This window comes from Hyperoodon ampullatus (genome assembly GCF_949752795.1).
Source record: "Hyperoodon ampullatus genome assembly, chromosome: 2".
NCBI classification, from domain to species: Eukaryota; Metazoa; Chordata; class Mammalia; order Artiodactyla; family Ziphiidae; genus Hyperoodon; species Hyperoodon ampullatus.
Genome location: NC_136915.1, coordinates 31,501,986 through 31,643,446, shown reverse-complemented (window position 1 = coordinate 31,643,446; position 141,461 = coordinate 31,501,986). Strand labels below are relative to the sequence as shown.

Sequence of the window (141,461 nt, the reverse complement as noted above, 5' to 3'; positions counted from 1 at the left end):
CACTGCAGTAGAACTAAAATCTCAAGCTCTGGGCAAAGTTTACCCTCGAATAGTTATTTTAAAGCAGAAAATACTGCTTTGGGGCACCCCTCCCCACTCCTAAGAACACGAGAATAAGTGGTACTTCTTTTGCTGAATCATATGTTTTCTGGGTTTTTCATACAGCTAGCATATTTGGTAGCTTACTGCTTCGAAACCCAGCTGGTCACCAAAAGCTTGAAGTGGCAGAGAAGAAGAAGGCTCAAGAATTTATTCACCAGTTCCTCTGCAACTCACCCTGAGCCTGTCCATCTCCTCTCCTATTCTGCCTGAGGCAGCCAATTACCAGCCCCACCTGTTTCAGCTCCAAAGCTGCCCTAAGAGCATGTGAGCCCACTGGGATGCCAGAGTGGCAGCTGCCTGTTTCCTGAGCCCAGACTGCCCTCCCCACCATGACTGTCACACTCCGTGCTGCTGCGAGTTGTGAAGACATGAGGGGAAATCCACCACAATAAAACTGACATTCAGCGTTCAAATTTAGTTATTTAACAGATAGATCTTTTTTTTTTTTTTAATGTTTAAACGACTGTACTTCTTGTGCTCACTCAACCTGCCTCCAGGGCATATAGTGCCTTCCCTGTAGCTTGGGTCGGGCTCCCCATGATCAGATATTTGAACAAACTTTGGAGTCCTGAAGGATGAATGAGTTGGACGGCAAGAATGCAAATGGAAGCTGCTGGATAAAGAGCCCACAGCCACCCCAGATGCTTCCAGCTCTCTGTCGGAGGACATGTGTGTACACATATTGCAAACCCTACCCCCCTTCCCACTCAGATATGGCTCAACAACTCTGGAGCTGGCCACTCAGCCTCCGAGGGCAATGCAGTGGCTTGAAAATGAAGATACTGAAGAAATTGGTGTTCTGGTGAAACAAGTGGAATTTTCTGGGCCAACAGATCCTCCAAACTGTATATAATGCATCCCCTCTCTTACATGTGTAATATATTTTAATGATAAATGTATTTTTAACAGTGGTTGGTTGCTTTTATCTTTTAAGAAATGGCAGCTCTCAGCAGCTGGACATTTGTGGCTTAAGCACTGGGGCAGGGTGGTCCCTGGTGGTCCAGTGGTTAAGAATCTGCCTTCCAACGCAGGGAACGCGGGTTCAATCCCTAGTCGAGGAACTAAAGTCCCACATGCCGCAACTAGAAAGAAGCCCGCGCACCGCAGCGAAGAGCCTGCTCGTCACAACAAAGATCCCATGCTCCACAACTAAGGCCCGACGCAGCCAAATAAATAAATAAATAAATAAATTTTAAAAAAGCACTGGGGCAGCTGGTCAGGGGCCAGAGAGATATTTGCCTGGCAGTCTGGTGATAAGAGCCACTATTTACCTTTTTCAAGCAAGAGATAGTGCAGGCATGGCCCCAACACCTTGACCCCTGATCTAGTTTCTGAGGGTTGTCCCACTTCGAATATTCTAGAGAAGTAGCTTATGGGGAAAATGGCAGCGGCTGCTAAGAGGTTCTGACAGCTAGATATTTACAGGTCAGGAGCAGAGTAAAGTCACATGCAAAATCGCTTCTTGGATCACCACTAGTCCTTGGCAGTGTAAGTGATTTAGGTACCGGCCGGTAGGATGACAATGTGAACGGTTAAAGAAAGAATGGCCAGTAGGTGGCGTTGCCTGGCCCGGGCACGAGTTCCATGGAAGCCGACAGCCCTCTGCAGGGGAAAAAGCCGGGAGAGACGGCCTGGGCCAGGGGTATGAGGAAGAAGGGAGTTCGGCGTCTTAAGCGAGGCTGTGAAGGGGGGAAGAGGTGGTGGCGTCCTCTGGCCAGGCTTGGAATACTCCCCATTTCTGCCATTTGGGTCCAGTCTTCCTTTCTGGGTCCCTCCTGCCCATACTAACTTTGTTAGGTGAGGAGGGGAAGCTGGGGCCACAAGGAGAAACCCGGAATGTCACAGCCTTCCAGGCTTCCCCCTTGCGGTCCGGGTACGAATTCGGCGGCTAACTGGGGTCCTTCCCGCTGCGGTTGTGGCTGCTAAGGTGAGGGGAGCGCAAGCCGGGCTGGGGCTACTTTGGATTAGTGGTCGGGGGTCTGATCACTCTTCCTTGCGTCTGGTGCCTCTAGAGCCAAGCCCCGACTCCCCGCAGGCAACTCCCCCCAGGCGGAGGACGAGGCGGGCGCTGCCCCGCGCGGGACGAACTCGTGGCCCCTTGAGGTCTCCGCTGTGCCCACCCCGCCCCCCCTTCCGCTCGCCAATTGGAGGCTCGATCTCAGCCCCCACACCGACTAAACCAACCAGAAGCATCAGAGAGAGGCGGAGCCACTATCTCCTCCTTCCTCCGGAAAGCGGAAGCGGAATTGACGTTCGGGGAAGGTGGGGGCAATCATGGTGCCGCTGGGGAGGGGAGAAGCTGCTGCCGCCGCCGCCGCCGTTGCCGGGAGCCGCGGAGGTAAAAGGCGAAATCAGACGCGGCCTGGGCTGGGGACTTCCCGGGGTGCGCGGGACTTAGGCTCCCTCCTGAAGCATTTTCCAGTAGGGACCCCAGATCGGTCACCATAGGGACCCCACCCCTCCTCCGTTTCCATGGGGATGGGTATCCAGCCCCCCTCCCCTGTTTCCATGGAGATCCGGACCCTGCCCCTCTTCGCCCGGCTTGGAGCCCCCCAGCCTGACTTCGGGTTTTTCCGTGTAGCCCGGGACTGGGGACTATCCCAGACAGGTTCCTTTTCCCAGCCTCCTCTCAAGGGTGCTCTGTTTGTATTTCTCGTTTGCCACCCTCAAACCTCCTGGTCTTGTTTGTTCCGGATAGCTGGTCTCCGCGTTGCCGCCTGTGGTGCTGGGGCAGCCCAATGGGGCCCCCGGTGCTCTTATCTCTCCTCTCAGATGCAGCGAAATGTGCATCTACCGGGTTGCGTAAGCAAGAGCAAGGGGTCGGGCCGGTTCCTCCCGGCTCAGATCCCTTGGCCTGTCTCTGGTAACTACCACTCTCTCTAGCCGCCCTACCGAGTAAAGGTTCACTTTCTAATTCGGAGCAGAAGAGAAAGATAAAGTGCAAAGCCAGACTGAAAACTAAAAGTGATAATATTTAAATTCTCTGTTATGTCTGCCAAACCCGCGTTTGTAGAACCTGTGTGTTTACAGGTAGAAGAAGAATCACTATTCCAGAACAGGAAAACTTCAAATTTGGTATTTTTCCCAAGAGAGTTTATCTTTCCAAGAGAGTATACCTGCAGGCCTTTCATTCATTTAACTGACATATCCTGAACTCCTCGTGTCAGTGTACTGTGCTAGGGGCAGTAGAAACAAAAATAAGACTCATCATTCCCTTATTGCAGAAAGCACACTATAAAGCATAGCTTCTACTGGACACCAGATTGTTTTAGGAGATAAATAGATAAAGTGATCTTCATTAGATATGCCTGATTAGGGATTAGCCCCACTACCCAGAAGCTGAAACATCTGTTCTCGGAAGGAGGGAACAAATTCACACTTGATTCCTCTACTGTTGTCAGACATTGTGCTTTAACATACATTATGTCTTTTACTCTGCATAACAATTTCCTGAGGACAGGAATTACCAGTTCCACCTTACATATGAGAAAAGTGAGGCACAGAAAGTTACCCAAGTAGTATGTAGTAAAGCCGGGATTTGTGGGTAGGTGACCCTGCCTCCAAAGCCCTACTCCTTCCAGCATAGACTTACTGCCTCACGGTCTGATTTGGGGGATATTTAGGTGGAGTTTCCTTGCTTTAAGCTTTATAGCAACTCAGTTTTGAAACAGTTTGCCCCTATTTCCCCTTAAGCGTTTTGACCAACCTTCACACTGTTTGGCAGTAAGGCACATTTGGAAGGTCTTATAAGCTGCTACTTATTACTTCCATTTTTTATTTTCATTTTTATTAAAAATTTTTTTGGGCCACGCTAAGCGGCTTTCGGGATCTTAGTTCCCTGACCAGGGATTGAACCTGGGTCCTCAATAGTGAAAGCGCGGAGTCCTAACCACTGGACCGCCAGGGAATTCCCATTACTTCAGTTTATTAAAAAATATATTGTTCTTCCTTCAAAATGACTTGATGGTTTTAAACTTAAAAAAAAAAAGTCCCAAGGAAGATGTTTTTCATTTACTTTGTCCTGCTCTTGAAAGAAGAGGAAAAAAGAGCCCTGTGATTGCTGAGGAGGTCCCTGGGTCCTATGGTATGGCTCTGACTCTAGCTTTGTTCTGTTGCAGACAGGTCACTATCTTTCCATTTCTCACAATTGGGCTGAGCACGACTGAACCATGGGGGAACACAGTCCAGACGACAGCATCAGCTACTTTGAGGTAGAGGAAGATGAGCTGACCCCCGATGACAAGATGCTCAGGTTTGTGGATAAGAATGGACTGGTGCCTTCCTCATCTGGAACTGTTTATGATAGGACAACTGTTCTTATCGAGCAGGATCCTGGCACTTTGGAAGACGACGATGACGATGGACAGTGCGGAGAACACTTGCCTTTTCTAGTAGGGGGTGAAGAGGGCTTTCATCTAATAGATCATGAAGCAATGTCCCAGGGTTATGTGCAACACATTATCTCACCAGATCAGATTCATTTAACAATAAACCCTGGTTCCACACCCATGCCAAGAAATATCGAAGGTGCAACCCTCACACTGCAGTCGGAATGTCCAGAAACGAAACGTAAAGAAGTAAGTAAAGCAGTGGGTGAGGGTCCAGTTTGGCTTTGGGGAGGTCCTTACACAACTCTTATCAGCAGTTTCAGCCAGGGAGTATAGGAGCCCCTGGAATTAGGACCTACAGTGGCTTTCCTTACTGTATATGCTTCATGTCTTTTGTTGTGACTGCTTTCTGGAACTTTTGGTGTGTATGGCCGCATTGAAATCTGGGAAAACTAAATTGCAAATTTCTTCCCCAGATCATAAATAAAATAGACATTTCACTGAGATAAATCCATGTCTCTGATGTGGAAATAACTGGATTTGGCTTATCTCTGAGTTGTGTAAAAATGACTTGTTTTGGAGAGATAAGTATTTGCTGGACTATACTTTATTAGTGAAAGTTTAATGGATAATAAAGGCTAGCTTTCTTTTTTTTTAATTGATTAATTTATTTTTATTTTTGGCTGAGTTGGGTCTTTGTTGCTGCGTGCGGGCTGCGCGCCTGCTTTCTCTAGTTGTGGTGAGCGGGGGCTACTCTTCATTGCGGTGCACGGGCTTCTCATTGCGGTGGCTTCTCTTGTTGTGGAGCACGGGCTCTAGGCACGCGGGCTTCAGTAGTTGTGGCTTGCAGGCTCTAGAGCGCAGGCTCAGCAGTTGTGGTGCACGGGCTTAGTTGCTCCGCGGCATGTGGGATCTTCCTGGACCAGGGCTCGAACCTGTGTCCCCTGCATTGGCAGGCGGATTCTTAACCACTGCGCCACCAGGGAAGCCCCAAGGCTAGCTTTCTTTTGTAAGAAACTCAGGCAGGAGGCAGTAAATGAGGGCAGGTTATCTAAAAGAAGTTTTCGTGCTCATATTTAGCTAATGTGCGTAAGGTAACTCATATTACAATGCTTCGAAAACTGTAAAGCATTGTACAAATTGTACTAGGGGTGATAATTAGCAGAGTAAAAGATGTGGTTTAAAGGTAGTGATATACATTATCCGGGAACTAATTGCAGGTCAACTAGGAAAAAAACCGATCCCTGGTAGTTGCAATGCCAGGGACTAAATGTAAAATGTTACCAAACAGCCATTGGGTAAATTGTTTAGCAGAATATTTTTCTCTTTTGCTGTAATTCAGGTCTTGAAACTGGAGAATATTTTTTTTCGTGGGATTTGGTTTTCCTTTGCTAGCCTTAGAACCTCAGAGTTGGAAGGAACCCTAGTGAGACCGTCTTGTCTTACCTCCCACCTCATGCAGGGATCTCTCTGCAGCATCTCTGACACCAATTCCTCTGGTCTCTGCTTGAACACTTACAGAATGACGAGAGCACAGTGTTTCACAGTTCAGCCTAATACAAAGTTTGTTGGCCAGCTCTGATTGTTGGAAAGCTTTTGCTCGTATGGAGCCAAAATCTGCCTTCCTGCAGCTGCTGCCCGCTGGTCCCAGTGCTTCCTTTCTTCTTTTTTAAAAAAATTTATTTATTTTATTTTTGACTGCGTTGGGTCTTCGTTGTTGCGCGCGGGCTTTCTCTAGTTGTGGCGAGCAGGGCTAACTCTTCGTTGTGGTGCGCAGGCTTCTCATTGCAGTGGCTTCTCTTTTTGCGGAGCACGGGCTCTAGGTGCGCGGGCTTCAGTAGTTGTGGCACGCGGGCTCAGCAGTTGTGGCTCGCGGGCTCTAGAGCACAGGCTCAGTAGTTGTGGCACACGGGCTTAGTTGCTCCGCGGCATGTGGGATCTTCCCGGACCAGGGCTCGAACCCGTGTCCCCTGCATTAGCAGGCAGATTCTTAACCACCGTGCCACCAGGGAAGCCCCCAGTGCTTCCTTTCTGAGCAGCAAGCTAAATCTTCCTCCCACCCGACAACCCCTCAGGTAATTGAAGATCATGGGTTTCTCTACATCTTTTCCTGTTCAGGCTCGACATCTCCATTTACTTAAATGTTCCTCTTACAACATTTTCCTCTAGTTTCTCATCAGCCTGGTCACCTTTGATTGCACGAGTTCCAGTTTTCCAAAGTCCTTAAAATTTGTAATTGAGCATAGTCTCACAAGTGTGAGTCAACTGGTACTGAATACCGTGCGACTCTTTATCTCTTCATCTGGACACTGTACTACAATTGTGATATGGTCTGTATTTTATTAGCAACAACATCCTACTATTAGCTGGCACTTGGAAATCTCTAGAATGGTGTTTCTTAGCTGGGGGTAGTTTTGTCCCCCTGGAGACACATTTGGCAATATCTGAAGACGTTTTTGGTTGTCGCACTGGGGAGGTGCCACTGGAATCTAGTGGGTAGAGCCCAAAGGTCTATAAACATCTACAGTGCACGGGACAGCTCCCTACAGCACATAAATAATTGTCTGGCCCCAAAAGTCAGTTAGCTGTGTTCCAATAAAATTTTACTTACGAAACAGGCAGTGGGCTACCCTGACTACCCTTAGTCTACAACATAGGGAGTTGTAGCAGAGAAGGATGGACGTACAGCAGAGATTCAGACCTGGAAGGCAGTGACAGCATGCAGAGGCATCTGGACTGTGTTCTGGAAATACACTGAAGGTGTCTGAGCCAGTAAGTGTCGTGGTTGGAGTGGTATTTTAGAAAGGTTGCTCTGGTAGCTGTGGCAGCTTGATTGCCTGGTTAGGAGATAGTTGCAGTTTAGGTTTGGGGTTTCCTTTGAGTCTGATGAAGGATGGTGTGGAAAGAATCCAGGGCTTTTGTTGAAGTATAAGAGAACTTGGTATATTATTGGAGTTTGAAGAATGAGCCATGAATTGGGTCTGACTCAAAGGATTCATCCGTTTTTCCAGGCGTGTTGAGTTTCTTCTGTCTCTTAGCACAGGGGCCACATGGGTGACTGATGGGGCTTCAGATCTCAGTAGTGAGTTAAATAGTTCGAGTCCACTGTGATAGGTACTTTGAGGCTCATTCAGAGTGCTCTGTGCGTGCTGAGGAGAAGGCGGCCGACTCTGCTGTCCTCCTTGCCCTCCATGAATGTTGATTCCATAACAGGAATCAAGAAGACAGGAAGAGGAGAATGTTTGATGGGGAAATTGATGAGATGGTTGGCATATAATGAATGTATAGTCCTTGGGGAAAAGCAAAGTGAACACGTTGAGAAGCCCTTTGGAAATGTGGACCTGAAGTCGAGGAAGTGGCTGGGGATTAGAATTGCGGATCCACGAAGGAGCAGGGGCAAATAACCCGAGGGAGAAGTAAGAATTGTTCTGAGAATTTACGGGTTGGAAAGAGAAAGAGGAACCAGAGTTCCCTTAGTCCCAGGGATGGGTGGAACGCAGTGCTATGGAAGCTGAGGGAAGAGAGATTTAAGAAGTGTGAATATTCCTCTATGACCCTGCAGAGGGATTGAGGGGCCGAAGAGGAGCCATTAGTTCTGCTGCTTGTGCAATTGATCACCTCATGGGAAGACTTGCGCTAGAGCGCTGGAGGCTGAAGCCAGATGTCAAGCGATGGAGAAGTGAGTGGGCGGTGAGGAAACAGGAGGCAGGAAGCATCAACTTTTTCTTTTCTTTTTCTAATAGGGTAGTTGGAGGAAGAAGAGTGATGAGGCGGTAGTAAGTCAAGGGGACTGGATCATTATTTTAGCAGAGGAAATCTGAACATGGCTTAGGACCTAAACTTTGGGCCATCCTCAGTTAATGATTACTATGTGAGAGGGTTTCAAGAGCAGATGTTTGGGAAACATAAAGTTACATCAAGACAGAGATTTGCTTATTAGTATGGGATTTCTCAAGAGCTTTTGATAATAACTAAGAAGGAAGGACATGCAGAATTCTCCAAATATTTTGAACTCGGGAAACCATTTTTCGGGCCTTATTGCCACGGTCAGTGTTTTGTGGAGCACATTTTGGGAAATGCTGATCTAGGCAGAAAAGGAGGAGAGGGTAGAGAAGGAATGATTATGCAGTCAGTGATATGAGCTGTCACTTTTCCCACTTTGTCCTGCTTGCAAGCCTGGTTTACCACTCTTGTCTTCTGAACCTTGATAATCATGTAATAGGACAAGGTCAAGGGCACTGTGAGCACCTTGTTCAGTCTCCCGTGGATTTAGCTCACTCTACTTTCCTCTCACCACATTTTCCCATTCTATCCATGAGACCTACACGGAAGACTCTGGAAACTGTTTTTGAAATCATTAATTGCAGGGTTGGTTGGGGATTGAGGGAGAAGCAGCAGTGGCTTTCAGCCTTTGAAAATTTTGCTACATGACCAGGCATTCAGGAGACTTGCCTTCCTGGCCTTCCTGGAGTACCATCTTAACCATAGCTTTTGTTTTAACAGAGGTGTAGCTTTTGTTTTAACTGAGGTGTTATTTTATTTTATCTTTTGGCATTTAAATCCATTTAATTGGCCTGAAGAGGCCAGTGTTTATGACTATTTGATAACACTCTTCATGATTTCTTTACATTCCCCCACCCCCACCTTTAAAAAAAAAACAAAAAACAAAAAACTTGGTCTTTTTTCCATCTCTACACCCAGATGTTACTCTTGAGAAATCAGATCATTTGATAACTAGTTAGTCTTCTTGGCTTCCGAAGCAGCTTATTTTCAGAGTCAGATTTTTGCTTGATTTTCCTGTTTACCCTTGATTGTTTCATTGTTTCCTATAGTGTGTGGTTGGCTTACCTATTACTTCATTTTTTTCCCTCGTGCTTGTCTTGTGCAAAAATAAACCAACCAGAACCTTGCTACAGGTGCTGTCTTCTCCTTCTGCAGGGCCACTGGTCATTCCCATTCAAATTGCACGTCTTATTCTCGAACTTGCTACTTTACTACTGTCTGCCTGTTGATTTGGTAGCTTTGAAAACTCTCAAATCAAAACATTGTCATTTTGCTGAGGATCAGCATTCTTTTTTAAAAAAATTTATTTATTTATGTCTGCGTTGGGTCTTCGTTGCTGAGCGTGGGCTTTCTCTAGTTGCGGTGAGCAGGGGCTACTCTTCATTGCAGTGCGCGGGCTTCTCATTGCGGTCGCTTCTTGTTGTGCAGCACAGGCTCTAGGCGTGTGGGCTTCAGTAGTTGTGGCACTCGGGCTTCAGTAGTTGTGGCTTGTGGGCTTAGTTGCTCCGTGGCATGTGGGATCTTCCTGGACCAGGGCTCGAACCCATGACCTCTGCCTTGGCAAGAGGATTCTTAACCACTGCGCCACCAGGGAAGTCCAGGATCGGCATTCTTAAGCATTGCTCTTTTAAAACCTTTCTACTCAGCTGTATTTCTAAGGAGCTGTATTTCCTTTAGTCAGTTCATGCAGTCGATGGTTTCCCAAACTTTCTTGCGTCTGTGCCCTTCCTGAGACCTTTCCAGGACTGTTGGGTTATCTGTTCATCTACCTCTGTCTGAACCACATCGGTGAACATAACGTTCCCCCCCTCCTCCCCACCAACTGATCTTGCACTTTTCTGCTGCATGGTTGGCCAAGAAGCGTGAAGAAGCCCAGGAATCACATACCAAATATGCTCTTCATGATGCATCAGAGTATTTCAGTGTATTGACTGGGAGAGAATAGCTTTTTCTACCAAGAAGCACAGTTACAGTGTTGCTTTATGAATTAGGCTGCTTGCTATGTTGGTCAGTGACATTCCAAGGGGATCTGTTTTTTTTAGTGTGACAAATTTTAAGTATAAAAATAAGGGGGAAAATTTGACTCCAGTGTTTCAGAGCCTTTTTGCAACGTGCCCTTTACCTTGGGAGACCCAGTTCCAATCTCATTCCTCATTATCAATCCCTCAGGCAGTGGAAGGATCCACTCAGACAAACCGGATTGTTGCTGACTCTGCAGAGGGGACCCACCCACTTTTAGTCTTTGCACACAGTGATTACATTCCTTTACAGGTTCCCTTCTGAATACCACGGAATTGCCCTTCAGAACTAGGACAGAGACTGTTTCTGCTTGAAATGCTAGTGTTAAGGATCCATTCATTCTTTCCACAAGCTTTTGCTTATTGAGTATCTACATTTGTCAAATACCAGGAAGAACAAAGAAATAATCCCTGCCCTGAGGGACTCTAGGGGAGTCTAGAAAGGAGACCGCTAGAGGCTGTATGTGTGAGGTTTGGTAGGAAACCAGGGCTGGAAGCATTTTCTGTTTACCAGCAGACGTCCCCTGCATGCCTGCATGTGTGTCACATACCTCTGTGCAGCATTCAGCATTTCCATCACTGAGGCCCACTGGCTTGGAAAAGGGAAAAGGGTGGTTTTATGTTCATACTAGTTTTCCAGCATAATGCTGCAGGAATAACAGTTCTCGGATTTACATTTTACATAGGCTGTACCTGTTGAGTATTGCTAAAATTTTGCTGTGGTAGGACATTGGAGAAAGAACCCGAATGTTAGTGTTTTTCTCTTATTTAAATCAAGCTTATTCTTAAAATTGTTTCTTCTGTGATGTGCGCAGGGATAATTTAGACCTAGGTTCCGTCTTTGTTCTGGTGTAATACTGTGTGGCCTTGGATAAGCTGCGCTGTTTCCTCTTTTGTAAAATTGAAACGAAAATATCCCGTTGCGTTTCGTGACGGTGAAATGAGATTTATTCATTTGTAAATATATAACGGGATAAATAAAACATTTAGCATAGTGTCTGGTGCATGGTGGTTGTTTGGTGAATGTTCATTTACTTTCTCTTCCTCGTAGGCCCACATAGTTCTTGAAGGAGGTATTCTGTTAAAGAAAAGGTTAAAATTGTCTTTGTTAGGAACTCTTTGGGAAGCATTTTCTCCTAAAACAGGGTTATAAATTGTGTTTGGGTTCCCTGGAACCCAGTGACCCCTAATTTGCTGAACTGTCATATTAATACAGCTATGGAATGTGACCCGCCATTTAGAACCGTGTTTTACAAGGGGAACACGTTGGTAGTCCCGCCGGAGGGGTTCTAGGTGCAGCCCTTGCCACAGGTAACCTTCCACGCTCATGCTCTGCTCCCTTGGACTTCTCGGGCTTCCGTAGCAGCAGGCCCCCGAAAGTTACTTCCATGGTGGGCAGTTGGGGCATGAGGCAAAGCTGGGGGCTCCTTTTAAATATTATTCTTAATTGTTTTACAATTGAGATAAAGTTGACATATAACATTATATAACATAATGATTCAGTAATTGTATATATTGCCAAATGATCACCACTGTAAGTCTAGTTACCATCCATCCGCACGCATAGTTACATTCTTTTTTTTTTTTTTTTTTTGCGGTACGCGGGCCTCTCACTGTTGTGACCTCTTCCGTTGCGGAGCACAGGCTCCGGACGCGCAGGCTCAGCGGCCATGGCTCACGGGCCCAGCTGCTCCGCGGCATGTGGGATCTTCCCAGACAGGGGCACGAACCCATGTCCCCTGCATCGGCAGGTGGACTCTCAACCACTGCGCCACCAGGGAAGCCCTTTTTTTTCTCGTGACGAGAACTTTTAAGATCTACTCTCTCAGCAACTTTCAAATATACAGTACAGTATTATTAACTATAGTTACCATGCTGTACATTACATTCCCATGACTTACTTACTTCATAAGCTGAGGACTCTTACAGCTAAAGAATGAGGACTCCTGTTATGCTGGCAGTGACAGTGGCAAGAGGGTTAGATGGTTAGCATCCCGTTGAGTGCCTGCTGTGTACTAGGCACTGTGTTAGGGACTCTGATAGTTTTGTATTTTCATAACAATCGTATAAAATAGGTACTATTAGCTCTCATTTTACAGATGAGAAAACGGAGGCTTAGAAACATACAACTGGCAAGTGGTAGAGTTGAGATTTGAACTGAGGACTTTGTGCTTTTCTATCGTACACACCACCTTTGTGAAGACAGAGAGGAGAATCAGGCACTGAAACCCATTAGCTATGAAAAGGGCTGAGAAATGAGGGGCAACAGGATGGCATTAGTTCTGTAAGGGTAAAGGATTTAGGTGTGGGAGCAGCTATGTAAATTCAGCTCTGAGATGGGCAGTGGAGGTCACTGCAGGGCTCTTCCATTCCTACTTCGAGCTCTTTGGTTGCGCATCATGGAGTGGGAGAAAGGCGATCACTGCCAGTGTGGAAACAGAGTTGGTACTGGGGAGAGGATGGGAAGTCCCTAGTGATGGGAAGGAAAGGGCAGCTCCTACAGCTGTAACGGCCAAGCCAATCATTTATTTATAAGAATGTTCAGATGCTGGGTGCTCACAATCAGAGGCTCCCTTTCCTTACGGAGAATGGCGCCGTTAGTGTGTGTAGGACCTAGTTCTCTCGGACTCATTTCTTCTTCCTCCAGCAGAAACCCCGCCTTTTTTCTCTTCTGAATTTTTTTAAGCTTTTGTCTCCTAGAGTTCCAGTGTCTTTCTCATTTTTGCCTATCTCATTCACCTTTCCTCCTCTGATCCTGTCGACTTAACAGGGCAGTCATCCTTGTTAAATACTTCTCTATTCTAGAACTACTCAGAACACCTTATGAATCCGCATCAGTTCTCTGAAAGCTCATGCCTCCTGCCCATTCCTAGCCTTAGACCTGGTCCGTCCTCAGTGGGCCCAGACTGTGCTGTCTCTGAGCTCCTTAACTTCGTAACCGACAGCCATTTAAGTGATGCAGTGCTCAAACTCTTTTGGAGAAACGTGTTTTCCAATGGAATCTTTGGTGACATTATGTTCATATTACAGATACTTTAGTTAATTTCGATAGGCCAATTTATTATGTGTCACCTCTCCTTCAAGTTCTTTAAATTTAGCTTGGGTATCACCTCCCTCGAGAAGCTTTTCTTAGTCATCCCCAAGTTTAAGTTTTTTGTAGTTTTTTTTTCCCTAAGTTTTTCTCTATATTCTAGTATCCATACAACTTCTCATACCATATTGTTCTTTTCTGTCTGAATTGCCCCTTGACTTTGAGCTCCTTGAGAGCAGGGGCCATTTTTTCTCTATCCCTAGCGCCTGGGAGAATATAATCCCCGGAACATAAGATTTATCATGCATGTATGCATTCAAAAAAAATTAATTGTATTTAAATGTACCAAATGTTGCAACACCTCCGCTGTGTAACATGTTTTTTGCAACTTCCTCCTCTGATCCAGTTTGAGGAGGTTTAGTTTTCCCTTTTTGTGAAACGTGGTGCTATTTAGAAACGATTCTGAAAGACACAGTATAGCGACTTCCATTTGCTGCGTTCCTCCAGATGGGGTGAGGTTGCGTGTTTATTCAGCACACTGTTGGGGAGCATTTGCTTTGACAGCCCTCTGCCCCCCCGTTAACTACACATAGCTTTCCCACTCTTTGTCCTCTCTCCTAACGTTCCCCTCTCTCTCCTCAGCCGTTCCGTGAAAGAGTAGTTATATTCATTGTCTCTAGCTCCTCGCTTTTCCCTGACTTTTCAGCCTGTTACGTCCTGGCTTCTGCTCCTACCCCTCCAGTGAAGCTAGTCTTGCTGGGGCAGTTCTGACCTTGTGAATTGGCTGAGTCCAAGAAATGCTTCCTCAGTCACCTCTGCTGCATTTGACCTGGTTGACCATCCTCCTTGAAACTCTGTGGCTTTGTCACTTACAGTCCTTGCCACTACTTTCCTCATCACTAAGTCCTGTTGGTTTGGTTTTGTTTGTTTGTTTAGTCATCCATTCCTTCACTCAACAAATCTGAGTTACTTCTCCCCAAGGCTAGTTCCTGAGGCTGTTGGCAGTGAACAAGACGGATGTGGTCCTTGCTCTCATGGAGCCTACAGTCCAGCTGGAGAGTAGCCGTTTATTCATTTAACTCCACAAATATCTACTTAGTACCTCCTGCTTTCCAGCTACCGCTGTGCCTAGATTCCAAATAGATAATCATGTAAATTATCTACGTGCTTTAAAGAAATACAGGATGCTATGAGAACCTGTAATAAGGGTACCTCTTCTAGTTTGGGGAGTGGGTAGGGATCGGTCAGGGAAGAGGTCCTTGAGGAAGGAACACTTAATGGAAGCTTGAATTGGCCAAGTAAGAAAACCTAGATGGGAGCAGGGGTTGGTAGGGCTGGGAGACAGGGAGGGATAGTTAGTTGCACTTGTTACTTACAAAGTTATCAATTGCTGTAGCATCTTAAGAATGAAATTCTGCTCTTGTCATTCACTGTTGTTGTAAGCTCTACGACAGAGACATGCAGACTTCTTTATTAGAGCATCCATGGGGTCCTGGTTCTCCTTCCTGGTCAGTGATCATTTTGAAATCTCTATCTTGCAGCACCAAAGAGGTTTGTTTTTAGTCTTTTATTTATTTATTTATTTACTGTGGTACGCGGGCCTCTCACTGTTGTGGCCTCTCCCGTTGCGGAGCACAGACTCCAGATGCGCAGGCTTAGTGGCCTCGGCTCACGGGCCCAGCCGCTCCGTGGTACGTGGGATCCTCCCGGACCGGGGCACGAACCCGCGTCCCCTGCATCAGCAGGCGGACTCTCAACCACTGCGCCACCAGGGAAGCCCTGTTTTTAGTCTTGATGAAAAATCAGGACATGTGTGTGAGAGGATAATTAACCATGTATGCTGAGTGGCATAGTTAAATATTATTAGAATTCAGAGAAGGGCACTGTCACATAGATATGGAGTGATAGTGGTGGGCATCGGAGGTAGTGAGGCTTGAATGGAAGAGAGAGACTCAGAAAAGCAGAGAAGAAAGGAACCAGGCATTTCCAGTAGAGAGAAAAGAGAGAGAACAAAGGCAGGCGAGTGGGAATTCAGTGTTACAGTTAGGGACGGGGTTACTGTCCCCTGTAGGCCTCGACAGAGCCTGCTTTGGCCTGGTGACAGAAGAGGACCTGGAAAGACTTTGAATACAAGGCTAGGGAATTGGGACTTAATCATTTGAGCAGAGAGGTGGTACATGTGGGACACTGTTTTAGAATAAATCTGGCAGTGATTGGCTTCAAAGTTAGGCACTGAGACATGAGAATGCCTGGTCAGTAGTTCAGTTCAGAGGATGTTTATGGAGCATGTCCTGTGTGGCATGGGGAAGGGAAAGTGATGAATGAGCGAGAGAGCACTTGCCTGGGGAACCTAAAGACATGTGCAAGATCCTATCGGTGGTTGGACTTTTGAGAGAAGGACAAGGAGCCAGAGGCGAGATGGGCTTTTTTTTTTTTTTAACATCTTTATTGGAGTATAATTGCTTTACAATGGTGTGTTAGTTTCTGCTTTATAACAAAGTGAATCAGCTATACACATACATATATCCCCGTATCTCCTCCCTTTTGCGTCTCCCTCCCACCCTCCCTATCCCACCCCTCTAGGTGGTCACAAAGCACTGAGCTGATCTCCCTGTGCTATGCGGCTGCTTCCCACTAGCTAACTATTTTACATTTGGTAGTGTATATATGTCCATGCCACTCTCTCACTTTGTCCCAGCTTACCCTTCCCGCTCCCCGTGTCCTCAAGTCCATTCTCTACATCTGCATCTTTATTCCTGTCCTGCCCCTGGGTTCTTCATAACCATTTTTTTTTAAGATTCCATATATGTGTTAGCATACGGTATTTGTTTTTCTCTTTCTGACTTACTTCACTCTGTATGACAGACTCGAGGTCCATCCACCTCTCTACAAACAACTCAATTTCGTTTCTTTTTATGGCTGAGTAATATTCCATTATATATATGTGCCACACCCTCTTTATCCATGCATCTGTCGATGGACACTTAGATTGCTTCCATATCCTGGCTATTGTAAATAGAGCTGCAATGAACATTGTGGTACATGACTCTTTTTCAATTATGGTTTTCTCAGGGTATATGCCCAGTAGTGGGATTGCTGGGTCGTATGGTAGTTCTGTTTTTAGTTTTTTAAGGAACCTCCATACTGTTCTCCATAATGGCTGTATCAGTTTGCATTCCCACCAACCGTGCAAGAGGGTTCCCTTTTCTCCACACCCGGAAGATGGGCTTTTGAGAGAAGGACAAGGAGCCAGAGGGGAGGTGGGCCCCTCCCTTCCCCACGCCCACAGGTTTTCAGGGTTTGGCAAACTGTGGTCCACAGGCCAAATCCATACAGACGCCGGTTTTTGTAGAATGGTTTTCACACTTTTAAATTATTTTTAAAATCAAAAGAACATTATTTCATGATATATGAAAATGATATGAAATTCAGATTTCATTGTCCATAAATAAAGTTTTTTTGGAGCACAGCCTTGCTTGTCCATTTATATGTTGTCTATGGTTACTGTCACATACAGCAGCGGAGTTGAGTGGCTGTGAGAGAGACCGCATGGCCCACAAGGCCCTTGAATCATACGCACCCTCACCTCAGATCCTCCTTCTCTGAAACTGAATGTCCTTCCCCCTACCTGAGGCTTTTCCCTCCACCCAGGCTTTTAAATACCCGTGTGGTCTTTATGTTCCTCCCAGATCCTCAGCTTCTTTCTTCCGGGACCTTTCTCCTTCCAGATACGCTCAAGACCTATCTTACTTCAAACAAACAACACTTCATCAACTCAAAAGTCCACTTGTGCTGCTGCTCTCCATCTCCAGTCTCTATCCCCGCCTTTGATTATTCACCTTCGTCCAGACTTCTGACCTCATCAGTCCATTAAAGGTAGTCATGCTGAGTCATTGGTGAATTCCTAGTAGTTTTCCCAGTCCTATCTTCCTTGTTTTCTCTGACATTTAACATTTCGATCATTCTCTTTTCCTTGAGACTCTTCATCTTTTGGCTTCTGTGACATCTGTCTCCTTTGCTTCTCTTGCTAATTCCGCAGCCCTGTCTCCCACTCATCCATCAATGGCTTCTCTTCTTTGACTAGTTCTTTAAACACTGGTGACATTCAGGAGCCCATCCTTTGTCCTGTTAGCCAAGATTTTGCTGAGCATCTACTTTATGTCAGTCCCTGTATTGAAATACTTTACGCAGATTATTCCTAATTATTACAACAACCCCAAAAAGATCGATTTTGTTTCCTTGTTATAAACAGGAAATTGAGACTCAGCTTAAGTAATTTTCCAAAGGTTACACAGTAAGTGGCAGAGCTGGGGCTTGAACCAGCCTGCTTTAGTGTACAGTAAAGTCATCTATTATCTGTGTACCAGAGACTCCTGCTGTAGACTTTCTTTTTAGCTTCCAGCCTATACGTCTGTCTACTAGACATTTCTACCTGGCAACACCTCAAACCCAACTTATCGTCTCTCCCCAACCCCCATCCAGTCCAGAATTGGTATGTGACCATCTCTTTGGTCATCCAGGCCCCAATCACGGGAGTTGATCTTGACTTTGCCTCTCCCCGACCGCTGCCATGCACCCAGTTGTCACTACAGCCACTCATTTCTCCCCTTTTAACTTCTCTGCAATTCATCTCTCATGATGTCCACTATCACTTCCCTAGTTCGGATTCTTCTCATCTCTGTCTTGGACTGTTGTCTCCCTTTTCTTAATCTCTACCCCTTCTTCTGTTCTCTCAGCCTTCCAGTCTGTCTTCCATAGCTTCCAGAATGATCTTTTCTAAACCCCACATCTGATTGTGTTGCTGTGTTGGTTAAAACCTACTGATGGCTCCCATTGTCCTATTCCTCTACTCCATAGCTTATTTTTCTGGATTCTTTTTCCAGTCTCTTACCTACTCAGGTGTGTTTGTGGTCCCCTGTACCAGCATACTCATGTATCTCTCCAATGTAGTTCTCAAGGTGTTACTTCTTTCTGGAATGCCCATCTCTTCCAGTTTGTCTGAGGAACATTTTTTCAGTTTAATCCCTAAAAAATGGACAAATAGGCAAACCAAAAAACACCCTCAGTTCAGAGAGAGTGCCTCAGCTTCTGAGCCTTCACTGTGTCCAGTCTTTCTTAGAGGGGTTAGGTTTCCCTTTTTTATGCTTCCCAAACACCGCGGGTGTGTATCTGTTGTCCGACTCAGCACAGTGTATAATAATTTGTGCGCATCTGCCTCATTAAAATGGTGCTCTTTAAAGGCAGAGCTTTATGTCTTGTTTGCCTTTTTATCTGTGGTATCTAACTCGTTGCCTGGGACATAGTAGTTCATTAACTGTTGAATGAATACCAATAGTGTGGCGAGATCTATGGACTGAAGCTTTGGAGAAAGATGAGGATTAAAGGATGAAGATGTTTGCTAAAGCTGAAGAATAGGCAGAACTAGCACCTTGATATGTATAGCATCAGATCAATGACAGAGTCTTTCCACAGATGCTTTATCTCATTTTGTTCTGCTCAGAAGCGCCGTCAGACAGGCAGGGCAGGCATTCAGTTTTGCCTTTTAGAAATGAAGAATCTTTAGTTCAGAGACGTGAAAAGACCTACCCAAAGTCCTGAACCTAAGTGCCAGAATTCAGTCTTCTCCAGCCAAGGCTATGATGCTTCCCCTGAACCAGTGGAGAGATGGGGAAGGTTTGGGAGATGAGAGAGAAGTTTTGGGCTAAACCTACATTTAGAGGTTAAAGAAAAGGAGTGAGTGGCTCAGGGAAGACAATAAAGAGCCCCAGAGAATTCCTGTGTGGTGAAAGACAAGTTTTCAGAAGGAGAAGGCATTGTTGATGAGTTTTTTTTCAAATACTAAAAGAAAATTGGGAAGGAGGAAAGAGTTTTACCACCAGGAAGCTCAAGAGAAGGGTTTCGTCCGGTGAAGCCCACCTGGCCGAGTGGTTCCACAGGCGTTGAGGGAGGTGGAGGCACCTGTGGATAGCACCCTTTCCAGAAGGGTGATGGTGGGAAGGAGACCAATAGGCTGGCAGTTTGAGAAACGTCGTACTACCAGATATTCCCAGAAATTCATGGTACAATTTTTTCATTCTGTAGACCTGAAAATAATGCAGTGGAAATTATGCTAGTACATAACTGTGCTAGTATACCTATGACTGAGTATATAAATTTCAGAATGTTTTAAACTCAATTTAACATTGGTCAATTCCAATCAAGATATAGTGCCAGAGGGCAGGATGTTCAATTAAGCCTTAAAGTCAAATTGTATTTGAATATGGGTAAGTGCAGTAGTATGTGCCCACCTATGGGAGTAGACGTTTACTAGTCTGAAAACACTGTTCTTATATTCATTTAGAGTGTTTACCTACCTACAGGCTTGCCTCTTGGGCATTAGTCTCATTATTTGTCGTCCAGGTGTAATTTGGTCAACGGGAAGATTTTCCTCACTTCTGTTAGAGGGTGTTTTCTGTGTTGATGATAAAAACCTGTGTGTTTCATCTGCATCTCCTGAGAGCCAAGCCCTGCGGGGAGTTAGGCCCTGAGCAGCTCTTTTGTCCCACTGACAAGGTGTCTTCTGTCTGCCAGGTAAAGCGGTACCAGTGCACCTTTGAGGGCTGTCCCCGCACCTACAGCACAGCAGGCAACCTGCGCACCCACCAGAAGACCCACCGGGGAGAGTACACCTTTGTCTGTAATCAGGAGGGCTGTGGCAAGGCCTTCCTCACCTCCTACAGCCTCAGGATCCACGTGCGGGTGCACACGAAGGAGAAGCCGTTTGAGTGCGACGTGCAGGGCTGTGAGAAGGCGTTCAACACGCTATACAGGTCAGCCCATTCCTCCCTTCACCTCCAGCCTCTGACCCCAGCTCTGTCCTGACTGCAGAGCTCTCCCTGCACGGTGCAGACGTTCACTTTCAGGGCTTTAAAGAGGGCAGTGATGCTCAACTGTTGACAGTTCATTAGAGCAACTTGTCACTTAAAGATTGACACATACTGAGTTGGTTAAAAATCAAGAGTCCATTTGTGTCTGGATTCATATCTCCTGGAATGACATCCTGGCCTCAAGATTTTAATATTTAGCATAGAATAATATCTCCTGTTGGCTCAGGAGCTTGGAACCAAGGTTTCTTTCACTTCCTTCCCTGCCTCACCTTAAAGATTAACTTTTTTCTACCCCCAAGAAATGGGGAGTGGTCCACTCAGCCATTTCCCTTTTCCACCGTTTGTGTCAAGAGACTTATATTAGTGTTCAACATTGAGTATAAAATAGCACACATAATAAATACTAGCTAACACTTAAAAAGCACTCATTGTGTGCTAGGAAGTGTCCTGAGTGCTGATCCTCACAGCCACTGCTCAGGAAATGGAAGCACGGAGAGGTTTTGCAACTGGTTCAAGGTCCCCCTTCTGGTAGAGGAGAACAGAATTTGAGTCCCAGGCAGCCTGGCTCCAGGGTCACACTCACACCACTACGCCATATACTTCTCTGAATTTCTCTTTGAGCACAAAATGTTGGATACTAATGTATTATGGCTATAGAATTCTTATGCACTTGACCCTGACGCACATTAAGCTGACGTGGGAAGGCTCTGTAGTACATTATGACAAAGGGGATTTCTCTGGGGTATCTTGCAGGCTGAAAGCACATCAGAGGCTTCACACAGGGAAGACGTTTAACTGTGAATCTGAAGGCTGCAGCAAGTACTTCACCACGCTCAGTGATCTGAGGAAGCACATTCGAACCCATACAGGAGAAAAGCCATTTCGGTGGGTCTTGCTGTTTTCTATCTGTCACTGACCAGGTTTCAGCTGAGTGTTTTGATGTACTCTAAAATATTTCAAAGTGGAAAGGAAATTCCCTTCGCTGGTTCTTTGGGCAGTGTTTGCTTTCCCCAGGATAGTTGTAACCAACTACTGCAGATTGGAGGAGTGGTGATGGATTCCAAGAGCATCCCTACCTACTCTGCGGATGGTGGCCTCTCTGCCTCATTCTTTCCCTTTCTTTCTTTCTTTTTTTTAAAAATAAATTTATTTATTTTATTTATTATTTTTTTATTTTTGGCTGCATTGGGTCTTTGTTACTGCACACGGGCTTTCTCTAGTTGCACTGTGCGGGCTTCTCATTGTGGTGGCTTCTCTTGTTGCAGAGCACATGGGCTTCAATAATTGTGGCACGCAGGCTCGGTAGTTGTGGCTTGCCGGCCCTAGAGCACAGGCTCAGTAGTTTTGACGCACAGGCTTAGTTGGCTCCGCGGCATGTGAGATCTTCCTGGACCAGGGCTCGAACCCATGTCCCCTGCATTGGCAGGTGGATTCTTAAGCACTCTGCCACCAGGGAAGCCTCCCCACCCCTTTATTTTCAAGAAACGTTTGTTGAAACTCACGTGGTGGGTACTTTTGTCAGTGCTAGAGAAATACTAAGATACCGGCTCTCCTTTTGAGAACCTTAGTCTGGTGGAAAAGAACCACAAGTAACCAGACAGTATCTGAGACTGAGATGCTGAAAGAGCTTTGAGCACAGAGGCAGGGATACGTACCTAAGAAGAGGTGAGGAGGGAAGGGGGAAATGAGGGGAAATGAGGGGTAGGGATGCTTAGGCTACTGGTTCAGGTATTTTTTTCTTTTATCACTTGTTCGGTTGTTGCTTTGTAATATGTCATGTGTACATACAAACATATAGGAGTATCCATTTTTATCTGTAGATTTCAATTTATATATATATATATACATATATGGACACACATATATATTTAATTGATGCATGTATAAATATAAGGTTGAAGGAAGGAATTGTATCATCTACTTTCTCCTCTGCTCATAGCATTTAGCGTGGTTCTGGGCATTCAGCAGGGATTGAAGAACAACTTTGGGATGATTATATGACATTTTTAACAAGGTAATCAGTTTATAAGGATTCCCCCTAAATGTAATGTAGATATATTACTGAAAATGGCCCATAAACAATGTCTTTGAATTTGACAGGAGGGATGGCTCTTATGTTCATGGCATTAAATATGCTACCTTTCTGTTCTCAAATCACTCATCTCATTAGGATACCTAGAAATTGAAAGGTCTTCAGGGACAGTCAATTCTTAAACACCAATTAAATGGAAATGTGTTTCAAAAATTACAGATGCATTCCTGAGTCATGGCCCCTCTAAAAGCAAGAGTATTTAGATTCTAGTTGGTTACTCTCCAACTGCTGTGAAGCTTGGGTTACTTTTTTCCCCATAGGGCTGTCAAGGGGACTCTGATTTCTATTCAATCACACGCATTTTTGTCATGATTAAAGCTGCTAATTTTTCTTGAATGTTAGATGGGGCTTTAGACACAATGATTTTATGTACTTAAAAAGTAATATGCTTGGGCTTCCCAGGTGGCACAGTGGTTGAGAGTCCGCCTGCCGATGCAGGGGACACGGGTTCGTGCCCCGGTCCGGGGAGATCCCACATGCCACGGAGCGGCTGGGCCCGTGAGCCATGGCCGCTGAGCCTGCGCGTCCGGAGCCTGTGCTCCGAAACAGGAGAGGGCGCAACAGTGAGAGGCCCGCGTACCGCAAAAAAAAAAAAAAAAAAAAAAGTAATATGCTTTAGAGAAGCTTTCTATTTAAAGAAATAAAATATGTTAGCTTATAAGAAAATGCATTCATTTTCATGTAAATAGTTACTGAATGCCTGCTATGTGCAAGACTACAGCAGATGTTAAGAACTACATGGACCCTGCCCTTAAGGGAATTATAATCTAGGAGAACAGATAACAAATGTATACACATAGAGCTAAAATAAGATTGGGAATGACAGGTGCCATAAAAGCAGCATGTAGATAAATGCCCTAGGAGTTCTAAGGAGGGAAATATTACCTCTAGCTTTGGTTATCAAGAAAGTAAAAGAGAAAAGCTCTCTGAAGATTATAGATAATTACATTACAGCCAGTATATTCTGACTGATTTTGTTCTAGTGTTGTATTTCAGGCCCCATGCCTACGTGAGAGCCTCTGTACCCACCACTGATATTCCTTATATTCCATTTGCAGTAGATTTTCCATATGTGTTCTCATTGTCAATAGAATTCTGTTGTGTAGTTCATCAGAAGGCTTGTATTGTTAGGGCTCTCAACATGTGCCTTACTTGTAGGACAAGAAATACTTATCCTGGGCCAACCTCTCCCTCTGATCCCAGTTTTGTCACCTTACTTTTCCAGGGACCTGTCATCATTCCCATCTGTAAAACCAGTTTCACTGAGCTGATCTTAGTGTTCTGAGCAGTTGTTTTCATTTAAGTTTGTATTTACAAGAGATAGTGAAGATAAAGGTCTATTAGCTAATGACTGCTGTCCTCTCTGCTTAAACAACTTACTTAGGTGTGATCATGATGGCTGTGGAAAAGCATTTGCAGCAAGCCACCACCTTAAAACTCACGTCCGTACACATACTGGTGAGTTTCGGCTAATTTTTATCTTGTAACCTTCATTGAGTCAGTAAATATCTGTACTTCCATTGAGACCTGTAGAGCTTTGTGGAGAGAGCAAGCCTAATCATTTGGCCTTCACCTATAATGTTTGAGTTTCTTTCAGAGGTAAAAAGGATCTAAAGATTGGACTCAGGAGTCCAACCTTAAGAAATAAAACCAATGCAGAGATTCTCAGAAAAGAATCTGGGGGGAAGAAGCTAATCTTCTCTTTTAACTTCCCAGGAGCAGGCCATTCTCAGTGCTTTGCTCTACATTAAATTTTAGGACTGGAATGATTAACTTGTAATTTATCCAACTTATTACTTGAACCCTTATTAGAATATTTACTTCCCTCTGTTAGGGGAAAGTACATGTCTTAATCCAGTGAAATGATTTTATGGTAAAATTAATACCTCTTGTCATTCTTGCAGGTGAAAGACCCTTTTTCTGCCCCAGTAATGGCTGTGAGAAAACATTCAGCACTCAATACAGTCTCAAAAGTCACATGAAAGGTCACGATAACAAAGGAAATTCATACAGTGCACTTCTAAATCACAATGGATCAGAGGTGTGCAGTGTTTTGTCTCTTGTTTTGATCTGGGCACCATAGAACAGCAACAGTTGTTTGTATATCAAAATAAAAGGTTAAAATGCCTTCTCTCTAAATCTGTTAGTGAGAGAGAAGAAATCAGTGTCAAGATCTATGTCTTTGTGATGAGGTGGTGGAAGCCAGAAATTTCACCAGGCTCCCTATGCTTCAGCCCCTGATTCGGCTCCACCTCCCCTCCGTCAGGTGTGGTGGAAGAGATGTCTTGGAACCAGAGGTCTCAGAATGGCTTCCAAAGTGTCAGCCAGGTGCTCTCAAAGGGTGTTATTTTCCCATTCATGTCTATAAAATGGTACATCTGCACTTGAGTTTGGGACATGAGTTAATGATTTGCTTCACACATTCACTAATCCATCATTGGAGACCCAGGCGGAGTCTGGGGGGTTCCCTGCCCTTTTGAATTGTCTGCAGACCAAAAGGTTTGAGAGCCACCGCCTTAAGGCACTGAACCACAGAACAAGACTCTGCGGACTTTTAGGTGGTTTTGTCTGTTCTTTACCAAGCCCTTCCACCACATCTCCCTCTCCTCTACAGCTTCTTTCCAGAGAGGTACTGGGATAAATTTACTGTTATTACTTCTGATATGGTATTGGGTAACTTACCTTATGTCTTTTGAACCCAGGAACTGAGAATTGTTATTATTTTGCTATTTCATAGATAAAGAAACTGAAGCACACTGACCCCCTTTTGAATAATGCGGTTCTTAAAGTATGTAATACAGTTTTGATTTGGGGAAAGGCAGCATAATTTAATTCTGTGGTTTCTAATTTTTAAAGAACAAAGGATCCCTTTAAAAGGACTCTGATTTGAATGTGTTTTATTAGTAATAACTCCCCCTGTGTTTTATTAGTAACAATAACTAATATTTACTGAATTTTTACTATATGCCAAGTACTGTGCTGTTTTTCTGTGAATTATCTTACTCACAAGAGGTCAGTATTGTTACTATTTCCATATCACTGATAAAGAAACCTGAGGCAAGGAGAAATTAAATAACTTGCCTAAATATCCAAAGCTTGTAATTAGTCCCCTTTAGGCAGGCAGGCTGATTCCAGAGCCTGGTTCTTGACCCCTATGTCATAAGAGGCAAAACAGCACTGGTTGGGCTTCCCTGGTGGCGCAGTGGTTGAGAGTCCGCCTGCCAATGCAGGGGACACGGGTTCGTGCCCCGGTCCGGGAGGATCCCATATGCTGCGGAGCGGCTGGGCCCGTGAGCCATGGCCGCTGAGCCTGCGCGTCCAGAGCCTGTGCTCCGCGACGGGAGAGGCCACAACAGTGAGAGGCCCACGTACCGCAAAAAACAAAACAAAACAAAACAAAAAGCCAGCACTGGTTGCGAAGAGTGTGAATTCACATCCAGGCTCCACAACTAGGCACATGACCTTAGGCAAATGACTTCTTTGCGCCCCAGTCTCTTCCTCTGTAAAACCAGATGAAAATACTAAGATTTGAGAGTGTTTGTGTACAAAGCTGCATTTATGAAGTCATGATCAATTTTCTTGTTTTTGTAACAATCTGAGGACAGTTTCTTGCCACAGTCTCTATGCATTGGAGGGCCCTAGTGCACAGTGCCCAGACCTCACCTACTCTGGATGGCTGTTCGCTCCCCAGGGGAGGGAATCTCCTCTAGTCTCAGTCTTTCAGCGCCATGGAGATTGCCTTTGAGTCCTAAATTTATATCTCCAGCCCGGATTAACCTTCCGCTTGATGTCTCCACCCAGCTGTCACCTAGGTTTCCCAGTCTTGACATGTCCCAACCTGTTCCTCCTGCAGTCTGTCCCATCTTAGTAAATGGCACCTCTGTTTTTCTAGTGGAGCAGACCAAAAATCTTAGAGTCATTCTTAACTCCTTTTCTTCCCCCATACCCCCCCATCCACCAGCAAAGTCTATCAACCCTACCTTGAGAATATATCTAGAATCTGATCTGATTACTTCATTCAAGCCACTGTCATTTTTTGGCCTGGATTACTGCAGTCACCCGCTGAGTGGTTTTCTTAGCACCTTTCCCACTCTTCTCCCCACTGCTACTCTGTCCATGTCTGTCCTCTGCTCATAACCCTTCAGTAGCTTCTTGTATCGCTTGAAGTAAAAGAATCTTTACAGTGGTCCAGAAGGCCCTAGACACTCTGTCCTGGTCACTTCTCTCACCTCATTTACGTCACTTCCTTTCACTTCAGCCGTACCGCCCCCCTTGTGGTTCCTTGAGCAAGGGAAGCCCACTCTTGCCTCCAGGCCTTTGTACTTGCTATACTCTGTGTGAGACACTTCTCCCACGTATGTGCATGGCCCATGCCCTCTTTCCTTCAGTATCTGCTCAAAGCCCACCTTATCTAAGAGGCCTTCCCTAATCTAATAGAAGGGCAGCTCTTACCCTGGCCTTCCCTACTCTGCTTACCCTCCGTAGCACATATCATCATCTTGTGTACTGTATATTTATTTGGTTTTTTTGTCTGCACCCCCTCCCCACACTAGAATGGAAGCTCTCTGGTGGCAGGGACTTTGTTTTCTTTATTATTGTATCCCTGGGCCTGAAACAGTGCCTAATACATAGTAGATGCTCAGTGAGCATTTGTTGAATGCACGCGTGAATGGGAACAACTGATCCATGAGGTAAAGCAGGGTTACCACATGAAGTATGTGAATTCCAACTGGCATTCTAGGAATCGAGAATTCAGAGTTAGCCCAGACAGCCATATATGAATAATAACCCCTCAGTACCACTCTGAGTAAGGGTCCCTGAGATGCCCATGTTGGGGACACAGTGATGTAATGGAAGGAAGATGGACTTTCAGTCAGAAGCACTGGGTTTGTGTTATGCTAATTAGCTGTGTGATTTTGGACAGTTCACTGCTAGTCTTAGCATTAATGTTCTCTCATACTTAAAATGGGAATGTGAAATAATACTTCGAAGGTTTATATGAATAGTAAATGAGAGCATGTGAAATTGCTTTATCAGTGGTAAGACCAATTATACAAATATTATCCATTTCATATTATTATAGTTTTTGTTACTCTGGAGCCTGAGTCATAAGATAATTCTTAAACTCTATTAACTATCTTGAAGAATGTAAGAGATTTCTTCTTAAGAATGTCAGGATTTTAAAAATTGAAATAATTCACATAGCCCTTGCTTTGAATGGTTTTTTACTCTCTAGACATTTGGAACCTTAGGGACACTGTAATCAAGTGTGTTATTACCTGATCGGCTACTGTAAATCCTGATTTTTTTTTTTGTTACTTAATTAGAATTTTTTTTTTCTTTCACAGGATACAAATCACTCACTTTGTCTGAGGAATTTAAGCCTTCTGTCCACAGATTCCGAATTTCAAGAAAATTCCAATACAGTAAGTGTACCTGTGATTATGGGTGCCATTAAAATAAGTGCAAGAATTGAGCCCTCCCTTTGGTGGGAAAATTGAGGGAGGCCAGTCTTTGAAGTCTTTCAGATTGAGTTGTGTTCAGTTACTAACCATTCAGGGTGTTTTGCTTTTGTTTCCTGATAAGAGCTCTCATTGGAGAGGTTGTTCTCTCTGACGTGTAGTGCCTTTTGACCTAGATCACTCACTTGATAACCTCCTGCCCCAGAAAATGTCTGTCTTTATTCATTTAGCAAATATTTCTTGAGTGGCTACTCCGTCGGGCAGAGTGCTGGTGCTGAGCTCGTGGTGGTGGTGGTGAAGTAGCTGTGGTCTGTCCTTGAGGAGCTTAAAATTCATCCGCTGTAAGGGGGAGCCAGGATTCCATTTCCAGACTTTTCTCAAGCCCTGCCAGTCTGACCAAAGTCAGTTTTTTCCTTTCTTTGAGCTCACTACACGGGGGTTCTGAGGAGGACCTCCTCTACAGGCCCTCTGCTAGGGGACAACACCAGTGTCTCTTGATCTGCTTGCTTTGGTTCCCTCTGCCATTGCCATGGCTCCATGATGTATCTTGCCAACTGCCGCGTCAATCCTGAGCTTACACTCCTTCAAGAGGACCTGTGAGCTTTACTGGGTCACCGACACTGGTGGTTAAGTGTGCATTTTTTGTTGTTTTTCTCTGGTAAGTAAATATAGCTTAGGTCAGATTTTCTGTGAGTATATGCATAATAAATAAGGAGGAATCAATGTGATAGGAAGGATTTGAACAGAGACTGAGTGACTCAGGAATGCTGTGAAAAAGTGTTTCTCAAATTGTGAATGGTGGAGTCATCTGCAGCTCTTCTGCAACGTAGGTTCTTGGGCCTCTCCCAAACCAACTGAGTCAGTATCCTCCAGAAGGGGCACCTGACACTGCAATTTTATATTAGCACACCAAGGCCTGGGTTCTCCTGGTAATGGCAGAACTGCTCTTATCAGACCAGCCCTCCCACAGAAAACAACTGTATATGCTGGACAAAATATAAAAACAACTACTTGAAGGCACCAGAGAGCAACCCAAACAGGCAGAGGTAACGCTTGGAAGAAGGGGCCACTGGGAAGATAGCAAAGGCACTGGATGGATCTTCAGGCTTTATGGTTTATCCATCTCAGGGAAAGTCCTGGTTGATACCAAACAAGATGGCCCAGGCTCAGTAAACACTCCGTCTTACTGGCTTGACTAACCAGAGGACAGAGTTCAGGGCTACCACAGCTCCTGGAAAGTCGGGGGGTTGGCCTGGAAAGGAGAGAGCCACAATGGGGGGCGTCCTGAGTTCTGTGTATAAGCTGTGTCCAAACCTCTAGTTGACCCCTGAACTGTGGGTGTGTGGGGCAGACACTTAAGCAGCCCAGCTGAGGCTAAAGAGCTGGACAAAGATTACAGCTGCCATCCACTGCAGGGAAGACAGAGCTTGGAGTTGGAGCATAGCCAAGTCACCGGAATGTTAAAGCAAACACCAAATACTCTTCCAAGAAGTGTAACAGAATCCTTAGTCTCTACAACATATCATTTGCAATGTCCAGGGTTATCCAAAATTTGTGAACATAAGAAGACACGGGAAGGGACTTCCCTGGTGGTCCAGTGGCTAAGACTCCACCCTCCCAATGCAGGGGGCCCAGGTTCGATCCCTGGTCAGGGAACTAAATCCCACATGCCACAACGAAGATCCCACGTGCTGCAACTAAGACCTGGTGCAGCCAAATAAATAAATAAATATTAAAAAAAAAAAAAAAAGAAGAAGAAGACATGGGAAAACAGTACCCCTACTCAAGAGAAAAGGTAATCTATGGAGACTGACCCCAAGATGAGCTAGAAATTAGAATTAGTGGGCAGACATTTCTAAGTAGCTCTTAAATGCTCAAGCACATAAAGGAAGATGCTTGTAATGATTTAATAAATAGGAAATCTCAGCAGAGAAATAGAAACTATAAAAAAAAAGTGTTCCAAATGGAAATTCTGGAACTGAAAATATATTGAAATTTTAAAATTCACCGGATGGGCTCAACAGCAGGTTGGAAATGACAGAAGAAAGAATCAGTTAAATTGAAGAGAGATCAGTAGAAATTAACCAATCTGAAGAACAAAGAAAAAATTAAAGAAGCACTTCATATGATTGTTTGGCATATTCACATTTCAGAGCTAGTGCTCTAAATGAAGCTAATGCACACATGTGTGGCCAAGATTGCCCTCTAAGCCACACAACCTAAAATTTCTGGGTATAATATCTCCTTAATCTCAAGAGATCGTATGAAATGGTTTATGCATCCACTCCCTGGCTGGGGCTGTGACATATGACTGAGGAGCTTTCTGAAGCCCTGGGGTCACCAGGTGAGGAATCATATGAGGGGACATTGAGTACTTGTAAAAAAAAAAAAAGAAAAGGAAAGCTTTTTCTGCCATAATTTACAGCAGCAAGAGAGAGGCCTGCTCTTCTCCCTTGGAATCAAATTATTTGTTGTCTCCTTGTCACCCAGCATTTATCCCAGAATTGGAAATAGGCTCATTTTTAGTCTTTCAACTAAGACCACAGTTCCTTGAAGTAATAGGATTAATTTTGCTCTGCTTGCTTTAAAAAAAAAATGATGATGAATTGTTAAAATTAAATGATATATTTTTATGAAATCATCATTTTACAGGTTCCTGGGCAGCCACATGCTTGTGTGTCCTAGGAGTGAACTTGGGCTGAAGTGGTGGGGAGCGGCCCGCTGGGCCTTTTGGCTCCTGAGCTTCAGGACCCGTCCTGTTCCCAGACAGCTCAGTGTTCTTGTGTCTCTTTGCTCCAGGCCCCAGAGGCTTAGCCTGTTCTGTCTCCTCTACTTTGAGGGGCAGTTCCCACTCACTCTGCCCCCAGGGTTGTTGCCCTAAAGCCTGGCAGTGGCTGAGTCACAGTCCCCTCAGCACCTTCCTTTTTTCTTTCTTTTAATTAAGAAAAACTTTTTATTGAGGTATAATATACATGCAGAAAAGTACACCTATCATGTACACCTTGATGAATCATCACAATTCATCATATCCAGGTAACCAGCACCCAATTCAAGAAACAGAACATTCCCAGCACCCCAGAAGACCCCCTCAGTCCCCCTAACAGCCATTACCTCTCCCTAAGGATAACCACTGTCATGACTTCTCACAACCTAAGATGAGTTTTCTCTGTTTTTGTGATTTGTATAATTGGAATCATGTGGTATATACTCGTTTGTGCTGGCTTCTTTCTTGCAACATTTGGTTTGAGAAATTAATCCATGTTGTTGCATTTAGTAATAGATTATTCATTCTCATTGTTGAACAGTATTACACTAAACGAATATAATAGAGTTCCTTCGGTCGACTGCCCTTGGGCATTTGGATAGTTTCTAGTTTGGAGCCATTCTGATAGTGCTGCTGTAAACATTCTTGTGCATAATCTTTTGAAGTCACACAGACTCATTCCTTTTTTTAACAGTGTTGTTCCTGATAATGATTCGTAAACAGGTAGAACAAAAAAAAACAACCACGAAGGAGTTCAAAGTGGGTGGCACATCTTTATTGGGTTATAAAATAGTGGCTTATAATCAACACTTTAAGGACATCAGTAGAATAGAAAATATCAGAAGACATTGCACATAATAAGGATAGGATCTGTTTCATAGAGTTTTGTTTCAGTCGTACATACAGATATGTATGTAACATGAAATATATATATATATATATAATATATTTCCTACTTTGTGTCATGATGAAAAGTTTGAAGGCACTGTTTTGGCCTGTGATTCTTAACTCCCTCTGGACTAGAAGCTGGAAGCCTTACATAGGTTTCTGCCTTCAGCTTCTACCATGCTGGCCATCAGCTTCACTGAACTTCCCCTCTCATTCTGCCAGTTGTGGAGTCATGGTAGAATAATTGGACCCTCTTGGCTCAAGTGGACAGTTCATCTCGGAGGCCCTCTAGATTGGTGGACAGCTCCATTCGCTGTGTTTCCGCCCAGCCCCAAAGAGATCCTTCCCCCTCCCAGAAGCAAAGTTGATGCAAAATGCCCTTAAAGCTCAAGCTGGCACCAGGTCAGAGTCTAGCCTGAAGATAAGTTTTGTGCGGTCTATACCGTGCTTTTAAATTGTTTTCAGTTGCTTGTTTTCAATTATAAATCAGTAGGTTTCATGTAAAAATCTAGGTTTTGAACCGGCCCTGAGCTCTGGTGACCCCCTGTGTGTGGCCTGTGGCCGCCCTCAGCTGAGCCCGCAAGTGTGGCCGAGGCTTTGCCACAGCCCCTGCCCTCTGCTTCACTTCTTTCTGTTGCTCCCTGGGCTCTTGAACATGGTTGCCTTTGCCACCCTTGCTGCACAAAATGCGAAGTGGAGGTGGGCTGCAGAGAAAAGAGTTGCTGCTTTTCCCCTTCCCTTAGCTGAAGGGAAGCCTGGAGGTGGTGCCTGTCAGCAGTCAGGCCCTTGGGTCCCTAGGTGCTCTCTTTTGTTTTCTCATATCTTATATTTCCATAAATGCCTCTGACCTTTTCTTAGTTTTAAGTTACAAAGAAACTTGCAATGACAAACAGTAGTGAGTCTAAGGCCATCACTATTGTCTGTCATTATAAGTTTCCTTATATTGTTGATTCACTACCATGTGTACATATTAGAATAGCATAGACATTGTGTAATATCCTTGGAAGATATTCACAATATGTTATTATTGTGTTATTATTATGTTATTACATGAGAAAAGCAAGTTCCAAGTAACAAATATTATACAACCCCATTTTTATGTAGAATTTGGTCTTTTAGAGCAGGGGTCAACAAAATTTTTATAAAGCGCCAGATAGATATTTTCGGCTTTGTGGCCCATACATCCCCTGTCACAACTTCTCAAATCTGCCACTGCAGTGCAAAAGCAACCTAGACAATCCAGAAATGAACAGGAGTACCTGTTCCAATACAACTTTATTTACAGAAACAGGCATTCAGCCAGCAAGTCAGTTTGCCAACTCCTGCTTTAGAGTGTTTGAGGACCCAGATCTTCAGCATCTGAGGCTTAGGGGAATAAATGTCACCTTGGGAAAGGAGAAGTTAGAAACAAGAAGCATATCCAGAGGTCATTCTAGTAATTTAGTTTTTTTTTAATTTATTTATTTTTATTTATTTATTTTTGGCTGTGTTGGGTCTTTGTTGCTGCGCGCAGGCTTTCTCTAGTTGCGGCGAGCGGGGGCTACTCTTCGTTGCGGTGCGCGGGCTTCTCATTGCGGTGGCTTCTCTTCTTGTGGAGCACGGACTCTAGGCGCGCGAGCTTCAGTAGTTGTGGCACACAGTCTCAGTAGTTGTGGCGCACGGGTTCTAGAGCGCAGGCTCAGTAGTTGTGGCGCACGGGCTTAGTTGCTCTGCGGCATGTGGGATCTTCCTGGACCAGGGCTCAAATCCGTGTCCCCTGCATTGGCAGTCGGATTCTTAACCACTGCGCCACCAGGGAAGCCCCAGAGATTATTCTAGTTCTGCTGCTCTGTGCGCTCTCGTGGTGAAGACCTGCTTTCGGATGGCGAGCCTTACACCTTTGTTTCTGTCTCTGACACAGGGCCAGAACATTTTCAGCACACTTTCACCAGCAATCATTTTTGAACCAATGTTCCAGAAGTCAGATGATCCAGCAATTCAGGAAGATCCTCAACAGACAGGTTTGTTATACAGACTCTCTTCCTGCCCAAATCTCTGCACTGGGAATGGGAATTCACACTTGTTGACACAGTGTAGATGTCAAGCACAGTGAAATATTTCAGTTCCTTTAATGAAGTGTACTTTCAGCGAGGGGTCAGAAAAGGATGGGCTTTTCAGTTCAATTCCATCTTTTTTTCCCCTACTTCCCTCATCAAGGGTTTACTTGAGGATCTACTTTCCCTGGACCCTCAAAAGAAGAGGGTCCCCTTTTCCGAAAGCTCTTGTTGGCTTTAAAAAGTGAGAGGAGTTGTGAGCTCTTTCTCCTGATGTGACACCTCCGTTCATGAGTGGGCGGGATCCACAAACGAAACTTCAGATGCGTAGATCAGATTGTGTTTGAATGAAAATCTGTCCCTGAAGCTTCACAATAGTCAGAAAGTGTGTTCACTGATCATATGCCAAGAAAAGGATGTCTAAGCTCTTTTCCGGAAAAGCCGTAGGACACATTTTTTTATGGTTAGACCCATACTAGGTCTTCACGTTTAGAAAGTAAGGTTGATTGTGAAGCCTGGTGCTTTGACCAGAGGGGTCATTAAATGAAAAGCAGAAAGCCAGCCTGCCAGCATTGGAGGAATCAACTGTGTCTTTGGTGTAGCCCATAATGACTGTGTTTTTGTGGCTCATATAAGGCTTGGAATATGTATATATATTTCTATTTCTTTTTCTTGCCAGCTGCCTTGATTGAACATTTTAATGGTGATGCAGAGTCAGTCAGTGATGTTCTGCCATCCACAAGACATTCAGCATCTTTATCTCTTCCACTTGTACTGCAGCCTGGCATCTCCGAGCCACCCCAGCCTCTACTACCAGCCTCAGCACCGTCTGCTCCTCTGCCTGCTCCCTCCCTAGGAACTGGTTCCCAGCAAGCTGCATTTGGCAACCCCCCTGCTCTCTTACAACCTCCAGAAGTGCCTGTTCCCCACAGCACACAGTTTGCTGCTAATCATCAAGAGTTTCTTCCGCACCCCCAGGCACCGCAGCCCATCGTGCCGGGACTTTCTGTTGTCGCTGGGGCTTTGGCGTCAGCAGCGGCAGTGGCGTCAGCCATGGCAGCACCGCCTCAAACACAGAGTACTACTGAGCCCCTGCCGGCTATGGTCCAGACTCTGCCCCTGGATGCCAACTCCGTCCTAACTAGTAATCCCACTATAACGATCACCCCGGCTCCCAGCACGACTCTCCTGCAGCCCAGCCTCGTCATGGGAGAACAGAACTTACAGTGGATACTGAATGGTGCCACCAGCTCACCACACACCCAAGAACAAATGGTAAGTATTATGTGGAAATGGATCCAGTGGGGTGAAGTGTATTTCCATGGGTGACATGTTCAGAGGCTTTTACTTCAAAAAGGAAAATGGCTGTCATATCCACCCTGAAACATGTCATTGTAACACTTAGTCGTTTCCCCATAATCAAGCAAGTATAAACCCAGGACTGCTGCAGTCAGTACCTGCAGTGGAGAGGTCGAGGCAGAGAAACAGCCTTCAAGTTTACCTGGATATTTCAGCTGTGGTCTAATCCTGTCAGCTAGGACAGGAGAGCCTGAGAACATTTCAGGAAAGCGGGTTCTTGTCCAAGGCAGAGTCCAGACTGGGATGAGGGACTGATGTGACCCCATCAGATGGAAGCAGACAGCAGTAGCCAAGTCAGAGAAGTGATCTGTGCTCCCAGAGCAAACCGTAGTGCCACTTTCTACCGAAGTGTGTGGTCTTGATGACTAAGGAAATGACTTGGTCGTTCAATTGAATATATTTTGAGGGCCTGCTATTTATCAGATACCACACAGGATACTCTTGGGGATATGGAAAAGTGAAAAAACCACGATCTCTTTTTCATAAAAACCTATATTCTAGTTAAAAAGGCTAAAATGCCTAAAAGAAAGTTAACACTACCAGTAGGTAAAGTGTCAAATAAAAATAATGGTAATAAAAAAATAACAATAGCTGTAATTTATTGAGCCCTTACTAATGTGTATAAGGCTTACTGTGCTAACTAAGCACTTTTTAAAATCGAGGGTCTAACATGTGCCAGTCATTACCTTAGGTACCTTATTTTTAGATTATATTTTTTTAGGTTTTATTGAACAGGTAGAACAGAGAATTTCCATACACTTCCTGCTCCCTGCCCCCGCCAGCCTAGTTTTCCCTTTTATTAACATCTTGCATCAGTGTGGTACATTTGTTATAATTGGTGAATTAATATCGATGCATTACTATTCACTAAAGTTCATAGTTTACCTTAGGGTTCACTCTTGGTATAGTATGGTTCTGTGGGTTTTGACAAATGCATGATGTCATATTTCTACCATTACAGTATCCAGAATAGTTTCACCACCCTAAAAATCTCCTCTGCTTCACTTCTTCATCCCATCTCCCTCTCCCCCTCTCCCTGAGCAACCACTGATCTTTTTATTGTCTCTATATGTCTGTGTCTCTAGATGTCACTCACCATGCTAAGTACTTTTTAATGATTTAATCACAACAGGCCTAGGAGGTAGATAATGATTTTACCAGTGCAGAGCTGAGGCCCAGAGAAGTTAATTGACTAGCCCAAGGTCACACAGCTTACAAGTGGCGAAGCACAGACAGACCAATCCCAGAGCCCATGCTCTTGACTGCTACATAGTGCTGCCAGATGAGGGGTTTAGAGACTAAAGGCTTGTTGGTTGGGCATACAGGTCAGGTGAGCCTTGAAGTATGAGTAGGATTTAGATGGAGAAAAGGATATACTAAGTGAGAGAAAGTCTGGGTGGATGTATGATGCAATCAAACAAACTGGAAAGGTAGGTTAGAGCTAAATAGTGAGTACTCAAATTCCATAAATGGGATGGGTGCCAACCACCTCTGGAGGCAACCTAGTTCCAGTCTCAGGTGGCCAGAGTCACTGGAAGGGTCTTTTCAGCATTATGACCCAATCAATCTGCTTCCATGTAGTTGGGTTTTCTGGTTGGTACTGTTGTTTTCATTATTCAAAATTATTTTCAGGGACTTCCCCGGCGGTCCAGTGGTGAAGACTCCGTGCTTCCGCTGCAGGGGGCGCGGGTTCAGTCCCTGGTCGGGGAGCTAAGATCCCGCATGCTGTGCGGCGAGGCCAAAAAAAACAAAAGAAAGAAAATTATTTTCATTATTTTTATTGTTCATATATTTGCTGATGGCTATGTACAGAAAGTGATCATACTTTCTCATTTATGATAGTGGCATTTTTTTCTTTTTTCTTCCAGTTTTATTGAGATATAATTGACATACAGCAGTGTATAAGTTTAAGGTGTACAGCACAATGACACAAGTTTCCTGAGCATCCATCATCTCATACAGATACAGAATTAAAGAAATAGAAAAAAATGTGTGCGTGTGATGAGAACTTTTAGGATTTACTCTTCTAACAACTTTCATATTAACCTACAGCAGTGTTAATCATGTTTATCACATTGCTCATTACATCCCTAGTACTTCTTTATCTTATAACTGGAAATTTGGATCTTTCGACTGCCCTCATCCAATTCCCCCTCTCCCCACCCTACCCCTGCCTCTGCTAACCACATATCTGATCTCTTTTTCAATGAATTTGTTTGTTTGTTTGTTTGTTTTTGCGGTATGCGGGCCTCTCACTGTTGTGGCCTCTCCCGTTGCGGAGCACAGGCTCCGGATGCGCAGGCTCAGCAGCCATGGCTCACGGGCCCAGCCGCTCCGCGGCATGTGGGATCTTCCCACACCAGGGCACGAACCCGTGTCCCCTGCATCGGCAGGTGGACTCTCAACCACTGCGCCACCAGGGAAGCCCTGTTTGTTTGTTTTGAAGTATGATTGACCTACCTCTGTTAGTTCCTGTTACACAACATAGTGATATTTCTGTACCTTTCAAAATGATCACCATGTTAAGTCTAGTTACGATATGTCACCATCCAAAGATTTACATACTTATTGACTGTATTCCCCACACTGTACATTTCCTACCCATGACTCATTTATTTCGCAACTGGATTTTTGCACTTCTTACTCTCCTTCACCTATTTCCCTCCTCCCCTCTGGCAACCACATGCCTCCATGTAGTTTTTAATCTTCTTTTCCTGGATCTGCCCTGGGGAACTGCATGGAACAGTTCATTCCTTTTCCATCCAATTCATTTTCATGTATTTAAGTATGGGTCTCATTTCTCCATCATTATTTTATAGTGTCCTCTCCTATAACTTAGCCAGAAGCTTTCACGTTCCTCCTAGACTCATCTTAGAGGCACTTTTTTTTTCCTTAAAAGGATGAAAGATAAAGCCCTTTTTAATATAAGACTTGAAGAAAGCAGAAACCCTATAGCCAGTTGAATCGGAAGTGTACTAAAGTGAGGGGTTATTTCTGGGCATGACCTGATAGTCCTACTTGGTAACCATATAAATAGCTAGTGTTTGCTGAATGCTCACGGTGTGCCCCAGGCTCCACACACATCATCTCATTTCATCCTTTTGGGGGCCTTTGGGAGAGTCTTTGGTTGGCGTCCCTGTTTTTACAGATGAGGAAACTGCGACTCTAAGAGGTTAAATTACTTGCCTGACCTCAACAACTAAGTGGCCGAGCTTGGACTTGACTCCATGTGTGACTGAGTCCAGGGCTTACCCTTGAGCATGTGCCCCATGCAGCTTACAGCACACTACCCAGGGCCTTCACAGGAGGTCTTCTGCCTGTGAGAGGGAGTCTTAGCCTGTTCTTAGCATGCAGCTTAGTCCTTGAGGGGAAAAAAGAACTTTCCAGTCTCATGGAAGTATTGGGGGTTGGCAGGGAGTGGAGAGCTTAGAGGGGAAGCTAGCCCTGGGGCTCCCTCTGAGAAGACCATCCACGTGAGAAAAGCAACCTTGGAGGAGCCTTTGGGTGCATAGAACCTACTGGATTAGGCAGCTGGGAGACAGCCAAGGAGTAGGGAGAGGACAAAGCCGGCTACATTGTCAGCACTGAATGTCAAACAGTGCGGTGACCTCATGTCAGAGCACAAACAAAAACATCGCTCAGTACAAAAATCCCTGAACACTGAGGGGTTTCTGTCCTCTTGGATGACCATTACAGCTGGGGAGGCTTTAGGCCCTTGGAGATCTGCCATATTTGAGTAGCCATAAATGTGATTTTTTTTTTTTTTTTCCAGCAGCAAGCATCTAAAGTTGAGAAGGTGTTTTTTACCACTGCAGTACCAGTAGCCAGTAGCACAGGTATGAAATTCTGTGTTAGCTTTAAAAGGAAGTCAACTCTCTTGGGCCCCTTGAGGCACAGTTATTTAATTGTTGCTTTGCCCGGGATTTCAACATTTTTTAAATTAAATTTATCACATTTGTATTATTAGAGTATTTAATATTCTTACAACTATTGAAAGTTACTGGACTTATAGCATAAATACCACATTTAACATTCTTTAACTAGTAACGGTTCTTTCCCTTTCATATATAGCCTTTAGGGAATTCCCTGGTGGTCCAGTGGTTAGGACTCTGTGCTTCCACTGCAGGGGGCCTGGGATCGATCCCTGGTCGGGGATCTAAGATCCTGCAAGCCACACTGCACGGCCAAAAAAATAAAATAAGATAATAAAAAAACAGATATAGGCTTTAATGTAGCCAGAAAAAAGTCTGCATAACAATCAATGCTAAAGAGAGCAGCTGTTAATTCACTGGACTCTCTTCTAATTACAGTAATGAAGAAACAGCATCTGGGTCAGAGACTCTTATAGAGCTAAAGGGTCCTTTCTCTCAAACTCTTCATTTTATAGATTAAGAAACTCAGGCCCTGAAAGATTAAATGAGTCCCCCAAATTCATAAGTGAGTTTGTGGCAAAGCCAAAGCACTAGTTCTTGGGCCTCCTGACTCCCTCCCATTCTGTTCTCTTGGCACCTTGGTCTCTAGCTCTTTTGAGACACACAAAGCCTGTGTGAATTCAGAGTGTGCATCTGCACAACACACATATGCAGAAGAGAAGGAATGTGCGTGCACACAAGGCTGGCTGTGTGTCCGAGACGGGGCTGCAAAGGTGAGCGGGATGTCCTAAAGGAGGTCAGAGCCTCTGGGGCAGGCGGGACTAAATGGCCTGGTACAGTGTGGAATAGCTCTGCACAGGCAGCTGCCCTTGGGCCATCCCTGAGGTATAAGCCTGCTGAAAACACTGCCTGGAGGCGCTAGGAGAGGAGGGCAGTGAGCTGGGTGCTCAGAGGTAAGAGTAAGTTCTCCAGAAGAGTTCAGGTAGAAAGAAGAGCCCCTGAGCCCAGAGCTATGAAGAACGTGCAGGAAAAGGGAGGCATCCACCATGGCTGGCGTGGAGGGTGCCGCCACCCTCCACGAGAGGGGCTGGAGATGAAGCTGGAAATAACAGGGTGCATCTAGATGGTGTGTGGCTTTTCTGTCTTGGAGGGGATGGGGAGTGTCAGAGGCTTCTTACTTGAGGAGGAACGTGGTCCAGTTTAAAGCAGAACCAAGCCTGGAGCATGGCACGGCATCCACCCTTTCCATCGTTCCGCCTCCGTGGTGCTGAGCTAGTCCTCCACCCTCCTGTCCCTCTTGCCCTTGCCCTGCGCCTACTTGAAGAGCAGTCTCTCTCGCCCTCTCGCAGGGAACGCTGTACAGCAGATTGGCCTCAGCGTCCCTGTGATCATCATCAAACAAGAGGAGGCCTGTCAGTGTCAGTGTGCGTGCCGGGACTCCGCCAAGGAGCGGGCGGCCAGCAGGAGGAAGGGCTGTCCTTCCCCTCCCGCTCCAGAGCTGAGCACCCAGCCTCCTGATGAGCCCAGCCTGAAGCTACCACCGCAGACTTTTTCCCCGCCCCCGATCCCCCTGTCGTCCTCCTCCGCCGCATCCTCTTCCTGTGAGCAAAGCAGACAAGTAGTGACTCCTTCAGACCCTCAGACAGAAACATTACGTGCCATGGATATGTCAGAGTTTCTGTCCCTCCAGAACCTGGACACGCCGTCCAATCTGATTCCCATTGAAGCACTACTGCAGGAGGAGGAGGAGATGGGCCTGACCAGCAGCTTCTCCAAGTGAAAGGCCCGGATGTGCTCACCTCCAGGAACAGAGGCCGAGCAGGAGGCAGAAGGTGCGACGCCTACTATCGTGGGGTCAGCAGTTTGAAGGAGGAAGAAATCTACTGTTTGAAATCCTCACCTTTCAGACATATTTTCTTTATTCATATCCCAGGAGCATCCATTTTTAAGGAACTGATCTTTGGAGAAAAAGAAACAAACAAACAAAAACGGAACAAAACAAAACAAAAAAAAGCTAAGTTATAAATGAACTGTTTGGCTGCACTGTATGTCACTTTTGCTTATTGTCATATGAACTTGGAAATTAAGGTTACTCGTATGCATAAAAATTCTAAATGAAAGGGTGTGGTTTCCATCAATCTGAGGCTGCCCATCACTTGCACTGGGGTCTTTGTAGTCTGGGCACTAGAGTTCAGTGTGTCGGGTGTTGCTGCTCCTTCTGTGTCTTTTGAGTCTGAGGCTGAAGCTTGCTTGGAAGGGCAGACCCTCGCTCCGTCAGAGAGGGAAGTGGCAAAGGCAGGTCAGACAGCCGTGAGCTGGACAGGGATCACGTGAGATGGTTTCGTTGTCTGCACTTGGTGTTGGTGGAGCTCAGGGTGACTATGGCAGGTGTCATCCTGCAGCCCAAAGGGGCAGCTAAAAGCCTGGCCCGAGGCCGCGGGGATGGTCTGCTTCCGCAGGGACCCCAGGCAAGTTGTTGACTGCTCTCTGTCCATGACACATGTGCAGAACAGGCTCTAGTGATGTGATCACAGTCTTTGCCTCCGGGTTCTCTCTTTCTCCGTTGGTCGCCAGGGCTTGCAGATCACAGTGAATTTTTCTCGGGGAACACCCCTGCTTTGTCCTAGAGTGGACTTGTGGTTTATGGCCAGTCGCTGGCTGGTGGTCTGCCTTCCTTGAAGGGTACCTTCTTCCTCAGAGCAGAAGAGCTGCATTTTGCTGATCAGGAGAAGGTGCAGCTTTACAGGAGTTCTGTTCAGGCGGCGTGTCATCGGCAGGCCGGGTGTCCTGGTTCCGGGTTCCAGCCAGGCCTTTGGTTGCCCAGCCCCATCTCCGCCTCTCACCCCTCTGGATTTTGCATACAGCCTAGTACAGTGCAAAGAAGGATGTGACTTGCTCAGCTTAGTCATATGATTTCTAAACAAAAAACAAAAAAAGAAAAAAAAAAACACAAAGCGATGATCTTCTACTCAGGGTAAAACAAAAAAATTCCCCTTCCACCAAAAAGCCTGAAATGTTGCAATAAGTTATCTCATTTGGAATGTTTCATTAAGTTGTATTATAGGAAAAATTTTTTTTTTGATTTGTGTATAGGATTATATCCATCTCTCTGCCTTTGGCTCTGAGTCAGTCATTGCCTCTTAAAATAAAACATAAAATACAATCCACACTAAAATGGAAAGTTTCTCTTAACTGGCTACATCAGTGTAGTCATGAGTGCTCCCCCACTCACTGAGCTCAGAAACTAGGCATGGCCCAATGTCTAGACTGGGCCTCTGCCTCCCAAGGGCCCCCTCCCTGCCTTGAGCGAGGGGCAGGGTGCCACAAACAGGGCTGCCCTTCTGAGTCAACGATGTCAGGCAGAAAGCAGCCGTAACTTGCCTTCCTTTCCCAGTCCCTAAGGTGGATAGATCTGTCACTCTCCTGTTCTCTGCGCCATTACTCAGGGCCAGCCAAGACAGCATCCAGAGCAGATCATTTCCCTGGGAGCCAGAGGCCCTGCCTTTAACAGGATGTTCAGGGCCAGATTTGGACAAGAGGGCAGTGGTGGTAAATGTTACTGCCATGAGGAGAAATGGGCTTACCTACAAGCAGCTGGTGGTTTCTCACTGCAGGAGTCTAGTCACGAGAATCGGGGTTTTTTTTTTGACCCTCTGCACTCTCCTGTCCAAAAGGCTGGTGGGTTCTGGCGGCCACTGGCCTCAGCAGAAGTTGATTAGGCAGGAGGAACCTTCTATTACCGCAGTGGTTCATCTTCCTGGAAAACCAGCTGCTGAGCATGGGTTGTTCTTGGCCGTCTCTGGGCCTTGCACCCATAGGAAGGTTTGCGGTAGGACCCTGGCTGTTTTCTCCACACCTTCCAAGAGAGAGAGTGGCATGTGGGTCCCAAATGACCTCCCCACGTGCCCATCCTAGGCTCACCTGAGATTCGGTTCCCTGGGAGCTGAGGTGGAAAGCAGGAGCCTAGGGAAGGCCGTCGGAAGTGCCGTGGTTGAAATATTGCTTCCCTTCGGCCAGCCCGGGCTGTGCTTGTGTTGGGGTCCACCCAGGTCAGTGGCTTTTCTGCTCCAAAGATCAGGGGTGATGAAGAAACTGTGTTTGGGCTGACAGATTTTCCTAGTTGAAGTATCTGCCTTTTGAGGGTACTAGAGATTACAAGGGGGACCATCAGATCCAATCAGCTTTTGAAAATATCAAGAATGTGCTTAAAATGCTAGTGAGTGGTTGTGAAGAGTACGTTTACTCCACAGGGTAGGCAGTCTCTCCTTTCCTTCTTCTAACACTCTTCCCCGCCCCTGTCCCTTCTATCAGCCTGGCCCCTAGTGTCAAGGATCTTGGAGAAGAGAGGGCACTGGCTAAAGTGGAACCACAAAGAGCCTTCATGGAGAGTGGTTTTCAAACCCAGAAATGAACCTAGGGTGAGGCTAGGGAAGGTGTGCAGACTTCAGGTAAAATCACGCCTTTTTTCTTCCCATGGTAACCTTGATCATTTTCACCCTGTAGATTGAGACTTCCAGCTCCCACTAGCATCTCCAGTTATACTGCCCCTTTACAGAATGCTAGTCAGCCTGGGGAATTGTGGAGTTCACGGGCTTGGCAGGTGGCAGGAAACTTTGGCTGGCACCACCAAACTGCCTTAGTGAATTTGGCCCTTCCCAGGCAGGTGGGTGAGGCATTGAGGGAAAGTGGCCCTGCCTTTCCTGGCAGTTTGGCCAACCTCGTGGGGGTATCACTAGTTTGATGACAGGAATTGGTGTCATTCATTGAATTCCACCCCTACCCCTCCGCCCTCGCAGAAGGAGATCATGGTACAACGTCCAGGAGGGGCCTTAAGGTGTGAAGGCCTCTCTGGGCAGAAGCAAGGGACTTCTCTTCACCACCTCTGGGAGAGTCAGTAGATTGGAGAGTTTACTTTCAGGGTCAAGGCAGCGGACTGATGGGGATAACGGGGGGGTGGGTTTTCCTGAGAGACTTTGTATAATGTGCTGAATGTGTCCAAAGGGACAAGTTTGCAGAACCTCATATTGGTATATTAAAGAAATAATAAAAAAGCACTTTACGTTATTTTATCTTTAACCCAATTGCTGCAATTTCTTTCGTGTGTGTGTGTATACACACACACACACACACACACATATATACTTTCCACAAAGTTTTATTTTTTGCTCAGAAAAAAAGTTAAATTGAGGTGTGAAAAGAAAAGCACTTACCTTGGTGCAATATGTGTAGCTTGATGGTTGTTGTCCCATGTGGCCCTGGCCTGGCTGCGTTTTTCCACTCCATCAGCCCTGTGCCATGAGGCTGTCCATAGGGAAACACTATTATGCATTCTCAGCAACTGCTCAATCTATGCAAGCCTTCCCTGTGTGCCCAAGGGCGCCCCCTCAGGCTCTCTGAAGAACTGCTGCGGGTCCTGTTTTCTGCTGTTGAGGCCCTTTTTCATCACTTCTTCTTGGTCCCTTGCCATCTTTTCCCCCTTCTTCACCATTACAAAGTGATGCCTGAAAGGAAGAAACTGGTTGTTCCTAGGTAGACCCCTGGCACCTTCTAGACTTTTATATTTGTAATCATGTCCATTGTCCTTAATCCTAAAGACTTCTCCAGAGTCACTGAAACCATTGATTTGTGGAACTGCAACAGTATTGCTAATGAGTTTACAATTTTCCTATACCACCAATCAGAAATATGTTTGGGGAAGGTCGTGGCAGTCGTCGGGGGGGGCGGGGGGGGACAACATGAGCCATTTCCACACTGCTCCCCCTACCGCCCCTGTTGGCTCTTTAAGCAAAAGCCTCCAGCCCTCATTGAATCCAGTAAACAAAGCTGTTAATAATCTGCTTTATCAACTTTCTTCCTTTCCCCTCACTCCCCTCTCCCTCCCCCCCACCATTTTATCTTCAATTCTCAGGCTACTAAAGAACTGAGAAGTTTTAAAATATACTTCAGCCAAAGCAGAAAGATTTTCATAGATCCAATATGCAAATGGTTCTGCTGTGACGTAGATCCAAAATTGACCATTCCTAAATATTGGGGAGGGGAGAGGCAACAAAACTGAATCATGCATATTTCTGATTGGTAGTCAGTTTAGCCTGTTTCCTCTGGCATATGTTGGGGTCGGGGCGAGAGAAAGGGTCCCCTGTCTCTTCTCACACCCTTTGGGGAAGCTGATGATCACTGTTTGGGCATTGTTACTCCTGTTCAAGAGAGGGCTTCTCAGTCTGCACTGAGAAATGCAAATTAAACTGGATCTTTATGTCTATGTGTACATAGTACAAGCTTTTTTACTGGAAGCAAAGTTTAAAACCACACACTGCCCTTTTGGTGGTGTGCCTGCTGGGCCCCAAATTGGGTGATGATGTCGTGTCACTTTCTCAGCTCAATGCAGGTTCTACTTTTTCTTACGGGGAAATTTTTCATAAAACCTTTTTTTTCCACCAAAATCCAGGGGTGTTTTCTGCAATATTCTTATTATCCTTATACTGGTGCCAAGTCAGAGAGGCCTCTCTTGCCCTTTTCCCCATGTCCTCAGACCTCCCCAGGGCGCTCTTTGACTCAACAGTCTACATCCTTTGTTGTGTTTTGGAGAATGTGCGGGTGGGGGTGGTCAGAGTTCAAGGTAGCTGTTCTCTTTCCCCGTAAACTCCTAGTCCCTGTTTGGGGAAGGTGGCTGGAAACAGGTTTCTGCTGACTCTCTGGCTCAGATCTTCTGGCCAGGAGAAGCAAGACCCACGAGAGCCTTCCTTTTTTTTGACACATACTAGTCATTGGCCAGAGGTCTTGGTTAAATCCCAAATCGTTTTATTTGGATTATGTAAAAGCCTATCAAATTTATTTAAGTGTGAAACATGGGAACAACAGACTTCCACTGAGCGATATGAAAACGTTACAGGTTCAGTACTTCCAAAGGAAGAAACCTCCAAACCCAAAAGAGAATAAATATGAATTTGTATTTTTGAAGAGTGTGAAATAATGGTGTTTGCTTAATTGCTCATTTTGTATAAACTTAATATTGTACTTTAAAATATCTGCTAAGAAGTGAAAATTTAACTTTTTGGAATTGAAAAAGCAATATTAAATACTAATGAAATCCTAATTAAATGCTTATTTAAATCTGGTAGTATCTGTGGCATTTCTTCCCAACCCTACCCATGGTTGACAATTTTCAACCACTTCACCCTTCCCCAGCCATCAGAGTTTTAGAGAGGGGACAGAAAGGAAAGGTCGGTCACCAGGAGAGTCTGCAGGTTTCCTTTTAATCAAGGCTCTGCTAAAAGTATTTTGTGGGGCTAGGAGCCCCCAAAGCATGAAATGGACATGTAACACGACCTGGATCCCCCAAAGCAGGCCAAACCACTCTGGTGAGCACTGCTGGTCTGCCCAAATCTGGGTAATCAGACTGGGTATTCGTTGGCTACATTTCAGAGCTCAGCACTGCCTTCAGCCAGGATGAAGTGGGAGTGAACCCAGCTGCTAGCAGAGCTGCCACCCAGGCTGAGAGCCAAGTACCAGCCACTGCCAGTGAAGACTGGCCCCTTTATTGAAAGGGAGTTGTTCACAGTCCAGCCACCAGCCCTGGGGAGGGAGAGAAGTCAGGGCGCCCGGCTCGGGGATGGTCAGGGCTCCGTAGCTCCATCGCCAGCATCCTTTGGAAAGCCACCTCTGGCGGAGACAGCTGTCTGGGAGGGTGCTCCAGGTTTGGCTGAGACGTTCTGATTGGAACAGAAGAAAGAAAAAAAGTGAGGCTGGGAGGAAAGGCCTTGGATTAGGCCCTGCAAGAGATGGCCACTTGGCATCTGGATAGCACTTAACTTTTTCAAAGCCTCTCGCCCAACTGAAAGGCAGTGGGGGATAGAGCGGTGAGGACACTCTTCCACCCTCCAGGGGAAGCCAGAACTTAGCAAGTGCGGCCAGTGGGCAGTCCCCACCTCCCAGGCCCAGCCCGGGGTGGGCACTGACCCCGCCACCAGCCGGCTCCGGGCGCCGGCGGCCCAGCTGCCGCAGCATCTCCTCGCAGGCGGCGATGGTGTCCAGGAGCTGCCGCTGCCGCTGCTCCACCGCATCCAGCAGCTGCTGGGCGCGCTCATCCCGGGGCGGCTGCGGGGGTGGCCTCCCGCCGAGCCCCAGCCCCGCCTTCCCACGGTCCACGCCGGCAGCCTCCCTGCCCGGGAGAGAGCGAGACAGACGGTCAGGGCCGGCGCTTGCGCGGGGTCAGAGCCCCTTTCCCCCCGCCCCAACGGGCCCCCTCTCACCCCCGTGACCAGTCTGAGCCCGGGCCCCATTCCATCTCCGCCTGCGCGGCCCGACCACCGCCCCCCTTTCGGCCGCCCCCCCTCCCCAGCCCTGCGCTAAGGCTCCGCAAAGCTGCGCCCCGCCCCGTCCCCACCGGTCTCCTTCAATCCTCCTGGGGGTCGCGGTCCCTTTAAGTTGCCCAGCGCGGTGGTGGGGCGGAGCCTCCCAGACCGGAAGATGACTGGGCGCGTCACTTCCTCCCGGAAGCAGGCCTGGGCGGATGTCTCCGGCGCGTCCGTGCACGGGGCTGAGGGCCGCGGTGGCTGCCAGCATGGGGTTGAGCGAGGGGCCGGCGGGCTCCGCCCGGAGCGGGCGCCTTCTCCGTCCGCCGAGCCCCGCTCCGGCGGCGCCGGGGGCCCGGCTGTTCCGGCTCCCGGGGAGCGGGGCCGTGCGGGCCTCAAACCCGGAGCGCGCCGGCTGGACCGAGGCGCTGCGGGCCGCCGTGGCCGAGCTGCGCGCCGGCGCCGTGGTGGCCGTCCCCACCGATACGCTGTACGGCCTGGCCTGCTCGGCGAGCTGCTCGGAGGCACTGGGCGTCGTGTACCGCGTCAAGGGCCGCAGCGAGACCAAGCCGCTGGCTGTGTGCCTGGGCCGCGTGGCCGACGTCTACAGGTGAGGACGCCCCGACCCGGCCCTGTTGGGGGCGGCACCGCGGGAGGGGTTTCCGGTGACAGGCTTGGGAGACTGAGGCGCGGAGAGCGGGAGGGGCTTGTCCAGGCTCACCCGGGAATCCGGAACTGGAAACGTGTATGGAGCGCTTAGTGTCTGCCAGGCCTTGAACGAGATCGGGGGCGCAGCGATGAACGAGGCAGGCGGGGTCCCTGTTCTTCTGGGGTTTTTGTGATAATGGGCGGGGGGGACGCCCACTGTTTAAAATAAAAGAGGAGGAACACGGTAGCTTAATTTAGTAGGGAGTGCCTTGAAGAAAGTAAAACATGGAGCGTGAAAGCGGTGCAGCTGTTGTAGCCTGCGGGTCCAAGCCTGGGGCGGTCCTCTGGAGCCCTGCTTTCTGCTCAAGCTCTTGGGGGTGAAGAGGGAAGACAGGCGGATCCTATTGTAGTCCCTCGGGTCACCTTTCCTAGATCTGCCTAGAGTCTGGAATAGGACTAGCAGTTCCTTTCATTTGGTTGGATTTGTGTCCCCCTTTTCCCAGGTACTGCCGTGTGAGAGTACCGGAGGGGCTCCTGAACGACCTGCTGCCAGGACCAGTGACCCTGGTGATGGAACGCTCGGAGGAGCTCAACAAGGACCTGAACCCCTTCACTCCTGTGAGTCAGATTTTCTCTTGTGTCCCCAGTCTCCTGCCGTTTGGCTTTTGCTAGGATCCAGGCCAGAGCCATCCCCCACCCCGTCAGCCTTTCTGATGATCCCTTTTCTCTTTGCCTCATAGCTTGTAGGCATCCGTATTCCTGACCACGCCTTCATGCAGGACTTGGCCCAGGTGTTTGGGGGACCGCTTGCTCTCACCAGCGCCAACCTCAGCTCCCAGACCAGCTCTCTGAATGTTGAGGTGAGTTACCCATTCCTCCCCCCGGAAATGTCACCACAGTTTCCTCTGAACCAGAGGGGCTGATGGTTCACTGGAATTGCCTGGCAGGGGAGCCGCCCTTTAGGTCTGATGGTGGGAAGTCTGCCTAGGTGGCCGGGGTGGGGGAATACAGAATGATCTCGGAAAAGGTTTATTTTAAAGTTTGAGAGGCGAGGGGGAGAATTGGTGTTGTTTTTCTACTGTGTTTTTAACAATAAGAGACATCATAAGTACATGTTTTTCTCATTCTGTTGGGATAGCAGTCGTTGGAGAATACAGTTGGGTGATAACGTCTTCCAACTTGCTGTAAAGAAAGTTAACTCTGAAAAGTTAAATCACTTATCCCAGGGACTCCTGGTCCTGTTCTCTTACCTCTGCCACAAGCCAGGTCAAAGAAGGGATCACCCACGGGAATTCCCTGGCCATCCAGTGGTTAGGATTCCGCGCTTTCATTGCTGAGGGCCCAGGTTCAACCCCTAGTCGGGGAACTAAGATCCTGCAAGCCGCACAGTGTGGCCAAAAAAAAAAAAAAGAAAGGATCGTCCTAATCCTGTCTTGGCTGAGTAGCTTAGAATGAATGAGGACACAAAGAAATTTGACTGAGCATACTTCTTCTTACTGGTCTTAAATGCAGAACATAGCAAAGTGATTTTACTTTCATAGTAAAGTGATTCCATGCCCAGACGTAGAGAGTGGGTTCAGGGGCTTTGGAAAGTGAGAGCCCAGCACCCCTTCTTATTCTCAGGCTTTACTTGATCCTGGTGGCTATATCCTAGGCATTGGGGATGGGGATTCTTACCTTTTCGGCAAGCAGCTTACCTATCCAGCACAGTAACTGGTATTTATGATCCCCCATCCCAAATTCCCAGGCCTAACTGCCACTGCAGTGCCTTCATGCGGGGTGAGGGTGGAGTGGTGCTCTGGCTCAGTTAACAATTCAGTCCACAGTTCTGAAGGGGAACTCCTTTCTATAGCCCAAGGATTGAGCGCCAATGGGGTGCAGTTGCAGAGTCCCCCCCGTTTCTCCTGCCCTGATCCAGAGTTTAAATGAGGTTCCTTACCCTGCTTAGAGGAAGATGCCTGCTGTTTTAGAGCTGTGTGATCTCTGTCTTAGGTGCCCTGTGTGTGGTATGACATCATTGCAGATGCCAGAGGTGGTGTCCATGCTCTTCCTCTCCCTCTTCTCAGGAATTCCAGGATCTCTGGCCTCGCTTGTCCTTGGTCATTGATGGGGGACCAATTGGGGACGACCAGAGCCCTGAGTGTCGACTAGGCTCAACTGTGGTTGACTTGTCTGTGCCTGGAGAGTTTGGCATCATTCGTCCGGGTTGGTGAGTCTCTTTGCTGTGGCACAGGGATAGGATTTGAGGGAGGTTGGGAGATGCAAAAAAAAAAAAAAGGTTGTCACTCCTGTCTCGCCCTGAGGGGAGCAGGCAGGTTTGGAGATGTGGTGGGTGGAGTGGAACTAAGTTTGCTAGTGTTTGCTGGCTTTTTCAGGATTCAAAAGGATTCATCAAGGGTTTGATGAACAGAGCACAGTATGATCGAAGAGTTTAGAGGTCCCTGATCTCCAGAATCTGGTGGGCTCGCGGCTTTGAGAAGTCGAACCCTAACTGTCCTCCATTTCCTCCCCAGTGCCCTAGAAAATACTTCAGCCATCCTCCAGAAGTATGGGCTGCTCCCCTTACGTGGATCCTGCCTGTGAAACTCCGAAGGAGGGAGGGACCAAGGACTGGTGCTGGACACTGTGTGTCCGACTGCTGGTGGCTGGCAAGGCCTCATTGGCAGAGGCCACTGGGGCTACAGTGTTACTAGTCTGACCTTTTAAGGCAAAGTTTCTTTCTGAACACTATAGACCAGGCCTCAGAAGCTGCTGGTTAAGCCTCACACCTGGTTGGGGAGGTTGTATTTATTTATAATTTCATATATGAGCCAGAAGCTGAACAGAGGTTTTAAGAGCATTCCGAGGATGGCCTTGTTCTGGTAAGTTTTTTCTTTTTTTGATCTTAAAAAATAAATAACAGATTTGGAATCTAGTGAGAGCTTCTTCTCTGGTGGGTAGTGGCACTTAAGGTCCAAATCAACTAACACATTGGTTGGTGCTTTTCAAAAGTCTCAAGTGACCAAATGCATGAGTTTTATGCTTCTGAAGCTGTAACCAGTTTAGGATAAAATGTAACCAGTTTAGGATAAAAATAAAAACTGTAGCGCCATCGACCAAACACTGCTTCCTCCGAACCAGGGGGCTGGTTCTTTGCTGTAATTGCCTGGCGGAGAATCATCATTTTGGTCTAATGGTGGGAAGTAAGCTCAGCTGGCACAGGGGTTGGGGGGGTCCCAATTAAGGAATATTGGAAAATAAATCTGTCCTGTCCAGCCACTTTTTTCGTATTTATTCATAATATAAATTATAATGAATTATACCTACAACACCTTTATTTAAATCCAGTGTCCACTCAGCAGCCTTTATCTTTATTCATATGTATATAAGTGTTAAAAACATACTTACTGTTGGGCATTTGAACTTTGTTTTTTCTTTAATAGAAAAAAATGCTGTTAAACTTTTTTTTTTTTTTTTTTGCGGTATGCGGGCCTCTCACTGTTGTGGCCTCTCCCGTTGCGAAGCACAGGCTCTGGATGCGCAGGCTCAGTGGCCATGGCTCACGGGCCCAGCCACTCCGCGGCATGTGGGATCTTCCCGGACCGGGGCACGAATCCACGTCCCCTGCATTGGCAGGCAGACTCTCAACCACTGCGCCACCAGGGAAGCCCTAAACATCCTTGTAAATGTTTTATTTTTCTTCTTTTGAATTATTTCCTTGGGGTAGGATTACTGGGTCCAAGTGTATGGCCATTTTTCTGGCTCTTCATAGAGGTTAGCCTTCAAAAGAACCGAATCAAGTTGCATCGCCATCAGCAGTGTGTGAGAATTACTGCCCCTGCCCCCCAGGTCTGGCCATACTTTTAGTATTTTTAAAAATATGCATATGTGAACTGAAGCCTCAGTGTCACTGCCTTGTAAATTACTCCAGGTCACCATCTAGCCCTTTTCACCTGTCCCTGCCTGCCTTGGTTTCCCCAACTGAGTCACAGCAAGGGGACCAGGCCTGCCCCATCCATTGGTGGGGTTTAGTACCTGTTACCTAACTGGAGCTGGGAGTCCTTGTGGTGACCAGTAGGGCTCACTTCCTTCCCTCTCCCCTCACACCCCAGTTCTCAGAACTAGGATTCAGTCTTGAGCCCATAAACTTCCCAATACGGTCGTTTCCAATGCACATATTTTCAAGTAGATGCTAAGAATTTTGCCAAGAGTGTGTCCCAGGGCCTGCTTTGAGGGTCCCTGCAATTAGCATATTAGTTTATTTGTAAATAAGCACTGGTTTGTTAAATACTCCCTCTAGAAATCTTGTTGAAACTAATTTCTTAAGCAAACTCGACTCTTCGTTGTGCTAACACTGTAGCCAGCCCATCCCATACGTCAATTTGTCACAGAATCTGAGGAGTCAAGAGTTTGTGGTCCTGAAGGGATCAAAAGGAAAGCTGATTTGAGAATAGGAACAACACGTCATTTTTAATACAAATCACAGTCGCACTGAAAACGGCTCTAGTGAGTGGGCCTCACTCAATTCAGGCAGCTAAAGGGAGGGGGGTGTCCTAGTTCTCTCCCTGGAGCTAAATGTTCATCTAGGAAAACGGAGGCTCTGGAGCGCAGAGGTATTTTCTTCGAGGAAAAAGAACTGAACTCCCAGCACTGGGCAAAACAGCAAAAAGGAAAAACTTATAGCTGTGCTTAGGCACTAGCTACAAGGCCACATCAAATTAGGAAAGCTGGCTCCTGTAAGCTTCGGAAGACAGGAGCCCTTCCTGGTCAAGTTTTCCCCCAGCACCTGGCACGCGGTAAGGTGCTCGCTGAGTACGTGTTGAATGAATGTGTGAATGCTCAGGATTATTTCCTGATAATTGGGTTCGGGAATCTACTGGGAAGAGCTTAAACGGAGAATTTTCCCCTTTAGAAAGCCTTAAATGTGGTTCCTTAACTTGGGGAAGACAGATGATGTGGGAAGGAGGCCTGGAGAGGACGCAGGTTGGCAGAGAGCAGGGTGCATGCTAGCCCAGAGCCCTGACACCTTTCTAAGACCAGTGACTTGGCGACTCCAGAACACCAACCAGCTGAGTTTCAAGCTAGAAGGGATTGTCTTAAAGTGTTCTGAGGATGTGGAGCTGCCTTGGGCTAAGCCCAGCCACCTGCCAGCCCCTGGGGTTCCCTCTCTGGAATACCACCCAGTTTCCTGTCCCTGCAGGGCACCCTGGCACCCACCTGCCTCAGAAACTAGCTCTGTTCTCCACGGGCCCTGGCTTGATAGGCCCAGAAGCACTCAGCCGCTGACTTGGGAGCAAGTGCCCACAACCTCAGCCGAGCCCCACGTGGTGACATCTTCCAGTGAGGCTGGGACGTCAGCACCTCCCGCCCCTGCCTGCAGGCCCTTCACATCAGCCACTGCTCCTTCTCTTTGATGAAGTGCTCCGCCCAACGGCGCGTCAGCTCTAGGTACAGGCTGGGCTGATGAGGCAGGTAGTCCAAATACAGCCGAGTCGGCGTCTTCTTGGGAATGGCCTTCTCAATCTGGGTGCCCTCGTGCCACTCATTGAAGGAGGTGATGGAGACGATCTCGGGCCTCACGGTCAGGGCTGCCTGCAGGGCCGTCTCGTAGTACTTGCCATTGACCCTGTTCCGCGTATTGTGGTTGTTCCAGGGCCGGATGCTGGTGTCAATGTAGCCAGGCCCCACACTGGGAATGAACATGAGGTTGTTGGCATCGCAAAAGTTCTTCACAGCTTTCCAGTTCTGATGGGAGGAGCCGAAGGAGAAACCGTTGGAGGCAAAGTAGGTGTACATGCCATCAAATCCGGCGGCCAGGATGTCATGGGTGTGGCCCTCCTCCACCAGCAGCGCTATGAAGACCCCATCGTAGGGGGTGTTGCGGATTGAGTGGGGCCCGTTCGGTGTCAGGAGGTGGGCCCAGGCCTCAGGGGATGTCAGGTAGGAGTCATAGATATAAAAGAGTGGGAGGCTCTTACCCATGCTGTTCTTATAGCGGTAAAATGCACCATGGGAGCCATACCTGAGGAGCAGGAGGAAGAAACGGCTGAGCCAGCAGTCCAAGAGAAAAGAAGCCAGCACAGCCGGAGGGCTGGCCATGAATGAGACGTCCAAGCACGATTTTGAATCCAGCTGGACTCCACAGTTGGACTCCACAGTTGGACTCATCATGCCTCTAAGCAAGAACCCAGTTCCCTCCCACCCTCTCCCGAGCCTCGTCATTCCTCTATTTAAGCCTCACTTCCCTGCCCCAGGCCGAGCCACCACCACCATCTATCTGGACTGTACCGACAGCCACCTAACTGGTCTCCAGGCTCCCACTTCCACCTCCCTATAACCTGGTCTCTTTTTAAAGTGTAAATCAGATCTGACTGCTCCTTACCGAGACCAGCAAGGCCCTACCTACTTGATCTGGCCCTGCCCACCGCCATTCCTGCTATTACCCCATCTATCACTTCACTCCGGCTACACTGGCTGCTGTCAAGCTTGTCCCATCAGACGGCCTTTGGATCTGACAGCCCTCTGCCTGGAGTTTTCTGCCTGCCCCAGATCTCTGCAGAGCTGACTCTTCCTTTAGGTGCTGGCTTACATGTCACTTCAGAGAAGCTCACTGGACCACCCATTCTAAAGTTGTTTCTTGGGCACACTCTTAACACCCTGTTTTATTCCGTTATTACTTCTTCATAGTATGGATCGCTATTTGATTTGTCGTCTGTAACCACTATCTGCACACCCGCCCGAGGATGTAAACTTTGCTAGCCCTACCCACTGCTGTACAACTGGGACTTAGGACAGTGCCTGGACACCTGAAGGCACTCAGTAAATATTTTTTGAATGAATGATATATGCAAGCCATTTGCAAGCCACTTTCCACATACATTAGCTCACGTAACTCACAAGACTCAAAGGTTAAGAGGACTGCCTCTGATCACAGAATGGAGGCCGCAGAACCAGAATTCAAACCCAGGTTGCTGTCTCCAAGCCCAGTACTTTTACTCTTTTTAGATGCTGGGGACACGGGCATTCTGCCCTTTTGTCTCTTGACCTGCGCCTCCAAGCCTTCTAGCCCTACCCCCATTTTGATCCCCACCAAAATCCAGGTCCCAGAGCAGCCTTACGTGTCAATGATATACTTGATGTTGTCATGCAGAGTGATGTCATCTCGGCCCTTGTAGGGTTGGATGTGGAAGGCCACCTGCCACAAACAGGAGATATTGGTCAGGTGAGTATCTTTCCAGAGGCCACAACCTATAAGGCTCGTGCTTCAACTATGGCCTGGAGAAGAGGCCGAGTTCAGGAGAGACCTGGCAGTCATGGGCACATTGTAAATAAAAGCAACCACTGCCCTCAGGGCCCAAAAAACGGGGGTGAGTTTTCCCACCTCCTACAGCAAGGCCTCTGGGAATCATTCTGATGGGCTGTTGCAGGCTGGCCAACAGGTTTCAACTTAGGTGCCAGCTCCCAGTGATCGGCACGAGCTGCCTGAAACTATGGGAAAATGTGTCCATAGGAGAACGTCCCATGATCTATTTAATGTGCCAGTGATGGGCTGAGGAACAGGGGTGGTGCTCCTTTTCATCGTTTTTCTTCTTTTGCCACACACAGGTAAGGGCAGTGACTTACTTGATAGGTACACGTGGGGAAAATAACTGGCCAGCTCCATCCTTTCTCTTGAAAGAGAGCCTGCCTGATGAGAGCACGTGTTGTGCTTTACTCCTTGAGGCCCAGCACTGCCTCCCACTAGGGAGTTGAGGCTGGAGTTCAGTTTGTGGGCCCGTTTGGCCCTTGCCTGCCCTCTCTCCAGATCAGGGTCTCCAACCTAACCTCTATCACCGTGATATTAATTTAGTCTCCCATTTATCCTATATTTTTCCCAAAATTTTTTTTCAGAACTCAAAAAATAAGAGTGACATAGGCACCTAGAGAAATGGTACAGATGAACCGGTTTGTAGGGCAGAAAGAGAGACACAGATGTAGACAACAAACGTATGGACACCAAGGCAGGAAAGGGGGGTGGTGGTGGTGGGATGAATTGGGAGATTGGGATTGACATATATACACTGATATGTATAAAATAGATAACTGGGCTTCCCTGCTGGCGCAGTGGTTGAGAGTCCGCCTGCCGATGCAGGGGACGCGGGTTCGTGCCCCGGTCCGGGAGGATCCCACATGCAGCGGAGCGGCTAGGCCCGTGAGCCATGGCCGCTGGGCCTGCGCGTCCAGAGCCTGTGCTCCGCAACGGGAGAGGCCACAACAGTGAGAGGCCCGCGTACCGCCAAGAAAAAAAAAAAAAAAAAAAAACTAAGAAGAATCTGCTCTATAAAAAAATAAATAAAATTCAGAAAAAAAGTGACACAGGCATTATTTATTAGACCCCTACCCCCCACACCACACTTGCTACGTATTTGCATACCTGGGCTAACGCCAAGAACTTTGGTAGAGGCACTATCCCTGTGGGCGGAGGAGGGGACATCTCTAGAATCGGCCAGAGAGCATTTGACATCTTGTTGGAGACTCACCTGGATGTTGTACTGATGGGCAGTGTCCAGAATGGCGGGCACCAGGTCATCTGAGGGTTCCCCATTATCATCAGCCATGCCAGGTGGGTACCAGGACAGGACCAGGACGCCTGAGACACAACACAGAGGCTACTTCAGAGACACACAGTACCCCACAACAGAGAATTCCTTCCTCACAAACCATCTCCAACTGCAGAATGGTTTCTGAATGAAACCTTGAGGGAGACTCCTGCCAGGTTCTCTTCTTGCAGATCAGAGATCCCTGAGCTGTGGGTCCTGGAGCTGTCCACGCCCGCGGTGCTGAAGCTCAGTGACTGCAGGAACCCTAACGTGCCAGGCCAGGAAGGAGCCGGAGAGCCTCAGCAGCCTCTGGCCTGCATTAGCAAGTAGTTAAACAAAGGGAAATGGGTGGACAGTGACACACCCACCTGGAAGGCACAGTCCTGTCTCTGGCGGAGAGGAGCACCTCAGGGAGAGGAGCCCTGAGCAGAGGTCATTTTACCCTTCCCGTGGGAAACAACATTTGTCTCAACTGTCTGCCCCTCTAGATGGTAGAATCTTGAGGGATGGCCTCTGCTATTTATCTGTGAATACTTCCCACCACTGTCTCTGGCATTCGATTTTTCCCCCACTCATTAACCATTTCCAAAGAAATTGAAATGTACTGTAAAATCCAGCAGAATTCAGTGACAAAATCTGAAATAAGTCAGCCTCCCCACCCCAGCCTGCCTACACGGGGGGCTTCTTTTCAAGCAGAGTACTTGAAAAGCTCCCAGGCCCCTTACTGCAAATAGAGCAGGGTCCATCATACAACGTGGGCAAACTTTCCTTTCTGCAACCAGCAAACTCAGGACAGGCTGCTGCCCTACCCTGTGCCTAGTGTGAAAGCAGAGGCCATCCCAGGGACTACTGCTCTGAATCCCAGACTCCTGCGGGGCCAGGGCACCCCGGCCTCACTTAACCCAAACCGAGAAGCCCAATAGACTGCCCTCCCCTCCTCGCTCTCCCTACCTGGGACAGCCCTGGTGCAAACGCCTTCCACTGGCCCTCCCAGCAGCTCTGCTCTAGGAAAGGGCCCTGGAATGGTAGGGGGTCAGAAGGCAGAGGTGGAGGAGTCTGAAAACTAGAAGATGGGGGCGGGGTCTCCTGGTGAGCATGGGATGAGAGTTCTAGAAGAGAAGAGGTAGAAGCCAGGCTGAGTGGGACCAAAGGCCCCGTGATAGGAGCAGTGGAAGTTGGGGTGTGGGAACGAAGAAAGGCGAGGCTGGGGGCCCAGCGACGGGGGAGGGGGAGCTCACCGATGGCGGCTTCCTTCAGCTGGGTCATGTGCTCCCGCAGCACGTCGGGGTCCCGGGAGCTGTAAGGCCCCAGCTCCGGGTAGAAGCTGGAGCCCAAGTCTTCGGGGGGGCTGTGGCGGCCGCGGGGGTAGCTGGCCGAGATCTTGGGGTCCCAGTGCGGCACCATGACGTGGTCCCAGTGAATGTAGTGGCCCTCGCGCCGCGGGCTCCCGTACCACGAGTAGTAGAAGGCGTGCAGGTCCGAGTAGACGCGCAGACTCTGCCCGGGGGCGGGCTCGGCCTCCGCTGGGGCCGGCCCCGGGGAGCTGCCCGGGCCCGCGGTACGGGGCGGAGGCGGCGGCGGCGGCGGCGCGGCGGGGGCGGCCGGGGCCCGGGCGGCCGGCGCGGGGCCCCCTTCGGGGCGTCGCTCAAAGGGCGCCAGCTCCAGGCCGGGGCCCAGCGCCGGGAGTCCGTCCGGAGCCTTGAGCGTGCGCAGGCCCATGAGAGTGCCGAAGGCGAAGAGCAGCACCAAGAACAGCGCGATGCAGGCGCGGCGCCGCCGCCGGGCCATGGCGGCCCCCGCGCTCTCCGTGTCCCGCCCGGCTACCTCCCGGCGCGCCGCGCCATGGCTGCCCGCCCGGCTCCCGCGCGTCGCGCAGCCCGCGCGCGTCCCAGGGAGACGGCGACTCTGAGCGCCGAGCGCGGCGTGGGCGGCTCCCGGCCTCTCCCCCGCAGTGCGGGCGGGCCCGGCACACAGAGAGTGCAGGCGGCGCAGACCAAGTGGTCGCGAGCCGCGGGGGGAGTGGACGGGGAGAGCTACGAGATCCCGGGCCAAAGGAGCAGGGGCCAAACAAAGTCAAGGCGCGTGGCTCGTGGAGGATCTGTCGCCTTTCAGCCTGGGGCAGCGGTGAGGGAGCCCGCTGGGGGAAGGGGAATGCCCTCCTCCCGCAACCCAGGAGAAGGTCCGGGCGGTGGCGCTGGAGGGCGTGGGAGCATAGGGCAGGGTGGGGAAGAAAGCAGTGTCTGTGGCTGTCCCTCTCTCCAGCGACCTCCTTCCCCGCTAGGAGTTAGACACTACAGACACTGGCTAGAGTGGGAGGACGAGGGAGACCGTGACTTGCGCAAGGTCACACGGACTGGGCCTAATTCCAAGGATCAGGACTGTCTCCTCGCCAGAGCTCTTGTCACTGTCCAGCCTGCCTGCTCTCGGGCCAGTTGTCCCAAGCTCTCTGTCCTTGGACAACCTCCTATAGTCAGTGAGGACTAAATAAGATGGCTACCACGAAGCAGTTTTTACAGGGCCGAACAAAATTAGCACTCAACACTTGCTCGAAGTTCCTTCTGGACTCTGAGCTCCAGAGAGCCGGCGCTCGGTCACCTTTACCTTTTTAGATTCCAAGGGCTTGAAAAACAGGATGTGACACTCAGTGCCCAGGGTTGCTTGTGGAGTGAATAACAGACTCTGATGTGATATTCTATAAACAATATTAAGTTTTTCACTCAACACTGATTAAGTTCCTACTCTGCGTTACTCATTATTTGACTCATTAAGAAAAAGTTTTGTTTATCCTTTGCCTCCTTCTCTGGTCCATGAAGACAACAATTCTGTTTCATCAGCCACTATATCTGCAGTGTCTAAAACAGGGCTTGGCACACTGGTAGGCGCCAGATTCTCATTTCTTAAGTAAATGAATTGTCAGAAACCCAGGAAGAGGAGGAGCAAGGCTGGGAAATGTGGGTAGGTTTGGAGCCCAGGAAAGTACATTCAAGAGAATTCATGGGAGTGTCGACGAAAAATTAACCAGTCGATCTAAGACAGAAATGGAAAATATTATTCGAGCCATATTTGAGGATTATAACCTGGGAAGAGCATCTCAGAAAGCTCTGAGAGCTGTTCCGCCCATTAAAAGTCAAGGCACAGTTATATAAGTTTTTTTGAGACAGAGGGCTGTACATTAAATGACGCATTATTGACAGTTTACATAATCCAGATCAAAGCCCCATGTGATCCCTTAGCAAGAAGGAATGTTATCCAAATGCTGGAGAAAGTGGGGAGAACCCTACTAGCACTGTTGGTGGGAATGTAAATTGGTGCAGCCACTATGGAAAACAGTATGGAGGTTCCTTAAAAAAACTGAAAATAGAACTACCATATTATCCTGCAATCCTACTCCTAGGCATATATTTGGAGAAAACTCTAATTTGAAAAGACACGTGCACCCCAATGTTCACAGCAGCACTATTTACAATAGTCAAGACAGGGAAGCAACCTAAATGTCCATCGACAGATGAATGGATAAAGAAGATGTGGTGTATATAGACAACAGGATACTACCCAGCCATAAAAAAGATTGAAAAATGCCATTTGCAGCCACATGGTTGGACCTAGAGATTATCCTACTAAGTGAAGTAAGTCAGACAGAGAAAGACAAATACCATATGATATCACTTATATGTGGAATCTAAAATATGATACAAATGAACTTATTTACAAAACAGAAACAGACTCACAGATGTAGAAAACAAACTTATGGTTACCAAAGGCAGTAGCAGGGGGAGGGGGAGATAAATTAGGAGTTTGGGATTAGCAGGTACAAACTACTGTATATAAAATAGATAAACAACAGGTCCTAGTGTATAGCACAGGGAACTATATTCAATATCCTGTAATAAACCATAGTGGAAAAGAATTTTAAAAAATAAGAATGTTATCTTTAAGGAGTTGTCTTATTGATGCTAGGAGAATGTTGCTCTTTATAGTTGAGCAGGTATTTCTGATGATGGGGAAGGTTTGGTCGATGCATAAAGCAGTTATACAATGCACAGTGTGGGTGGGGAGAGAGGAGGCCAAAGGGCACATAAAATTTTTTATGTTTAAATTTTTCTGGTCTTGCCATAAAATATGAATTTTATTTCACAGCATTAAGTGTGAATTAATATTAGAGAAATGCAAATCAAAACTACAATGAGAGGGGCTTCCCTGGTGGTGCAGTGGTTAAGAATCCGCCTGCCAATGCAGGAGACATGGGTTCGAGCCCTGGTCCAGGAAGATCCCACATGCCGTGGAGCAACTAAGCCCATGTGCCACAACTACTGAGCTTGCACTCTAGAGCCCGAGAGCCACAACTACTGAAGCCCACGTGCCACAACTACTGAGCTCGTGCGCCTAGAACCCGTGCTCTGCAACAAGAGAAGCCACCGCAGTGAGAAGCCTGCGCACCACAATGAAGAGTAACCCCCACTCGCAGCAACTAGAGAAAGCCCACGTGCAGCAACGAAGACCCAATGCAGCCAAAAATAAATAAATAAATGAATGAATTTAAATAAATAAAATAAAATAACCTATTTAAAAAAAAACTACAATGAGGTATCATCTCACACCAGTCAGAATGGCTGTCATTAAAAAGTCTACAAATACCAGATCCTGAAGAGAGTGTGGAGAAAAGGGAACCCTCCTACACTGTTAGTGGGAATTTAAGTTGGTGCAGCCACTGTGGAAGACAGTATGGCGGTTCCTCAGAAGACTAAAAATAGAATTACCATATGATCCAGCAATCCCATTCCTGAGCATATATCCAGAAAAAAACTGTAATTCAAGAAGATACATGTACCCTCTGGGACTTCCCTGGTGGCACAGTGGTTATGACTCCTTGCTCCCAATGCAGGGGGCCCGGGTTCTATCCCTGCCTAGGGAACTAGATCCCACAGGCATGCTGCAACTAAGAGTTTGCAGGCCACAGCTAAGGAGCCTGCATGCCGCAACTAAGGAGCCTTCCTGCTGCAACTAAGACCCAGCGCAAACCAAATAAATAAATAAATATTTTTTTAAAAAAAGAAGATACATGTACCCCTATGTTCATAGCAGCACTATTTACAAAAGCCAAGACATAGAAACCACCTAAATGTACATCAACAGATAAATACAGAAAGAAGTTGTGCTACAGGGGCTTCCCTGGTGGTGCAGTGGTTGAGAATCTGCCTGCCAATGCAGGGGACACGGGTTCGAGCCCTGGTCTGGGAAGATCCCACATGCCGTGGAGCAACTAGGCCCATGTGCCATAACTACTGAGCCTGCGCGTCTGGAGCTTGTGCTCCGCAACAAGAGAGGCTGCGACAGTGAGAGGCCCGCACACTGCGATGAAGAGTGGCCCCCGCTCGCCACAACTAGAGAAAGCCTACGCACAGAAATGAAGAACCAACACAGCCAAAAATAAATAAATAAATATATAATTTAAAAAAAAAAAAGATGTGCTACATATATACAATGGAATACTACTCAGCTGTAAATAAGAACAAAATAATGCCATTTGCAGCAACATGGATACAACTAGAGATTATCATACTAAGTGAAGTAAGTCAGAAAGAGAAAGACAAATACCGTATGATATCACTTATATGTGGAATCTAAAATATGTTACAAAGGAACCTGTCTATGAAACAACAGAAACATAATCAGGGACACAGAGAATAGACTGGTGGTTGCCAAAGGGGAGGGGGGTGGGAGAGGGTTGGATTGGGAGTTTGGGATTAGCAGAAACAAACTGGTATATATAGAATGAATAAACAAGGCCCTACTGTATAGCACAGGGAACTATATTCAATATCCTGTGATAAACCATAATGGAAAAGAATATGAAAAAGAATGTACATATATGTATAACTGAATCACTTTGTCATACAGCAGTAATTAACACAACATTGTAATTCAACCATACTTCAATAAAAAATAAATTTAAATACAAAAGAAAAAAAAAGTGTGAATTAAGTAGAATGCTTTCAGCTCCAATAGCAAACACCTGATTCAAACTGGCTTACACAATGTGGAAACATATCTCACAGTGCAGGAAATCCAATGGGAGGGCAGAGTGGGTAGATGCCCTGGTTCAACAATGTCATTAGGGACCTGGGATGCTTCCATCTCACTGCTCTGCTGTCCCCATCATTGACTTCACGCCAAAACTGGCTCCACTCAAAACACAAAATGACTGCCACAGGTAGTTGAGGCTGCATGCTTCCTTTTGCCATCCAACAGACAATGGTAAAACTGATTTCTCTTTCCCAGAGCCCTAAGAGGCATTGGTGGTATAGTGGTGAGCATAGCTGCCTTACAGAAGTCCTAAGCAAGCATTTCCTTGAATCACATTGGTCTAATATGATTTAGGCCTGTTCAACACAAACAGATTTTTGCCAAGGGGGAATGGAATGACCATGACTGGCTTAGATTAAATTTTTGCATTGAGTTAAATGTTGGGGAGAAGACCATAATGTCTGCCATAGAATCAGATGACTCTGGGAATGAATAAGAGAAAAAGAATAAGGATGGAACTTTCAGAAACACCAGCATTTATGGGTTGAGCAGAGGAAGAACACGTGAAGTAAATTGAGAAAGAATCATTAAAGAGGAAGTAAGAAAATTGGGAGTGGGTAGTGTGGTCTTAGATAACTAGTGGGAAGGTTCCCCAGCTCTCAATTATCCCACTGTTTCTGGGACTGCTCTGCAACACAGTGGTGGTTCCCACTGGCCGTGCCTGGAGTCCTTGACACTACCACCCATCCCTAATGGTTTGACCCAGGGCTAGAACTCTGACCCAAGGTGAACTGACAATAGCGCCCTGTTTCCCATTGTACCAATCATGGACGCTGACCCAAGAGTCCTCGATTACAATAATTCTTTGGGATTTTTCTCTCTGGTGCTGAGGATAGATTCAATCTTTCTCTCAAAAGGCAATGCCATTAAAAGAGAAGGAAAAAGAGAAGAACTTAGTGGTATGGAGTTCCTGATTTGTTTTCCTCGAGGCCTGGTTTCAGTGTGAAACCCTGAAATAATCTAGTAAGCTACAATTTTATTCTAAGCAAGATGAGCTCGTGGAGGAGACTTTATTGGTTGCCCATGTTAACCTAAAACACTGAAACAGCCAGTTGTTTTACCAGCAAAACAGGTTTATTCAGGAGCAGCAAAGAATTGCAATTTGGGACAAACAACTATTTGGGGAACCACATGCAAGTCCTGGTAAAACAAAGGAGAGGATGGGGCTTCCCTGGTGGCGCAGTGGTTGAGAATCTGCCTGCCAATGCAGGGGACACGGGTTCGAGCCCTGGTCTGGGAAGATCCCACATGCCGCAGAGCAACTAGGCCCGTGAGCCACAACTACTGAGCCTGCGCGTCTGGAGCCTGTGCTCCGCAACAAGAGAGGCTGCGACAGTGAGAGCCCTGCGCACCGCGATGAAGAGTGGCCCCCGCTTGCCACAACTAGAGAAAGCCCTCGCACAGAAATGAAGACCCAACACAGCCAAAAATTTAAAAAATGAATACATTTAAAAAAAAAAAGGAGAGAAAACTTTATAGAGAGGGGAAAGTTGGAAGGGGCAAAAAAATCTGTTGGAGGATACTGTGAGTTTGAAGTATAGTGGCTTTTCATTGGTTGAGTTGTTGCCAGGCAAGGAGAAAAATCTGTATTCTTCCAGCTGGCAATATAATTAAGTAGTGTCACTTCCTATTGGAGAAGCAAGGTACCCTCTCCTCCTGTTGGGATCTGTATTGATGCCAAGTGGTACATGCAGGAGAGCTCCCCCTTCTGGTCTTCTGACTCCATTTTACTTAGGTTTCCCTTTATTAACTTGTACACCTGTCAATCTCAAGCAGAGATTGAGAAAACGACTTGGGAGCAGGGAGGTCATTTAAGAGGTAATTCTAGGAAGCAAGAGTGAGGATCTGAAAAGAATGAGACAAGAAAGAAAGAAAAGCCAAACTAATGATGCATGATGGAGGTTACTGCTGAAACCGAGCAGGACCCTGTGGAGCTCCTGGGCACAAAAGCCTTTCTGTGTCCCCCATTTCTTGTTTGCAGCAAATAGGCTTCATTCAGCCCCCACGACCTTCCCTGAGTTCCAAAGGGCAGGTTCAAACAGGTCCTAATCAGGGAAAGGAGGGGATGCGGAGACAAGGAAGGAACAGTCAGGAAACAATAGTGCAGGACTTCCCCGTGGCCCAGTAGCTAAGACTCCGCACTCCCAATGCAGGGGGCCTGGGTTCGATCCCTGGTCAGGGAACTAGGTCCCACACGCCCCAACGAAGATCCCACATGACCCAGCGAAGACCCGGTGCAGCCCAATAAATAAATAAATATTTTTAAAAAACAAGAGTGCAGCCTTGGGGCAGGGTCTTTGTTCCCCCTCAAGGAATACACATAACAATATCTTTGAGCTGTTTTGCAGAAACTGAACACCCCCATCAGGTGGAGAAGTTAACTGTATGCTGCCCACAAGCGCATAGACCCCAGATCTATTGGAACCAGAAGGCTGATGTTGCTGACTCCCAATTACCTCACCACCAAGCAATCAAAAGAATGTCCATGAGCTGATCATGCCCTCCTCTTTGAACCATTTACAATAAAACTCCTCACTACTCTCTCCAGGTCGGGACACACAATTTTGAGGACATTAGCCCGCTGTGGCTCCCTTTGCCTGGCAAAGCAATAAAACTTTGCCAATAAAGCTTTTTTTTTTCTGCTTCACCCAAAACTCTGCCTCCCAGATTCAATTCAGTGCTGGCGCACAGAGACCAGGTTTCGGCATCACTGCTGTAGATAATGGGGCATTTGTTTCACCAGGACTTCTGAGAAGTGTACGAATGCCTCCCAGAATTAAGAGGTTCAAGGAACTTCCCTGGCGGTTCAGTGGTTAGGACTGTGCTTCCACTGCAGGGGGCATGGGTTCGATCCCCGGTTGGGGAACTAAGATGCCACATGTGCTGTGCAGTGCAGCCAAAAGAAAAAAATAAAACAAAATAAAATACCATTTAGAATTAAGAGGTTCAAGACTAAAGCAATTATCTACTGGTCCCCGATCTGCTGGGTGAGTGTTTTCTCTAGGGCTGTTAACTTCCTCATACTTCTGGTCTCCTTTGTGCCAAGTAGGCTCCCTGACATCAGAGGAGGTCCTGAGGCAGGCATTAAGACAGAAAGACACATTGTATGATTGAAGTGGGATGCTGCCAGTGAGAAGTAAGTTTAGGCTTGCACAGAACTGTCTACCCTGACTGTGCTGTTATAAAAAATTGCCACAAATTTAGCAGCTTAAAACAGCACAGAAATATATTATCACACAGTTGCTGGAAGTCAAAATTCTGGGCACAAGTGTGACTCAGCTGGTTCTCTACTTAGAGTCACACAAGACCAAAACAAAAGCGTTGGCAGGACTATGCTCCTTTGTGGAAGCGTTGGGAATGAATCCATGTCCCAGATCATTGGCAGAATCCAAGTTCTATGCAACTGTAGGACTGAAGTCCCTGTTTTCTTGTTGACCATCAGTTGGGGATCTTTCTCACCTACAGGCTGCCTGCATGTCTTGGCTTGTGGCCCCCTTCCTCCAACTTCAAAGCAAACAATATCAGGTCCAGCCCTTCTCACACTTAGAATCTCTCAGACCTCATCTTCTGGCTCATCTCCCACCTCCCTCTTCTACTTTTAAGATCTCAAGGGACTTCCATGGTGGCGCAGTGGTTAAGAATCTGCCTGCCAATGCAGGGGACACAGGTTTGATCCCTGGTCCCGGAAGATCCCACATGCTGTGGAACAGCTAAGTCCGTGCACCACAACTACTGAAGCCCACGTGCCTAGAGCCCATGCTCCGCAACAAGAGAAGCCACTGCAAGGAGAAGCCTGTGCACCGCAACGAAGAGTAGCCCCTGCTCGCCGCAACTAGAGAAAGTCCGCACGCAACAACGAAGACCCAACGCAGCCAAAATAAATAAATAAAATAAAAAAAAATTTAAGATCTCAAGTGACACATTAGGCCCAGTTGGATATTCCAGGATAATTTCCCTATTTTAAGGTTAGCTGATTAGTAACCTTAATCCCATCTTCAAAATCCCTTCACAGCACTAACTAGATTGGTGTTAGAACAGCCAGAGGACAGGGATCGTGGGGATGGGGACATGTTTAGAATTCTGTCTACCATAGAAGCTCCTGCTGAAATCAAAGTGGGCCAGGGAGGTGTGACACATGGCTTGAAAGATGTCTGCTTCATCCACTCTATCAGTTAGAATGTGTTTGGCTGCAAATAAGAAGGGAAATAGCTAAAGATGGCTTAAAGCAGTGCTTCACAAACTTTAACGAACATATCAATCCAGATTCTGGATTCTGGATTCAGTAGGCTTAAAATACAAATGCTGATTCAGTAGGCCAAGGGTGAGGCCCGAGATTCTGCGTTTCTAATAAGATCTCAGGTGGTGCTGATTCTGATGGTCTCAGACCACATTTTGGGATTTAAAATATAGTGGGCTTAATACACCACTTTTTTTTTTTTTTTTTTTTTTTTGCCACACAGCATGCAGGATCTTAGTTCCCCGACCAGGGACTAAACCCGTGTGCCCTGCAGTGGAAGCCCCCTGCAGTTAACCACTGGGCTTCCAGGAAATCCCTTGAGGAGTCTTTAGGTAGGCAAGATTTAGGGATGGTTAATCTAGCGGTTCAAAGACATTGGGGTATCAGATCATCTGTCTGTGTTTTCTTTGGCTTTCTCCTCATGGTTGAAAAAGGATGGAAGCAGTTCCAAGCATCACATGCCCACGTAACAATATTCAGATGCAGAGGAGGAAATGGCTGTCTTATAACCCTTTTAAAGAGTAAGAGAAACTCTTTGAGAAGCTCCCAGTCAATGTCCCATCATTTCTTATTGACCAGAATTGTGTCATAGGCTCGTGCCTAAGCCAATCCCTTGCCAAGGCTATTCAGAGAAGGGCAAACAAAATCAGAAAGAAGAGAGGAAGCCACCAAAGGATATAATGAAGGGGTAACTAAAAAAAGTGAGGGGAAACTTGGGGTCTGGTAAAAAGGAAATCCAACAGAAGAAAAGCTCCAGGGAGCCCCAGGATGACAGCTGTGGAAGTCCAAAAGGCAGTCTGCCCCCGATAGGAGCAGGAAGACACCCAGGACAGGTATCTCTAGGAATGACTGAAATTGATAGATATCCTGATTTACACCCCTCTCACAAGTTTCGCCTTTCAATGCCCCCATGTGGCAGTATTATTATTTTAGGTTAAACCCCTAGTGGATACAATATTTTCTATAATATTTTTCACTATTGGGCCAAGTGTGAACCATGATCACACTTCCTTTTTTATTCAATTTTCGTTTCTCCAGGAGTTAACAACTCCCCCTTTTTTTCACCATTTTATTTGTTTTCTGTATCTTTATTGTTTGTTTTCCCTAAACTCTCCAACACAATGACATCCTTTGAATACTGTTTCTACAGAGTTTCCATATTAGGATGTCTATCAGTCAGTGAATAAAATGGAGTGGCCAGGTGATGATCAATGCTATAGAGAAAAGCAAAGCAGGGGTAGGGGAGATGGAGTGTCAGGGTGGGGAAGGATTGTAATTTTTAGTTGGTTGGTCAGGGAAGACCTCACTGCAAGGGTGACCTGAAGGGAGACATAAAGGAAACTATGCAGACATTTGGAGGAAGAGAGTTCCAGGCAGAGGTAATATCAAGTTCAAGTTCCTAGAGACAGGAACATGCCTGGTCTCTTCTTCATACATCTACTAGAGTTTTCCTTTGCATGTTTTACAGTCACTTCCACTACACACTTCCCCACTGAAGGGCACTCCAACCTCTCAAGCACCCATATTCAAACTTTAGTCACTCTTGGTACACTTTTTTATTCTCAAATAAATAGTGTCCAAATGGTAACAAAGTCATATTGATACTATTTGCAAAACACTTAAATTCTTTCTCTTTTTCTATATTTCCACTGTCACTATATAAATACTATAAAATAGAAATTATAGAACATTAGGACTGAAAGAGCTCTTAAAGACCATCTAGTATAACTCTATCTTATGAGGCTCAAATTAAGTTACTTCTCTGAGAACTCTCAGTCAGGTCTCTGGAGTACCAGGCAAAGCTTGGTTACATCATACCTGAGTCTGCCCCTTGCCTGAATCCACTCCATTTTGCCTGCTGCTCACCAACAAGTACTCCTTGCACGCTGACTTATTCCTGCCTACCCACCCTACAGTAATACTCTGTGGGTCTACCCTGGCAGGGCTTTCCTCAGCTGCCTATCTGACATGACCTCTTACACCTAAAAAGAACCCAACATTCAAGTTACATCAGTCGACTTTCACTATTCCTCAAACACACTATCTTCATCTCTGCCTCTAAGTCTGCACTTCAGTTCTTCTCTTTTCTGTAATAGCCTTTCTTTTTCCTTCTTGTTCAAATTCACCTATCTTTCAAGACCTTTTCCAGACATGGTTTCTCTGTCTGATGGAATGGATCAGAAGCCATGTTTTAGGGTACTTGATTTTCCACACCCACACCCTTATCTTTGTATCAATCTTGTGTCATGAGTATTGTCTTTCCCCATTTTACAGGTGAAGAAACAAAGGCTTAGAGAGGTAGAAAGAGAGTGGGCTAGAATTTGAGCCTATGTCTGCCTGTGCTCTTAATCATTGTGCAATAATGTCTCCTGAGCTAGTAAATATTAGCTGAGTTGTTTATGAACTGCTTTGTGTATATTAGTGACCTCATCACGCCCCAACTCACCATACCCCTAGCCTTGTAGAGCAGAGTGAGAGCAAGAAAGAACCCCACTTACAAAGGGCCCACCTTGTGCCAGACTCAGTACCATCTTCAGTGAATGTGAGGTAATACCAGGAGATACAACCAAAAGTGTTGAAAGCAGTTGGCTCTGGGGGATGAAACTCAGGGATAGGGTGAGGGGAAAGGCAAGGACTTTCTATTTTTATAATAAGCCTTAGAGTACTATTTGACATTTAATACTACATACAATATCACTTTGGTTAAAAATGAAAGTGAATTTAAACAAATTAAATGGATAAGTAGATGTAAATAACCTTTTTATAATCTTGGATGGGAAGGGAAGAAGGAAATATAAGGCAAGAGCCATCTAATACATTTGTAGTAAGGATTAAACAGAACAAGGCATTTAATACATGTTTGGCAAAGAACCAGCAGCAAGCATTATTCTTATAACATGAAGCAGGACATGGGCTCAAGGTTCAGGATGGGTTCATTTTACCGGAGAAATGTCATAAGAACAAGCTATGATAATTAGAGATCACTCTGGTTTCCACCAAGACAGAAAAATGGTACATTCTCCCCTGGCCTTTCTGTTCCTACTTCTCACCCCTTCCTCCAGATTTTTATTTCAACACAATCCACCCAGTAGAGTAATTATCCTCACCAACCTCTCCACACACACACTTGTACATACCTCTTCCCATCATGCTTTCACTTCAGCCCAACACTTAACCCTGAGAAAAGGGAGCAGTGAAATCTACAATCAGATTTTGTAGTTCAGAGGGAAAGTAATTGACTTCCCTGCGATATTTAATTTCTAGGAAAGGGAGTTTGGAGGCAATACTGAATCATGTTATTCAAGTCCCATTCATTCATTCAATACATATTTGTTGAGTGCATGCTATGTGCCAGGCGTAGCTCTAGCTACTGAAGATACAACAACGAACAAGGCAAATAAGCTGTGTGCCTTCATCGAGTTTCTGTATAATGCCACAATGACCGGAGTGGCTACCAGGTCAAGTGGAGGCTTCTGGCAAGGATAGTCACCTCCATTTGCTGCTGTCCAGTTTGATGCAATGGAATGAAGTAAAAGACATGAATTGGGGTGCCTTCTCACTCACACCCTCTTGCTTAAGTGGCCACCTTTATACCATGTGACCCTGTTTCCCTGACCGCAGCTTTTTGGACCAGTAACAGACATTTGACTTAAGCTAGGCAATTAGATTCTTTTTTTTCTTTTAATTAATTTATTTTATTTATTATCATTTTTTGGCTGTGTTGGGTCTTCATTGCTGCATGCGGGCTTTCTCTAGTTGGTGGTGAGTGGGAGCGACTCTTCATTGTGGTGCACGGGCTTCTCACTGCTGTGGCTTCTCTTGTTGAGGAGCACGGGCTCTAAGCACACGAGCTTCATTAATTGTGGTGCATGGGCTCAGTAGTTGTGGCTCGTGGGCTCTAGAGCGCAGGCTCAGTAGTTGTGGCGCACGGGCTTAGTTGCTCCGCGGCATGTGGGATCTTCCCGGACCAGGGCTCGAACCCTTGTCCCCTGCATTGGCAGGCAGATTCTTAACCACTGTGCCACCAGGAAAGCCTGGCAATTAGATGCTTCCCCCAAGAATTTGCCAAAATTAGCTCTGGGAAGGTAAGTTGAAAGGTCAATGCAGAGTCAGGGCCACAGCAGAAGCCAGTAGACACTATGGCAAGCCAATGTCATGGGCAGACCAGAATTGTAAGGGGCAGATACTATGAGTAGGCTGAGGTGAGCCTTCTGTCTACAAAGAGAAAAATGCAGCAACTATGCTATAATAAGAAGGAACAAAGACCATTTGACCCCAGGAGGAAAGAGGAAAAGAGAGCAAGCAAAAGATTTTTTTTTTTTTTAAAGGAGAGAGCAGTGGGAGGAGAGAAAAAGGTGAGGGAGATTAAGAGGTACAAACTTCCAGTTACAAAGTAAATGAGTCACGGGTATGAAAGGTACAGTGTGGGGAATAGTCAATAATTATGTAATATCTTTGGATGGTGACATGTCATAACTAGACTTATCACTGTGGTGATCATTTTGAAAGGTACAGAAATATCAAATCACTACGTTGTATAATGGGAACTAATGGAATGTTATAGGTCAATTATACTTCAAAAACAAACAGACAAACTCATAGAAAAAGAGATCAGATTCATGGTTACCAGAGGCAGAGGTCAGGGGAGGGGGAATTGGATGAAGGCAGTCAAAAGTACAAACTTTTAGGGCTTCCCAGGTGGCGCAGTGGTTGAGAGTCCGCCTGCCGATGCAGGGGACGCGGGTTCGTGCCCCGGTCCGGGAAGATCCCACATGCCGCTGAGCGGCTGGGCCCGTGAGCCATGGCCGCTGAGCCTGCGCGTTCAGAGCCTGTGCTCCGCAAGGGGAGAGGCCACAGCACTGAGAGGCCTGTGTACCACAAAACAAAACAAAAACAACAACAACAACAACAAAAAAAGTACAAACTTTTAAATATAAGATAAATGAGTACTACAACTTAATCACTAAAAGGGATGTTGTCTATAAGCTTAAATTATACATAATGGCCCATCTCTGGGGGCCCTGCCTCCCAGGTAATGAGTGTTAAGCTAAAATACTTTTGTTTAGCTCACAGGAAACATCCTGACCAGGCCCACATGTGAATGGCTGCAGGAAGGTAGAAATTACCACATCTGCTCTGGAGTCTGGCCGGAACCAGGACTTCACACCTTACCCTTTTAGTAGAAAAGAAGCCTGAATTCTAACTCGGGGAAGGTGGTTCTTTGGGGGCACTAGTCCCCCATCTTCTCAATCTGCTGGCTTTCCGAATAAAGTTGCTATTCCTTGCCCCAGCAATTTCTTGGCCTTTTGTGTGGCGAGCAGTACGAGCTTGGACTTGGTAACACTTGCAGTTAGAATGGGGCTATGTGACTGGATCTAGCCAATGATCTGTGAGCAGACATGACTTGTGTTACTTCAGATCTGAGGTAGTTAAGAGTTTGTGTGTCGCATCCATCCCCCTCTTTCTCTGTCACATGTTCACGATGGTCAAGGTGTCAAAGCCTCTGTCAGCCTCTTTCCTTGAGGACTGTGAATAAGTAGGGTCCCTACCTTACCGGACATGTAATGAAAGCTAGAAATAAATTTGTTGAATTAAATCACTGAAATTTGGAGGTTTGTTTGTTGCAGCAGCTGGCAACATGGATACTCTTAGGCTGTGTTCATATCCCTGGATGTATTCTGTCTTCCACATTCATTCCTCTGTACAAGTTCTCTTTTCCCTGATTCCCAGGACCCTTGGTTCACGCCCTTTATACTGCAGACCTGGAGGTGTGGTGTGTATGATGTGCTTTTACATACTTTGAGGCTATTTTACCAGTTACATACAAATTTAGTATTTTTTTCTTCCTAGTTTATTGGCATTTTATTCATTATGCAGTATGTAGTGATGCTTCTTGCCTTAAAGTCTAATTTGCATTATATTAGTTTAGCTTCACTGATTTTCTTTTAGTTAGTTTGTATAGTATGTCTTTTACAACCTTTAACATACCTGTATCCTTATATTTCAGATTTTTTAAAGCAGTAATGAGTTGCTTTTTAAAAACCAATCTGGGGGGCTTCCCTGGTGGTACAGTGGTTAAGAATCTGCCTGCCAATGCAGGGGACATGGGTTCAAGCCCTGGTCTGGGAAGATCCCACATGCTGTGGAGCAACTAAGCCTGTGAGCCACAACTACTGAAATCTGTGCACCTAGAGCCCGTGCTCTGCAACAAGAGCAGCCACTGCAATGAGAAGCCTGTGCACCATAACAAAGAGTAGCCCCTGCTCGCCACAACTAGAGAGCCCGTGTGTAGCAATGAAGACCCAACACAGCCAGAAATAAATTAAAACAAACAAACAAACAAACAAACCAATCTGGGATTTCCCTGGTTGTGCAGTGGTTAAGAATCCGCCTGCCAATGCAGGGGACACGGGTTCGAGCCCTGGTCTGGGAAGATCCCACATGCCGCAGAGCAACTAAGCCAGTGCGCCACAACTACTGAGCCTGTGCTCTAGAGCCTGCAAGCCTAGAGCCCGTGCTCTGCAACAAAGAGAAGCCACTGCAATGAGAAGCCTGCACTGCAACAAAGAGTAGCCCCCACTCGCCACAACTAGAGAAAGCCCATGCGCAGCAACGAAGACCCAACGCAGTGAAAAATAAATTTATTTTAAAAATAAATAAATAAAAATAAACAATCTAACAATCTTTGTTTTTTTCAATCTTTATTTTTTAATAGAGTTATTTAGTCCACTTATATTTAAAAGAGGCACTTATACTTTTGAGTTTCAAAATATCATGCTAGTATTTGTTTTCTATTTCTCCCATGGGTTCTATGTTCCTTTTTTCTCTCTTCTTTTAAACCTTTTTTGGATTGTTTTTATTATTCCATATGTCTCTGCATTCACTTATTTTACATATATATATAAACAAAAAATAGTTTTAAATTATATATATATATATATAATTATATATATATATTTAAAACTGTTTTTCCTTGACTGCCATGGTGATTACAGCATGCATCCTTGACTTGTTAAATTTTAATATAAATTAATTCTTTTACCACTTCCTGAACAATACAAGAATCTTAAAATATTTTAATTCCATTTATCTGCTCCCACACCGTGTACCATTTTTGTGGTGTGTTTTATTTCTTTATATGTCTAAAGCTCCACTAGACATTGTTGCTTTATGTAGTCATTGTTCACTTATTTTTACCTATATAGTTACCCTTTCCATTGTTCTTCATTCCTTCCTCATATTCATACTTCCTTTTGAGCTTATTTTCATTCTGCTTGAAAAATTCCCTCTAATATTTCTTTTAGTGTGGGTCTGTGGATGAATAACTTTTTTCAGATTTTGATTGTCTGAAAACTTATGTATTTTTCTTTCATTTTTGAATGATATTTTCACTGGGTATAGAATTTTAGATTAACTGTTATTTTCTTTCCACACTTTAAAGATAACATTCCATCATCTTCTGGATTTTAGCATTTATATTGTTGAGTCTGTTGTTAGTCTTAATGTTACTCTTTTGGAGGTAATATATCTTTCTTTCCTAATTGCTTTTAACACTTTTTCTTTGTTTTTTGTTTTCAGCAGTTTTCCCATGAAGTGCTTAGGTGTGATTTTCTTTGCATTTATCCTGCTTGGGATTGAGTATATGTCTTTCATCAATCTTAGAATATTTTTAACTACTCTATTGTCAAATATTATTTCTTTCCCATTTTCTCTCTCCTATCTTTCTAGGACTCTAATTTTTTGTATTTAGGCATTTTCATCATGTCCCATATGTCTATCCCTCTCTTCTTTATATTTTTCACTCTTTTCTTTCTCTGAATACTTCAGTATGGATATTATATACTGATCTATCTTCCAGCTCCTTAATCCTAAAATGAGCTGTGTCTAATCTGATGTTAGGTCCATTTATTGTGTTAAATACATTATTGTATTTTTCAGTCCTAGGATTGCAATTGCATTCCTTTGTAGAATATCCAGGTTTGGAGATTACCTAGCACTCTACCACAATCCCAATGCAAAATCTTGCTGTTCTACACATATCTACCTCATTCAGTTAAATGAACGAAAAAAAAATCTCAGTTTTGTTCAAGCCAGTTTTAGTTGGGTATCCAGTTACATACAACTGAAAATTCTTAACTGAAAGTGTTGAGATATCTCTCTTCATGGTGCCAAGATGGTTGCAGCAGCTCCAGATGTCAAATGCAGACATGATTTAGAGAAGTGGGATGTTGCCTCATGCATCTCTTTTGATTAGGAGGGAAAACACTTTCTAGAATCCCCAATCAGAAGACCTGGGTTGTATCACATGTCCATGCCTAAGGTGACCCTGACACATTGGAATGGGATTAAAATGATTAGCCAGTAAAAATCTTTGCTTATCCTTGAATTTCGTGAGAGGGCCATCTTCTCTGAGCAAAGGACTACAGTAGATGAACATCCAGACAAAATTGGGGCTCCCTCAGCAATTAAAAATATGAGAGGACGGGCTTCCCTGGTGGCGCAGTGGTTGGGAGTCTGCCTGCCGATGCAGGGGACACGGGTTCGTGCCCCGGTCCGGGAAGATCCCACGTGCCGCGGAGCGGCTGGGTCCGTGAGCCATGGCCGCTGAGCCTGCGCGTCCAGAGCCTGTGCTCCGCAACGGGAGAGGCCACAACAGTGAGAGGCCCGCGTACCGCGCAAAAAAAAAAAAATGAGAGGAGCAAGGTCTTGGGTAGATAATCAATGCTGCTTACCTCACTAACAGATAACACATTTATTTTCTGTAAAAAGATGTGCATGTGTGCACGTGCGTGTGTGTGCATGTGTATAGAAAATATCAGGGAGGGTACGTATCAGTGTGTTAACATGGTTTAAATTTTGAAATGGGACTATATGGGATGGAATGAATGGCTATTTTCACTTTTTACTTAAAATATTTTTATTAGTTTCTGTTACTTTGGTCACTTAAATTTAAAAGCATGAAAATTCCCTGGCAGTCCAGTGGTTAGGACTTGGTGCTTTCACTGCCAGAGGCCCTGGTTTAGTCCCTGGTCAGGGAACTAAGATCCCACAAGCCATGCAGTGCAGCTATAAATAAATAAATAAATAAATAAATAAATAAATAAATAAAATTAAAAGGACTGCTTCAATCTTAAAATGGGCTGCTCAGAAATGAAACTAGGATTTAAACAAAAAAACAGTCAGAAGCATATGTTGATGGATCCCATTCCTGGGTCTGGCCCCTAGTATGGTCACTCAGGTGCCAGTAACAGGTTTATCCTTACTGGGGATTTGGAGGCACAAGGCTCTCGGAACCTGATGCCATCAAATATTTAAACCATCCAACTTCCTTCTCTCACTCTCAAAGCAGACTTCACATCATAAATTGGCTTCCTGTGCACATTTTCCCACAGGGGAAGAATTTGCTGGACATGGCAATGTGAGCATTCTGGTCCCTTCGGCAGTTGCATTTCTCATCGTATATTAATACACTGGTTCTTTGGCTCAGATAGCAACCTAAGAGCTGAGTTACTATGATCTACTTCCCAACCCCCCACCCCACCCCCATTATATAGGCTCTCTCTTAATGCTGTTAAAGTGAAGTTTATGAGCTTGGACCATGATGAACTCACAAAGGTAAATGTCACCTCTGAGGCCACTGGCAGCTGGCTAGCCAGCTTGCCCTGATGACACTCCTGTCTCTTCAAGCACATTTCCTTCAGGCTCCTGTGCTTTCTAGCCACATTCATGTCAGCCAGCTGTCTCTTTCTTTATCCTTCATTCTGTCTTTTCCTCTATGACTGTCTCTCTAATTCTATTCCTCTCTCTTCCTACCTCACCACCTAACCTTCTTTATCCTTTCCTTTTTTCTTTCTGTTTTTCACCTTAATTAACCATGGACTTGAATAATAAAATATACCAGAAATATGTGCCAGGAACTGCGCTGGGCCATACATATAAATATATTTTAACCTCACAATAACTTTGAAAAGTGTTTTTATCTCTATTTTACAGAGGGGAAAGTAGAGGCTCATAAAAGCTAAGCAGATGTGTTTGATAATTTAAAGTTTTACTGCTTAATTTTCAAAGTCAATAAATTTAATGTTTTATATTTGCTTTATCTTAGGCAATAAAATTTGAACATTATTTTTGCCTGTGAGTCTATTGTCCTAGAAAAAAAATCACCTTAGCTCTGTTTATTTCTTTCTTAGGCTGGAGAGTGGGAGATGGAATGGAAGAGGAAAGAGACAAATTGGAGATGTTTCTTTGAGCAGTAGGGCTCCCCACTGCTTTTTGCACCCTTCCTCTCCTCTTTCTTGAGAGCAGGGCTTGGCCCTGATTTCTCTGGAGCAATCTTAGTCTTCTTCATGAAGGAGATGACCTTCTCTCTTCAGCCAGGACAACTGTACTTCCTGTATCTGTGCAAAAGGAATAGATCAAATTTTCAGCTCCTAGATATGTAACTTTCAATAACTTGGAGATGGAGGTTGCAGTAAAGTTGGATCTGCTCCCTGGAAGACCACTTCTCTATATTTGGATGTTGAACTAAACTTCTCAGCTCCAGCAAGTGTTTCCTCAGCATCCTGGAGGTAGTGAGGTAAAAGTAGAGAGAAGCATCCCTGCCATCATTACCTCATATGGGGTTTGAGAGGAGTGGAAGAGAAAACTGGAGTTTTGGGGTTTTTATAATGCTCAGAACTGAATTCAGTTTATTTTCTTTCATTATCAGCTTTAGAACTATTTCAAGAAATTTTGTATTACCCAAAAACATCGCTTCAACATTATATCCTAATAAAGCACACCACTACTCTCTGTGATTAACCAAAATTACCTATGACAACTTACATGGCCTAATTTTAGAGGATCCCCAATCTCTTCTTTTCCACCTTAGTCTCATTCTGGTCAGGTACTTGTAATATAGTTTTATTATCACATTTCCATTGTGAAACAACGAAATTTCCAAACAAATATCCCACAGAACTACCATTTTTCTAATTAAAATGTTACACTACTATGGTTGCTTCTCACATACAATATTTACCCCATATTCAAGTTTCTGATAAATCAACTGTATGTTGAAATTCTGTTTCTGAGGCATTTCCCGGTATACTAGGCAGTGCATTTGAAAAGATATTATATTGCATTTAGTCTATAATAATTATCTTTTAAGCATCTCTATATAATTAACAACCATTCAAAAAGAAAGTGCAAATGAGAGAGAACAAAAACTGGGTTCCAGGCACCTACACTCTTATTCCAGGGAATAAGGCTGATTGTCTCCTGGAGACTCGAATATTTGGATCTTGGTTATAGGCTGGAGGGGCAGGCAGAGAGACCTGGGCTGAGAATCAGAGCGCAGCAGCAGAGAAGTCCCAGGTCCGGTTGAAAATGGAGGCTCCAGACCCTGTTAGGTTCAGCACCACGGACAGAAACAAGACTGCCGCTGGCCCTCGGGCTCATAATTAAGCACCAAGGTCAGAACCCCCTGCAGTCCCCCCACCACCACCACCCCCAGCCCCGCGCTTGCTATTCCAGGGAGGAATCTAACCTGGTCCCTGGTTGACTGGCCCCTAGCACTTAAAGTTAGCAATAAACCACAGTTTAGTTTCCATCTAAAGCCCTCCTGAATTTCGACACTGAGGTGTCTATTCCGCAGCCTCCTGGTGAGAGTAGAGTTGCCTTGGAGCAACTCTTATTAAGATCCGGCTGATTTGCATATATCCGCATACACTGGGGCTTCTCCGTTCTGCTTTTATTATAAATGGATTGTTCAAATGAAGAAAGAGAAGGTTTATTTCATTCCTTCTTTTCCTCTTCTTTCCCTTATTCCTAGGGTCTCAATCTGGTGATTTCCCCGAGGTACCTGCAGGTGTGTGTTGTAGGAGAGGGTGGGCACCAGACCATTCTATGTGGTTTTCCCCAGATAATTTCCCTCAGCTGTTTGCCTTCTGAATGATCCTTGTGAGGATCATAGGGAGTCTGCATTTTGTTTTAGCAAATGGTCAGAACCTCCGGGCTGAAGTCCCTGGAGCTCAGGGACTGAAGAAGCCATGGCTGGAGACTTAGAGACTCCAAAGAGGAAGGGACCCCGTTTTGAAGAGAGGGATGAGGGGTGGTTGAGTGAGGACTCATTTTGAAATGAAAGGAGTCCTGGGTCTCCAAGCAGCTTCTAAAAATACCGTCTCCCAGCGCTGGGGGAAGGGGGAGGGGAAAATCGAGCGTGCGGAGAATAAAGATGGGAAGGGGGTGGGAGTGTAAGAGCCCTTCTTCAGGTAGATCTGATTTCAGAGCCTCCGCCTGCATTCAAGGGCCAGCAGGATGCCACATCTTCTTCTGCTTCCTCAGCGAGCTTCAGTCTTCTGCGGTGTCCGAGCCTCAGTCCCTCCTGATGACCTTTCTTTCTATGGGCAAAGGAGCTCAATTCCTCCCAGTCACTATTCCTATTGCTGCTGTCCAGCGACTATGTCTGTGAGCGAGCAAGAGTGCTTGTACACATACCACACACACACACACACACACACAAAGTGACACATGAAAGTGCCTTGTAAATGACCAGTGCTCCATGATGCCAGAAATTTTCATTCTATTTGGTGCTCAGAGAGGTATGGATTGTGGTAGAGACAGTGTGATTCACCCAGTTATCCTCAGCACAGAGCATGGCACCCAGTTAACTGTTGGCTGAAGAGGTGTGGAATACATATATACAAGATGCACAGACATCCAGGCCATGCAGGACTCACATTCATTCTCAAGGTTTCTCCGGCTACTATAGCCTCCAAAGGAGAGGGGTTGCGTCCCCCAAGAAAAGAGCTCTGAAAAGCCACAGGGTGGGTGGAGCTTTCTCCGCTCAAGTTCAGTCCAGATGGTGGCGCTCGACAGCCGCCTCCCTCATCCTGGAGGGCCCCAGCCCTTCCCAGCATCAATGCCTTAAACCCTCAGCTAGCACGTAAATGACCTTCACTAGATAGAGGTCGTGCTCCACGTTTCCTTTTGGCTTCTTCAGCGCTGGGTGAACACTGCGAGGATTGCTCCTCCTCTCTCGCTGATTCCTGGGAGTCCGGCCGCTGCGCTCCTCGCCAGTCCCCTGGGGCGGGCAGAGGGGGATTATGCGGGGGGGGGGGGGCTCCAGGCTCTGAGCAGGCTGGGGAAAGGGGTGGTTGTGGAGAGCGCTGCCTGTGTCCTGGCAGCAGGAGCAGGAACCTGAGGAACCGGTCGTTCATGCAAAATCTATCACCGGCCGTCCAGGCGTCCACATGGTTTCCCAGCCTCGGAAGAGCTGCTGGTAGGGTGGGACTCTGTCTGCCACTTTACTCTCCTTTCTCGAGTAGCTCTCGAGGTCGGGCTTGGCCTCTTCCTCCAACCGCTGTGTGTGTGCGTGTGTGTGTGTGTGAAGAGGGCGGGGAGAAAGGGGGCGGGGTGGAGCCACGAGATACGAGAAGCCGCAGACACTGGAAGAAACCGAGGGCTGGGAGATAGAGGATTCCCAGAGCTTGGGGTCAGGATACCAGGCTTCAAAACCTCATGCAAGTCCTGGGTACAAGGGTCTTTCAGGTTAGCTCAGAGGCTGCAAGTTGTTGCCTCCCAGAGGTTCGCTCCTCCTTAAGCTACGCCCACATCGCCTACTTCTCAGGAATGAGAGGCTACGGTTCAGAGCTCTGGGCCACCAACGCAGCTCATCCCCCTCCCCATGAGCCCAAATGGCTCTCAGCGCTGCCCCACCCCCACGGTTTGGAGACTGGCGGGACCCCTTCCTTCCCCCGCCTCCAATTCGCTGATCCGCCCCTGGCCTATGAAACTCCACCCCTCCACCTTCTGCTGGCGGGGATTGGTGGACTTCCCGCGGCGGTGCATAATGTTTGGTCCCCATGGATGATGGTCACCGGCGAGATCACGCCCCCCGCCGGCGCTGGGGTCTGGGGGCACTGCTCAGCGGTGCTGGGGCTGGCGCGGCTCGAGCCGCCGCCGCACTGACAGCTCGGTCTGCGGACCATGGAGACCGGCGTCGGCCCACATCCGCTGCGCCTGTTCATCTGCCTGATGCCGCTCTGTCTCGCCTTGCTTTTGGGACCAGGGAGGCCCGGGACCGCCGAGGAAGGTGAGGAGACTGGTGGCTGTTCTTGGAGCCTGGGATGCCAAAATACAGGAGGCTGGAGAACTGGGGTGCTGGGAGGAGTCGTATGGAGAGACTGGAGTCGGTATTGGGGTTTGAAGCAAGCGGGCAGCGGGAAGCAAAGAACTGGAGGCACGGAGGGAAAGGTGGCTAAACAACGGAGAAGAGAGGAGCATTGAGGAGCTCGGGGGCTGGAGACCTGGGAGGCTGGGGAAGAAAGAGACCAGGAACCGTGGGAGCCAGAGGCGGCGGTTCAGGGGCCGGTGAGACGGACAGGCTGAGCAATTGGATGTGGGAGGCGTGGGGGCAGGGAGATGCGGAGGTGAGATCAGACTACGGGGAGACGGGATGGAGCCCGAACGGCGGGGGGCTAGGGGACCACTGCGTGGCGAACAGGAGGTAGAGCGCTGGTACCGCGGCGGGGGCGCGGGGTCTGGAGGCAAGTGTGGTGGGGCGCGGGTCGGGGCCGGGGTGTGTCTGGGTCCGGGAGCTGCCCGACGTGCTGACCAGGAAGCTGTCCGCAGTGCTGATTTTGAAGCGTAGACTAACCAGCGCTATCCGAGTTGCCGGGTTTGGGGGTGCCCACTGGACCAGAGCCCGCGTCTTGCCTAGATTTGGGGGAGCTGTACCCTCAGTTGAATCCAGAGGCGTAATATCCAGGTGCAGAATCCGGAGGAGCTGGAATCTGAGGCGTTGGCCTCGGGGTTGGTCGGGGCGCTGGATCTCTGATGCTTTCCAATATGCAATTCCGATGTGCTGTAAGTTATACCGAAATCGGGAAGCTGTCAGCGGTCCTGCCCACTGTCGCTGACGCCTCTGGGACCAAGACTCTTAAAGGCCTCACCTTGGAGCCCCACCCCCTTGCTTAAGCTCCAGATGAGGAATCTTCCAAGATTTGGGGATGGCCTGGGCTCCTGTCTCTGAGTTGCTGCTGTGCTGTCCAAACCAGTGCTTCTTGGGACCGATGCTGAGAGCGGAATCCAGGCTGCTGGTCAGATGCCTCCTGGGGGAAGAAAGTGACTTCAAGCCTGTCTGGTATAGGAGGGGCCATGGCTTTATATATTAAAGGAACCCTGACAGTCTTCCAAAAGGCAGTAGAGGTGACAGCCCCTGGGAAAGGGGCTGGCTGAGGAGATGAGAGGTTTTTATCTCTGTTGCTGCCGGCAGGGTCTCTCTACTTCGTTTACCCCAGAGGCCTTGGGAGACAAACTAAAAAGTTTCAAGTCTTTTCCATCCCTGGTGACCCCAGACCTCAGAAGAACCCCCAAGTATGAGCGAATTCAGGGATGTATACAGGGATCCTTTGATATGCTCACTTTCTCCCTCTTCTTGACACTCAGTTATAATTTAGGGAACCTGGGAAGGCGGGGGAATCACTGATCCTCCATTTAAAAGCCAGTCTTATGGTACTTGTCATGGATTCTGTGCCAGGCTGAAATAATGACTCCCCAAATATTTCCATATCCTAATCCCCAGAATCTGTGTATGTTATCATAAATGGCAATAGACTTTGCAGATGTGGTTAAGGATCTTGAGTTGGAGAGATTACCCTGGATTATATGGGTGGCCCAGTTGTAATCACAGTGGTCTTTATAAGAGGGACACAGGAGCAGTCAGAATCAGAGGAGAAGGCAATGTGATGACAGAAGCAGAGATTGGAATGGTGCGTTTTGAAGATGGAGGAAGGGGCCACAAGCCAAGTCATCCAGGTGGCCACTAGAAGCTGAAGAAGGCAAGGAAATGGATTCTCTCCGTTGAGCCTCCAGTCTTGCCGACACCCTCACTGTAGACCAGTGAAACCGATTTTCAACTTCTGACATCCAGAACTGTAAGAGAATAAAGTTTTGTTGTTTTAAGCCACTAAGTTTGTGGTAGTTTGTCACAGCAGCCACAGGAAACTAATACAGGCTCTCTCCCTAATCATCATGGCTACCTTTATTTAGACTAGAGCTACTCACACCTCCTCGTGGGGAGGTATGGAGTGGAAAAACCTTGTCTGTGTCCTTCACCGCATTCTCTGTTTCCTCAGTTAGCTTTTTTTTTTTTCGGCCACACTGCGAGGCTTAGTTGCCCCGTCAGGAATTGAACCTGTGCCCTCGGCAGTGAAAACACAGAGTCCTAACCACTGGACCGCCAGGGAATTCCCTCCATTAGCAAATTTAAAGTGAGCTCACCAAAGAATCTCATACTCCTGAACTTCTGGCTTTCTGACACTTCTGTTCTCCCCTCTCTCTAGTCATCCTCCTGGATTCCAAAGCCTCCCAGGCTGAGCTGGGCTGGACTGCACTGCCGAGTAATGGGGTAAGTGTAAACCTTTCCTTCCCTGTCCCAAGGAGCCTCTGGTGGTCCAGGATTCAGTCCCTTTATCTCCCCGTGGTTACATCAGATCAAAATGGTCCTCAGAGCATGTGGTCTCCAGCAGCCCTGGCTTCAAGCCACAGTGGCCTATTAGAAAACGTTGAGTCTTCAGTCAGACAGAAAAAGCAAGAAGAGAACTGTGTGTGTCTAGGAACAGAAACGTGGCATCTGGATGGAGCCAATGCTGGATGGTGCCTTGCACCCAATAGATCCAGCAAACAGTGCTGTTGATTGATAGACTAACAGAACAAGCAAGACTTGGAATCCTAAAAGAGGCTTGGAAACTCGCGGTAGTGGTGGGGAGATGTGGCAGTGTGACAGCAGTTTGGTGTTGTGGAAAGGCACTGGTGGAGAGCCAGGAGACTCCTTTCCTAGCTCTGCTACTAACCTGACGTGTATATCCACTCAAGTCACCATTCTCTGGAGCCTCAGTTTCCCTGTCAGTTGGACTCAGTTGTCTCCAACGTTTCTCCCAGCTCTGCGTCTTATAATTTCAGGGTTGTGTATAGAGAAGGAGGGGAGAAGAGAATGCAAAATGATGGGGAAAGGGGGTTTCAGCCCGAGTCACCGCCAGGGCTCGACCTCTTGGGGGCGCCTTGGCTCTGAGCTGCCCACATCTTTGTTCTCCTCCCCAGTGGGAGGAGATCAGCGGCGTGGACGAGCACGACCGTCCCATCCGCACCTACCAGGTGTGCAACGTGCTGGAGCCCAACCAGGACAACTGGTTGCAGACTGGCTGGATCAGCCGCGGGCGCGGGCAGCGCATCTTCGTGGAGCTGCAGTTCACACTGCGCGACTGCAGCAGCATCCCTGGAGCCGCCGGCACCTGCAAGGAGACTTTCAACGTCTACTATCTGGAAACCGAGGCCGATCTGGGCCGTGGGCATCCCCGCCCAGGCGGCAGCCGGCCCCGCAAGATTGACACGATCGCGGCGGACGAGAGCTTCACGCAGGGCGACCTGGGCGAGCGTAAGATGAAGCTGAACACAGAGGTGCGAGAGATCGGTCCGCTCAGCCGGCGTGGTTTCCACCTGGCCTTCCAGGACGTGGGCGCATGCGTGGCGCTGGTCTCTGTGCGCGTCTACTACAAGCAGTGCCGGGCTACAGTGCGGGGTCTGGCGGCGTTCCCAGCCACCGCAGCCGAGAGCGCCTTCTCCACGCTGGTGGAGGTGACCGGAACGTGCGTGGCGCACTCAGAAGGGGAGCCCGGCAGCCCCCCGCGCATGCACTGCGGCGCCGATGGTGAGTGGCTGGTGCCCGTGGGCCGCTGCAGCTGCAGTGCGGGATTCCAGGAACGTGGTGACATCTGTGAAGGTATCCAGCGCACTGGGAGGTGTGGTGTGGGAGTGTAGCGCGCAGGTGGCAGTTGGGAGAGAGAGTGTCCTAGATGAAACAGACAGGGTGGGGAGTGCGGAAGCCATGGGATGTGGAGCCGGGAGTCCAGACATTTTGCGGTGCTTCCAGTGGGTCCAGCCAGAATCGGTGAGTGAAGTTAATGGGAGGTGAATTTGACTCCATATAAGGGGGCATCAGGGACCTATATTTTAGGCACCATGATAAGCACCTCACACAGGGCTTCTCATTTATTCACAGCAATAAAGTCATCATTATCCCTATTTTGCAGATGAGGAAACAGAGGCTCAGAGAGATTAACACCTCTCTTCCAGTTAGGAAGTGGGAAACTGGGATTTGAATCCAGATTTGCCCAACTCTCAAGTTCTTTCTACTACACCATGCTGCCTCCCCTGTGCATAAGGAAGAATGTTACAGTAGGCCAACTGTATTAGCTAGGGGCTAGTGGAGTTGGTTGCATTATACGGAGTGAGCTCCCTGTCACCAACAATATGCAAGTCAGAGGCTGGCAGGGGGTTCTTTTATTTTTCTTTAAGTTAATTAATTAATTAATTAATTAATTAATTAATTAATTAATTAATTAATTTTTGGCTGCATTGGGTCTTTGTTGCTGTGCTCGGGCTTTCTTTAGTTGCTGTGAGCAGGTGCTACTCTTCGTTGTGGTGCGCGGGCCTCTCACTGCAGTGGCCTCTCCCACTGCGGAGCACAGACTCCAGGCTCGTGGGCTTCAGTAGTTGTGGCTCGTGGGCTCCAGAGCGCAGGCCCAGCAGTCGTGGTGCACGGGCCTAGTTGCTCCGCAGCATGTGGGATCTTCCCAGACCAGGGCTCAAACTCGTGTCCTCTGCACTGGCAGGCAGACTCGTAACCACTGCGCCACCAGGGAAACCCAGGCAGGGGGATTCTTGAGCTGGAGAAAGAGACTGGGAGGTTGCACTAGATGACTACTAAGATCCCACCCTACTCTCTGAACTAGAATCACTGCACCCCCTGGGGCAGAGCCTCCATGTTGGGGGTTCTTTTGGACTCTCTGGTCTGTAGGGCACCAGGAACAGATCTCTCCTCCTCTCTCCTATCTGCAGCTGGAGGACTGAAAGGACTGGGGTAGAGAACACAGGGTGTGGATGGACATATCAAATTGACGGTGTCCATGGTGCATTCAAGTGGATGTAGCTAGAAAGTGGGTCTGGAGCTCAGCAACAGAGAGATAGATGCTACTTGAAGCTACAGGTGTGGTTGGGACAGACCAGGGAGAATGTGTGGGGTATGGAGCAAGAGGGCCAATGATGAACTCTCACAGAACAGCACTATATGAGGGGAAGTGGAAGAAATGGAGGCCATAAAAAAAACTGCAAAGCAGTGATCAGAGGCTGGAGAAGAGTGTGATTTCATGGCAGCCAAGGCCGATGGAGGTACCCAGGAATGAAAGGCCTGCAGTGTCGGTGAGCAGTCAGATAAGGCCAGTGTCTGCCTGGTGGCCCTGGTGAGAGCAGTCTCAGCTGAGTGATGGAGAGAGCAACCAGCTGCAGTGCATTGAAAGACGAAGGCAGCTGAGGAGCTAGAGTCAGGGACCGTAAACACTCTGAAGGCTGGGTTTGAAAGGGGAGGAGAGGGCCTGGTGTCTTGAGGGGGACATTCGGTGGAGAGAGAATTTTTATTGTAGATGTGAGCCTTGTTTACACATGAGGGAGGAGCCAGTGGGGTACCAAGTGGGGGTGGTGGGAGCAGTAGGCCTCGGGGGAAAAAGTATTTTATTACCGATGTGGATCAGAATTGCTGACACATGCTGCTAACAAAAAGCAGACCATGTTTTAGTCAGTTTCATTATTTTTAAATACTCTACAGACAGTGCCCTACTGCCCGCACCCTAAATGAACTGCTTTTATGGCTCCACTCCCTGTACCGTAACCGGGAAGAGCTAGTAGAGAAGGGAATTACCAACTGATGGCCTCTCTTCCCGCTGTGAGGTAGGAGAAGGGCATCTGTACTAGTGTACAGTAGAATCCTGGTCTGCCTTATTCACTGCTGTAGCTTCAGAGCCTAGAACAGCACCTGGCTCATATTCGATGCTAAAAAATTGTTGAATGACTGGATCAGGTGTTGGAGGAGGGGGTTTGGATACACACTCTGGGCAATGAGAGGGAGACACACACACACACACACACACACACACACACACACACCCAGGAACCCAATCCCACTTCTGACTTTGGCTGAGACCAGACAAAGGCCATTTGTAATGGCATCAACTCTGCCTTGGGGAGTATGGAGGTGGGGAGGATGCCAGGGAAAGCTTCACAAGGGAGGTATTATTTTGAACTAGGATTTGGAGGAACATAGCAGTTCACCAGAAGAGAAGGGGTGTAAGATTACAGGACAAGATCCAGAGGTGTGAAAGGAAGAGTTCAGTACGGATGGGTGGGGTGGCTGGCATTGGGGAGCTGTGGGAGGGTTTCAAGAAGGGAAGGAAACGGTCAGATTTGTCTTTAGAAAGGGAAGACCCTGCAAGTGCCTTCTGCAGCTATTATAGAGCCCTCTCTAAAGGCAGATGGATGTGGAGGCTTCTCTTTTTAGTGACCATGACTCTTGTTCCTTCTCTCCCAGCCACCAGAGGAATTACTGAAAGACTTGGGGTTTCCCTTGGGGGAAAAATCAGAGTGTACGACTCATGTCTTCAAATCTCTGTGGTACTGCCCTGGAGCAGAAGGACCCAAGCAGACATGCTAAGCTCTACAGAGCACATCAAGCCTCTGCAACGAGGTGGCATGAGCGGGGTTACAGGCAGGGAGTCTGCTTTGGACTCAACATAAAGGAATCACTTTCTAACTGCCAGCATTGTTCAGCAGAGGCGGCCTCAGAAGGAGGTGGGCTCCCCATTACCAAGTATCTGAGCAGACTGTGGCTACTGCTAGGAAAGCTGATGGAGGGTGGGCCAGTGGGAGTTGAACTTGATGACCCCTGAAATTCTGACTCCGAAGGAGGCAGGGGCCGGGAATCAGGAGTCGCTTCCTGAGTCTGCCCCTCAATACAACCTCTTTTAAGCAGAGCCTCTCCAAGTAGAAATAAGCAGTGCTGTCTCTGATGGGACCACCCACCTCTAGGACCCCAGACACCCACATACACACGGAGAAAAGGAGCCTCCCACATTCTTCCCCTCCTGCGGTGAGGACCCCCCTCCCCGCCCCCGCAAACAGATCCCTCTCTTATTTCACAATGGAGGTGGGCAGGCCATGCTTATTATTCTCATTTGACTGATGGTTTCTCAAGGCCAGAGAGGCACAGGAAGTGGCAGAGCTAACACCGGAACCCAGGTCTCCTGAGTCCCATCCCGGGTGGCTGTTGCCCACTAGACCACGATGTTAGTTAGCTAGCCCTGTGCTTCATTCTGAAGGCAGACTTCCAAAGCCTCCTGGGCTTTGGAGACCCTGCCCAAAGCTGCCCAAAGCTGCCCAAAGCCCAGGACTCTAGGCAACATGGACGCCCCTCCCCCCGCCAAACCTAAGCCTTCCAGATAATGGGAACCCTCAGCCCTCTGCCCTCTCCTCCCAGACAGGGAAAGTTCTGGAAGTTCTTCCCAAGTGCTAGTCTGCATCCCTTCTGCTGTACTATGTCTTCTTGGGGCTGGAGAGCAGCCATGCTTCCACAAGCAGCTAAACCAGAGGAGAGGGATAGAGAAGTCCTGGCGGGGGCAGGGAACCAGGTGAACACCACCCAAGCTCTGAGAGGAGGGCCAGGAGCCATTGCTTCCCTCCCTGGCCCAGCTGGTGAGGAATTTTTTAAAATGGGTGTTTCCCTGTTTCCACTTCAGGCCTGAGTTGGAGGAAGAGTGATTACTACCATTATTGTATAACTGTTGTCTGTACTGGGCTGAGCAGTTTGCATGTTTTATCTCAATCTTCCAAGCACCTTTTTGAGGTAGGTATTCTATACAAGGCTCAGAGAGGTCACCAACTTGCCCAAGGCCACACGGCAAATAAGTGGTGCGACTCAGCTGCAAACCCAGGTTGTTTAGATATAAAAGCCTTTGCTCTTAACCATTGACTTCTGGGGGAGGTGAGAGAAGCAAAGTAACTGAGGAGGTGCCAAGGCTAGAACCAGGGAACTTTCACTGTCCCTCTCCTCTCTCCACCTGGCTGGCTCCACTTTCAAATGGGAACCAAGTGCGTCAGTAGAGGATTTATGATGCATGAACCCCCAAATAGTGGAGGTGGGAGGAAGCTCTGACAAGTGTGTGTGTTTGTGTGCATCAGAGTTTTTGTCTCTGTAACTGGGAGTGTGTGGGTGTCTGTCCTTGGGTAACTGTGGAACACCCCTTCGAGGGCACTCTGTGGACACTGTGGACAGTGTCTGTGGAACAGTGGACACTCTCTTCTGTCCTCACATCAAAACCGGAAAGTTTGGCTCCTTTTCTTCCAGTGGGCGTTAGTTAGGGCAGTGTGGTGTGGTCTCTCAAACCAGTCGGCTTTGGCTGGAATCCCTCTATTTACCAGCTGTGGGACATTGGGCAAGTTACTTAGCCTCTCTGAGCCTTAGCTCCCTCATTTAAAAAATGAGGATAAAGCACATACCTCACAGGTTGTTATGAGCATTTAATGAATTACTAAAAGAGAAACACTGCAGTGTTTGCACGTTAAGCGCTTACTAAGGGTTAAGTAATACTGCGTTGTTCAGTCACGAGCTGCCACCCCCGGGGCGGTGCTGGAGTAGCTGAGACCCCCGCCCCCCACTTCCCCATCACAATTCAAGGAGATAAGGCCCACCACAGTGGGGGCAGTCAGGAAAGCGGGGGGGAGCCAGAAGCTGTGGCGGAGCCCCCTCCTCACGCAGTTCCTCCCCGCAGCCTGTCCCCCAGGGTTTTACAAGGTGTCCCCGCGGCGGCCCCTCTGCTCGCCGTGCCCGGAGCACAGCCGGGCCCTGGAAAACGCGTCCACGTTCTGCGTGTGCCAGGACAGCTACGCGCGCTCGCCCAGCGACCCGCCCTCGGCGTCCTGCACCCGTGAGTCCCCCTCCTGAATGCCTTCCGGATGGTGGGTGGGGCGGTCCATAAGGGCGTAATCGAGGCGTTGTGAGGGCAGGGGTTCCACACGCGGGGGCGCCAGGGCGCACGTGGGGGCCAGCGACCCAGACGGCAGAGTGGAGGGAGGGGAGCCTGGGGCGGTGATGGGGGCCGGGGCCCGGGGTTGGAAGAAGCAGGACAACTGAGACAGTCCAGACGGAGGGATGAGGTTAGGCTTGTTGGGGGATCACCGTGTGCGCCGCCTACAACCATCCCCGCCCTCACCTCTCCCAACTCTCCAGCCAGGCGGGGGACTCCCGCCCCTCACACTCTGCTGGGTCCCCAGATCCCCGACCTCATCCCCTCACTGACGTCCTCCCACCCCATCACTGACCGCGCCCCACTCCCACATCCCGCCCCTCACTGCTCCCCGTCCCTCCCCCTCACTGGCCCCGCCCCCATCCCGCCCTTCCTCCCCCCGCCCCTGACGGCGCCCGCCTCTGTGCCCCCAGGGCCGCCGTCGGCGCCGCGGGACTTGCAGTACAGCTTGAGCCGCTCGCCGCTGGCGCTGCGGCTGCGCTGGCTGCCTCCGGCCGACTCCGGCGGCCGCTCGGACGTCACCTACTCGCTGCTGTGCCTGCGCTGCGGCCGCGAGGGCCCGGCGGGCGCGTGCGAGCCGTGCGGGCCGCGCGTGGCCTTCGTGCCGCGCCAGGCGGGGCTGCGGGAGCGCGCCGCCACACTGCTGCACCTGCGGCCCGGAGCGCGCTACACCGTGCGCGTAGCCGCGCTCAACGGAGTGTCGGGCCCGGAGGCCGCCGCGGGAGCCACCTACGCGCAGGTCACCGTCTCCACCGGCGCCGGGGGTAAGGCCTTCCGCACCCCGCGCGCCCGCCCGTCCAGCCCACCGCGAGCATCCCCACAGCCCGCAGCCACCCCGGATAAACTGCGGTCGCTGGTCTTAAACAAAAATCCCCGACCCTGGCGACCCCTATCGAGGTCAGCCCCCTTCCCGAAGGCCACGGAGGAGAGATTGAGGATGCAGGTGACTCTGTGCCTCTGGGCCAGAGAGGTTATGAGTGTTAGTGATTCTGCGGGAGCCAGTGCATGCTCCTTCTCCTGACCTCGCGGAAAGCCTATGCCCCACATCCAACTCTGCAGTTGCCTTGCCTCTCGTTTCCCGGCAAAAGGGGTGGAAGGTTCCTCAATCTTTGCCCTCCCTTCTCAAAAATTTCAGTGGGAACCAGAATCATACCTCCTTCTTTCCTGTCTTAGAAAGAGGGACCCTGTGTGTATCCCGCTGACTTCGTCCCTCCGCCTCTGCAAGGGTTTTGCTGCATTGTCACCCTCTTTCCTGGTCCTGGAAAAGAGCAAGGAAGCACGGAGGGTCAGACTGTAAGGGGCGATAGAATTCACTGGTCAACACATAACAGTCACATTTCGGAGTCTGGAATTGAGATGAATAAATGAAGACCTACAATCCTTTTACACTACACCTTCCTCATTCTTGACATTTACTTTTGATTTGTCTCACTCAGCTTCAAGTAATCCTTCAAGTATCCTTTGCAAGAAAGATAAGTGTGTGAGTGGTATTGTCTTTTCATATCTGAGAAGATATCCATTTGTGACTCTGCTTCCCCGTCTGATGGCAGTTGTATTGCAGAATAGTCTGAGGCCAGGGTAATCTTCATTGTTTTGTAGGTGACTTGAATATGAATGTGTACACACATGGATGTTTGTATAATTCTTTAGCCTACTGGTGAAAATAAAATTTAACCAATATTGACCTCTTTTCATTGAGTTTGGCTAGAACATAGTAAAACTTCGGATCTGCATACCTTTTTTTATTCCTGGAAAAAATTTTTTTTCAGTTTTTATTTCCAGTTATTACTTTGACTAGAACTTCTGATAACTCTGATCTCTCTCTTAAGACTCTTTCTAAACCTTGAGTTGTACGTCCATTTTCTGATTCTCAAATCTTGTCGCTTCCTTTATCATTTTCAGCTCTTAATCCATTTCCTCTGCCTTTTGGGAGAGATTTCCCAACTTGCTTGATTTTCTGGAACAACAGGTTTTTTTTTTTTTGTTTGTTTGTTTTACTATCTCTATTATGATTTAACATTTGCTATTGCATTTACATTTTAAAAAATTCAGAATAGAAAAAGAAAAAGAGCACCCATAATCCTATTACCCAGAGATATACAACTACTAATATCTTGGAGTATATCCTTCCACATTTTTTTCTATGTCTATATCCATACCTAGAACTATCTACTATAAAACCCCTTTTGTATAATATACGTAACACAAATTTTTATCTGGTGTTTCCTGATAACAATCCTGTTTTGATATAGATGGATTTAAAAATCATGTTAAGGAAATACTCTTCTGTTTCCATTTTGTTAATAAAAATACTAAGCTTTCACTGATTGAGTGCTGCTCTGTGTTTGGCACTGTGCAATATGATTTTCTACATTAATTCATTTAAATCGAATGATAATCATCTTTCAGATGATGAAACTGAAGTCTGAGAGGCCAAGTGAATTATCCAAAGTCAGCCAGTTAGTAGTCGAGACCCATCTTTGAACTCAGGTCTGTCTAACACCAAAGCCCTGCTTTTAGCCCCTTGGCCATATAATGCTTTCACTTTTTACTGAACTTTTTAGAAAAATCAGCAATGGATGTTAATTTTACAAAATACTTCTTGAGCATCTTTCAAGATGACCACGTTTTTCTGTCTTTGACCTTTCGATACGATGAATTCTATTAATGGATTTTTTCAATGTGAGTTCTTTTTGCCTTCCTAGATTATACCCTACTGCAGATGAGTGTATTATTCTTTTAATATTTGCTGAATTAATTTGCTTATATTTTAATATTTTTTCCATCTACATTTATAAGAGAAAGTAGTTTTTTTAATTATTGTGTTCTTTGTCAAGTTTTAGCATTTTGGGCTGGCTTTAAAAAAGGCATCAGGAATAATCTCTTCTTTTTCTCTGTTCTGGAACAGTTTAAATAGCATAATTATCATTCTTTGAAGGCATGCCAAACTGCCTGGAAAACTGTACCTTGCTGATGTTCCCAATCTTTTCTATAACTTCTTCTTGAATCAGTTTTGTTAATCTGTACTTTCATAGAAAATCTTTTGATGATGTTTTTCTAATTTATTAGCCCAGAAACGCTTATTTAAAAACTTTCCATAGTATCTGGAGTTAACCCTACTTTCTCTTTCTTCATGTTGTGTCCTGTGATTTCTTTTTTAAAATTATTCTGGTCAGAAGTTTATTTTATTGGTTATGACAAATAACCAGCTCTTGAACTTATCAATTCCACTGCTCTTTACTTTTGTCACTTATTTTATGATTTTATCTTTATTAATACCATCCTCCTGATTTCCTGAAGTCTTTTTCTAGGTGAGTTCAGTGCTTAGTTGTTTTGTTTTTTAAAAAAAATATTTATTTATTTATTTGCTTGTGCCAGGTCTTAGTTGCAGCACGTGGGATCTTTGTTGCTGCAGGCAGAATCTTCATTGCAGCATGTGGGCTTAGTTGCAGCATGTGGGATCTTTAGTTGTGACATGCATGTGGGATCTAGTTCTCTGACCAGGGATTGAACCCTGCATTGGAAGCACGGAGTCTTAACCGCTGGACCACCAGCGAAGTCCCAGTGCTTAGTTTTTATATTATAGTTTTAATATTTTAAGCCTATGAAATTTCCTCTGAGAATAGCTTTGGTCACATCCAGTATGTTTTTATACATAATATATCACATTGTTCATATTGTCATTTTCTTTGTAGATAGAATTCACATACCATAAAATTTCACTTACCTTTTATTTATTTATTTATTTTTATTTATTTTTTTTTTTTGCGGTACGCGGGGCTCTCACTGTTGTGGCCTCTCCCGTTGCGGAGCACAGGGTCTGGACACACAGGCTCAGTGACCATGGCTCACAGGCCTAGCCGCTCCGCAGCATGTGGGATCTTCCCGGACCGGGGCACGAACCCGTGTCCCCTGCATCAGCAGGCGGACTCTCAACCACTGCGCCACCAGGGAAGCCCTCACTTACCTTTTAAAGTGTACAATTCAGTCATTTTTCCTAGCCGCTATCACAAACTCTCTAATTCCAGAACATTTTCATCATCCCCAAAAGAAACCCATTAACCGTCACTCCCCATTCCTCCCACCCCCTCCAGCCCCTAATAACTACTAATCTACTCTCTGTTTCTATGGATTTGCCTATTCTGGGCATTTTATATACATGGAATTATACAGTATGTGGACTTTTAAGTCTGGCTTTTTTCAATTGGCATAATGTTTTCACAGTTTGTCCATGTTGTAATATGTATCAGTATGCCATTCCTTTTATGGCTGACTAACGTTCCATTGTATGGATATACCACAATTTTGTGTATCAGTTTATGGACTTTGGACTGTTTCTGCTTTTTGGCTATTAGAGTAATGCTGCTATGAACATTCATGTACAAGTTTTTGTGGAAACAGGTTTTCAGTCCTCTTGGGTATATACTTAGGAGTGGAATTGCTAGGTCATATGATGTCATAGACTGAATTGTCTCTCCCAGATTCATATGCTGAAACTTTAACCCCCAGTGTGACTGTATTTGGAGATAGGTCCTTTAAGGAAATAATTAAGGTTAATGAGATCATAAGGGCGAGGCCCTAATCCCAAGAACTAGTGTCCTTACGAGAAGAGGAACAGACACCAGAGCTCATTTGCTCTCTTTGTGCATACACAGAGGAAAAGACAGGTGAGGACACAGCAAGAAGGTGGCTGTCTGCAAGTCAGGAAGAGAGCCCTCACTAGAATACAAATATGAATCTGCAAGCATCGTCTGGGATTTCTAGCCTTTAGAACTGTGAGAGAATACATTTTTGTTGTTTAAGCCACCCAGTCTACAGTATCTTGTTATGGCAGCCTGAGCTGACCAATACATATGGAAACTTTTTTATCTTTTTGTGGAGCTGCTGAACTTTTTGAGGAATTGCCAGACTGTCTTCCAAAGCAACTGTACCTTTTTACATTCCCACCAGCAAATGTACAAGGCTTCCAGTTTCTCCACCTCCTCACCAGCACTTGTTTGTCTTGCTGATTTTAGCCATCCTAGTGGATATGAAATGGTATCTCATTGCAGTTTCAGTTTACATTTCCATAATGACTGATGATGTTGAACCTCTTTTCATGTGCTGGGTTTTCTTTTTGTCATTGAGTTATAAGAGGTTTTTTGTCTAGTCTGTATATTCTGTATACTGTATACCTTTGTATTACTTTCCTAGGGCTGCTATAACAAAGTACCAAATACTGGGTGGCTTAAAACAAAAGAAATTTCTTGTCTCACACTTCTGGAAGCTAGAAGTTTGAAATCAAGGTGTCAGCTGGGCCATGCTTTCTCTGCTCTAAGGGAGAATCCTTCCTTCCTTCTAGCCTCTGGTGTTTGCTGGCAGTCCTTGGCCTTCTGTGGTTTGTAGATGCATCACTCAGTCACATGGCCCTCTTTTCCCCGTGTGTCTCCACATCATCTTCTCTCTATGAGAGTCCCTCTCTGTGTCTAAATTTCCCCCCATTCAGAAGAACACCAGTCACATTGGATTAGGGCCCACCCAAATGACTTCATGTTGACTTGATTACCTCTGTGAAGACCATATTTCCAAATAAAGTCACATTCTAGAGGTACTGGGGGTTAGGACCTCAAAATATCTTTTTGGGGGGACACAGTTCAACACATAATGACCATATGATACATGGTTTGCTAATATTTTCTCCTACTCTGTGGGTTGCCACTCACTTTTTTTTCCAACAGAGATGTAATTGACATATAACATGATATTAATTTCAGGTATACAACTTAATGATTTGATATTTGTATATATTGTAAAATGATCACACAATAAGTCTAGATGATCCACAGCCACACATAGTTACAAGAACTCTTAACATCTACTCGCTTAGCAATTTTTTTTTTCTTTTGGCCACACTGCACGGTTTGCGGGATCTTAGTTCCCTGACCAGAGATTGAACCCGGGTCTTTGGCAGTGAATATGTGGAGTCCTAACCACTGGACCATCAGGGAAGTCCCAGCAATTTTCAAATATACAATATAGTATTATTAACTATAGTCACCACGCTGTACATTACATCTCCAGGACTTACTTATTTTATAACAGGAAATTTATACCTTTTGATCACCTTCACCCATTAAAAAAAATTTTTTTAACTTCTTTATTGGAGTATAATTGCTTTACAATGTTGTGTTAGTTGTTGCTGTATAACAAAGTGAATCAGCTATACATATACATACATTCCCCATATCTCCTCCCTCTTACATCTCCCTTCCACCCTCCTTATCCAACCCCTCTAGGTGGACACAGAGCAGATCTCCCTGTGCTATGCGGCTGCTTCCCACTAGCTATCTATTTTACATTTGGTAGTGTACATATGTCCATGCCACTCTCTCACTTTGTCCCAGCTTACCCTTCCCTCTCCCTGTGTCCTCAAGTCCATTCTCTACGTCTGCGTCTTTATTCCTGTCCTGCCCCTAGGTTCTTCAGAACCAATTTTTTTTTTTTTAGATTCCATATATATGTGTTAGCATACGGTATTTGTTTTTCTCTTTCTGACTGACTTCACTCTGTATGACAGTCTCTAGGTCCATCCACCTTACTACAAATAACTCAATTTTGATTCTTTTTATGGCTGAGTAATATTCCATTGTATATATGTGCCACATCTTCTTTATCCATTCATCTGTCGATGAGCACTTAAGTTGCTTCCATGTCCTGGCTATTGTAAATAGAGCTGCAGTGAACATTGTGGTACATGACTCTTTTTTTTTTGCGGTGCGTGGGCCTCTCAGTGTTGTGGCCTCTCCCGTTGCGGAGCACAGGCTCCGGACGCGCAGGCTCAGCGGCCATGGCTCACGGGCCCAGCCACTCTGCGGCATGTGGGATCTTCCCGGACCGGGGCACGAACCCGTGTCCGCTGCATCGGCAGGCAGACCCTCAACCACTGCGCCACCAGGGAAGCCCCATGACTCTTTTTGAATTATGGTTTTCTCAGGGTGTGTGCCCCGTAGTGGGATTGCTGGGTCATATGGTAGTTCTATTTTTAGTTTTTAGGTTTTTTTTAAAAATTAATTTATTTATTTTTGGCTGTGTTGGGTCTTCGTTTCTGTGCGAGGGCTTTCTCTAGTTGCAGCAAGCAGGGGCCACTCTTCATCGCGGTGCACGGGCCTTTCACTATCGCGGCCTCTCTTGTTGCGGAGCACAGGCTCCAGACACGCAGGCTCAGTAGTTGTGGCTTACGGGCCCAGTTGCTCCGCGGCATGTGGGATCTTACCAGACCAGGGCTCGAACCCGTGTCCCCTGCATTGGCAGGCAGATTCTCAACCACTGTGCCACCAGGGAAGCCCTATTTTTAGTTTTTTAAGGAACCTCCATACTGTTCTCCATAGTGGCTGTATCAATTTACATTCCCACCAGCAGTGCAAGAGGGTTCCCTTTTCTCCACACCCTCTCCAGCATTTATTGTTTGTAGATTTTTTGATGATGGCCATTCTGACTGGTGTGAGGTGATACCTCATTGTAGTTTTTTTTTTTTTTGTGGTACGCGGGCCTCTCACTGTTGTGGCCTCTCCCTTTGCGGAGCACAGGCTCTGGACGCGCAGGCTCAGCGGCCATGGCTCACGGGCTCAGCCGCTCCGCGGCATGTGGGATCTTCCCAGACCAGGGCACGAACCCGTGTCCCCTGCATCGGCAGGCGGACTCTCAACCACTGCGCCACCAGGGAAGCCCCTCATTGTAGTTTTGAGTTGCATTTCTCTAATGATTAACCTTCACCCATTTTGCCCACCTCTCACCTCCACCTCTGGCAGCTACCTGTCTTTCACTTTCTTAGTAGTGTCCTTTGAAGCTCAGAGTTTTAAATTTTGATCAAATCCAGTTTATTTTTCTTTAGTTGCTTGTGCTTTTGGTTTCATATCTAAGAAACCATTGCCTAAATCAAGGTCATGAAGACTTACACCTGTGTTTTCTTCTAGTATTGTAGTTTCGACTAAAATTATTTTATTTTATTTATTTATTTTTAAATTTATTTTTGGCTGCGTTGGGTCTTTGTTACTGCGCATGGACTTTCTCTAGTTGAGGCGAGCAGGGGCTACTCTTTGTTGCAGTGCGCAGCCTTCTCATTGCAGTGGCTTCTCTTGTTGCGGAGCACAGGCTCTAAGCATGCAGGGTTCAGTAGTTGTGGCACACAGGCTCAGTAGTTGTGGCTCGCGGGCTCTAGAGCGCAGGTTTAGTAGTTGTGGCGCACAGGCTTAGTTGCTCCACGGCATCTGGGATCTTTCTGGACCAGGGCTCGAACCCATGTCCCCTGCATTGGCAGGCAGATTCTTAACCATTGCTCCACCAGGGAAGCCCCCAATGTTTACTTTTTCAAGTAACTATTGTGGTTTTCTTTGAGGGCTAAGGTATGGTAAACATTTTAACTATTCTATGGCTACCTTGAAGCAATGTGTATTATTTTTATACTGCAGTGTTCTCTCTCTCTCCCCCTCCATCTCCATATATATTAAGTACTATATTATTTAATTCTTCTATTTCCTTCTTATTGTCGACTTGATGTTCCAAGGACTAAGAGGTTTAGCTTTCCCATTCTGCTTGTAATTTTGTTAAATTCCTTATATTTGTAATGACTTTTAAATATTTTGATTTTGCTAATGCATTTTTAGTTTCCCTACACGCCTTTCTCACTTTCTCCACTTTTATCTCATCTCATCCTGTTTCTTTTTCTTCTCCATCTGTTTTCTCTTCGTGGCCTTCTGCTCCTATTTCAGGAGGCTGTGTTTTCTTTCATCTTCTTCAAGATGCCAAACAGTCTCCTTACTTGTTCTTCTAACTGTCATATTAATCGCTCTTAAAGACCTGCGATCTGCTCCTCCTGAGTCTTCATTTTTTAAAAAAAATTATTTATTTATTTTTGGCTGCTTTGGGTCTTTGTTGCTGCGTGTGGGCTTTCTCTAGTATGGCGACCGGGGGCTACTCTTCATTGCAGTGCGTGGGCTTCTCATTGCGGTGGCTTCTCTTTGCTGCGGAGCATGGGATCTAGGCATGTGGGCTTCAGTAGTTGCGGCGTGCAAGCTCAGTAGTTGTGGCTTGCGGGCTCTAGAGTGCAGGCTCAGTAGTTGTGGCGCATGGGCTTAATTGCTCTGTGGCGTGTGGGATCTTCCCGGACCAGGGCTCAAACCTGTGTCCCCTGCATTGGCAGGCAGTTTCTTAACCACTGCGCCACCAGGGAAGTCCCCTCCTGAGTCTTTAGAGTAATACTTTTTTTTGCTTATTCAGAAATATTTTTTCATATGCCCAATTTCTTAGTGTTTTCTGTTTACTTGTTCTCGATCAAAGAAATAGCTGATGTTTGCCAAAAAAACCAAAAACCAAAACAAGATATATGAATTGTCCTTTTTACTGGTTTGTGAGGCTTTCAGCTGCAAGTAACAGTACGTCTCAGTGCAAATGACATTTGACTGAAATGACTTATTAGCTTACCTAAGAAGAGGGGAACTAGAGCTTGGTTAATTCATCAGCTCAACAGTGCCCTCAAGGACCCAGATTTTTTCTTTCTCTCCACTCTGCCATCCTTATAACATAGGCTGGCTCCCTTATGGTGGCAAGTTGGATGCAGCTGCTCCAGACATCATCATATCCTTACCATCCAGGGCAGAAAAAGAACTGTTTCTTCCTTGTTGGTATCTTTTTTTTTTTAAGTTGTGACTCTATTCCTTTATTTCTTAATAGATCTTTATTGGAGTATAATGACTTCACAATACTGTGTTAGTTTCTGTTGCACAACAAAGCGAATCAGCCATATGCATACACATGTCCCCGTATCCCCTCCCTCTTGAGCCTCCCTCCCATTCTCCCTAGATCCCACCCCTCTAGGTCATCGCAATGCACCAAGCCCATCTCCTTGTGCTATGCTGCTGCTTCCCACCAGCCAGCTATTTTACATTCGGTAGTGTATAAATGTCGATGCTACTCTCACTTTGCCCCAGCTTCGCCCTCCCACCCCATGTCCTCAGTTGCAGGGCAGGAATAAAGATGTAGACATAGAAAATGTTGGTATCTTTTTAAAAGCCAGAAACCTTTCCCATAATCCCTCCTCCCCTTAGGTGATTTCTCCTTTTGTTGGCCAGAACTGGATTATGAACCCAACCCTAACCCAATTACTGGCATAGGGAATGAGTGCACACAGATGTTTTAGAACAATCAGAATTAACCTGAGTCATCTCAGGGCAGACAGTAGACCCTGAATCAAAAACTGGGCTCAGTCAGCGGGGAAGGGGGACATGGCCATTGAATAGGTTTCCAGTAGTGTCTGCTGTACTCTCAGCCCCACTTTGGTGCTGACTGATCTCATTACCAATCTTCAGTAGGAGGGCAGGTGCTTGGGCTCAGTTTTTAGCTCCACTGTCAGGATTTATCAGGCTTTCATCTAACATAGCTCTGCGGGGCTGAAATGCAACCTTCTCCTACCTCTATATCCTGGCCATCTGATAACTTTCAACAAATGTAGTTTTAAAAAATGACATTCCTGGGCTTCCCTGGTGGCGCAGTGGTTGGGGGTCCACCTGCCAATGCAGGGGATGCGGGTTCGTGTCCCGGTCCGGGAAGATCCCACATGCCGCGGAGCGGCTGGGCCCGTGAGCTGTGGCCGCTGAGCCTGCGCGTCCAGAGCCTGTGCTCCGCAGCGGGAGAGGCCACAACGGTGAGAGGCCCGCGTACCGCAAAAAAAAAAAAAAAAAAAAAAAAGACATTCCTGGCTCTTTCCTATCTCTGCCCTCCATCTGTATCTACAAGGGATTGTGCCCCTTCCTAGGATGTTTCATCACTCTTCTTCCCTTTGTGCCTACATCTTTTCTGGGAGCTGCCATCTCCAAGTGTATCTAGGCTGAGAGGCACTCTTCGGAGATAGGGAAGAACACTTTTCCTCCAAAGCAACTCTGCAGTAGAGTGATGGCTGTGCGTTCGTTGTCCAGTTGACAAAGACCTTGCTTTTTTTTTTTTTTTTTTAAGGGTCAGACAGTGGGAGGAAGGATAAAGGATCTTCCAAGTTATTTTTAGGATGGGAGGTGGTGTCACTCTGTGAGCAGCATAGCCTGGGGGGGCACTACAATTGTATTTTTCAGTCCAGTACCACTGGCTTTAGCGTAGGTGGAAATATGCCGCTTCTAGTCCTCGTCACCCCATTCTGGCAATCAGCTGTCAAGATTAGTTTACGGTGACATTCTGTGTTTTCAACTCTTTCTGTATCTTTGGGTCTTAATTAGAATTTGGGGGAGACTGGAGGTGGAGCCTGTTAGATGGTTACCATTTAAAACTGGAAGCCATGTTTATACGCTTTTCTAAGAGTGAGCTCCATATGCCCTCCTCTCCACTTCCTCGGCCCGTTGCCGCCTGCTGTCCACTTCCCCTCTATCCCCTGAAGTCACCAGGAACCTCCACATTATTAAAGCCAGTGGGCACTTTGAATCATCTTGCCCCGTCTCTGCTCAGCATATGACACTGCCAACCAGCAGTTCCTCTTGCTGGTAAACTTGGTATTGAATGCTTGTTCTGTGTCAGGTATTGTGCTAAGCTCTCCATATGCATTAATTCATAAAATTCTCACAGCAGGCCTAAGGAGGTCGTTATTGTTTCCAGTCTACATATAAGGAAACCGAGGCTCTTGCTTATGGCCCAATAGCTAATAACTGGAAGAGTCAGGAAGGAACCTTCCTAAATGTTCTCTTCCCTGGGCTTCTGTAGCCTCCTTTGCTCCTGGCTTTTCCTCCTACCTCTCTGGCTTCTCCTTTCCAAACTCCTCTTCCTTTGCCTGCCTTTTCTTGGGCTTGTTTCCTGAAAGCTTTGCCTTCTCTCTCTCTGTGCATTGCCCTGGGCAGTTTCATCGAATCACCTCCTGATGGCTCTCGGACCTCTGTCACCCTCCCAGGTACCTTTTGGGAGCCTTGGAACCACTTATCCAGCTGCCTTTCTGGCATCTTCTCTTGGGAACCCCTCTGCTCAACACACTTAAAGTGAAGTCATGATCTTTCCTCCCAGTAACCTGGTGGTACCTTATTCTGACATGATTACACTTTTGTTTGTTTCTTTTTGTTTGCTACTGTCTGTTCCCCCAACATTATCTAGACTAGGTTCTCAAATCTGTCTGTACACTGGAATCATTGAGAAGCTTTTAAAAAAGATACTAGGGGCTTCCCTGGTGGCGCAGTGGTTGAGAGTCCACCTGCTGATGCAGGGGACACGGGTTCGTGCCCCGGTCCGGGAAGATCCCACATGTCGCGGAGTGGCTGGGCCCGTGGGCCATGGCCGCTGAGCCTGCGCGTCCGGAACCTGTGCTCCGCAACGGGAGAGGCCACAGCAGTAAGAGGCCCGTGTACCGCAAAAAAAAAAAAAAAAAAAAATGTAGGGCTTCCCTGGTGGCACAGTGGTTGGGAGTCCACCTGTCAATGCAGGGGACACGGGTTCGTGCGCCGGTCTGGGAGGATCCCACGTGCCGCGGAGCGGCTGGGCCGGTGAGCCATGGCTGCTGAGCCTGTGCGTCCAGAGCCCGTGCTCCGCAACGCGAGAGGCCACAACAGTGAGAGGCCAGCGTACCGCAAAAAAAAAAAAAAATGCTAATGCCCGAGTCCCACCCCACAGAAATTATGATTTAATTGCTTTGGGTTTATGACCTGACCTGGGCATCAATACTTTTTTTTAATTGTGGTAAAAAACATATCACATGAAATTTACCAAATTAACCATTTTTAAGTGTACAGTACAGTAGTGTTAACTATATGCAGTTATTGTACTACAGACCTCTAGAACTTTTTCATCTTGCAAAATGCAAACTCTATACCCCTTGAACAACAACTCCTCTTTCCCTTTCCCCCCAGACCCTGGCAACCACCATTCTACTTTCTAAAAGTTCGATTACTTTAGATACTTCATAGAAGTGGAATCATGCAGAATCTGTCTTTTCGCGACTGGCTTATTTCACTCAGCATAATGTCCTCAAAGTTCATCCATGTTGTTGCATGTGATGGGATTTCCTTCTTTTAGGCTGAATAGTATTCCATTGTATGTCTACATGACATTATTTTTTCCCCCAGCTTTATTGAGATATAATTGAATTACACCTTTGTGTAAGTCTAAGGTGTACAATGTGATGATTTGGTGTATGTGTGTATTGTGAAATGATTTTCATGGGAAGGTTAGTTAACACATCCATCACCTCACATAAGTATGTTTTATGAGTCTGGTGAAAACATTCAAGATCTCTCTTAGCAGTTTTCAACTACACCATGCCATACATTAGATCCCCAGATGTAATTCATCTTATAATTGGAAGTTCGTACCTTTGACCAACATCTCCCCATTTCCCCCACCCCCTACCTCTTGTCAAGAGCCAATCTACTCTCTGTTTCTATGAGTTTGGCATTTTTATTATTTTTTAAATTATATATATATTTATTTATTTATGGCTGCATTGGGTCTTTGTTGCTGCACGCGGGCTTTCTCTAGTTGCGGCGAGTGGCGGCTACTCTTCGTTGTGGTGTGCGGGCTTCTCATTGCAGTGGCTTCTCTTGTTGTGGAGCACGGTCTCTAGGTGCGTGGGCTTCAGTAGTTGTGGCACGTGGGCTTCAGTAGTTGTGGCTCGCGGGCTCTAGAGCGCAGGCTCAGTAGTTGTGGCGCACGGGCTTAGTTGCTCAGCAGCATGTGGGATCTTCCCGGACCAGGGCTCAAACCCGCGTCCCCTGCGTTGGCAGGCAGATTCTTTTTTTTTTTTTTTTTTTGTTACGCGGGCCTCTCACTGCTGTGGCCTCTCCCCTTGCGGAGCACAGGCTCCGGACACACAGGCTCAGCGGCCATGGCTCACGGGCCCAGCCACTCTGCGGCATGTGGGATCCTCCCGGACCGGGGCATGAACTCGCGTCCCCTGCATCGGCAGGCGGACTCTCAACCACTGCGCCACCAGGGAAGCCCGGCAGGCAGATTCTTAACCACTGCACCACCAGGGAAGTCCCGAGTTTGGCATTTTTAGATTCTACATATAAGTGAGATCATGCAGTATTTGTCTCTCTCTGTCTTATTTCACTTAGCATAATGCCTTCTTGGTTCATCTGTGGTTTTGCTAATGGCAGTATATCTTTTTTTAATCGCTGAATAACATATCATTAAATATATACGTATATAATTTTCTTGTCTTTATCTGTTCATCTGTCAACAGACACTTATGTTGTTTCCATATCTTGGCTATTGTGAATAATGCTGCAGTGAACATGGAAGTGCAGAAATTTCTTCAAAATTGTGATTTCATTTCCTTGGGCTATATACTCAGAAGAGGGATTGCTACATCACATGGTAGTTCTATTTTTATTTTATTGTATTTTTTATCAATTTTTAAATTGAAGTATAGTTGATTTACAATGTTGTGTTAATTTCTGCTGTACAGAGTGATTCAGTTATACACATATATACATTTTAAAATATTTTTTCCATTACAGTTTATCATAGGATACTGAATACAGTTCTCTGTGCTATTCAGTAGGACCTTGTTTTTTATCCATTCTATGTATAAAAGCTTACATCTGCTAAATCCAACCTCCCACTCCACCCCTCCTCCAGCCCCCTCCCCCTTGGCAACCACCAGTCTATTCTCTATGTCCTTGATTCTGTTTATTTTTCATAGATAGGTTCGTTTGTGTTATATTTTCAATTCCACATATTAAGTGATATCATATGGTATTTGTCTTTCACTTTCTGACTTCACTTAGTATGATAATCTCTAGTTGCATCCTATTCTTATTTTTTTAAAGAACCTCCATACTGTTTTCCATAGTGGCTGCACCAATTTACATTCCCACCAACAGTGCACAGGGTTCCAATTTCTCCATAGCCTCATCAACACTTGTTATTTTCTGTTTGTTTGTTTTGTTTGCTGTTGTTGTTTGTTTGTTTGTTTTTGATCCTAACAGGTATGAGGTGATATCTCATTGTGGTTTTGACTTCCATTTCCCTGATGATTAGTGATATTGAATATCTTTTCATGTGCTTATTGCCCATTTGCACATCTTCTTTGGAGAAATGTTTATTCAAGTCCTCTGCCCATTGGGTTATTTGTGGGTTTTTGTTGTTATTGTTGAGTTGTAGGAGTTCTTTTTATATCCTGGATATTAACCCCTTATCAGATATGTGGTTAGTAAATATATTCCCCCATTCCATAGGTTGATTTTTCACTCTGTTGATTGTTTCCTTTACTGTACAGATGTTTTTAGTTTGATGTAGTGCCATTTGTCTATTTTCGCTTTTCTTGCCTGTGTTTTGGTGTCATATTCAAGAAATCGTTGCCAAATCCAATATCATGAAGCTTTTCCTCTATATTTTCTTCTAGGAGTTTTATAGTTTCAGGTCTTACATTTAGGCCTGTAATTCATTTTGAGTTAATTTTTGTATGTGGTGAAGGTAAGGGCCCAAATTCATTCTTTTGCATGTGGATATTCAAATTCCCCAGCACTGGAGACTTCCCTGGTGGTCCAGTGGTTAAGACTCTGCACTTCCAATGCAGGGGTCGTGGGTTCAATCCCTGGTTGGGGAACTAAGATCCACATGCTGCACAGCGTGGCCAAAAAACAAAACAAAACAAAAATCAAATTCTCCAGCATCATTTGTTGAAGATACTTTCCTTTTCCCATTGTGTGGCCCTGACATCCTTGTAGAGGAGCATTTGACCATATATATGAGGGTTTACTTTTGGGCTGTCTGTTCTGTTCCATTGGTCTATAGTTCTGTTTTTATGCCAAGTACCATACCGTTTTGTTTACTGTAGGTTTGTAACATTTTGAAGTAAAAAAGTGTGAGGCTTCCAGGTTTGCTTTTCTTTCTCAAGATCATTTTGACTGTTCATGGTCCTTGGAGATTCCATATGAATTTTAGAATTTTTTTTTCTATTTCTGCAAAAAATGCTATTGGGATTTTGATAGGAATTGCACTGAATTTTTTTAGGTCACTTTCGGTAGTATGGACATTTTGACAGTGTTAAGTCTACACTCCATAAATATGGATGTCTTTTCTTTTTTTAAACACAGATTTTATTTATTTATTTATTTATTTATTTATTTATGGCTGTGTTGGGTCTTAGCTGTGGCATGTGGGATCTTTTGTTGCAGTACGCGGGCTCTTCATTGTGGTGTGTGGGCTTCTCTCTAGTTATGGCACGTGGGCTTCTCTCTAGTTTTGATGTGCAGACTCTGTAGTTGTGGCACGTGGGCTTCAGAGCACGTGGGCTCTGTAGTTGTGGCGTGTGGCTCAGTGGTTGCGGCGCACAGGCTTAGTTGCCCCGCGGCATTTGTGATCTTATTTCCCTGAACAGGGATTGAACCCACATCCCCTGCATTGGAAGGAAGATACTTAACCACTGGACCACCAGGGAAGTCCCAATAAATATGGATGTCTTTCTGTTTATTTGTGACTTCTTCAGTTTCTTTCGGCAGTGTCTTGTAGTTTTCAGTGTGCAAGTTTTTTGCTTTTCTGGTTAAGTTTATTCCTAAATATTTTATCTTTTTTGATGCTATTGTAAGTGGGATTGTTTACTTAATTTCTATTTCATATTGTTCATTGTTAGTGTGTAGAAATGCAAATGATTTTGTGATTTGATTTTGTATCCAGCAACTTTGCTGTATTTGTTTATTTGTTCTAACAGTGTTTTCTGTGGAATCTTCGGGGTTTTCTACATATAAGATTATGTCATCTGTGGAGAGAGATCATTTTACTTCCTCCTTTCCAATCTGGATGCCTTTTCTTTCTTTTTCTTGCCTAACTGATCTGTCTAGGACTCCCAGTACTGTATTGAATAGAAGTGGCAAGAGTGGGCATCCTTGTCTTATTCCTGATCTTCAAGGGAAAACTTTCAGTTTTTCACCATTGAGTATGATGTTAGCTGTGGGCTCTTCATATATGGCCTTTATTATGTTGAGGTAGTTTCCTTCTATCCCTAGTTTGTTGAGTGTATTACCTCTTGCCCAGATTATTAGAATAGTTAAGTAGCTTGTCTTCCTGCCTTCTGTGCTCCCTAATGTCTCCAAACCGCAGAGAGTGTAGAAAGAGCCTGGGGGATTAGAACGAGCCACCATGAGGGAAGCTGGAGTATAGGGCGTGGGCAAGCAGCACGTGGCCTGATGCTTTCCCCCTAGGAGCCAGGGAAGCAGAGAGCTCTGGGGTGAGAGAGGCCTCCCTTCCCTCTAGTCCCGCAAAGATGCTATCCCTCAAGCCCCGTGCCTCAGGAGCATCCTGTCCCCCACAGACCCTTTGGTCATGCTTCTGTGGCTCCAGTAGCCCCGCCCCTAATCCCCGCTTGTCCAGACTTTCCAGCCCCTGTCCCTGCCCCACAATCAGATCTGGGTCCAGAACCTTGCATTACTTACTTTCAGCACCATGGGAGGAGGATGAGATCCGCAGGGACCGAGTGGAGCCCCAGAGTGTGTCCCTGTCATGGCGGGAGCCCATCCCCGCTGGAGCCCCTGGGGCCAACGGCACGGAGTATGAGATCAGATACTATGAGAAGGTGAGTCGGGGTCTGGGAGGGACCTGGGGCTGCATTCCTGGCTGTGATCTGCCCCCCTCACCTGCTGGCTTCCTTCTCTTCATAAGCACCTCCCAGCAGAAGTCCTTCTTACTTTCTTTCTAAACATTTCCACAGGCCCTCTAAGGGGCCTGCCCAGCTGGGGTTTCTTCCTGTCCTCTCCTCACCATGGACCCCACTGCTCTCCCTCTTTCCCCACGTCTCCATTCATCACTGGTCATCATGTCCATTTTCACCACTTCTGCCTAGTGTGTACAGTTGACAAGAAGCCTTCTCTGGGGGCTGATCCAGATTTTGTGTGGCGGAATCATGTACATACAATTTGCAATCCTTTTAAGAAAAAGAATGCAGAAATATATTGTTTCAAATTTTACAGAAAGGTACCACGGTGGGAGCACATTGCTAGGTCATGGGGCCCCCGTGTTGGTAAACGTTTAGCAGCCAGCTCTGCAGAGCAATGAACGTGTGCATTATTATTATAATTTTGCTGACGTGAGGAATGTGTAACCCATCATTTACAAATAAGAATAGAAAATATACAGCAATCCTTATTGTAAACTCCATATCGCCAGTTGGTTCTCATAGGATACTTCTTGCTGCTTTTTGCTGACCTCTTGTATCTGTTGTCATCTCTGGTTGCAGCTCAACCATGGTTTGACAAGTGGAGTTACAACCGGATCCACCGTCCCTTTTCCGCATAAGTTAATAAACTTATGAATTTAAATTCAAACTGTTTGAATTTGACATGTAATCTGCAGTTAAACTGTCTCTCACCTTGGTGCCAACTGTATTCATTAAAGTGAAACCTGGCTTTCAAATTAGCACTACATGTGTCAGGACTTCACTCCCTCCTCAGTGACTCCAGGGAGTTCTTTGCTGAATCAGTCGGTTTTTGAATACGAGAAGTCTGGAGAGCTGTGAGTTGAGAGAGACAGAGACAGAGAGAGAAAGACAGAGAGAGAAAGAGAGAGTTGGGGGCTTTCAGCATAGAGATAGTAGCTGAAGCCAAGGGAGCAGAAGGGATGACCAAGGGAGGGGGGCATGAATGAGAAGAGAAGTCAGGGCAGAGCTCTGGGGATCCTTGATGTCTAGGAGACTGCAGCGAAGGTCACTGGGAAGGAGCTAGGCACGCAGCAGTTGCTTAGAAAGGGCTCATTGAACTGACACTTGGGGATCACAGCATAGATACAGTCCCAGCACTGAGCTGGGTGGATGCTTCCAGGCCCTTAGGGAGTTTGAAGTTGCTGGGAACAAACATCCTTGAAAAGAGGAGCCAGTACCAAAGGGGCTGTGTTTGAAAGCCTTCAGGAACGTCTCATGGAGCCCGATGACCAGAAGTGTGGCTGGTGTCACGAGCTCCTCACGCCGACTCCTCTCTGTGCACCAGCTCCACCTCCTCTGCAGGGGCCTTGCTCCTAGCACCTGGCAGCTGCTGAGGCTGGCAGCCTTGCCCCTTTCCCCCTCCCCGCCCTGAGCCTGTCCTGTCTCACAGGTCATGCAGTCATTGCACTGTCTTTCGGTGGTTTGTTCAAATGCCCGGAAGGGAGATTCTGATTGGCCCAGCTTGGGTCAGAGTCTTCCCTGATTCCTGAATACCATGGCCCTAGAACTGGGGCCACAGATATAGGGGAGATGCACCTCTGGGGGCTGTGAGTGTGGCAGGGGCTCTAATAAGGGGGTGTGGGCAGAGACAAAATAATGGTAGCATGTCCAGCAGGTACCATTATCAGATGTGTTGGGGGCAGGATGATGTAGAGCACAGAGCACGGGACCTGGAGGAATCGAGAAGGTGTCACCCCAACCCTTCTTTGATGTGAGCCTCACCTGTTAAAGGAGATAGGAATGCTGCTGTGAGGATTGTAGGAAGTTGGCTCCTATAGGGTCTAGCCCAGCAGCAGGCAGTGAGTGGACCGTTGCTGGGGCCCATGGGAGAGCCTGTCTACCCCTCTGAGCCCGATTCCTTATCTGTGAATCCATGCCTTGCAGGACATTGTGAAAGTCCGATGCCGAGGGGAAGGAAAAGCTGTGGGATCCAACAAGGGCTGAGCAGGTGTCAGGCCTCATTGGCTTCTTCTTTCCTCTGAGGGGTCAGGTGCAGCTCACCCTCTGGACTGCCAGGCCCTGATGCTCTTCATCCTGGCATCCCTATGAAGGCCAGCATTTTCTCTAAAGTTTCTCTTACTTGGAGGTGGGGCTGTTCTCAGCTACAAGTACCACCGAGTATGGGGGGGAGCTCGTGATGGAGAAAGGGGCTGGTGACCCTATGGAAGAAAGCTGTGGGATCTCCCCAAGACAAGTGGAGTTATTCCACCAGCCCAGGCTCCTCCCTACTCCTTTCCCCCGACATCCTCCCAGGAGCGTGGGGCCAGCCCTGGGTCTGGGCCTCACTTCTCGGTCCCTCCCCAGGGTCAGAGTGAGCAGACTTACTCCACGGTGAAGACAGGGGAGCCTGCGGTCACCGTCACCAACCTCAAGCCAGCTACCCGCTACGTCTTTCAGATCCGGGCGGCTTCCCCAGGGCCCTCCTGGGAGACCCAGAGCTTCAACCCCAGCATTGAAGTGCAGACCCCGGGGGAGGGTAAGTGATGTGTCAAGTGAAGAGAAGACCCAGCCCGGGGCTGGAGCAGGGAGGCAAATTGGGGCGGGTGGTGGTGGTGGTTATCTGTGCAATTAAGGGAACCTGCAGAACAGTTCAGTCACAACCTAATTAATGGATGAATTTGATGGACTTCCCTGGCGGTTCAGTGGTTAAGACTTTGCGATTCTACTGCAGGGGGCACAGTGGAACTGGTCGGAGAACTAAGATCCCACGTGCTGCTCAGTGTGGCCAAAAAAAAAAAGCATGAATTTGGAATCCAGCAACTAGTGGCTTAGATTGGGTACCTGTCCTGGAGGAACGGGGCCCATGAACAACTATAACCCAGGTCTCAGCTGGTGTCTCCCTGCCTCTCAGACCCTCCCATGTCTTGTGGAAACATCCTGTGCCTTCTCCAAGATTCTTCTCTTTTCTTGGGAGAAACTTTTGTCTCCTGGTCACTTCTTGCCCTTGACCACTAAATTCTTGTTCCCATCCTGCTGCTTTGTCTCTGCCATGCTACAGACTCAAACGTGGGCCCCCGTCCCTCTTCCCACTAGGCCTTACAGTGTGAAGCAGAGGGGTGAGGCCCAGCTCACCCTCTGGACGGCCAGGCCCTGACATCTATCAACCTAGCATCCAACCTTCCCTGAGGGTTGGAGCACATGAAGGGAGTTGCACCTGCAGCGGTAAACAAAACAAAACACCAGGAGAAGTGGTTAGGATTCAGCGCTTTCATTGCCAGGGCCTGGGTTCAATCCCTGGTCAGGGAACTAAGACCTCATGAGCTGCGTAGTGCGGCCAAAAACAAACAAAAAAAACACCAGGAGAATTGTACACTTTCAATGGGTGAATTGTATGGTATGAGAATAATTTCTCAATAAAGCTCTTACCAAAACAAAGCAAAAGGGCCTCCCTGGTGGCGCAGTGGTTGAGAGTCCGCCTGCCGATGCAGGGGATACGGGTTCGTGCCCCGGTCCGGGAGGATCCCATATGCTGCAGAGCTGGGCCCGTGAGCCATGGCCGCTGAGCCTGCGCATCCGGAGCCTGTGCTCCGCAACGGGAGAGGCCACAACAGTGAGAGGCCCGCGTACCGCAAAAAACAAACAAACAAAAAAAAAACAAAGCAAAACAAAAGCTGAACATCAGATATTCCCAATCCTAAAGCAGCTCCAGCTCTTCCGCACGGTGTGGTGCTGCCCCCTCCCCCCTTGGCTTCCCTCCCCTGGTTCCTCTTCTCCCCACCCACCCCCAGTTCCCCCTCCTGATGCGTGCAGAGCATTTAGCACTCTCTTTTGTTGTTCTCCTGCTGCTAAAACAGCCCTCAGGATCTCACCTCTATCTACCCCGAGCAGCTCATGAAAGTATTTTCCCGGACAAAGGCAGTTCCCCCTAAGAGGCATCCTGGCACCAGCTGTCAAGATAATAATTCTTTCCAACCTGCTACATGAGTCTAATCCAAGATAGGAAGAGTTCTGAGCCCAAAGGGAGGTGGAGATAAAATGTTGAGGGAGTTTGAGTTCTGGGAAAGGAAACAGCACTTCTTGCTCGAATGCCTGTCTCTGCCAGACCTTGGCCAGGTGCTGGCAAGAGATTAGAGCTGTGTCTTGAAGGCTGGGGAACGTCTGAGTGTGTGGAAGTGGGCAGGGAAGGCATTTTGGATAGAGGAAGCCATCAGAACAAAGGCTGGCGGGTTTGGCTGGAGTGGGTGTGGCGGAGGGCGGGAGCTGGGAGCCAGTAGCTGAAGAGGGCTTATGACTTCCCTTAATTTGGTGCTTCTTAGTTGGTAGATACACTGCTCAGCTTCCGGCCAGCCTCCTTTGCTATGGCCCTGGCTATGGGGAGTGGTTCCCCAATCTGCAGAGTACTTTTTCCAGTGAGCTGTGACCCCAAATCAGGATCACGAGGAAGGACCATGCTTCACCGCTGTATTAGTTACCCGTTGCTGTGTAGCAAATTACCCCAAAACTCAGCGGCCAAAAACAACAGACGTTTATTATCTCATGGTTTCCTTGGGTCAGGAATATGGCCAAGGCTTAGCTGGGTGCCACCTGTCTCAGGTCTCTCAAAGGCTGCAATCAAGGTGTCCTCTGGGGCTGCGGTCACCTCCAGGCTTACCTGGGGCAGAGTGGGGAGGGGGTGCCTGCCCCCCCTGCTCGGGCTCTTGCTGGCTGTTTGCGGGAGGCAGGCACATGCCTCCTGGGCTTCTCCAAGGGCTATTTATAACCCAGCAACTAGATTCTTCCAGAGACTGCGAGAGAGAGAGAGAGCAAGAGGGCACCCGAGACAGAAGCCAGTCTCTTGTAACCTAATCATGGAGGTGACATCCCATCGCTTTTGTTGTATTCTGTTGATGAGAAGCAAGTGACTGTGTTCCGCCAACACTCAAGGGGAAGGAGCACCAGGAGGTGGCGAATCCAGGAGGGCCATCGCACAGGCTGCGGACCACAACCACTTTTATCTCCATCCTCAGTTTCCGCGTCCGCATGGATACTTCATTTCAAACAGTCCTTGGCAACTCCACCGCCTGCTGCCACCAGCTGGACCCTAGACCCAGTTCCCCATCTCTGAAAATGTGGGCTCTGAAATCTTCTCTTTGACCCTGACCTTGTTGGCCTCTAACTCTCCCTTCCGCTTCTATCCCTCTTCCTCACTTGCTCTGTGACATCCTAATAGCAGCTCTTGGGATCTGACCTCATCTCCCAGGCTATCAGCCCCTCCTGTCCCCACAATCATCTCTCCCCAGTGAGCACAGATCCTCCCGGCAGAAACACGCCCCACCTCTGCCGGCCCGCATTCCCCGGACGTCGTGCTGCACCTGCCCCGCTAGTCCCCAGGCTTGGCTGTCCTCCTCTGTCCCTCGCCAAGGCTGCCTGCAGAGTTGTATTTTTCTAATCTCAGTTTAGTCTTCAGGGCTGCGTAGCATTTTCCCCGTTCTCGACAGTTACCCCAAACTGTCACGTCTCTCAAGCACCTCCCCTCTCTCCCCTCTCCCGAGCCAGCAGATCCCCTCACTCCTCTCCCTGTGGGCAGGAACTCTGTCTATTGCTCGAGCTCCCTGTTACCCTTGGGATATACTGGCTCATACTCCTGGCCTAGCGTTCAAGGACCTTCCGGTTCTGTCTCCTCCCCCAGTTCCCTTCACCCTGCCGCCCTCCAGCTTCATACCGTCATATCTTGCATCTGCATCTCTGCCTCCAGGCAGTCTGTTTTCCAGCCACATGGGATGACTTGCCGTTTTCCAGACCCAACAGGTGCATCTCAGCATCATCAACAACCCTTTCAATCTTTCAGGTCCAGTGCAGATGACGCCTTTTCTGCAAACCTTCCTCGCTGGCTTTAGGAAGAAATTATCACGCCTCTGCTCAGCCCTGCTCATGTCTCTGTTTCTTTTTTTCGTTCTACAGTTAAGATTTTTCATTTCTGTCTCCCGCACTGGTCGGTACACCCCTCCAGAGCAGGTATTTTGGCTCATCCATTGCTGTCTCCCCAGAACTAGTGCCAGTCTGGCACACATGTTGGATGGATGGATGGTTGGATGGATGGATGGATGGATGGATGGGGCTGAGAGCCTGGCTCTTCCCCTGGGGAAACAGTTCAAAGCAGAGGCATTAGGAATCAGGTTCGAATCTTAGGTTCACTGTTTGTTAGCTGCGTGACCTTGGGCAAATTACACAACTTTTCTCAGTGTCAGTTTCCTCAGCTATAAAATGGAAACAGTAACACCTTACTGGCTTGGATCACTTAGTCTTGAATGGAGCAAGTGTGCATTAAATGTTAACTCATCATTATTGCTGGTGACAGTTCTGGATGGGGGCTGGGGAGCTTGGATGAGAGGCCATCCCGCTGCAGAGCTACCTTCATTGTGCATCAGAAAGGCAAAAAGGGAGGCCTGGGCCTGCCTGTCTGGATGCCTGCTCCTCTCAGAGCTGGGCTGCAGTGGAAGTGCCTTGCCCTGGGAAAGGAGGAAGCTCCAGGTGCCACTGTGGCTGGTGGGGCTGCCTTGGTCCCTTGCCGCCGGGAGGCCGGGCCGAGTGCGGAGGTGCTGTGGGAATCCTGCTGTGGGGTGAGGACAGGAGTCTGTCCTGGAGCTTCCCCGGGAGCTTTGTCCTCTGCCTCTCTCAACCTCGTGGTTTCCCCCCCAGCTGCCTCGGGGTCCAAGGACCAGAGCCCCGCAGTCGTCGTCACCATTGTGACCATCTCAGCCCTCCTCGTCCTGGGCTCTGTGGTGAGCGTGCTGGCCATTTGGAGGAGGTAGGTGGCTGGTCCCAGCCTGGATGATGCCTGATGGGCCATGTCCCTGTGCACATTCACATGTGCTCACAGGCACCCATGTCTGTATCTGCATTTGCACCTGTGCGGATGTGCACGGGCGAGCACACCGCTGTGTAGATTCAGGCGTGGCTGGTGTGGTCCTGGCCCTCCCTCCACCGTCCCGATCCCCTGCTCCTGCAGTCGGCAGCGTGGCAGCCAGCACGGCAGCTAGCTCAGCCGCTCTGGGATGAAGGGGATTTAGCTCCTTAACTCATTAAATGTCAGAAGGCATCGCTGAGGATGGAATCAAGCTCCAGCTGCTCCGGTGTGATTAGGATCCTCCTGAGGTGCTCAGAGGCCCCCAGCCCGTGCCCGCAAGGGATCTGGAGGCCCTTCAACACAGGCAAAAGGAAGAGAGGCAGAAATTGTGTGTGTGTGTGTGTGCGCGCGCGCGCACGCGCCCATGTGCAGGGAGAACAGGGAGGGGAACTCATAAGCCAGAAACCCCCAACCCCCAGCAGAAGGAAGCTGGCAGAGTGGGCAGAGAAGGGGGATGGGAGGAGGGGCAAAGATGTGGAGCTTGGGTCTGGCTCAGGGAAGATTCCGGCCCTTTGGCATGCAGCAGAAATCTCATGGCATATATATCGCCCTTCTCCCCAGGGCCACAATCTGTCACATGCAGAGGCACCCCGGGTAGGTTCCAGGCTGGGGCTGAGGTCAGCAGACTGGAGGGGCTGGAAAGTCTGCATGTGACAGGCTGGAGTGGGGGGAGCAAAGGAGAGAAATGGGCCGGCCCGGGAGCCACACATCAGCATCCTGGAACCGCCTGCGGGCTGGAGGGACCGTGAGCTTTCACTTGGCTCGGAGGGGACTGTTTGCTTGGTCTTGAATAAGGTGCCGAAAGTGACTGAGGAGGAGAGAGTCTGGGAGCCAGCTCTGCCCGGCCCGGGTGAGTCAGGAAGGCAGGACAAGAGTGGAATCTCCTTCCTCACAGAGTTTAAAGGTCCTTATATGAGACCTGTTGGAAAAGCGGGAATGGACAGGAGTTGAGAGCATATCGTCCTGGCTGTGAGCTCAGGGTCTCTGGGAGGCAGAAGGAGGAAAGGGGAGAGACGTGAGCAAGGAGGGCCTCTTCAGGCAGACTCTCCAGAACAGGGGCAGCTGCCCAGCAGCTCCTCGGAGACAGAGGCACCAGAGCAGGCAGAGTAAGCCAGGGGTGGATTTCAAAACCTGCTCAGAATCAAATGGCACCAAAATGAGAATCTGCCTGGTCTAGCGATGATGTGCAGAGAGGCACACATCTCCAGCACGTGTGTCCCAGCTTGGCAGACAGTAACACCTCCCTCAGCCGCCGCCTCCTCTCACAGTCTCTGCGGTATCCGCTCTGTGCGGTGGGCTCCTTACCTCCACTTTCCCTCCCCAGTCCATCTTGCGTCACCCAGTGGGAGCTTCTCATTTTCTCTGCCACCACTCCTCCAGCCACTCAGCCTTGCCCCCTTCATCCCTCGTTACCTCTCCCAGGTGTTCCCCTCATTCATGGAAGTCCTGTTCCCGTGCTGGATGACTTCAGTAGCCATTGGAGGACCTGCCCCACCCCTTGGCCTGTGGGTTCTTTGACTCCCTTGTTTCCGCGGACCTTCTCTCCTGTTCCATCTCAGCTGCCCTCTCCCATCTCCTGACGTGGACCTGGCCATCACCCCAAATACTGACACCAGTTCTGCTTTTGCCCTGCAGACTCCCCGTCCTTGCAGCTCGCTCTCTCAGCCACGCCTGCTGCACCTGCTCTTTAACAGCATCCTTAACCCCTCAACTTCTCGCCCCCAAGTCTACACACCTGCCTATCTCTGCATCCATCCTCCCCCTCCTTTTGCTCTAGGGGAGGTGCCGTTCTCCCGGCCAGGATCTTCTACCTGTGACCATACTTCCGACCATCTCAGGAACCCATTACTATTGATAATGTCCACTTCTTCCCCACATGATAGCTAACATTTATTTAGTGCTTAGTAAGCTCTTGGCACCAGTGTGATCAGGCACGGATGTCTTTATCCTGATTCTATTAAAGAGAAAACCCAGCCACCTGGTCCCACAGACAGAGAGTGGACCACCTAGGGAGCCGGTCGTCAGCTTCCAGAGCCCGTGCTGGCGACCGCCATCGTGACCACTCCATACTACAGGACAGCCTCCTCTTTCCCACTGGTATCGAAACGTGGTCCTCTCTCTCCAGTCTCCCCTAACCCCTCCTCCTAGAGCCTTCACGTGAGCTCCTCTCTCTCCAGTCTTCCCTAACCCCTCCTCCTAGAGCCTTCACGTGACCACCTCCTAGAGCCTTCACGTGACCTTCACGTGACCTCCTCTCTCTCCAGTCTCCCCTAACCCCTCCTCCTAGAGCCTTCACGTGACCTCCTCTGCTCCACTGTTTCTTTCCTTGCTTCCTGTGATATCGCCCGCCACCTCCCCCCACCCCCGCCCCCGATTTCCCTTCTGTTTCCCTCCAGTTTCTCTGGTGGTTCTTTCATGATCTCCTCCATGGCATCCTTCTCCTCTACCCAATTTTTAAATGGTGGGGGTCCTCAGACTTGTTCCCTGTCCCACTTCTCAGGCTCCCTCCTCTCCCTGGGCAATACCCCCAGCTCCAGAACTTGTATCTCCAGAGCACACCTCTCTGCGAAACTCCAGACACACACATAGCTAACTCCCTGCTCATTGATCGTCCCTGCTTTTACCAGAGGCCCTGCAAACTCAAATGTCTAAATGAGAACTCCCGATCTCAGTAACTGGTACACCCCACACCCTGCTGGGCAAGCTGGAACCCCAGTTGTTCCAACCTTCCCCCTCTCCCTTTCTGCCTTCCAGCCATCTCCAAGCCCTGTGGCCCTGTCACCTAAATGTGACTTGAGTCCTCTTACTTTTCTCTGAGTCCATGGTCACCACATAGCCTGAGCCACTGCCATCTCCTGCGGGGACACAGCAGCAGCTGGGATGATCTTCCTAAAATGCAAATTGAACCTTGGCTCAAAACCCCCCAGGGGGTTCTGGGGCCTCTCCTCTGCCCCCAGAATAAAACCAAAGTCTTTTATCTGGGCCTGCAAGGCCCTGCCTCAGGGGGCCCCAGATGCCAGCCTGTGGCTTTGTTGATCATGATGCAGTCCTTTGGTCCATGGCTGCCTCTGTCTCAGGAAGCCATCCTTGACGGCCCCGGCCACGTCAGATCCATCTGTTAGGTGTTCCCCACGGTGCACCACCCTTCTTTGCTTGGACCTGTGAGTGGGCTTGTGGTTCCTTCTCAATGTTTGTTTTCTTGACTAGACTGAAAGCTGCCCCTGGACACAAGGTCTGCCTGTTTTGTTCAGCTGTAGGCAGGGGAGCAGCTTGGGCTTGAAGTCAGGGCATGGATTTGGGTGCCTCTGGAGTTGCAAGAATGCACTGTGTCTCAAAGTGAAAATAACTAGGAATGCGGAGGCGGGTGAGGGGTTAGGTCTGGGGCTAGGGTCGTATGTGTGATGTGGGGAGAAGCTTTCAGACCAGCAGGACAAGAAGGCCCCTCCCCTGGGGCGCAGACCTTATCCTTTTGGAGGGACAGAGAGGTGCCGCCCTGGGTGCTGGTGAGATGGGAAGGGCTGGGACAGCCTGGCTCAAAGAATGACTGCGGACCCCCCGACCCCCAACCCCCTACCCCAGGACCTGCAGCTATGGCAAAGGAGGTCGGGATGCCCATGATGAGGAGGAGCTGTATTTCCACTGTGAGTTGTCTGGGCCTGACGCGGGGCGGGGAGGGCACCCCCCTACCTTACCCCTCAATCCTCTTCCTTGCTGCCATTGCATACCCCCCACTCCTCCAGTCGTGGAGGCCCCTTGTCTCACCCCCCTCTCTTTCCCTGCGTTCCCAGTCAAAGTCCCAACTCGCCGCACATTCGTGGATCCTCAGAGCTGTGGGGACCCGCTGCTGGCCGTTCATCTGTTTGCCAAGGAGCTGGATGCGAAAAGCGTCACGCTGGAGAGGAGCCTTGGAACAGGCAAGCTAGGCACCCCGGAAGCCTTATCCGTTGGGAAGCCCCGCCTCCGCCCCCTCCCAGCCCTCTCTAGAAGCCCCTCCTCCATCCCACCCCGTCTCTATGCTGTAAGCTTGCCTCCACCCCAAGTCCCGCCCCCACTTCTGGAGGCCCCGCCTCTACCCAGTCCCCACCCTGAGCCTCCGCACCCCCGCCCTCTCTAGAAGCCTGTCCTCCACTCTACCCCGCCTCTATCCTGTTAGCCCCGCCTCCGCCCCCTCCTCTCTCGAAGCCCCTCCTTCACCCCACCCGCCTCTATCCTGTAAGCCCGCCTCCACCCCAAGTCCCGCCCCCATTTCTGGAGGCCCCGCCTCTATCCAGTCCCCACCCTGTCCAAGAAACGCCCTCTCCACATCAAGCTGGACCTCCGTCCACCAGGGTCCAGGGAAGGAGGTGGCAGAGGAGTCTGTGACCCTGCCTTCCTACCCTTTGCCCGTCCCCAAGGTCAGAATTCTCTCTATTCAGTCCCTTTCAGAGCTGGCTCTGCAGACTGCCACTGGCAGAAGTTTGGTCCCAGGCCTTCAAGGGACGATGGGGAGGGGCCTTTGCAAGCTTGGGGACCAGGCATACCTGAGTTCTAGTCCTGGCTCTACCACTGACCAGCTGTGTGACCAGGGGTACGTCCCTTTTCTGCTTTGAGCCTCAGTTTCTCATCTGTTAAATGGGCATGATATTTGCCTCAGAGCTGATGTGGGGGCTTTCCAGCACTCAGCCCAGGGCCGGGTTCACAGTGGGTGCGTGCTCTCTAACGGTCAGTCCCCTTGCTTCCTTTTTTCCTGTCTGCAAACCCTCAGCCCCTGCACTAAGGCAGCGCTTTCACCAGGAGCCTGACACTCTTCCCTGGCACTGTCAGCAGACTCACTGGGTAGAGACCAGAAAGGGGCAGCATGGCAGAGTAGATGTCATCGTTACCCTTCCTGGGTCACCCTGGGCCTCTGATGTGCTGGCACGTGCAGCGTCCTCTCTTTGAGACTTTGGAATTTCCCACCAAAGCAGGCAGGGAGGACTCCCCATTTCACAGAGGAGAAAACTGGTACCGAAAGAGGGAAAGAGCAGAAGCCCATGTCACACGGCTGGTACTCACTTTACCAGGATTTGAAATCAGGAGACCCGAGTACCAGGCCAGAAACGGCCCCTGATCCAGAAGCTGCTTTCTCCTCGGCTCACCCTGCCCAGGTTGGCCGAGGGAGCGGCCTCCGGTGGGTGTCTGAGGTGCTCTTTCCCCCCAGGGCGGTTTGGGGAGCTGTGCTTCGGCTGCCTGCAGCTTCCGGGCCGCCAGGAGCTCCCCGTGGCCGTGCACACGCTGAGGGAGGGCAGCTCCGACTTGCAGAGGCTCAGCTTCCTGGCCGAGGCCCTCACCTTGGGCCAGTTCGACCACAGCCACGTGGTGCGGCTGGAGGGCGTCATCACCCGAGGTAGGGCCCATGCTCCGCCAGTGTGGGAGGAGATGATGGGGTGGGAGGTGGAGGTGTGCCGTGCCCCCAGGCCCTGTGCTCAGTCATGAGAGGGAGCCCTGATGCTGCCCACCATAGAGAGAAGGGCTCAGCTCTCCTTCGCTGACTCTGGGTGGCCTCTCGGACCCTGCGTGATCTTTGGGCGTGTGGTGACACTCGGTGGGGTTGGATCACTTGGACCTTCAGTGATCGCCCTCAGCTATCCTCACCTTGGCCTTTGTTCCCCTCAGATGACACCTCTTTTGTTCTTCAGCACAGAGGGTCCTGGGCTGGGCAGGAGGGTGGCAAGACTCAGGGAGCTTGGCCTGGGTTCTGGCCATCTTGGCGGGGTCTGGGGCCCAGGTGGGGGAGCACATGTGCTCACAGAGGGCAGCAGGCACCTTAGCGTGTGTTCCCCTCCCTGGGTACAGGAAGCACCTTGATGATCGTCACTGAGTACATGAGCCATGGGGCCCTGGACGGCTTCCTCAGGGTGAGTGGCCTGGGCCCTGTGCGGTACTGATGACCATGATATTCTTGGTCCCCCAGTTTTCCCTTTGGTGGGGCTTGGGGTTGGCCTCATTCCCTATAAAGATGCCCACTGGCCAGGCTGACCTGGCAGGTCACATGGCAAACTGAAGCCCAGAGAGGTCCAGTTGACTTCCCTGGGGTCACCCAGCAACAGGGGAAGCGAGAGTGCAGCCTGGCCTCGCTCTGCTCCTCTCTCACAGCGGCATGAGGGCCAGCTGGTGGCTGTGCAACTGATGGGGCTGCTGCCTGGCCTGGCGTCGGCCATGAAGTATCTGTCGGAGATGGGCTACGTCCACCGGGGCCTGGCGGCCCGCCGGGTGCTGGTCAGCAGCGACCTCATCTGCAAGATCTCTGGCTTTGGGCGGGGACCTCGGGACCGAGCGGAGGCTGTCTACACCACCATGGTAAGGAGCCCTTCCCTCAGCAAACTGCCCTGGAGTCCCCATCCCCCCCATCCCCCTTTCTGGCTGTGTCAGGGTCACTCCTGCCCCTCCATCCAGTTGTCCGTGCCAGGGTGGGCCTCGCCTGTGGTCAGCCTGTGGGCCTTCCCTAGATGAGCAGCCGGGGAGGCGGCAGGTGGGGCTGGATCTGTGGCTCTGCGGGTGGGGAACCCTGGCTGTGACCTGGTCCCCTCCTGCCCCTGACCTGCCTGCCTGCCCGCAGAGCGGCCGGAGCCCGGCACTGTGGGCCGCCCCCGAGACGCTTCAGTTTGGCCACTTCAGCTCCGCCAGTGATGTTTGGAGCTTCGGTGTCGTCATGTGGGAGGTGATGGCCTTTGGGGAGCGGCCCTACTGGGACATGTCTGGCCAAGACGTGAGTGACGCCCGTGGCTTCTGCTCCTTGCCTTCTGATCCTGTTGCTCCCTGACCTCAGGCCCCAGCTCCCTGACCTCTGCCCATAACCCTTGACCTGTTAGCCCCAGGCCCCTCTTCACTGTCTACTTGCTTCCAGTCCTGCCTGGTCACCACTTGAGCCTTCCTTGGGATGGGGTGAGTGTGTGTATTGGGGGACCTAAAACCTCCTGTCTGCCTGCTACCCCCGTGGCCTAGGTGATCAAAGCCGTGGAGGATGGCTTCCGGCTGCCACCCCCCAGGCACTGCCCCTCCCCCCTGCACCGACTGATGCTTGACTGCTGGCAGAAGGACCCAGGTGAGCGGCCCAGGTTCTGCCAGATCCATGGCCTCCTGAGCAAGATGGTGCAGGATCCAGAACCCCCGAAGTGTGCCGACACTACCTGTGCCAGGTACAGCTGTCACCTCGCCTGTCCCAGGTACTTTCCCATGTATCTCCAACCATACCAGACATAGCAGAACTCTCACCTGTCCACGAATGCCCCCCCGCCACCATGTACAAGTACAGCTGCCCCACCTGTCCTCCCCCACCAGTCCAGGTACGACTACTCGCTCAGGTACCCCTGAGTGATCTAATACTCCCACCTGCCTTAGGCATGTATAACTTTTCATCTTAGTCACTTCTGCTTGTCCTGGGTTTTGCCCCACGTATCCCAGGTACAGTGACCACATACATAAATGTGGTAATAGTCCTAACATATCTGTAGTTCCAATAAATAAGTGAAATTAGTATCAGTGTCCCCAATACCAGTCACTTCCCAGACTCTCCTAGGTACATCCTACCCAAGACTGTTCCAGATACTCCCAGTGCCTTTACCTGGCTCCTATGCAGCTCACTCTCTGCCAGCCTGAGCATCGTGAACCCTCGCCTGCTCTGAGGATACCTAGAACCCTGTGTGAGCCAGGCCTGTCGGAGGGCTCGGCCATCTTCACCTTCTCCTGGCCGTTCTCAGACGGCCTCTCCTCAGGAGAGTGACCGGGTCTGGGCCCCAGGTCCCTGCTGTCGACTGACCACTGCTCCTCTGCCCCCCAGGCCTCCCACGCCCCTGGAGGACCGTGCCTTCTCCACTTTCCCCTCCTTTGGCTCTGTGGGCGCGTGGCTGGAGGCCCTGGACCTGGGCCGCTACAAGGACAGCTTCGCTGCCGCCGGCTATGGGAGCCTGGAGGCTGTGGCCGCCATGACTGCCCAGTGAGTCTAAGGGGCCCGGGGGCCCTGCCCCTGCCAGCATGGGAGGCCCAGCCGGTCCTGATTCCGGTTCCCTGGCCGGGCGGGGGGTGGGAGGGACAGCAGAGGGTGGGGAAGAGCCATCTGGGTCTGACCCATCCTTCTTCTTCGCAGGGACCTGGTGAGCCTGGGCATCTCATCGGTGGAACACCGGGAGGACCTCCTCAGCGGGATCAGTGCCCTGCGGGCCCGGGTGCTCCAGCTGCAGGGCCAGGGTGTGCAGGTGTGAGCAGCCCCACTCTTCCAGGCCAGGACCCCAGGGGGCTCCAGCCCCCAGCCTTGCCCAGGACCCCTGCCAGCTGCACTCCACCCGTGTGGAAGTGAGCTCCCAGAGCTTGTGTGGAGCCCCGGTTTCCCCCATTTCCCTGCCTTCTCCCCCCATTTCCCCCAGTCTGAGCACCTTGGCTGACTCCGTCCCCCTGGAAAAAAGGTTCAAAACCTGGGGAGGATCCCTGAGATAACAGTGGGAGGAAATGCAGGGTCTCAGAGACCAAGGTGGGCAGGGGCAGGGAGGAAGACATAGCTTTAAATGGCCTGATTCATGCCCTTCTGTCTTCCATACCCACTGGGGTCTGGGGCCTACTCCAAAGGGTGCCCCACTTTCCCACAGACCATTGGCCATCAGGCAGCACAGGTCCCTGATGGATGGACTCCTGTCAGTGACCACAGCCGCCTGGCCGCCAATCCTGATGGGCCATGGGGCCTCAGCTCCCCGTATTCCAGCTGGGCCCTGTCTGGACACTGGTCCCGAGGCCCAGGCAGGCAAAGGTGGTGCTGAGCTCAGGGGCTGGACCCCGAGGGCCCCGGACTTAGGAGCTGATTTCTGCTTCCCCCACCCTTGAGCTGACCATTCAGGGTGAGGGTGAGGGTCCCGGTGTTCCCCTGAGGCCCCACTAGGTGCCCCCCACCCCTTTGCTTTCCTTTTATAAACTCACCAGCCAGGACATCTGGGAAGAGCATGAGGAGAGTTTTCTCCCCGGGGCCCCAAGAGCTTTGCTCCCCAGACTTGGGGGATGACGAAGACATGACTCTCAGAGATGGAGCTTCTCTCTCTAACAGGCTGGTCCAACCCTTACCGTGCAGGTGGGGAAAACAAGACCTAGTGAAGAGTCAGGGCCAGAGCTGGGGTTGAACCCATGTGCCCAACTCCCGATCCAGAGCCGAGGTTGGCTCTGGAGAGAGTCCTTGGTCCTGCCCTGTGTCACCAACACTCTTTCCTGAGGCAGCCCAGGGGTCCTCTGAGGTGACCCCCTCTTGCAGGCTCCATCCCCTGCACCCAGCCTCCCGTGGAGTACCTCCTCCCTCTGGCCCCTCTTCTGCGGGGCTTTGGCAGAAGTAGTTGCACTGAGCTGAGTCCAGAGTTCCTTATCCAGGAAGGCTTCCCAGAGGCAGGGGTGATCTTGAGGCCAGGGCTTTCGTGGCACAGAAGGAAGGCAACTGCGTCTGGATAGGGTCACCGCTGACCTATGCCTGCTGTGGGTTTGGCTGCGTGTGGGTCGGGTGGGATGGGGTGGGAAGGAGACAAGGGCTACAGGAAGGGGTGAAAGAGACACAGCCGGCCCTTGGAGGGCCCAGACGAGGTGGGGAGGTGAACTCAGGCTCCAAGAACTCCTACATGTCCCCCACGGGAGACCTTGGGGCCTGTGGGCCGGACACTCCTGATGTGTGTATATGGAGGGGTGTCTGGAAAGGTTCCTTGGCTGAGAGTCTGATGCATCCATTGAACAGGGCCTTGGAGGAGCGGGGGGAAGACTCTTTCCTTAGGTGGTGGAGTTTTCCGCAGGCCAAGATGGAGAGCCTAGGACAAGAGGAGTCCAAGCAGAGGGGCCAGCATGAGAAGGAGCCTGGAGGGTGGGAGATGCAGCCCATCTTTGGGGAGTGCTCCACGGTGGGGGATGGTGCCTCTCAGCAGTGCCTTTGGCCTCATTCTGCCAGCAGGGCAGGCGTGCCCCCACCCCCGCTGTCCAGCTCCTGAGCAGCTGCCTCAGCTCAGTGTCCTGGGGGGTGCTAGGGGAGGCCAAAATATTGCTTCTACCTTTGACAGAGCTGGAGGGTCCCTTGCCGGTGCCCTCCAGGCTCTGCCCCGAGGGAAGTCTGGAAAGGACATACCAGCATCCTGTGGAAGGAGCCTCATTCCCATCTCCAGCCTCATCAGTCACGCCCTGAAGGTCAGAGTCCCCTCCTCCTCCCCGCGCTGTTCTGCAGAGTCCCCTGGCTGTGTTGGCAGGACTTCGGTGTCCAGGGTAGACCTCCCTTCCACTGAGGAGTGAGGTCCCAGCATCCTGATGGGTCCCAGGCCTCAGCCCTGCACAGGTGCCGGCAAGATGCAGGCTGATGGCTCCCTGGGAGCCCTCTACAGATCTATTTTTATATGGACCTTATTCACTGGATAGAGGGAGGTGGCCTGCAACCCCCCAGCACCCATATCTGAGCCCATCCAGGGAGGGAAGGGGCTGGTTGGGGGTGGGGGTGGGACAGTGGTTCCTTTGACTAATTCTGGAGGTGTTTTTATAGTTCTTGGGTTCTATACGCAGGACAAAGTAATAAAAACTTGTCTGTGGTATGGTGCCTCTGTCAGTGACAGTTGCTTAACTGTTAAGTAACTTGTGTGGGAGGGTTTCGCCCCCCCACCCCGCCCCACCACAGGGGTCTCCAAAGTGTGTGTCTGAGATCTCTGGGCAAGAGACACACTTAGGAAATCGATGCCAGGACAGTGTGATCAGGGTTTACCCTAGGGCCGAGCACTGGGTGGCTTCCCCGAGGGGGCAACGCTCCGTGGTGGTGCCATTGCCGGAGATGGACCACGTAAGGGGAGGGGGAGCAGGTTGAGCAGCGATGTGGGAAATGACGAGCTCGGTTTTGGACCAGGCTACAAGGTGTGTCTGACACTGTGAATAAATGATGCTTAGGTGATGTCCTAGCACAGCCTCCACAAGAACCAGCTCTTCATATGACTAACTGAACCTAACTGTTCATAAGGCAACACATTTGGACTTGATTCAACAGGACGTCCCAAGTAGGGCTTTTGGAACGATCAGGGGGGCCTGTAAGGGCAAAGAATGAAACTACTGTTCATTGGAACTCCAGGGTTCCTTGAAGCTCCCCTGGTGAGGGGCAGGACTCCAGGCCTCATCCTCCCTTCAACTCAGAGCAGCTCTGCTTTTATTCGCTTTATACACACAGCAGAGGCTACAAAGTAAACTGCCCACAGGGATGAGGTAAGAATTCCTTTGAATGGGAAGAGGTCTCTGAGGGCCAAGGAAAAGTGCTACACAGCTCCTGTTGACTGTCGCCCGTGTTGCTAGATATTTTTTGGTGGCTAGTGACTATTTTTGTGAAATCTCACGATTTTTACATTGTTAGCAATTAATTGGAAAAGACAAAATCCCAGCAGTGAAAAGCGTTTGCGGCCCTTTTTGGTCTGTGGGCTGGCGCTGAGGTTTGAATGTTCTTTGCTGCATCCCAGCCCTGTGATAGTTCAGCCCATGCCTTAAAAATCCTGGGATGGGCAGCTCATTACCGTCTCCAAGCCAACTCTGATATGGAATGAAGGACTGCTCCATCTTTGTCATGTGACTGGTATTTATTAGGGACCTGTTACATACCACACATTCCCTGCAGCTGGGTCTAGGCAGTAGTGCAGTTGGAGCCAAACTAGGGTGAGGGTGGCTTTGAGTAAAGAACGTTGGATCCTAAGTGTTTTCTTGATGTCAGGCTCTCCTTAACAACAGTGTACCAGATGATGAAGGAAAAGGTAGAAGCCTCAGCTTTGGCGACGTAATCGCTTGAAATGAGTAACCTCTACTCTAAATGCTGTCACTGACTGAAGGGCCTTCCCCCTAAACTGTCAACACCGATGACCTGCTGAACCGTGACCCCAGTCTGTCTTCTCTTCCGCCATGAGCCCCACGTCGATCATTTCGGCGAAGAGAGAATTCCAGGAAGGCAGATCTGCCAGAGCCTGGAGCTTGGGAAGTGAGAAGCACGATCACTGAATCACCTGGGCCCCTGCTTTGTCCCTGGCCAACGAGACTTGCTACACAAGTAAACTACAGATACCCTAGATACTGTGCCCCCATGGTGTAAATTTCTAGCTCATGGAAGGAAGGTGTTGGGGGAAAGCTTCTTGGGCTCGGTTACCCGTGACCTGGATCTTGGGGAGAGGGCCCCCTCTTCAGGTATCAGAGAGGTTCTGCCTGAAGTAAAGGTTTTCACATCTTCTGAGGAAAGTAGCTGCTTGCAAACCCCCACTCCAACAGCTTCAGGTCCAAAACTGTCTCTGGTCCAGGTAGCACAGCTTGGAGATGACAGGCAGGTGGAATATCAATTAAAAACAAATCCACAATTTATTGAAAACAGGTATCTTTCAGTAGCTCTGATTAGAATAAATCAGCTTACAGATACCATGACTCAGGAAAACAGTATGTACAAAAGTCTCAGGAAAGGGAGAATAAAACAACTTGAAAGAACACATCTTGAACAGGACTGGATTACTAGAATGGTCATGTAGGAAAATAATACAAAGTACAACAAAGAGCCATACACAGAACACTGTGCTCTCAGGCTTGGCGTGGGGACTCTCAGCTCCCACATGCTCAGACCACATCTAATAATTGTTTGGGGCAGAGGTGCTGGCTGGAGCACGGGGATCTCAGTGCCCACGTGACAGCCCACGCCAGGGCAGAGGCCAAACGTGAGGAATGAGGCCACCAGGCAAGCTACGCCCACTCCCCCATGAACCTCAGAAGACAGAAGTGCTCTCTGCAAAGTCTACAGACCCGGTGGGGACCATAGGGCCACGGAGAGCTTAGAGTTCCTCTGTGGCCAGTCATGTAAAAACCCCAGATTAACCTAAACCCTACAGTTCCCTTATCCAGTTTCCCACTAACCAGACTAACCAGAGAGGTAGAGGAGCAAGACGTGGAAGCTGCCCACAAACCAAGTTCTGGTCTTTGGTAAACAGGGATAATACAAAATACTAGTCTACAAGTCAGCTTGAAACAAAACTACTGGGCATGGCAGGTGTTAAGATTGCAGAGCCCTGTCAGTACCCACCACAGGAGGGAGGGGACGGGTGCAGGAGGGGAGATGTTTCCTCCAGTGGTCACTGCTGTGGCAGGTCCTGGCCCCATCTGCACAGTCCCTCCCAGCTTCCTGGAGCCGCCCTCTCACGGAGCGCACTTCTCTGAGCCTAGCTCCCAGCCTCAAGCACGCACAGGGCGGAAACGCCAGCTGGAGCGGGCTCTCCGGTGAGGGTGAGTTGGCAGTCTTCCCGAGAACATGAGGCTCCCCTGTGCAGCCTCGGCTGGAGTTAGGGCAGGGCGAAGAGGACGTGGAGTTACAGCAGGCAGAGGCGGCAGCTCTGAGAGCAGGAAGGAGAATTCAGCTGGGAGAACGGCAGGAGGTTTGGACTGTATGGACACACAGGCAGTGTCTGTCTTGTGGCTTGGGAGGTGCCAATAGCAACGTTTCCTGAATTCTCCAAGAGGAACTACTCCCTGCTCTGGAACTTCACACTCAAACAGACAATAAGCCGAAGGGAAGAGGTGTCTTCAGGGTCCCAGAAGTGCCCATTGAAGGTCCATCCTGTTAATTCTGGCTTCTTGGAATAGCAGCCTCATTTATGAGTCCGTATGCTGCTGCAGATTTGAGCAAGACGGCTCTGAAAGGAAAAGGAGAGAGGCCCTTTAGAGAGGATGGAGCTGGGCAAGCTTGCCCACTTAGCACGTAGTCTACTCGGGTAGCACTGGCTTTGGGGCCGCGCTGGTCTGAGTGAATCTCAGCCCTCCATCCTCTACTGATAACATGAACAAACGAACCTTTCTGGAAGGCAGCTACGCCCTCCTCTATACACCAACGCAGACTGAATTGACCTTTCTGAATCTCCATTTCTCATCTGAACAAAGGAGCAAAATACCATCTCAAATGAGACAGTGAAGGTATAATTTGGGAACAGCAATGCTGTAGGTCCAGCTAGATGATGGATGTCACCAGATCCGGGGGGCCGGGTATGTGTCTGATCTCAGCACCGGCCTCCATTCTGTACGACACGTTTGGGAAAGTAGCTCCGCCCGTCCCCTTACTTGGACGTACCCTTCACAGACCTCCCCCCAGAAGGGGGGACCTACAGCAGCCACGTTTGCACTAGGTGTTCCCATCCACCAGCCAAAATCAAAGCGGATGGGACCGGGGAGGCCCATCTGACCAAAGCTGAGCTAATTCAATTCTTCCTCTTGAGAATTTAAATGAGGACTGAAACTGGACTGTCCGCGTCGGGCAATGGAGCAATAGAGTCAGAGCTGGGAGTGTGGCTACCCAGAGCCACATATAGACTCAAGGTAAGGGAGAGCAGAACCAAGAGCTTCGTGGAGAAGGTCACCCGCCGAGGGGGGGAAGGATGAGGTGCTAGAGAGATGAGGGCACGGGCCCCAAAGACAGAGCTGCTGCAGGAGCTGGTGCACCAGAGCGGAGCCCCATCAGCTCCTGGCACCGGTGGTCCCACCGCTCGGAGGGCCTGCCTGTTCAGCGCTTTCTTTGATTCTGTGGGATTCCTGGTAGCAAGCTCCTCACGCTGTTCCCGAACTGTTGTAAGGAAGTTTCAGTTCCCGGGGGGTCAATTGTGCCCTAACATACAGGCACCAACTGCCTGAATGAGGCAGGATTTGATTCTCTTGTGGAACTTCTGTGGTAGGTACTCTGGTTGGACCAAAACTCAACATCAGTTTAGGGACAGAATTGCTGCTCAGTAAGCAGGATAACAGTCAAAATCCCTTGGAGAAAAGAGGCCACACAGTCTTAAGTGTAAAGCAGCAGGCCAGACCCAAAAGGCAATCCTAAGTACGGCTAAACCCAGAAGGCTACTGGAGGCCTCCTGTGTGTGGAGAGGAACCAGAGACTTACCGAGAGCTTCTTAATGTTTCCCAAGGCCTCTGGATCCAGCTGTGCGATATCAACCCTCTGCAAGTCACTGGCCAATAACCGCATGCTCTATGTGGAGGGGAGAGGGTTAAAGTGGCACATCCCTCAGGGCAGGAACCTCCACCCAGCAGCCCAGTGTGCTCCAGGGTCCCTGGATGTCCTGCACTCGTGGAGGGGGATGGCGAGGCAGGCAGGAGGGGAGTTAATCCGAAAGAGACAGTGACGTCGGTGTTTATCACTGGGCCAGTAGCTGGATCAGCTGAGTATAAGGGGTGCACGTTAGCTTAGAAACACCCTGCAGACCTCATCTGAGATAAACCATCCCCTCCGTCCCAGGAGCCAAGGTCAGCAACTTGCTCTGCCTGCTTCAGATCCCTCGAAGCTACACAAAGTGGAAGACACAGCTCGAGCTCCCCTTTCCAGATGAAGCACACACGCACCCCGACAGTGCCCTCCTCTGCACACCCCTTAATATCTCCCTCACTGCACACATCACATGTTAGAGTTAATTGGGAGCCTAGCTTGACTACTGAACTGCTTCTCAAGGGCAGGAATGTCTTCTACGTCTTGAACCTGCTACAAGACAGATGGGCAAATGTCAGTGGATGAACAAATGAAACCCAGAGCTGGGCAAGGATCTTCCCAGTCTGGAGCTCTAACCTGGGAGAGGAAATGGTTCTGAGTCCTACAGAAATGTGGATATCAGAAGCCATGCAACCAAAGGGACTTTGGGTTTTGGGAGAGAAGTGGGTGATGGACAAGAGAAATGCTGAGTAAGCAGCACGCCATGGCCCTCTGGAACACTTACCTCTCCGTCTCCCACTGGCACGGTGAGGAATATCTCTTTGCTGTCAGCAAGAGGACTGCCATTTACAGAGACATTGTAAATCCGCTCTCTGGCTGCTGGAGTACGCAGGCCTGGGGTCTTGAAGACTCTATAAAGTGGGGAAATCTCTGTAAAGACGTCTTGGCAGACTGAATGACACCAGGCACTACGAGTCCTTCCAAACCCCATCTGGCCTCAAGCTGCAGTTTTCAAATCACACATTTCTAAGAAGGCGCATTCTAAATTTAGGGTTAAAAAGCAGTATTGACTAAACACAGCTGGAGGAAGGAGGTTGTAATTATCAAACATACATCTAGCGAAAGTCAATTCTTATCCATGTAAATTTTAGGTCCAAAGCTCCATATGGAAACCAGTCATCCATCCATCCATCCATCCATCCATCCACAAAGTCAGAAATAAACTGTGGTTAATATATTTCCAAGAGTGGCTAAGCGCTTCCATCAGGAGGACTTTTCCAGGGTCAAAGTTGGATGATTCAGAGATTACATCATTATATTAATTCCCAAAGTGACTTTCTCAAGACCTTTAAAATGCTGCCATCTATTTTTCCCTAAATGTCTTTTGCTATGTACTCACGTAAAAAAAAAACAAAAACAATAAGCAGTTAAGGAAGAGTGAGAAGTAGAAGTAGAAGGTAGGTCTTCCTCACTCTCCCCACTCCAGATAACCACTCTCAGTTCCTTATGCATCCTTCCAGAAACTTTCTATCAAATGGGGTCATCTAGGACACGCTGCCCTGCCACCTGCTTTGGAGATGCTTGTGATCGTGAAGCTCTTTTCCATCAGCACATGCAGATGTACTTATTTTTTAATGGCTATACACCATGTCCTATCTAGTTGACCAGCACTGTGGAAGGGATTAATTTATGCTGTAAGAACATCCTTGTTTATACGGGTCTCCCAAAAGGTGGTGTCCATTTTCACTCCTACCAAGAGTATGGGAGAGTACCTACCAATTTAAAATAAACTTGATCAGAATCAGAAAAGACCAAAACAGTCACTAGAGGCCTCCTAGTCATCAGGGACAGATAAAGAATCATTTGGTCACCAAAAACATGCAAACCTACACTCAGGGGAGAGGCAAACATTAGGAAACCCAGGTGGGTACCCTCCTCTGTGAGGGCTTCCCAGTATTTTCTTAAACACCCTTCTTTTCTGGCAGACATCAAATGTTGGGCTCCCACAAAAATCCAAGTGCTGCTGTCAATACTCACCTTGAGTCAAACCTGGGTGTCAGGCCCGGAGTTGGTTTCACCATAGACAACTCCAGTCGGCCCAAAGCTGGGGTAACAGTGGCACAACGGCTTGACCTACAGGTGAGACATGACCATTAGGTACGCCAACTCTCAGGTCCAGGGACGGCAGCCACAGAGGCAGGTAACACTGATCATGTCAGAGCCTATCCTGGGCACGTTACACACATTAGCTCGTGCAGCCCTCCCAACCACGCTCTGAGAAGCACCATGATCCTCATTTCCGGATGCAGAAACTCAGGCATATTGAGTTAAATAACTTGCCCAAGATCATACAGCCAATTAGGGCAGAGCCAGAACTCTGAACCCAGGCAGCCTGCCTCCAGAATCTGACTTCTCAATCAAGCTAACGAATGAGGGGAAGGAGACAGTCCCTCAGCACCCTGCAGGCCCCCCTAGCTGGAGCTCCTGTCCTCCTGCCAGACAGCTCCCACTGCCCAGGGAGAAATGGGAGGAGCCCACCGCTTCACAGACACATGCCCCACTGACTACTTTCGTGACTACTTTCCTGAGCCTGTTAAGAGGCAGCCCCTCCCCGCCACTCCCAGCATAAACAGTTCAAGTCTACTCATTACTTACCAGGAACAGGAGGAATCTTTCAAGAAACTAACTACAGGTAGGTGACAGCCACTTTGTGACCGACTGTGGGTAGCTCTACACGTGGACTGTCAGGCAACTAAACAAAATATGCAGTGCTTACTCTGTGTTTCTGGGTCTTAATCTCCTTGTTTGCATTAAAAAAAAAAAAAAAGTGGGGGAAGACAGAGAACGTGGGCAGAAGAACCAGAGAAGGTGTTGGGTCAGACGATTTCTAGAGGCCCCTCCAGCTCGGATACTGGAGGATTCGATGATGTGAAGCTCAACTTGAACACAAGTCACAAAAGCCCTTTTACCACCTATTTCTGCCATGATGAATGTGGTTCTCCAGTAAAACCAAAAACACATCTAAATCTGGAAAACCTGTTACCTTTTACTTTTGCCTTTTCCTTGTACGGACTGGGTTCTCTTCTTGGATGGAGGACACCTTTTAACCTGAAGTCACAGGCAAATGAAACTGAGGTTACAAAAAGCCCTGCAAAGGGGAAAGGTAAGCGAGAGGGGTACCAGCTCTGGAAAAGAAAACTAATACCGAACATCAGAAGGTCTATCTCACAGAATTCACAGTGACTTAAATAATTCTGAACATAACTGATCAACTAAGAACCTATACTGCCCGAGTCTTCAAAATAGAGGCCTTTGACCGAGAGTAAAGGTAAGTGTCTTCTGGACTGAGTGCAGCCTGGTTGGTCTCCCCACCCCACTCCCACCCCCTCACAAAGTGCTGCTGTGACGGTCACTAAGGGCACCCAGGTGCCCAATCCAAGGAACCCTCAGCAGTCCCCACCCTTGCTGAGTCCTCGGAGGTACCTGACAGGAATCACGCTTTACCTGCTGACAATCCTCCCTTGTTTCTAAGATCCGCCCACCTCCCCACTTCTCTGGCTGGCCCTCTGCAGGCTGCCTCACGAGCTCCTCTTTCTACCTTCCCTTCTAGGGTCCATCCTCAGCCTCCCCTCCACGTTCTCCCTGTACAACCTCATCGACTCCCTCGCTGGGACAACCACCTAAAGATCTGGGTGTCGTTGTCTCTCAATCTCTTACTTCTGCCTGAGCTTCAGGCTGAGGTTTCTGTCGGGGCTAGCTGTCCTGGAGAAGTATTGAACACTCAGCAGGCCAAACAACTGACACAAGGACTGCTCCCCTTAGCCCTAACCCAGCACTACTCCTCCTCCTGTGCCCCACATGCCACCGGATGGCAGTTCCCTAGACTAGAAACCACCGAGTCGTCTCTGGTCCCTCCTTCCCTCTACCAATCTTGCCTACTCTCCATTATAAAACTTATCTCAGAACCATCCCTTCTCTTTTTACAGAGTCAGTGCCTCAGTTCAAGAATTACAGCAGCCTCTGCATGTAAATCAATGAAGTTAGAACACACCCTCACACCATGCACAAAAATAAACTCAAAATGGCTTAAAGACTTAAACATGAGACATGGCACCATAGAAGTCCTTGAAGAGAGCATAGGCAAAACATTCTCTAATATAAATTGTACCAATGTTTTCTTAGGTCAGTCTCCCAGGGCAATAGAAGTAAAAACAAAAATAAACAATGGGACCTACTCAAACTTACAAGCTTTTGCACAGCAAAGGAAACCATAAAAAAAAAAAAAAAAGGAAAAAACCTACGGAATGGGAGACTATATTTGCAAATGATGCGACAGACAAGGGCTTAATCTCCAAAATATACAAACAGCTCATACAACTCAACAACAAAAACACAAACAACCCAATCGAAAAATGGGCAAAAGACCTTAATAGACATCTGTCTAAAGACGACATACAGATGGCCAGTAGGCACATGAAAAGATGCTCAACATCATTAATTATTAGAGAAATGCAAATCAAATCCACCTCACACGGGTCAGAACGGCCATCATTTAAAAGTCTACAAATAACAAATGCTGGAGAGGGTGTGGAGAAAAGGGAACCCTCCTACACTACTGATGGGAATGTAAGCTGGTACAGCAACTATGGAAAACAGTGTGGAGGTTCCTCAGAAAACTAAAAGATAGAATTACCATATGATCCAGCAATCCCACTCCTGGGCATATAACCGGACAAAACTGTAATTCAAAAACATACATGCACCCCTATGTTCACAGCAGCACTATTCACAATAGCCAAGACATGGAAGCAACCTAAATGTCCGTCGACAGAGAAATGGATAAAGAAGATGTGGTACATATATACAATGGAATACTACTCAGCCATAAAAAAGAACAAAATAATGCCATTTGCAGCAACATGGATGCAACTAGAGATTATCATACTAAGTGAAGTAAGAGTCAGAAAGAGAAAAACAAATACCATATGATATCACTTATATGTGTAATCTAAAATATGGCACAAATGAAACTATCTACAAAACAGAAACAGACTCACAACATAGAGATCAGACTTGTGGTTGCCAACAGGGAGGGGGATGAGGGAGGGAAGGACTGGGAGTTTGGGATCAGTACATGTAAACTATTACATATAGGATGGATAAACAACAAGGTCCTACTGTATAGCACAGGGAACTATACTTAATATCCTGTGATAAACTGTAATGGAAAATATATAAAAAAGAATGTCTCTATGTGTATAACTGAGTCACTTTGCTGTACAGCAGAGATTGGCACTACACTGTAAATCAACTAAACTTCAATTTTTAAAAAAAATTAAAAAAAAAAAAAAAGAATTACAGTAGCCTCCTGACTGGTTCCCTTGTCTCTAGTTTTTCCTCTCTCCCGTTTATCCCGAATCCTATTCTGAAATACCTATCTGGTCATGTCATTTACCAAGACCTACCTCATGAAACTGCAACTTCCAAGTTTGGTGCACAGGGCCATTCATTTTCGGGCCCCTGCTCTCCCCAGATCACCCTCACAGTTTATACCCCAGCCATACCAAACTACTTCCTGTTCCTTAAAGGGCACTTTCATACCTCTTCCTGGAATTCCCTTCCCTTTCTTCTCCAGCTAGTGAAATCTCACCCATTTTAAAGGCTGTGCCTAAGGGTGCTGGGGGAGCATACTGTATTTTAAGTATTTCCTTTTTCTCCTGACAGGCTCCAGCCCTGAATCTGAGTGCCTACTTACTCTTGCAGTTTGAGGATTCTTATTTTTATTTTCTTCCTCTTCTTCTTCCATTATCATGTCATCCACTTGCATTACCTTTCGTGCTATAAGAAAGTTTTAACAGAGTGATATTTCTCATGGGAATAAACTTTTATGCATTCACATTTCTTACAGGAAATAAAACTTATGCACTCTTAGGCTGTAATCAAGAAATAGATCCAATATGAAGATGACTTTAAAAAAAAAAGAGGGTTTAGACAAAAAAGAGGGTCTCAAGGGTAGTTAAGAAACCCCATATAATGCTTTGTATGGCAGCCCAGCATTCTGAATAAGAATGCAGACCCTGGAGTCAGACAGCCTTGAGCTTGAGGCCTGGCCCTGCCTCTGACTAGGTCATATGGCTTCCATGGTGATCATCTGTAAAAGGGAGGAGCCACTTCATAGGGATATGATGAGACCTGGAATGTGTGCTCCACAAAAACACGGTCTCTGTTATTCATCCAAAGCCCTAGAATTGTGCCTACTGTATAAGTGCTTATTAAATATTTGTGGGACGAATGAATGTAAAGTCCCTTGGACGGTACTGAACACATTATAAGTATTACTACTTATTATAATAAAATACTATTTATAAATAATAAATTATCACGATTATCATCTTAGAAGGAAAAGGGATATGAGAGATGTTTAAGATGGATGATAACAGAGGAAATATTACCAATTTTTAATATTTAAGGGGCTGTCATATGGAAGACAGCTCTATGGGACCTCAAAGAGCAGAACCAGTATCAATATGTAGATACCACAGGAAACTCTGGTTCAAAATTAGAAAAAACGTTCTAACCATTACAGCTGTCTATCGATGAAAGGTAGTCTCACTGCTAAATACGTACAACCATGGGCTAGAAAATCCCAAGCAGGGATTCCATAAAGAAGTTTAATTATGGGAGGACAGATCAGACTTAATGACTTTTAAGCTTTTTTTTCTCCCTGACACAAATAAGAATCTAAGTATATTTACCTTTTAAAAAAAAAAAAAAGCTTACAATGTAGTTGAAGTCCAGTGGTTGGAGGACACAAAACCAATTTCTACTGTTGTTTGACATGGGTCCCAGTGTGTTCAGTTCCCAGTGGTGAAATTGGAAGACCAGCCCCCCACACCCCACACACCAAATAAGAAAAAAAAAAAAGTGGAATTCAGAAGAGAAATTGGACATTACCTAAATGTAGAAATAACCCAAAGCGACCTAACAGATTGCAGATTTGCAGCTAAGGAACTAACTCTAGGAACACCCAAGTCCAATTATGTCACAACCTTAGGCGGGCAGGCCTGGAATATGACACTAGGAAAGTGAAAATCCCATCATGCTGTCTTCATGCTACAGGACAACTCTGATGGAAGGCAAGCTGGAACAAGAATTGGACAGTGTTTCTGGCTTGGCCCAGTGGAGAAGGTGCCTGCTTGGTGGGCAGCCCCAAACTCCAGGTCTTGGATCAGGTCCATCCTCACTGGAGTTGGATGCATCGAGCTACTGGAGCTTAATGACAGTGACATCACGTCCATAACAGAACTCACCCTGGCCTGAGTCTATGCTCACTAATTACAACCCAGCTTCCCCCAAACTTACCCTTTAAGATAGTGTTTCTCAGAGTGTTGGACGTGTATGTGAGGGAATTTTCCACAGATGGGTCAGTGAATTGAGTAACATGGAATGACACGCTGAGACAGTTGGTCCTTTCACAATTCTCTTTGAACCCTTCTGATCGTATCAGGCAGAGTCTTGGCTGGCACTACCGTGTCTTGTAGCACTTCTCCAAACATTGCTCACCTCTCTAACTCAGGGAAGCAACAGTTTGGTTTGGTTTTTCTTCTTTCACTTTCACTTTAGCTCACACATTGGTCTAAAGAGTTTGGTTAGTTATCAGTCCTGCATATCATTAACTGAATGCAGAGGCCAAAATCAAATTTTTGGATTTGCAAGACTGAGGACCAGGCATTAGAGGGAAGAGTTTCCTCCAATGAGGCCTCCCCAAGCAGCCAGTCAACCACACTAGGCCTTCATTCTCTCAGTTCAACAAGGGGTTTTGAAAAGTACTCACTTTTGGCAGATTTCAGGGGTGTCTGAACAGCTTGTGCTGTTAGTTTGTTTATTTCTGTGATATCCAGGTCAGCCTGTGATGAACACAGCCAGAAAACAACAGGTATATTCCATCAAATATGAGGAACAATATTTTAAGATTAAAAACATTAATTAAAAAACATATTCTTGGGACTTCCCTGGTGGCGCAGTGGATAGGACTCCGTGCTCCCAATGCAGGGGGCCCGGGTTCGATCCCCGGTCAGGGAAGGGAACTAGATTCCACAAGCATGCCACAACTAAGAGTTTGCATGCCACAACTAAGGAGCCCATCTCCCGCAACTAAGGAGCCCACAAGCTGCAACTAAGGAGCCTGCCTGCCGCAATTAAGACCCCATGCAACCAAATAAATAATTAAATAAGTAAAATATTAAAAGCAAAAAAACACAAAACATATTCTTTGATACATATAAAAGATTGTTATGTTAGTATAATACAAAGTATTGAACTTCCATAAACCCACCATTCAACCGAAGGCCTAAAACATTGCCAATTACTTGCTTCCAGCTATGTATTTTTCCCTGTTCTATTTCCTTGCCTCTCCTAGAAAGGTGACCAGTCTCCTAATTCTGTCATTCCTTAGAGATAACCACTATCATCATTCCATTTGCTTGAAAGAAAGTGTGTGTGTGTGTGTTTCTCCACAAATGTGTATATGTGCTTAAACAATATTTTGTTTGCTTTTGTTTTTGATCACTATTTGTGGTTGTAGTTAATTTGTTTTCACTGCTATATAATATCTATCACGATGGATTTGTCCAATCTCCTCTCAACAGTGTTTTGCTATTATAAACACTGTTACTTTGAACTGTCTTATATATGTGTCTGATGCACACCTGTCCAAGTTTTCTCATGGCTATATACTTAGGGATGGGGCCTTACAGGGTTGTAGGGTACACAAGTGTTCAGCCTTAATATTATGAAAAATTGTTTTCCAAAGTGATTGTTCTTGTTTACATGCTAGGAGCAAACAAGTTCCTAATGACCCATATTCTCTACCACACTTGATGTCAGCCTTCTCATTTTTTCCCTCCAGCTTTATTGAAGTATAATTGATAAATAGAATTCTAACATATTTAAAGTGTACAACATGAGGATTTGTGATACATACACATTGTGGAATGATTACCACAATCAAGTTAATTAACACACTCAGCACCTCACATAGTTACCTTAAAAAAATTTTTTTTTATTTTTTAAAGTCTAGAGGGCCAAAAGTTTTTCTACTATGCCCCTGGGGCCTTCAAAAAGGCTTCCAGTCGCCATTCTAATTAAATTTGTTCCCAGTGGTAACTATATGTATGGGAATAGGCAAAAGCAGGCATGATTCACAGGCCTTTTCTTACAGGGCGTGTGTAAATATCAGAATAGTCGTTACAGACTAGGAATGACACAGGTTTCATCTCTGGGCTGGCAGAGACTACATGGAGTACTCAGATGAGGATTCTGAAGCTGTCAGGCCTTAGCTTAGAAAGTGCTGTGCTAGACAGACGAGTGCTGTCTAAAACGGATGATGGAATGGAAAGTGGCTACTGAACATTTGAAATGTGGCTGGTGTGTCTGAGGAACTGAGTATTTTATTAATTTTAATTAATTTAAAGAGCTACACGTAGCTGGTGGCTACTGTAACAGACAGTACAGATCTAAACTCTTTATTCTGCCTCATCTAGCAGGCCAGGTCACCGTGTAATGATGCAGGGGCTTAAAGGAACTTGGACTTTAGGCTTTCTACTTCCCCTGCAAAGGTCCGGGCAAAGAGCTGCAAGGAACCTGCCAAAAAAAGAACTACCTCTCTTTATAAACCTTGAAATTATCTGGGCTTCATGTACTCAGCATTTGACAACTATAATTTTTTTGTTGACACAGATAATGTCCCCTGTGGAACCTCTTCCACAGTCAGCACCCACTGGTTGAATTTTGTGAACAGACTAAACTTAAAACTAACCAACAGTTCAAAAATAGGAGAAGTCACTTACTGTTGCTGCTTCCTCCAGTGCCCGCTTGTTTCCTCCAAGGGCTTTGAAAAGAACGTTTTGTTTAGTTACTATCAGATTTTAATAATTTAAATAATAAACCATCCTCCCTAATATGACCACTTACTTTTCTTACACTGGACCAGATTAAGCCATTGATCCAACACTCAGGAGCCTTTACAACCTACTTTAATCTTTCTCCAAGCTTGACTGTTCCCCTCATGGCTTATTCTAGGTTCCACCACACCAAAGTGCCTGTTATTTTCCAAATGTGCCACTGTCTCTCATGACTCAGTGCCCTGGTACTTATTTCCTCTGCCCGAAATAATCCTCTGCACCCAAAAAATTTCTAATTCATACTTCAAAACTCAGCTCAAACCCAAACTCTGCTTATTTTTCTCTCTCAGCAGATCGCTGCAATGTGCTGAGTTAGCTGCTCACTATCATCATATCCAACAACTACTCAAAGCTGTAAAAGTGCCCACCCCTGCCTTGAACTGAACTCTTTGAGGACAGAGATAATACCCATAGCTTCTGGCAAAAATATGTCACACAGGGCTTCCCTGGTGGCGCAGTGGTTGAGAGTCCGGCTGCTGATGCAGGGGACACGGGTTCGTGCCCCGGTCCGGGAAGATCCCGCATGCCGCGGAGCAGCTGGGCCCGTGAGCCATGGCCGCTGAGCCTGCACGTCCGGAGCCTGTGCTCCGCAACGCGAGAGGCCACAACAGTGAGAGGCCCGCGTACCGCAAAAAAAAAAAAGTCACACAGTAGGTATGGAGTAAATGTGTATTGAATGAAGAGGTCTTTGCAGATTTAGATGTAGAATAAAAACTTAGGTTAGGTCCTCTGGCTGGAAAAACTGGTAGTATCCCCTATAATAGTTAAGAACTCAGGCTTTGGAACCAAAATGCCTAGGTTCAAGTAGACTCTGTCACTAACTAGCTTATGAGACTTTGAGCAAAGTAAACAATCTCTGTGCTTTAATCTTGTTGTCTATAAAACAGGGATAGTATTAACAATTAATATGGTTGTGATGAGGATGAAATTAGTTAATGTATGGAAAACACTTGGTACAGTGCCTGTCTGCCATAGAAAGCACTATATAAATGTGCTCATTGACCACTACTCTATTCTCTTCTGTAGTACTCATAATTTTAAATATATAATCATGTCCAAATTTTAAAAATGATCCTTCTCTACTAACTTGTAAGTACCTGGAGGCAAGGACAAGCCTGTTGTTTTTTTTTGTTTTTTTTTTTTGCGGTACGCGGGCCTCTCACTCCTGTGGCCTCTCCTGTTGCAGAGCACAGGCTCCGGACGCGCAGGCTCAGCGGCCATGGCTCACGGGCCCAGCCGATCTGCGGCATGTGGGATCTTCCCCGACCGGGGCATGAACCCGTGTACCCTGCAACGGCAGGCGGACTCTCAACCACTGCGCCACCAGGGAAGCCCAACAACGCCTGTTTTATTTCCCAATGCATCTTCAGCACCTAGCATTGTGCCTAACACATGCTCAATGAATATTTGCAGAAATGCACAAATAGGTTCATAAATAAAACGGCAAGTCAAAAGCATCACTGAACGTCTACTATGTGAACAGAACATGCATTTCTATCCAGGAAGGAGGCTACATACTGGGTAATTAACAATAAGGAAAATAGTAAAAGTAAGGGTAACCCAGCAAAAGGACAGCCTCCTGCAGTTCCCTGGACATTTAACAAAGGGGTGGGGAACAGGCTGGGATTTTTCTCTGGCCAGGAAAACTCTTGAGTCCCGGCACTTCACAGTTTGATATGCCTATTTTTAAATTAGCATTTTCCCTAAGCTGCAGGAAGAGCTGCTTGGGATTATCCTTCCAACTGAGGTCTGGTAATAAACCAAGCTACTCACTCATTCATTTTCAAATGGTTGGATAAAATATCCCCCCGCCCCCCCCCCAAAAAGAGTATTTCATGACACATGAAATCTATGTCAAATTCCCATTTCAGTGTGTCCATACGTAAGTTTTTATTGTAAAACAGCTATGCCCATTCATTACAGCTGTTTTGGAACTATAACAGCAAAGTTGAGTAGTTTCGACAGAGAACCCTCTGGCCTACAAAGCCTAAAATATTTATTATCTGGTCCTTTAGAGAAAACGTTTGCCTGCCTGCAGAGGTAGATGAGGGTAAGAGCTAAGGAGAAAAGAAAAAGCCGGGAGGTGAGACGGGGAGTGGGGGGAAGGAGTAGGGCTGCAGTTTCCTGCAGTGATCTTGGGAGACCTCACTAAGAAGACGCAGGCTGCCACGGTAACCACAGAAGGGCTCCAAGCCGAGGCCTGGGGAAAGACTAGCAGCTCTTACCGAAGTAGTCGAGCCAGTTCATCTCGCGCAGCGCCTTGGGGAGTCGCAGGATCTCGATGTTGTACAAGTTATCCATCTCCTTGAGGAGGTTCTGCCTGTCTGACTGAATCTGCCTGGATCGTATTTGCACTGCGAGAGGGCAGAGCGGACGGGACACGGGTCACCCGGCGGGCGAATGCGGCCTGGAATCCGTGCTGCCAGCGCCCCAATCCGCCAGCACCCCGCGGCTGCCCCAGGTGCTAGCGACCACCCGGGCTCCGCCCCTTACCTTCACGGTCGAAGTCCTTAAGAAAAGAGGCGAGCTTTCGGCTCCGTACCGAGTTGGTCTTGGCCACCCGACTGCCGCCCTTCCTAGCCGGAGCCATGGCGCTTCGAAGGAGGCTGCGGGGAGAGGGGGCCGAGCCACAAGGCGTCAGCGGCGGAGACGGGGAGGGATAAGGGGCCGCAAGGGTCAGGGAGAGGGCGGAAGGCACCCCAGGGGCTTTGGAGGGGGACCCCTGCCCTTCGGGGCCTGGGCATAAAAGATTTGCGAGGCACCCACCTGTGGGTCCCAAAACAGGGGCTGAGAAAAAC

The 141,461-nt window shown here is 47.9% G+C and overlaps 7 protein-coding genes across 9 annotated transcripts in view; 4 read left to right on the top strand and 3 right to left on the bottom strand.

The window, feature by feature from the left end:
• Window positions 1-422, top strand: part of INPP5B (inositol polyphosphate-5-phosphatase B) — a gene marked incomplete at its 5' end in the record, with an annotated part of 43,299 nt that extends 42,877 nt beyond the window's left edge. Inside the window, 1 exon segment of the mRNA XM_079696362.1 lies at window positions 166-422. Coding sequence (XP_079552488.1) covers window positions 166-281 — 116 coding nt within the window. The 3' untranslated portion in view covers window positions 282-422.
• Window positions 423-4,271: 3,849 nt separating this feature from the next.
• On the top strand, window positions 4,272-41,964 carry MTF1 (metal regulatory transcription factor 1; the record flags this gene model as incomplete). Its single annotated transcript, XM_079698198.1, has 10 exons — window positions 4,272-4,679; window positions 19,833-20,071; window positions 20,882-21,013; window positions 23,605-23,678; window positions 24,125-24,261; window positions 27,569-27,652; window positions 33,235-33,334; window positions 34,047-34,642; window positions 38,499-38,562; window positions 39,948-41,964. 10 exons carry the CDS (start codon window positions 4,272-4,274, stop codon window positions 40,376-40,378), a joined length of 2,265 nt encoding a protein of 754 aa, XP_079554324.1. The 3' UTR covers window positions 40,379-41,964.
• A 3,907-nt stretch (window positions 41,965-45,871) lies between these two features.
• Window positions 45,872-47,044, bottom strand: LOC307047803 (uncharacterized protein C1orf122). 2 transcript variants are annotated; one of them, XM_079696485.1, is made up of 3 exons: window positions 46,982-47,044; window positions 46,555-46,756; window positions 45,872-46,307 (listed from the first exon to the last, which is right to left on the bottom strand). In XM_079696485.1, the coding sequence occupies exons 2-3, from the start codon at window positions 46,600-46,602 to the stop codon at window positions 46,212-46,214; spliced, it is 144 nt and encodes a 47-aa protein (XP_079552611.1). In that variant the 5' UTR covers window positions 46,603-46,756; window positions 46,982-47,044; the 3' UTR covers window positions 45,872-46,211. The 2 variants fall into 2 exon arrangements, with proteins under 2 accessions (XP_079552611.1, XP_079552610.1); XM_079696484.1 differs by lacking the exon at window positions 46,982-47,044 and adding an exon at window positions 46,848-46,898.
• A 63-nt stretch (window positions 47,045-47,107) lies between these two features.
• YRDC (yrdC N6-threonylcarbamoyltransferase domain containing) lies at window positions 47,108-50,795 on the top strand (the record flags this gene model as incomplete). Its single annotated transcript, XM_079698226.1, has 5 exons — window positions 47,108-47,499; window positions 48,041-48,155; window positions 48,278-48,397; window positions 49,604-49,746; window positions 50,051-50,795. The coding sequence occupies 5 exons, from the start codon at window positions 47,108-47,110 to the stop codon at window positions 50,118-50,120; spliced, it is 840 nt and encodes a 279-aa protein (XP_079554352.1). The 3' UTR covers window positions 50,121-50,795.
• Window positions 50,796-52,901: 2,106 nt separating this feature from the next.
• On the bottom strand, window positions 52,902-57,883 carry MANEAL (mannosidase endo-alpha like; the record flags this gene model as incomplete). 2 transcript variants are annotated; one of them, XM_079728449.1, is made up of 4 exons in its annotated part: window positions 52,902-53,538; window positions 54,635-54,711; window positions 56,036-56,145; window positions 57,334-57,883. In XM_079728449.1, the coding sequence occupies 4 exons, from the start codon at window positions 57,881-57,883 to the stop codon at window positions 52,902-52,904; spliced, it is 1,374 nt and encodes a 457-aa protein (XP_079584575.1). The 2 variants fall into 2 exon arrangements, with proteins under 2 accessions (XP_079584575.1, XP_079584576.1); XM_079728450.1 differs by lacking the exons at window positions 54,635-54,711; window positions 57,334-57,883 and having other exon boundaries at window positions 56,036-56,106.
• Window positions 57,884-80,384: 22,501 nt separating this feature from the next.
• Window positions 80,385-121,988, top strand: EPHA10 (EPH receptor A10; the record flags this gene model as incomplete). Its single annotated transcript, XM_079698018.1, has 17 exons — window positions 80,385-80,490; window positions 82,742-82,806; window positions 83,499-84,177; window positions 89,054-89,209; window positions 89,722-90,072; window positions 106,690-106,823; window positions 109,248-109,419; window positions 113,562-113,670; window positions 117,349-117,410; window positions 117,558-117,683; window positions 118,949-119,134; window positions 119,584-119,645; window positions 119,884-120,087; window positions 120,347-120,496; window positions 120,733-120,926; window positions 121,568-121,723; window positions 121,874-121,988. 17 exons carry the CDS (start codon window positions 80,385-80,387, stop codon window positions 121,986-121,988), a joined length of 3,027 nt encoding a protein of 1,008 aa, XP_079554144.1.
• Window positions 121,989-127,376: 5,388 nt separating this feature from the next.
• On the bottom strand, window positions 127,377-141,253 carry CDCA8 (cell division cycle associated 8; the record flags this gene model as incomplete). Its single annotated transcript, XM_079725648.1, has 10 exons — window positions 127,377-127,421; window positions 128,660-128,746; window positions 129,486-129,612; window positions 130,739-130,834; window positions 131,745-131,809; window positions 134,457-134,539; window positions 136,536-136,608; window positions 138,550-138,590; window positions 140,889-141,017; window positions 141,157-141,253. 10 exons carry the CDS (start codon window positions 141,251-141,253, stop codon window positions 127,377-127,379), a joined length of 843 nt encoding a protein of 280 aa, XP_079581774.1.
• Between the last annotated feature and the right edge of the window lie 208 nt (window positions 141,254-141,461).

Bases quoted from the DNA above. Each gene is read 5' to 3' on its own strand.
- LOC307047803 (XM_079696484.1), bottom strand. From the start codon at position 46,882: ATGGAATGGGGCCCGGGCTCAGACTGGTCACGGGG. The intron at 46,757-46,847 runs GTGAGAGGGGGC...TCTCCCGGGCAG, and splicing joins GGCTCAGACTGGTCACGGGG to GGAGGCTGCCGGCGTGGACC. The intron at 46,308-46,554 runs GTCAGTGCCCAC...TGTTCCAATCAG, and splicing joins CGGAGCCGGCTGGTGGCGGG to AACGTCTCAGCCAAACCTGG.